The sequence below is a fragment of the Catharus ustulatus genome, chromosome 16, assembly GCF_009819885.2.
Source record: "Catharus ustulatus isolate bCatUst1 chromosome 16, bCatUst1.pri.v2, whole genome shotgun sequence".
Taxonomy (NCBI): Eukaryota; Metazoa; Chordata; class Aves; order Passeriformes; family Turdidae; genus Catharus; species Catharus ustulatus.
In genome coordinates, this window is record NC_046236.1 from 5339304 (window position 1) to 5483482 (window position 144179).

The 144179-nt window shown below is 43.4% G+C and overlaps 3 protein-coding genes across 4 annotated transcripts; 2 read left to right on the forward strand and 1 right to left on the reverse strand.

The window, feature by feature from the left end:
• Positions 1-456: 456 nt before the first annotated feature.
• LITAFD (LITAF domain containing) lies at positions 457-4887 on the forward strand. The gene is made up of 4 exons (XM_033073785.1): positions 457-559; positions 2958-3023; positions 4136-4295; positions 4779-4887. The coding sequence occupies exons 1-4, from the start codon at positions 457-459 to the stop codon at positions 4885-4887; spliced, it is 438 nt and encodes a 145-aa protein (XP_032929676.1).
• A 6393-nt stretch (positions 4888-11280) lies between these two features.
• Positions 11281-81717, reverse strand: USP7 (ubiquitin specific peptidase 7). Of its 2 annotated transcripts, XM_033073962.2 has the most exons (32): positions 81317-81440; positions 51358-51462; positions 50939-50971; positions 45573-45771; positions 44051-44189; positions 43282-43370; positions 42464-42572; positions 35108-35238; positions 32707-32761; positions 32104-32184; positions 31920-32010; positions 31301-31383; positions 30237-30346; positions 29209-29365; positions 28193-28337; positions 27496-27626; positions 26278-26412; positions 25970-26071; positions 25198-25303; positions 24818-24910; positions 23982-24049; positions 23001-23101; positions 21510-21663; positions 21012-21079; positions 19855-19963; positions 19684-19761; positions 19250-19350; positions 18564-18663; positions 17605-17724; positions 16310-16381; positions 15316-15406; positions 11281-12645 (listed from the first exon to the last, which is right to left on the reverse strand). In XM_033073962.2, exons 1-32 carry the CDS (start codon positions 81396-81398, stop codon positions 12539-12541), a joined length of 3345 nt encoding a protein of 1114 aa, XP_032929853.1. In that variant the 5' UTR covers positions 81399-81440; the 3' UTR covers positions 11281-12538. The 2 variants fall into 2 exon arrangements, with proteins under 2 accessions (XP_032929853.1, XP_032929854.1); XM_033073963.2 differs by lacking the exon at positions 50939-50971 and having other exon boundaries at positions 81317-81717.
• Positions 81718-124938: 43221 nt separating this feature from the next.
• C16H16orf72 (chromosome 16 C16orf72 homolog) lies at positions 124939-141618 on the forward strand. The gene is made up of 4 exons (XM_033074234.2): positions 124939-125316; positions 126074-126154; positions 130193-130468; positions 138180-141618. The coding sequence occupies exons 1-4, from the start codon at positions 125097-125099 to the stop codon at positions 138422-138424; spliced, it is 822 nt and encodes a 273-aa protein (XP_032930125.1). The 5' UTR covers positions 124939-125096; the 3' UTR covers positions 138425-141618.
• Positions 141619-144179: the final 2561 nt, after the last annotated feature.

Genomic DNA, 144179 nt, shown 5'->3' on the forward strand with positions numbered 1-144179 from the left:
GGTTGCACAATAACCCGAAGAAAGATCCGAATTGCCGCTGATTGCGCTGACTTAATCACACCTGAAGGATTTTCACGGGCGCTCCAAGTGTGCTCTTTCCTTCCTTGATTACTTTGGAAAAAGTGTTTTTATATGATTTCCATAGAAAAAAGATCAGGTTAACTTTTCTGCAAAGGTAACTCTTTGCACACTTCGAGTAGCGTTTTCCGGGCGAACATTTTCAGCTTCCCAGCACAAAGAAATGCGTTAAGATGGTATTTTCCGCTCCCCACCTTGTGATCATGAAGTGTGACAGGAACTGACTGCTCTCCAGCCTACAGAGGTGCCAGAGTGTGAGAGCTGCTCATTTCCCTGTAAGCAACACCTGAGCTTGAGAACTGGGAGATAGAGAACAGAAGTTTTTGTTGTGCCTCCCCAGCAGTTCCCCGTGCCTCCCTTGGCAGCCGAGCTGCAGAGATGGCTGCAGAGAAGCAGCGTCGGGACGTGCCCGTGCTCGTGTACGAGCCACACCACGAGAGCTACAGACCCGAGCCCTGCGCGCCGGGCTTCGGCCAGGAGGGTGAGCGGGGATGGGGACACTGGGGATGGGGACACGGGGATGGGGACACGGGGATGGGGGACAGTGGGAAATGGGGTCCTGGGTCACTGAGAATGGGGAAATGGGGTCCTGGGGAAATGGGGTCACTGGGAAATGGGAACACTGGGAATGGGGTCCTGGGTCACTGGGAATGGGGAAATGGGGACACTGGGAATGGGGCCACTGGGGAAATGGGGTCCTGGGGTCACTGGGGCTGGGGAAATGGGGACATTGGGGAAATGGGATCCTGGGTCACTGGGAATGGGGTCATTGGAGCTGGGGAACAAGGCTGGGGTCACCGAGAATGGGGAAATGGGGTCCTGGGGTCGCTGGGGCTGGGGAACGAGGTCCTGGAGTCACTGGGGATGGGGAAATGGGGGCCTGGGGTCACTGGGGATGGGAAAGAGCACCTGGGGAGGGTCCTGGTGTCACTGGGGTTTGTTTTCCATCACATCACCCAGCACATCTGGGGCACAGCCTTGCCAGGACGTGGTAGGTTTAAAAAGCGTCTGTGCCAGCATACAGAACCCAGGGTTGGGATAGGATTTCCTAACAAACATCATCTCCTAAGAAACATCATTAAAATGGCAACAAATATTTTTGTTGGTTTAGTTAAGATTTTTTTTAAAAAAACCACGCTTTATTGCAGCTGTATCACTGCAACGATTTCACGTTCCTAGCGTGCTAATGTTCAGCCATAATGTTCTGTACGTGGATGGGCTGTGTCCTGTTTAAATTGTCGTTGGTTTTACCTTTTCCCTGCCATCCCTGCTAGCCAGAGCTGCTGCTCTCCTGGTTGGCTTTTCCTTCTGAAACCAGGCACTGCTCCCACACCTCCACAAGCACCTGACAACACTCCCATCTTTAGTGATTGTGCCTTTGCTACCTTCCTGCTGCGGAGGAAATTGCCATTTACTGGAGAAAAAATCCGAATGGGAGTTCATGGAGTAACTAAGAAGGCTTGTGACTGTCAGTCGTGGGCCTCTAAACCTGACTCATTTTCAGAGCATTTCACTCTGATCAGCTCTCCCTGTAAATATTTTGGTTATATCTGATCTATCCCTGTAAATGTATCTGAGATAACTATATCTCTGATTTTCAGAGATCTCCCTGGCCTCTTTCTGAGCTCAGCAGGCTTGCAAGGGACTGGGGAGGAGGAATGTCCCTTGAGAGCACTCAGCCAAGGCACAGGCACTGCTCACCCCAGCACTGAGCTGCAGGGGCTGCTCCTTGTGCAGGGAGCAGATCCTTCACTGACACACATCGAACTCACTTGTACTAACCACATTCCTTTTCTGCATTGGAGGGAAATTATTTAGTTTTCTTTGTTTTTTTGGTTTTTTTTTTTTTTTTTTACATTTTTTCCCCTTACAAATAACACCCCCTAAAATTCAAACAAACCAAACAGAAAACTTCTCAAAACCAAAAACTAAACACCCCCTGCCCCCACTACCGTGAAACCCAAATACCATTGCAAATCTCTACCACTTCTGGCAAGGTATTCCAGACAATATTGTTAATATTTTCTTCACTCTCGCCACTGTATTTTATCTCACTCTGGAAAATTCTGGTTTTATATTCTATTTATATCCTTGTGGGATAATTCCCTGGCTGCACCCACATGGTTTGTGAAAAGCTTGAGCACAGGCTGGACTCCCAGCTTGGGCTGAGGGTTTCTCCACTGCTGTCCAGGCTTGCCCTGCAAAGATTTCCCTTTGGGACTGTCCTCCTGCCCCAGACCAGTCCTGTTGTTTGGTACCACATCCACACTAGCTGGCTGTAAAGCTTTTTACATGGATTAATTTTGCGTTTATTCATTAATGTATTTTTTTATACAGTCATTTATTTCCCCTCAGGTAGGCTGATAGCATTCTTAATTTGAAAGACTACCAAACTGAAAAAGCTTGAGGTGTCTTAGTCACCAGCTTCCCTTCTCCCAAAACAAAAGGAAAAAGATATTTTAACTTTTTTTTTTTTTTTTTTTAATCCTAGAACAAAGAGTATGATGAAATAACTTTATCGGCTTTTGACAAAGTTTAAACCAGTAAAAAGGCTCTAAATACTCACAGTGAGGGTACTAGCACTGAAGGTAGAAGTACTGTGGGTCCTTTATCAGTGGATTCCTTAAATTAAGATTGATTATCTGTCAGTGTTATGCTGGAATGATGGTGTTGCTGCCTTTCCTAAGAAATGATTTAATTTCTCAGCTTTTATTATAGAAGGGAGAGCAGCCAGTCACTGCAGGCTCTTTGGCTTTGCAGACCCACGAGCCAGTTCAGGGCTGTTTCTCCCTGTGCTGGCTTTGTGCTGTCTCACAAAGGGGTTTTGGGAGGCAGAAGCTGTTGGCACTTTGACATTTTGCCTGTTTTTTCTTGCACAGGGGGCTATGAGTACCCTTCTCCCCCACCCTACTCCTACCGAGAAACCACCGTCGTGGAGGAGCCCGGTGAGCCAGGGCTGGAGCAAAAGGGAGAGGGGTTTGGTTTTAACATCTACAGCGAGGGTGGGAGGTTTCTGACCCAATCACAATATCATAAACTGGAAAATTTCCACAGAAATGTCAGAAGATAAACTGAGGGGACTCAGACTTGATTTTCCAGCATTAGCCAATCTACTCAAATTTTCATTAAAAGAAAAATAAAAAACAAACCAAAAAGGCACAAAGTCAGGGCTTTCAGAACAAATAATTTTAGGCCCAGTGCTCCTGTTGTAGTCACCTTTATAGAAGTGGAGAAGCTCAAAGGAGATGCTGAGGAAAGGCTTTGAAGAACAGCCAATAACAGCTCATACAGGAGGAGACATACATTTTAAAATATCCCTAAAACCAGAAGGCACTTGAGCTCAGACATACTCTATCTTACAGATACCTTCCCACTCCTCAAGTTTTGCCTCAGGCTACAGTGTGAAGTTGTACCCTAAACATGTTTCAGGATCCTTAAATTTTTTTTTTTTTTAACTGAAAACATTTCTGAAAAAAATATCCTTGGTGTACTATAAAGGGCTTGCCTGTCAGGGAATATGGTAGTCAAGTCTAGACTGCAAAAACATGAGCTATAGACTAACTGGGGACAGCACCAGCAGCTGTTTGATGGCATTCAGGTGTAAGAGTAACTGCTTTGATGAATTTCTCATAACTACTGAAAAGTTGATCTAGAAAGTTCCCCACCATCCTTCAAATCTCCTCTTCAGGGAAGTATTACACAGTAATACTATGTATTAAGAATACAAGTATGTTCATATTATTTTAAATATCCGAAGACAAACCCCCAGGGTCAGAGTACATCCCCCAGAGGGTGGTGGGGACTGCCTGACAGGGGATTATCCCCCAGCCAGTTCCCTGTGTGTGTCCTTATCTGAGCAAACAGGGGCTGGGTTTAGGTGCAGTGTTTTGGGACACCCACAACAACCAGCACAGTGGTTCTCAGGATAAACCTGAAATCAACAACAATAACACAGATGCCACGTTTAGAACCCACATTCTCCTGATTAAGGCTTTATAACCTGCAAAATATTTCCTGTGCTTCTAATTTGGCTGCTTCTCCTGTCTCCTGAACTCAGTTTATTTGGTGCCCCAGCCTCCCATCATTGTGGCAGGGATCTTCTCCAGCAAACCAACATCCACAATCTGTCCTTCCTGCCGCCAGCACATCACCACCCAGGTCACCTACAGACTGGGCAAGCTGTCCTACCTCCTGTGCACCAGCCTGTGCATGGTTGGGTAAGTTTTCATGGGCACTGTGCACATTCAGCATCACAGAAGGTTAAAAACGAGTAATTAAAAATCAAAGTTCTAGTTAGTGCTTCCACAGACAGTTTGCCCTTCTCCACTTGATGAGAAGCCAGCCTGTCCTTTCTAGATACAGTCATCATGGCTACAGGGGATGCAAACTTGCTAAATTTAACCCAGTGTGTTTCACTTTCCATAAGACAAGCAGAAATTGGTACCACGTTGTCTACTTCCCAGCTGTAATTCAGGATCAGGCTCAGACACAGACTCATGCATAAGATGTCAGAAACAAAGATGATTAATTTTTTGGAAGATACATTAATAGACTTGGGGAAAGAAGTGGATTCACACAGTGAAAAGGCAGGCAGAATAAGGCAGGGGAAAATCACAGCTGTGGCCAGCAGAAAAGGCAAGGCAGCAATCATTCTTGCCCAGTAATCATTCTGTGCATGTCCATCTCCTCTTTGGCTCCAGGTGCTGCTTTGGATGCTGCTTCGTCCCTCTCTTTGTGAAGATCTTCAAGGATGCAGATCACTACTGCCCCTGCTGCCATTTTCACATTTATAGATACAAAAGACTATAGAAACAAAGTTTATGCAACTAGATGATGTAAAGTCTCCATTTCCCAATGGCATAAGATTCTGCACATAAAACTACTGCTAGGAAACCCACAGGACTGTGCTTGGCTTCTGCAGCTCCCTTGCTGGTGAACCCACCTGGTAAGCTCCAGTTTACCACCACATGGTTGGACTGGTTTAAAAACAAAAAACACTTCCAAGAGTGATTTGCTGTGAAGTTTCCAGTTGGTGAGTCCTTCAGCTCCTCTCAAATGTCCCACCCAGCTGGGACTCAGGCTCCTCTGCACCTCTCAGCCCACCACTAACCAAGGTCTGGACATGGTTTCAGAGAAGTTCTTACCTTTTCTGCACTGGAACCGACTGGTTGGGATTTCATTTCTCTCTGCTCTTCTCCCTACAGCATCTACCCCTGCAAGGCTGTGGGTGGAACAGTGTAGCTGATTATTTATTAACAAAACACTAAGTTATAAGACTGTCTTTACTCTCTTATGTATGAGGTAAGAAAATAAACCTGTTATTGTTCACAATGCTGGCAAAACATCTGCTGTCCACATTGCTGCCATGCCCTGAGCACGAGATGCAGGTCACTGGGACACCCCCTGTACATTAACAAGCTACAATCCAAAAGGCAAACACAGCTTGAACAAAGCTACCACAACACAAGGCCTTTATTTCACCTCTTGGCCTTTTCACTGCAGTGCATCATCTCCCAAATCAGGACTTAATAGACTTTAACTTTACACAGAACTTTGTAGTCAATTATTTTGTAAAATCTGCAATTACAATGCCCAGGAGGTGCCCAGACCCTTCCAGCACTGACAGTAGCATTGTTACTGCTGGCTGGAAAAATGAGCAGAGGAAGAGAACAAACTTGTATTTCCATGTTCTAACATCATGAATACTTTCACATTGGCACAGGGATAACTGAGGGCAGGGGATGTGTGGCAGCAGCACTGGGCTGCTCCCCAGCACTTCTCTGGGCACTACTGGGCACTTAGAGAGCTCCTTATCCAACTCTGTCCCTGCAGTGTGACCAGTGCTCCTGTCCATGCAGTGTGACCAGTGTCCCTGTCCCTGCAGTGTGACCAGTGCTCCTGTCCATGCAGTGTGACCAGTGTCCCTGTCCCTGCAGTGTGACCAGTGCCCCTGTCCATGCAGTGTGACCAGTGTCCCTGTCCATGCAGTGTGACCAGTGTCCCTGTCCCTGCAGTGTGACCAGTGCTCCTGTCCATGCAGTGTGACCAGTGTCCCTGTCCCTGCAGTGTGACCAGTGCCCCTGTCCATGCAGTGTGACCAGTGTCCCTGTCCATGCAGTGTGACCAGTGCTCCTGTCCCTGCAGTGTGACCATTGTCCCTGTCCATGCAGTGTGACCATTGTCCCTGTCCCTGCAGTGTGACCATTGTCCCTGTCCAAGCAGTGTGACCAGTGCTCCTGTCCCTGCAGTGTGACCAGTGTCCCTGTCCCTGCAGTGTGACCAGTGCTCCTGTCCATGCAGTGTGACCAGTGTCCCTGTCCCTGCAGTGTGACCAGTGCTCCTGTCCATGCAGTGTGACCAGTGTCCCTGTCCCTGCAGTGTGACCATTGTCCCTGTCCATGCAGTGTGACCAGTGCCCCTGTCCCTGCAGTGTGACCAGTGTTCCTGTCCATGCAGTGTGACCAGTGTTCCTGTCCCTGCAGTGTGACCATTGTCCCTGTCCATGCAGTGAGTGACCAGTGCCCCTGTCCATGCAGTGTGACCAGTGCTCCTGTCCATGCAGTGACCAGCCCTGGGGCACCGCCCGCCACCGCCCCCTGCCGGGCGCGGGGCGCACTGCGCGCTCCGCCCACGGGGCACCGGGGCAGGGACAGGGACACCGGGAAGGGATCGAGAGCATGGACAGGGACAGGGACACCGGGAAGGGATCGAGGGCATGGGCAGGGACAGGGACACCGGGAAGGGACCGAGGGCATGGGCAGGGACAGGGACACCGGGAAGGGACCGAGGGCATGGACAGGGACAGGGACACCGGGAAGGGATCGAGAGCATGGGCAGGGACAGGGACACCGGGAAGGGAGTGGGGGCATGGACAGGGACACCGGGAAGGGAGCGGGGGCATGGGCAGCGGGAAAGGGTCAGGGACACCAGTAATGTGGTCAGGGACACAGGCAGGGACACCGGGAGAGGGTCAGGGACACCGCGAAAAGGGTCAGGAGCACCGCGGAAAGGGTCAAATCCCCCAGCAGCTCCTCCGGCACTGTGACACAGCGAGCACAAGTGCTCCAGGAACAGCACTGCCCACCAGCCCTGTCACCCTGAGCCAGCTGTCACAGGCTGCATCAGAAACTGCCCCTACCGAGCTGATCCCACCGTGTAGTTCAGCTAGGCTGGGCACATGCACTGGTTTTTACTTCAACACCTACACCCGTGCAGCCTTTAGACCACAGAAACCCCAGGCTTCAGACTGCGAGATGTGAAAAAATGTCATCAGTACATGTAAAATCTGTTAAACAACCACTTTCCCAGTCCTACCTGAAAGCCAGAGCCAGCACTGAGCAGCCTCCTCAACACCCAGAGCGGCTGCCCCAGCACCAAGGTCAGTGACTGTCCCTCCCCTGGTCACCCACCTACTGTCACCTAATGGAATGCAGACCCACAAGGATTAAAGGCAGCCACACAGATGGCAGCACAACAGGTTTTTAAACAATTCACACATTTTTTTTGGGACGTTAAGATTTTTCTCCATTTTAAAATCTGGCTGTGAAACCACAAGCATTGCTGTTAATTAGTGGTAAATAATGCACCAAGTCAGTGACGTTAACCAGGAAAGGTGCAAACCCCAAATCCACATGAATATACACATGGTGAAGGAATTTATATAAATATATGATGTGAGATCTGCAAGAGGTATAGAAGTAGTTAGGACATTTTTACACCACTATATATAGGTGCAATAGTTTTACACAATTACTTCTTAAAAAATAAAGGCTTCCAGCCATAGCAAATTTACAGTAATTTCACGATTATAAGCCACACGTCCAGGTGTTGGCAACTTTTCTTTCTTTGTCCATATATGTCTGGGGTTACAATATAGAGTGTGATCAAAGGTATCTGTTCTATCATCATCTGTTGAGGGTGGGGGCAGTGATCCTTATCTCCGTGGGAAATATCCTGCTAATGGGCCATCCATTGAAACCAGGCAGGGCATTGTTCTTTATCTTTTCACAACCCATCCTTCCTCCAGCCAGTCATTTTCTGCTCATGGCCATTGAGTCCCACTGTGGGACTGATAAAATTACTGCATCCCATTGGAAGTTGCTCCAGCCAAGGGGAAGAGCCCAACATTTCTTACCAAAATAAAAACAGAGGTTTTGGGACACTAAGGGAGCCCCTTTCTCCACTGGACTCCAGAGGGAAACCAGATTTCTCCACATCACCACTGGAGCTCCGGAGGGAAACTGCACCTTGTACAGGAGCACTGCTCCAACTGAGCCACATCTGTCACTGCAGGAGGATGCAGCCACCATGGAATGGGACTGCTGCCAACACCCTGCCTGACGGGTGTCAGGTTGTACTCTGACTGTGTCAGGGTTTGGAGTTTGTTTCTTTGTAGTACTGTATTTCTATTTTAATTTCCCTAGTACAGAACTGTTATTCCCATTCCCACATCTTTGCCTGAGAGCCGCTTGATTTCAAAATTATAATAATTTGGAGGGAGGAGGCTTACATTCTCCATTTCAAAGAGAAGCTCCTGCCTTTCTCAGCACACACCTGTCCTCCAAACTAGGACAATATATAAATCACACCGGATTATAAACCACACCTTCATTCACAGCAAGAATCCGCGTGCAACTTTCACAAAGTTGCCAATTAGTAACAGAATCACAGGATCGCGGGGTTTACTGGCTCGGCTCACTGCTGCCCTGCCACCGGGGCCGTGTGGGCTCGCACTTCCAGGCTGGCAAATTTCTGAACTTCATCCATATATTGGCTGCACCTGATTATAAGCCGCACTTCTGGGTTTGGACCAAAATTTTAGTCAAAATGGTGTGGCTTATAATTATTAAATTACTGTAGTTTCCTGCTGTGCTTGGTATACAGCTAACTTCAATATCACCTGGGGCGGAAATTAAATAGAACACAGATTTGGAGCTGGATTAGGACATATCACATGTGAACATTTCCCCTTTTTTGACCCTAAAGATGAAGCAGGTTTAACAGCCAGCAATAAATGACACTTGCTGCTCACATCAAACAGCGACGCTCTCCCCCTCAATACCAGAATGTTTCAGGAAAAACAAGGGCTCAAAATGTGGAAGCTGACATACAAGTCAGAATTTACCATCTGGCCAGCACACCTCACATTATTAATGCCATTTCTGACACACAATTTGGCTGAATTTTGCAAACTTCATCTACTTGATCAAAGCAAAATCTGAGTTCTGAGTGACCCAAGAGCTCTAACTCCGACTTGTCACCAAAATGAAGAGCCAAGACACCAGAGCAGAGTTGAACCCGGGCTATTTTATTTACAATATGTACAGTTCCTACAGAAAACGATTTCTCACAGAGGACATGACCCAGCACCCCCCCAGTGCGGCTCCGACCTGGGCGCTGCCGCCTGCAGCCAGCGCAGCGCCTGCGGCCGGGCGGGCCGAGCCCCAGGGAGGTGGCACGGGGAGGCTGGCACAGGGAGGCTGGCACGGGGAGGCTGGCACAGGGAGGCTGGCACGGGGAGGCTGCAGGAGCTCCGAGGGCAGCAGCTGAGGTAGATCCGGGATGCGGGAGGCACTCGCTCTGCTCGTCCTGCGCCCTCGGCGGGGTCGCTGTGCCAGCCTGGGCGGGTGAAGGGGCTGGGGCTGCCTGTCACTCCCTAGTCAGCAACTAGCACTGCTGTGATCTGCTCAGATTTCACCAAATGCTTTGGGATCCTTTAGGATAAAAGGCACTATATAAATCTACAGGAACAAGGCTCTATTTTTGTAGGGAGAATTCGGATGGGCTGTTAACAACATGTTGCTCTGATGCTGTGTACTGTGAAATTACATCCTTATTGCTTAAACACACATACTACCATTACTTTAATGCATTCACTGTGTGTTACCCAGATAATTCCAAAACCTGAACAAAGAAATGAAAAGCATGGCAATTTTGAAGACTGCATTCTTGTAATTTTTTTAAAGGAACTGAACAAACATACTGCACCTGAGAACCCTCCTGTCCTCTTCAGAGGTGTTTCCACATTTGAGTAACAAGTTACTTGTGCTCCAAAACTTTTTCTTTTTCAAAAAAATCCTTCATTAGTTGAAAACTGCATAAGGAATGACTCAAAACATGGACTTGACCAAACTAGTGTGGGAATAGCACAAATACTGAAGCACATGAAATTCAATCATCTAAAACCCAAAAGGCACCCAAAACCTACTGCTAGCGGCTTTTTATTCTGAAATAGGAAGGATTGTTTTTCTTAAGATAAGTCCCTAGAAGCTGCTACCATCCCATAAATTAATGTGAAAACTTAGTGACATTCAGATATAAGATCAATTTTATCAGTCTAAACAACACTAAATATAATTAGGGCTTACTACTGCTGACCAGAGCCTCTGATTCCCAGAAACAGCTTGGAAACAAATCCTGACATTTACTGAAAGCCTGAAGAGACAATCCAAGTACCAGTAAAAACACCCCTGGGGTGGTGCAATTCTCACCAGCTTGATGGAAATGCAAAGCAAAGGAAAGCTTTCTCCACTTAAGGCATGCCAGTTAAGCATTTCCCACTATCCTAAACCTACACACTCAGACAACAAAACCAAAGTAAACAACTAGTTTGCCTTGACTGGAAATAAGAGACAGTTAAAGCACAAGATACAAACTAAAAAGAGAATCAATAGAACTTGCACCTTCTGTTTTGGTTATGAACACAGGGAACACATTACAGAGGGAATCTATTACTCTATAAAGAGACCTTACCTTTAGAGACTCCAGATTTCACTTTACACCATTTATAATATTAGACTTGAGAATCTGGACCACAACATTTTATACAGGCAGGCAGAGTCCAGTCTACCACAAAGACTCTACTACAAGCTTTACAAACAAACTAGCAAAATAATTTTTCCATTTGTCTTTTTTGTACATGGCTCCTTTCCTGGAAAACCTTTTATTTGTTAAGCTCAAATGTGACTAGTTAGGATGTAAAAAAACCAAACCCCAAAAAGACTTCCAAACCCCCAAAAAATTAAACAGAAACTCCCACAAAGTTTTCCCAAAACAACCAATGAAGATTATACAATTGTCAACACTTAAGGAAAAAGAAAACCACACCTTTAGCAAAATCTCATGAATGAAAACATTTCCCAAAACTCTACTTCCAAGGAGAGGAGAAATCTTCTTCAGTGTCCATGTCATCACTCATCAAAAAAAATTTTATAGAAAATTTTATTCAACATACAACATTTTCCAGCAAAAAAAGGCAATATACAGGAAGAGGAGTTGTACACTGAGGCTACAGAAACAAAATAAAATACTGGAAAAGAATGTAAAATTAAGTGTGAATTGCTGATTCTATCTTTACTGCACTCAAAACTAGACACGCGGCTGGCATTAGCTCCAAAGAAAAGGAAGCAGTCTGGGGACTGAAATAAAACTACACACAATGAATATCAACATCAGTGAAATTCACTTGCAGACTCACCCAATAAAATTAACCTCCAAGTGTTAAATTGTACATGTTCATTCATTAAATATACAATTTCTTTTTTCGTTTTTTTCTTCTTTTTTCGTTTTTTTTTCCTCCTTTTTTATACAAAGTCAACAGCTTACTAAACACTAGTGAGCATGCCCTCTGTGCTAAAAGGCTAGTTCTTGTGTTTTCCCCATCTCTTCCCATGGTAACTAAATTAATGGTATTTATAATCTTTTCACTTGCTTTTGCCAACTTTTGAGTGTCATTCTATTTGCCAGAAGATGGCATAATCAATTGCAACGGTTGGAAATTTAATAAAAAGACCCAAATATCTCTTTTTAGGACTCGGGGCATCCACTTGGCAAAACGGGATGCAAAGTATTGACTAAATTAAATGAAAACTAGTTTATTAAAAAAGGTTCTATGAAGCTGGAGGAGACAAAAATCCCAAATAAGTGCCAACAATGTACACAATGAAGTAGAGATTGCTATTTATTGATGATGTGAGCTTTTCTTTTGCATTTACAAATGCACAAAAATGTCAAAGTATAACTGAAGGAAATAAATCTGATGTGAGTCTAAACATAAGACTTACTAGCTGCAGTGGTGGTGAACACCACATGGGAAGGGCAGCCAGTCAGCTTATGCCATCTATAAACGTACTACAGACAAATAATTTTGCCAATGTCAACTGTTCTACTAAACTCTTCCCTCATTATGCTGACAATTGCCTTGCATTACGTTTACCATAAAATAACTCTCATTGGCATCCAAGCTTTTATAAAAACACCTTCATTTTGCTCAAAAAGGGCAGTCAATAGATACAGAGAAGCCAAACTGAACAGCCTCAACAAAATAAAATTAACATCAGCAGCAAATCCTCTTGCTGAAGACTTCAGATATAGTGCACGTGTACCAAAGTTCTACAGTTGTTAAAAAGGTGCACACACACACTTATTTTTGTCCCTTGCCTTGACAATCTGGTTAAGTAAGTCAGTTATGGATTTTAATAGCTTTTTCAAGGTAAGTGTAGCGACTTCTCTTTGGGGCTTTATTGAAATGGTCAAGCCCTAGCCATGGCCTTGGATGAGACATGTTGCCTAGAAAAGAAAAGAGAAAGAAAATAATGAAGTTTTAAGATGAAATTGGAAAAATGTTTCCATGACACAAACTACTCCTGTGTGCTCTGCCCACAGTTTGCTGGGAAGGCAGAGGAGTGCAGAGCAGCCCCCCATCCAGCAGTTCCTTCCAGCAGCACATTCCACAGCTCCTTCTGCATCAGGTACCTGCTTTTTCTCTTCTTCAGTCACCTACAGGAGTTTACAGCACTGAGGGGTGTGCTAAAGCAAAATAACCACTGTGATGGCCAGAGGCACATCAGAGTACCAGCCTTCACCAAAGTGCTGAGCCTGTTTCAAACAGGGAGGAATCTGCCATTGAAACATGACAACCAACAGTATTTACCATAATCTCTGCTACTCCTATCACCGGGTTTAAGTGGAAGTATCAGCCAAATTCAGGTAAAATGCAAATAATGCTTATTAAGAAATCATGAAACTGACCCTCCTCTTTATTTTCCAAGAAAAAACCCTAGCCACTTATATTGCAATGAAAATATACAGATTTTTTCATTTGTTCAAACTGCTAGTTTTCATGAAAAACCATAGTCCACATACTTCTTGCAAATGGAAGAAATTCTCTTTTAAGATGTTCTCAACGCAGAGCATCTAATGTTCTTTCAAGTGAAATGATAAAGGCAGAAACTAAAGAGGCCCCCAGCAAGGGATGCACATTCTACATTCAAAGCCATCAGCTGCCACCACCAAAGCATAAAACACGTGACCTTGTTGGTTGCCTGCATCTGCATTCTGTGATAAATTTTCTTCAATCAAAATTATTTTGTTTTATTTTCTTGTTTCACAAAATGGTCAGTATGAAATTAAAAGAGAACTGCCAATCTTAGTGGGAGAATTGGAATGTTTCTGAGGAAAGAAATGATGTCCTACACGGTTGGCGTCAGCAGTCATGGCTATAGTTAGTGTACCTTGGCAAAAGCAGAGGGACACAACTGACATCAGCTATGCCAATCAAACTGGACAAGGCCACAGCTTTGGTTCCATCAGTTCAGTGTGTGTTAAAAGTTGGTATTTGTAGAAATTAGTTCTATCAAAGCATATTCTATCACAGGGGTGAATTCCATGAATTCTCCAATTAAAACCATTTGCTCTCACGTTCCCTACAATTCCTACAAACAGTTCAAGCTCTCCCTTTTCCACATTCTGACATGCTCTGTGCCTTTGATCTGGCCACCTGGTTAATTTTTCAAGCTGTTTTGGCACCACTGGCTCTGCCTTGCTCACCAAGTCCAGCAGCTCATTCTGGACTATTGCCTTTCCCTCCCAGACCCAAGAGGGATGACTCCCAGAAGAAAATCTGGACTCTGCCTGCTCTGACCACACAAGAGAAAGTTCATCTGTCTGTGGAGAAACATCCAACTCCAAGCTGACTATTCAGAGACCCTTCCCAAGTAGTGCACAGAGAGGTCCTGCAGTGCCACACTCCTGGGCTCTGGGGTGACTTGTGCAGCTGCAGGCACTCACAGCTCTGACAAGCCACAAACCTGCCTGTACTACATGACTGAAGCACTGTTTGCTAGGCTCTGCAAGTGCCCAGTAATAACACAGGTCTAACTCTCTGCACTTTTGTAATAAATGGACAGTTACAGGATTTCTTTACAACTAATACATCAATGCAGAGCACAGCTGGGAAAAACTAAAGCTCGACCCTAACAAAATCTACCATAAAAATCAGAATTCCTAATTGTCAGAAAAATAGAACTGCAGAGAGTCAATGAAACTCACAGAGAGGAGTACTCAGCTAAGGTGGGAGAAGAAACCCCAATGAATTCAAGGGTTTCATGGATCCCTAACTGTGGATGCAATGGTGCCATTCCCAAACAGAACTCTCCAAAGAGGAAAAGGAGAGATTTGGATTTAGAAGCACTGGTGCAGGCTGCCAGAAGAGCTGTGGCTGCCCCATCCCTGCAAGTGTCCAAGCCAGGTTGATGGGGCCCTGAGGACTGGTCTGGTGTGTGGCATCCATGGCAGCAGTGGGGAATGGGATGGTCTTTAACCAGCCCAAAACATTCTATGACTATGAAAACACTGCTGTGGTGGAACTCCTGAAGGATTAACCTGGTTTCTCCCATTTGTTAATGTCTAAGAAAATAGAGGTTTAAATGTCAGTCAAGTAAACAAGATGGCCAAGCCCATCCAGAGACAAATTTAGATGGAGCTGCACTTGTACCTTGGTGAATCGTCTCTTAGAGGAAAAAGAAAATCTAAACAGCATCTAATTGACATATTTAGTGCTCTTGTTAGAATCTTCAGATTAATAGAGGATATCAAGAACAAAGAAGAATTAACTTTCCATGACCATCAAACATGCAAGGGGGTAGATGGACAATAAAGACAAGATGCAACTGATGCTGCAAAGTGTGTTATACTGATACTGGACCCATTTGGTCATTCACATGCAATCTTTTAACTCAAAAGGAAACATATCTATATGCTTATAAAATACATATTCTTGGACTAACATACATATTAACACTGTTCAGTATGCACACAGGGTATGTAAATACCTGCTTAGTCACTACATCTAATGTATGTCATGTAAAAAGAACATCCTGAGTTAAGGATAAACACATCATAACAACTGGCAGAGGAACTTCAGCAGGCCAAAAGAAAATGAGATGTCTAAGAACTTACCAGGTTGGGACTCAAAATCTTTCAAGTTCACTTCATACTCATCTTCGTTGAGATACTGGTGTCGGCCCATCATTACAATGGCAAATTTAAACTATGCAAAGAATAAACAACACAAAAACCAAGTGGTAGGATACAACATTGAAATAAAGTCTTCAAGCCTAAGCTCACAGTCTAACTTGCAGCTGGTTATTAAGTAGTATTCTTCAGGGGTTGAAAAAGGCCAGTCCCAGTTAAAACCCTCATCAACAACCTGGATAATGGGACAAAATAAATGCTTCGGAAATCATGAACCCTCATCCTAAAATACTGTATCCAGCTTCAAACCCTCCAGGGAAAAGACAGGGCAACAAACTGCAGCAAGGGCAGCAACAGTCCAGTGAAACTGTAAGAGGACTGGGGGGGAACCTGGTGTACAGGAACCTCTGGGTTTGTTTAGCCCAGAGAAGAAAAGGTTGACAGGGTATCTACAGCTTTCCACCACCTGAGGGATGGTGCACAGGAGCAGGCTCTTCTCAAAAAACTGCACAGAGGTGACCTCCACAAGTTGCAAAATGAAACATTCTTATTATGTGCAAGGAAAGCAAAGCCTTCCCAATGATAGTGGAACACTCTAAAACACCGTGTCCAGAACAGGGCAGAATTCCCACCCTTGGGAGTTTACAAATTGCAACTAAAAAGCCCTGCACAACCTGACTGAATCACAGTCTGCTCTGAGCAGGAATGTCATGTGGGGGTGGCTTCTAGAGGTCCCACACCAGCTACACTTTTCTGGGTTACTTTAATGTTTTGCAGAATATCTCTCTTGATGCAGTACAGAAATACTGATCCTACCCACTCTAACTAATTAGTCCTAGAAAAAGCATTATTTCAGTCAAGCAGCTGTTCTATCACACAAAATCTACACTTATCCCAAGTCTGTGGTGTTCCAATCTACTACAATAAACTCATTTAGGGTTTACAGTCAGCAATAAAAACTCTCCCAACCTGAAATTACCTTTTCAAATTCTTTTTCTTGTATGTCCAGCATTGTCTGAATCCGCTTCATAACCTCTCTGAAGTGTTCGCCCTAATAATTACAACAAGATTTTTAATGTCAAAAAATCTAGGGGAAAAAAGGGAAGCTGTAAGCATTTCCTGCTTTAAGTTTCATTGAAAAACAATGCCTTAAACTCTCTGTTATTTACAAAATTACACAAGTGTCAACATCATTCTCTGCAATATGGGAGAACAGCAGGCAACTTGCACTAAATTCAGGAACTTTAAGTATTACTGATTCATCATTATGCAAACTGCCCATAAATTGGCCAGGCACAAGTCAGCTTAAAGTTAAGTAGCAAAGTCAGAAAATCAGCAGCAAAACAGGAATTTGTGAAAAACTCCCATATTCCTGCTAAGCATATTACTACTTCTTGCAGTGTATTTTTGCTCCCTCTCTATGTACACTGCCCAAAAAGGTGACAGATATCATCATTTTTAAGATAATATATTTTAACTGTCATAACAAGGAAATGCAGAACAAAAGGTTTCCACCAAAAATCACCACCTAGATTTTATTCTTTGATCAAAAAATATGGAAATTAGTAAAATTCTAATTTTAAAGTTTTAGAAGTAGAGAGATATGGACATATTTCTCATTCCCAAATTTTTAAAGTAAGTAATTTATAGTAAATAATAACATACATGAACCTGAAAAAATTTAGCAGCAAATGGCTAACTGCTCCCAGAAATACATATTGATATTAAGAGAATCAGGGTGACATTCAGCTGGAGCAGCACCACAGAAAAACTTGAGAATTTAAATTAAGCTTTCAAAATTAGCTTTTGTTCTTGTAGCAACTTTCAGCCCTAGCAGATAAAGCACATCAAATTACAGAAGGGATAAAATGCAAAGTCATCTCAGAGAGTGACGGAGAAAGCAACCCCATTTGCCATAATCATGTCTCGGTGAGAGCACCCATGGCAGGGCCACTTTTGCCAACAGCTCTGCTCTGCAGTTACTAAATGCTGCTGGAAATAGGGTTCTGGTTTCTTGGGGGATTCTGCAGGGGCAGGGGATGACAGTTGCTGCCAAATGCCAGCTTTCTAGGTCTTGCACAGGCTCACTGGATATGCAAAAGGAACTGAGCTGGGAAATAATTTAACCATAAAAAGGCACAGATGGGGCAGAACCTTTGATCCAAGAGCTGTGTTTTCCTACACACTTCTTGCACTAATGCATTTCTTTGACAGTACCTAAAGAAAACATCATCAGTAAAATTCCACAGGGAGAAAAAGGGAGGCATACTGCACCTGGTGTATCCTCAGTAAGAATGGAATTCCAAATGTCCCGAAAACCTCTTTGTGGAAATGTGCCACTGTGATTAGCATCTCATTTTCTTTATCTATATCTACCTGGTCCAGAGGAATTTCCTAGATCCAGACAGAGAATTGTGACTCCAGTCAGCTGAACTTCCACAAAAGAAACTGAAGTTTTAAAGTAATTTTTCTAGTTATTAAGATACTGGAAGCATTATTACTGTTACTGATTCCAAACAATTCTATTAAAAAACAAATAAAAGAGCTATACTGAATGACAGTGTCTTTTACCAGACTCCCTCATCCCCAGCATGAAAGCACTTCTGCTTCCCCTACTCAGGATATATTCTCCTGGTTTCCCTGAACGGCTTTTTTGACAAGAAATCTTCTACCAGTGCAGAACTAGCTGACAGTAGCACAGGCCTCTTGTCAGCTCCTCAATACAATTTACACTGGAAACTTTTTTTTATTGATTTCTAATCTCTCAGGCAAGTTAGCAGATCTAAATGATGAGATGTTTAGAAAAAAAATTACATGCAAATATCAAATTTGCCTCTAGAACCTCAAATGTAACAGAAAAGGAAACAAAACCTTCTAGAATATCAGAGTACAAAAATGGGTTCTAAGCATAAACATTTCTATCATGAACTCTCAAACAAACCTTGGAATTACTGCCAAGACATTGAATGTCCTATGGGCAGGCTCTCACAAAGTCTTCATGTATTGTTATAAAAACATGTAAAATTAAAAGAATGAAACATTATAGGGAAGCCCATGGAACAAAGGATGATCTTTTTAAAAGCATTATCTGTAAAAATACATGTATATTATCATGTAATCTTAATACAGACATCACAGTATTTGAAGATCAGCACCCAGAAAAAGAAAATTACCACTTGAAAGAGTCTCCTCCCTCAAAGCCAGGTTTTAAAGCTTCTCTAAGCACAACTCACCTCTATTCGAAATGTTCGACTTGTTGCAGGTGACAAACACTCTAACAGCTCATCCTCCTGATGGACACCGATTATTTTGTAACTTACAATTTCTAGCAGCCTTAAAGATAAACAGGAAAAGCATTTTTAAAAAGTAAATAAAAAAAAAACAATGCAACATTTCTTGAGACATTAGTGCAGAATGTAAATGATGCTGCTATTGTATTTATAAAATTTTAAACTCAACCTTTAGCAAAAATTAAGCAGTAAAGCCGTAAGAGGTTAAATTATTTCTGGCTTATGGCAAAAAGCCAGAATGTGCCACTATAAAATACAGGTTTCTAGTGGAGATTATTTTTTATATCCTCTTTAAATGACCTCACTTTATACCCCTGTAACTCCTGAGAAATGAACAGCATGAAATGCTTGGATTTTCAACAATTAATAAGTCATGACTAACAAATGCAATTGATGAAACTCAAGGATGTAACTTTATTAAATACAAAACAAATAAATATCAGTGTAAAATTTATATTTATAGTTAAGAAGAACCCTTAACAGTGGCAACCTGGAAGCTTTTAACACAATATTACATTTCATCTGTTAATAATGCTTTCTACAGTGTTTTAAATTCTATTGATACTTTGCTGCATAAAATTTACATGATCAAATAGAAGAAATCATAGCCTTCCATTAATTAAGCTTACCTTAATTTCCCTGACCCTTTTTCAGAGAGTTCTACAACTTTTTTACATTCTTCTAACAGGTCCCGCACACACCCATGCTTATCTGGATATATTGTTATTTCCTGTGGAATTTGAAACACAAAACTCATTACAAAATCTGAAAATGTAAACAATCACATTAAAGCATGTTCTCCTTAACCACTCATCTTGAAAAGACAACCTAGGTCAGCACCTATGTCATCTTCAAAATTTTCGTTAAAAAAATCTGATTTTTTTTTTACATTTTTTGTGCTCTTTGGATTTTTTTGTTGCTGTTTAGTTAATTTTTTTTTTTTACATCACATACAACTTTATTCTAATTCCATGTTACTCAGGGGTAGAGTGTGTGACCCATAAGCACAGCCATACCAGCTCTGACACAGAAATGACAGCAAATGTGTAACGGCTTCACTCACCTCTTCCCTAAACTGGCTATTTAGCCATATGCATTTAAAACTTCTTCTGTTTTCAAAATCAGTTATCTTCATTTTGAGCTTAAGAAAAAAAAGAAAAACACTTTAGGCATACTTTGAATAGGGCAGAATTATTTTTTATAATTCACCCCAATAAAAGGAAAAGACTCCTACCTGTTGATAGTAGAGTTTTTTTGGTTGCCTAGGCTTGAAGAACTGCAGAAGATCTCTTAAAGTACCTTCATAATTATGTCTAAGAGGATTACCAGGGCCATCCCTATAACTACAGAAGGAAAGAAAACATGTTCTTAAAATCCATCTCTTCAAAATCCATCACTGCTCGGTCAATTGAAGCACTAAGAACATTTTTATGACTGGCTTCCAGGTTCACATAATTGCTAACACAGCCTAAGCAGCACACAACACAGAACTTTAGTGATTTTTAAACACAGCTGGGCTGTGGGAACAGAAAACCATTCAGGGTGTGTGCTAACTCTCCTGGATGTTTACAAGCTCACCGTCAGTGCTGCAGGCTGGCAGACCTACATTCCTCTGAAATTACTGGCATAGCAGCACATGCTTTAGATTGTGAAAGGTTAATTTGTGGAGCCATATGACACAGCAAATTCCACAGTGACCACAGAGCACTGGAAACTACAAAGAGCTACTCAAATTCTCACTGATGATGAAGGGAGATAGCCCCAGGTAACTAAAGAGCATCTACGCTTCCATGAATACAGAAAACTGGAAGTTTTGTGTGTGCATTATTCCTATACACAGAGCTATAATACACCACTTTCTGCTATAGTTTTATACAGATGCAAATCCAGTTTTACACAAATGTGTAAAACCACCACTTTAACCAGAAATATCCCTCTGAGCACCTGTGAACTTGTTAGATTGTTGTATTCTTCATAAAACCTCACTTGCAGACTTTGAGGGAGGAGGGAGGAATTCAGTGAACCAACTCCTCCATTTAAACTTGTAAGATCAGCAAAAATATTGATTTTATGTGCATTTGTTTCTGCTCTCCTCCATTCTAGAAATCTGCATTCACTGAAACAGCACTTGCATTAACTTAGCAATTTATCCCACATCATCAGGCTTTGAAGTAATTAATGATTTTAAAAATGACATTTACTAGAACTCTTCTAAAACAGGTAATTCTTTGAGGCTCTAGAGACAGACATTGCAATACTTCAACTGTCAAAGCAACCTGCTATGCTTGCCACAAAGGTAACATCTTACTGGTAGAGAATTAGTTAACGACCTGGAAAAGACTAATTTTTGAGGAACAGCTTAGACACAGAATATTAAGGAATTCATCTTACCCTTGGGATTTGAAAAACTGTAATAGCATTGGATCCGTGTTAAGTCTCTGAGCGACTGTCTTTGCAACCTGAAAATAAATTTTCAGTAAGTTCTGAATTGTTTCACACATTTATGACATTGCTCTACAATTATACAGTCATTCATTCCATGACAGGAACATTATGCTACTGAAATTCTGAGAGAACCCACTATGCCTACCTCCCCAAGGCTAAATAAACTAGTTTTGTTAGCTTCTGAACAGTTGACACAGAATAAGATATTCTAAGGAAAAAAAAGAGGAAACTCTTTTATTACAGTAAGTAACTATTGCCAAAAGGCCACTAAATCCACAACAATTGCTCCATTCTTATTTAGTTTGTTTTTGTTGTTTGGCTGCTTTTTGCTGTTGGTGTTTGGTTGTTTCGTCTTTTTAAAATTATAATATTAGGGAAATAAGGAAGACTTGCTCTGAAGATTCCTACTCCTTCAAGGAAACAAAAAAGAAACAGGACACATGCCTGAAAGTAATTCATCCTATTGGATAAAGTAACAACAAAGCCTGGGTCATTTGGGATGGTTTTATCACAGAAAATGACATCCACACGGTGATAGAGGTCTCGGAAGTATTCCTTAGCTGTTGGGAGCTCGCTGTTATCATTCTCGGGGTCATCCCTACAAGAGCAAACAAATGATACCATTACACATCACAGAGTTACACACACAGGCAGCTGGGGCTTTTAAAAACATGTTCTACAGTAAGTCAGCAACAGTGGAGAGAGAGAGATGAAGTTTAGAAACCTTTTGCAAGAGCCACCACTGGCACACAGTAGGACTGGTGCAGCCAGCAGTGACCCAGAGCCCGGGTGTCTGTGTGCTGCAGGGCCCGGTGCCCTCGCCTGCTGTGCTGGCCCTTGGCAGCCTCCTGTGGGTCCACAGCACCACTGCAGCAGTTGTCCCTCCCTCCCACCCTGCACATCCCTGTGTGTCTGTACCACTGCTGCACAGCTTTCCATGAACCCCTGTATCAATCACTTTGCACAGAGGGCGGATGGACAGCATTCCTTGGCACAGAGGCAGAACAGTGGGCACAGGGGCTGGTTTGGGTCACTCCTGACTGGTACCCCAACTTCTCTGCAGAGAAATAGCACCAGGGTACAAGCTGTGCACTTACCCAGGAGTCAGCAGCCAGCCAAGGGTGCATAACACCAACTGGGTCAACTGGGAATGCGAGTTCCAAGGCATGACATGAGAAATACATTCATCTCACATAATCTGAGGTAAGAGTGCTGAAGATAGACTAGCTGGCTTCCACCCACTGTCAGCCCATGGAGAGAAACAGAGCAACACAGTTGGGTGTGACCATCAGGAGTGAGAGCATAGAAATGCTGATTTATAGCCCTGCCAAGCTTATGAAAGGTTCCTTTACTGGATACAAGATGCAGGAGCTCCCCTTTTGCCTTGGAGAATCTCCAGCTGAAGCACCAGTTCACCTACGGGTGGCACGTGCCCAGGCAAACTAGGAGCATCTCATCACCACAGAGCAGTAAGGACCTGACTGTGAGCACAAGGCAGAGGCAAAAAGGGAAAGCAGTTCAGTGTAGTTCTGGGCTGAAAGAGCTCCAAGAGCCTTGTCCAGTGGCCATGGTACTGAGTCCAAGATCTGAAATGCTGGAAGGCTCTTGGGTGTCTGCCTTACATTGGCTCCAGTACAAAGCTGCACAAATCAGATGCACTGCTGAACACACTCTGGTAATATTATGAGCTATTTTAGGTTATTGGTTTTCTAAACTAGGAGGACACCTTCTCCTTAAGTAACATGGCATGTGATACCAAAATACCACTGATATTTGCTCATTTCCCCTTTGAATAAACAAATGAGAACTGCAGAGAACAATTCTACTATTGGAATGTAATGCTTTGCCCTTGATTAAAAAGCTTAAAAGGAAGTTCAGCTTTCAAAGTGAACCAGGTGATTTAATTGCAATAAGATGCCCCCTTAAAATACATACTTCTGAAACACTATGATGTCACCATCCATGAGTTCATCGAGAGCTTTATCAAGAGATACATCATAGTCTTGAATCCTTTCTGTTAAATTGGGTTTAACTTCCTGCAATAAAGAGCAAAAATCATTGATCACAGAATAAAAGACAAAAATAAAGGTAACAATAGTGAAGAAATAATCAGATAAGCTAAGATGTACATTCTTTCAACTGAAACAAATGGACAGATATGTATTTATACAAATCCAATGCCTCTTTTATTAAATATCTATATACATATTCATACTTGCAGGTTGACCTCTGGGCTGACCCAGGGATAAAAGCACCTGTGTAAACAAACTGGAATGACACTGTAACCCTGACCTGCCCAGAGCATGAAGTACAGCTTTGCTTTTTAGCAAAGTATGTGTGCTGCCCTGGAACCACCAGAGAGAGCAGCAGGACTGCTTCCAGAAATTGCAACAAAAAACCAATTCCTTATTCTTACTCTTGCAAGGACTTTGCCTTGGCAAGATCTGCATCATCAGCACTCAATAAATGTAGCAGTTATGAAGATTCACTGCTTGTGTATTTGGACAGAAACAGCGTTTGCTGACTTTGGCTTGGGGAAGGAAGGAGAAGATGCAACATTTTCTCAACTTCACTAAGGTGGGCACTGAAAACACGATGGCCAAAAATGTCAGCAGCATTAACTCCTCTAACTCAGCAACACAGCTTTAGCAAAACAAAGCTGCTCCTATAGGACCTCATGGAATTTTTATTTTGTTTTAAAGCTTTCCACTTTTATCTGTTCAATATAAAATCTGTTTTGAAGTTAACACTTTGTTGTTAATTTTTTAAGCACTGTAGACTTCAAAGTTATAGATTACAGTGCTGATAACTTATAAATTACCATTGTTATGAGCAACTTTTTAAAACTAATAGTTTTTTTTTTTCTGTACAGCATGCAAAAGACAAAAAGGTTGCAAAAAATCTATTAATTCAAACCTCATAGAGGATAAGGTTAGTTTCTTGTGGAAATCCTGCTCTCTCACACATAACTGGAAGCAAGTCACCTGTTGGAGGAAAAAAAGGGAATGTGAAAAGTGTTGCACTAATTGCTAGTGAGACCAACCACAGAAAGGAGAGAATCCCTTTCTTCACCCTGGGTTCTACAATGCCTAAGAAAGAGACCCTTCCACATTAAAGTTTCCCTTGTTGACATTCAACCAGACACATTTATGGCTTCTTTCCACTTCATATGAAAAACAAAAGTTCATTGAAAATACAAGAGATGAAATAACACTGTTCCTTCCCCAGAGAAAAAGTTTAGTATCTTTAAAAAAAAATTAATGATAACTAAAATACAAAATTAAAAATATGTATAACTTAACAAAATGAAACATTCAAAATGAAAAACTAAAATATTTTTAGTCAGTGGATATTTGGTTAAATGGACCCATGTGAAAATCAAGGCTCACATACTATTCAGGCTGAGCAGCTGCTCAGGCTGCCATTGTGAAAGGTTGTAGAAGAGTTATTTGAAAAGCTATTGGGAAGGAAGTATCAGATCCCAAAGCTTTACAACAGGTCTGAAACAGCTGTAACACCTGGTGAGTACAGCAACAATGAACTGACCACCTGGGGGGTTTTGAGGCTCAGACCTGCAGAAAATGTCACTGACACCACATGGGGAAGAAAACCCTCAGGTGCTGGGTGAAATAAGAATTTGCTTCTGTGGTGTACCTTTGGTTTCAGTGACAGAATGATTATTAAAGGAAAGGTATGTTCAATCTGCTTGAAAAACTTCAATGGTTATGATGAAATTGAAATTCAGAACTCACGTATTTTACAGGATATAGGGGTGTAGATATGTCCACAATAATTCAAACTCCGAGTCTTCGGATCATACATCTTCAGAAACAACATTACATCATCTACAAATTAAAAAACAAGATTTAATTTTAAGTAAGGCTTGGGGGGAGAGGGAAGGAGATCACTGAGATAGAAATTTATTCAGTGAGTCTAAAAAACATGCAAAGAATGTCTTCCACTTCAAGAGAAATGAAAAAACAAACTGGATGAGAAAAACTGATTCCAGCACTGTGGTAGTTTGATGGATACATCAACAATACAGTTGAAAAAAGGAGTGCACAGTGGTTTTGGAGATACACCCAAAATGAAAGTATTTTGTATTTTAGAAATGTTTAGCCCATATGCTTACGATCTTTATCAAATTTGGGTAATGTTGCTCCAGTAGCAGCCATCTCTGGATCTACTGTTTCCAAAAATATTGTCCATGGATTCTCATTGTCACTGAGCTCAATCATCTATGTAGAAAGATGTGAGAGAAGGAAAAAAAGTCTCTGAAGAACATAATATAACCCAATATCTGCATTTTAATCTGATACAAGAACTTTATGAAATTCTACAAGCGGGCTAGGTTTTTTTTAAGTTGTGTTAAAAGAAGATTATGAAATTTATTAAGACAAACAAATACAGATATAGAACTACCAAAAACTTTGATGAAGCAGTAACAGTGGGTTTAAAATGAACCCACTTCTTTATCTTTTATAAATTTACTTACAGCTACCTTGGCAAGGACATAATTTTAGAATAAAAGGACAGTGAAACCAATCACTTTTTTTCTGTGGTATTTGGACAAGTTTTACATTTTAAACAACAGAATTCCTTAAATCCAGAGGTTTTGCCCCTTTTGTCAAAGGGACATTTCTGTTTTAATCTTACATAAAAAATCACGATCACATCTCTTTTTCCACAGCAGAAAAATCATGCACCAACCACACTCCTGCTTCCTATCCAAATTAATCCACTAAACACCAAGTCTTCCCAAGTATCACTTCACCAGATACAATGAAATTAATTTTAAATTAAAAGCCTGAAAAATCTTCTGTCTCAAAGTTAGATATTCTTAAAGAGAACTAAAAATCATGGGAGATGTTGAGCAGTAATATCATCTCTCAGTGACTATTTACCGTTTTATTGCCATCTGCTTCATTATCTAACATTGCAGGTCTCTTTGTTCCATTACTTCTGGCTTGCATCGGCCATAATCTGATTTGATCCTGGGGAAATCCCTAAAATAAATAAAAATTGTGACAGAAAACAAAATCAAAACAAAGGAAAAATAGGCTAAGATGCTTTCATTAAACTCAAACAGATCTTCTGTGTTAAAAGGTCTAAATTATGATTGCTGTCAATATGTGGACAAAGTAAGGGCTATGAAACAACCATAATGTAACAAAACAAATACATGCAGGTAATTCAGCTACAGAAAACTCACCATTGTTTGAGAGAGGTTTTGAACAAATTCTGTAAGTGTGGAGTTTTTTAATACTTTGAAAACAGTGTATTTAACTTTTTCTTCATCATACATATCATTGCCTTGGTGACCACAGAACTGATCCTCTGCCACTATCTGAAAAATGACATTTAAAGGTTACTATTCAGATTAACCCAGCAGCACCATGGAATACCTTCTCAGGATGCTTTACTATGCAACCTCACTGGTCCTCTGGCACAGTGCTAACATTGTTCATGTTCTCAGGGAGCAAATTTACAAGAATACAGATTATAATGAAATTTAAAAATCGTGATTGATAATCTCATCAGTGCAAGTAATTACAATACATTAATTCTTACAAATCCTGAGCAATTAAAAACCAGTCATGCTTAGATCCCAAGTCTTGGAATGTGCTCTAACAATCTTGGCACTTGGAGAAAATAAAAAGGCTACATAATTCTGTGAGTGGCGCAATGCAAGGAGCCACTGAACCCTTCCCCTGTATTTCCCACAGCTCCCCTGAACTCTTTGTTCACAGAAGCACAAAGAGTGCAATGCTGCCAGTGTCCCACTGCAAACTCAGTGCAAATGCAGTGCAGAACGAGCTGGACTTCACCAGTATCTCTGCTTATCAACCCCAGAGAGAACAGGCAAGGAAACATGGAGGCACATGGAAATGGGTTCTGTTTGCCTGTGCCAGATGGGCTCTGGAAAGAGCCATAAACAGGGTTCCTTAAGGCAATTCATAACAATCTAGTCCATCTGGCTTTTCCAAAAAGATAATTGCAAATATAAGCACTCTCTCCTCCTGCTTCTACTTGATGAGCTCAGTTTGGCAATGGTCCAGACCTGCAGCCTATGGCTAGATACATTCTAATTTTAGAAAATAATTCCTGCAGGAGATAAAAGTGCAGTGGCAGGGCAGCCATTTGAAATAACCTGGTCCTTTTACCTGAACTTACTATTTTTTTACTCACAAGCACAAGAAATTCTAAAAGAAATCAGAAATGTTTACAATATGCAGTACCTTGTGTTTTATTATGATTCCTTGCATATGTAAATTCACTTAAAAGCACTAAAATCATAATTTCTCTTCAAACACAACTTCAGAACAAAAGCTTAAGAAAAAAAGAAAATCAAGGTTTGCCTTCAGGATGGTTCAATATTCTAAATTTTCATGGTAAAGTAGTTGTAACTTCATCTGTTTCAAAAGCTGACCTGGACTTGCATATAGAGGTGAGCTTCCTGCCTCTCCTTCCTCTTCTGAGCTTCTATCCTTTTCTCTTCTTGTAGCCTTTCTACAAGTTGTTGAGGAATATCATGGTCGGTGACAGGTTGCAAAACTTCACCTATAAAGCAGATTTTGTGATGTTATTTCAAGATTTACATCAAACAGCTGCTTCTTCATACACGCTTGACTTCCCTCTGATTTGAAGTCAAAACCAGCTTTCTTCATCTTTCACTTAAAAACATGGTTTGATATCATCATGCTTTGGCAAAAGAAGCACTTTTATGACAAGCCAAAATGCACTACTTCCATGAAATATGTATCATAGACTTTTGAATGAAATATTCAGTTCAGAATTAAAAAAATATTTGCCACCACTCCATTTTTTAAGCATATATGGTATCTACACGTTTACAATCAATTTGACTTCATTCCATTACTGAAGTCAGTTCACTAAGTTTTCCATCCTATAAACCAGCCAGGGTTGGAGCACTTTGCAGGTGCCTCAGTGAGCTGACAGATGACCCAGAGCAAACGTGAGAGAACGGCTGTTTGACCCCGTGGGATCCCTACGCTGCCACTGTAAATAACACAGTCCTGCTGTGCAGGAGCACTGCCAACACTTTGGAGGTGAAGTTGCCCTGACTCCCTGCCTGTGAGGCCTGGGAGCACAGAGAGGACACGCACTGAGCTTGGACTCCCTGATGTAGACCAGCATGTAGGCGTTGGTGCAGTGCCGCACGGACAGGTCGTCGTCGTGGCCGCCGTAGTTGTGCTCGATCGCCTCCTCCTTCGTGCACCTCGACACTACATCGTCATCGAATTTACACCACTGCGGAGGAAGTGGCACACAAAGGTGATTTTACACGTAAAAACATGCTCCTGAATGAGAAATTAATCCTATTTCTGGCATGGCTTTCAGCTCTTTGAAGTAACTAAAATTACTTTCAAGCGGCGTGACTTTTAAAAGGAAATCTAGTTCAATGTAATTTGTGCTACCTGCTACTTGTGCTCAGCATAAGGAACTCCATAAATACCAAACCTTTACTGATAATTTTATAATGAGTACCAAAATAATTATTCCAATAAGCTTTTCTTAAGACTGTTATTCAAATACCTAGTATTTCTGTAGGAAACAGAAAATTGACGTTATCTGTTGTAAAACGAAATAAAAAAGCAGTGATGCACAAGACATCTAGGAATTTTTTGTACATTAAGAGCAATATACATCAGATTTTAGATTAAAATAATAAAGCCAATTCAGACTAAATTACAAATAGCAACAAATTCACAGTAAAATCTGACTTTTACTGTGAACAATCATGAACACACAAAACCAGTCAACTCAAGGGAAGAGGCACCTGACCTACAAATGTCCGATCCAATCAAGTCACCTAAACCTGGAACAGTGGGACATACACAAACATGCTGAACTTCTGAGTCACAGAAACGCTGGAAATGCTTTTATTTGCTTCAGTAAAGTCAGCCTCAAAAAAATGCTGGATAAAACCTGATTGCAGAACCACATCAACACATACACACACAAGTGCAGGGATTTCCTCACTTGAAAAGTCTTTTATCAAAAGCCAAGCATGTAGGCACTCTTCTCTTAGGGACAAAAATTCTGAAGATTTGTCCATTATAAAGACTGCAAGTATGCCTTTACAACACACAAATACTTTTAGGTACTTTTCAATACTCACTTTGCCATCGCCCTTTGGATTTAAGTAAACAACGTAATGTCCACCATGGTTATCTCCACTGTGTACTAGAACTGCATGGAGAATGTAATTTGCAGGATCTTTAGGATCTGTTTTTTGCAAAAATTCATCTAGTGGCAACTGTTCAGGAAATTCAAACCTAGTTTTGAGAAGAATGAAGACAATTGTATTTGTAGTTAAGATAGGCACACATTATTAGGCTCTATTATGGAACATTATGTGCACTCCTAAAGCAAAGTACAAAAATTGAACATGTTACTGTTACAATGCCATTTCTATTCAGGACATGCTGCATACAGTGGCAGAATGGAAAAGTTTAAATAAATTCCTGTTTAAGTATGGAATAAAAACAAACTTTCCAAGCAGCTCAGGAAAAGTATGCCCTCAGTAACAAGGACAGAAGCACTTCAACTGAATTAGGGCTGGTTTGGATTCACTGTGTCAAGGCAAAAGCTTTAAAATCTGTTATTTTCTAGCAGACAAATGGAGCTTTCCTAGCACAGGTACCACTGGACTGGAACATTACTCTGAACTATCTCACCTTGGTGAAAATGAGATAATTGCAATACACATTTAGTTTACAACCAACCATATATTTCCTCGAGAAATTATCAGCCTCTCCTTACAGTGAGTGGGCAAATGGCTCTGCCTCCATCCATGGAAACAGATGGAGGGAAGCAGGTAACTCCTTATTCATCCTGCTTACTCTGGTGGCAGCCTAGCCACACACTGCACAAAGAATGCCACACAAGCCATTAAAAGATGCAGTCACCTGTTCACGGTCAGAACAATCACTAGGAATTACCAAGCATTCAGTTTGTCATTCTGAACTTCAACATTCAACCTGTGCACCTCTAGGGGACCTCCACTGTGTGTGACTGCACATGCCTGCCTCTCAGAGTTTAGTCAAAAGCAGGATTTTGGGGAACTATTTCTTGATAAAATACATTAACAGGTCTAAATTCTACCAAAAAACCCAATCCACACACTAAACCGATCAAGCCACTTACCTATCATTTATCTTGATGTTTTGGTCAGTCTGAGGATCATACATAAACCTCATGAGTTGTAGGTGTAATACTGGTGGCAATGTTAGGAACTTCACACCTTTCTCTGCCTCCTAGACATTTTAAAGGAAATAGAATTGCAGGATTTTAAGGAACTCAAAATACTTTTTTGCTGCAGACACTCTTCATATGGACTTTTATAGACTTGATGGCACAATGTGCACCAGAATGGTTCAAAACTTGGGTGCAGTTTGAGTATCCTAACGCTGCACCAATCTCCCATGAGTTACTCCAGTAACACAAGAACTCAGTTAAATTAAATTTAGGTCATTCATGCAAGCATATGTGGACACCTCACTGCATTAAGAGCAAGTTACCTGCATAAATCAAACTGGGAGAATATGGAGGCAAAAGCTCATTTTTGATCAATTAAGAATTTCATGTTCATTGCACCCTGCCAACAAGAATTTGGCTACTGTGCTATACCTTCCTAAAAACAGCTAAAGAAAATATAGAACATTACTGACAAAACTTGGTATGTCAAGGCTGCAGAAATAAGCTTTAGTAAAACATTATTTATAAAGGACTTCAGCTTACTCCAGTGGGTGCAGCAAAGTGCAACTGAAGAGCTCAGAAACACGTGCACACACATAAATGTTTAATTTCCATGGGGTCATTTGGTGTCCCTGCTGAGAATACAAGCATGAACTCTCCAAAGTTACTTTCAGAGCTATGCTGCTTTTTTACTTGATAAATGGAAGAACAGACTGCTCAGAGAGGAAGACCTTCTTAGTCTTGAGATTGGTAGAAAAGTGAATCATTCTAGCAACTGGAAAACTTGGACCTATAAAACTCACTACCAATTAAATTGCTATAAAATCTGAGCTCCATTTTAAGAAACCAAACACCAAATAAGAGGAGCTATATAAAAAACTTGTCCAAGAAGAAACATCACAAAAATCAGTTGATAAAATCTAGAATGAGCTTTGCAACATTGTTATTTTATCAAGAATAAAAAAATAAGATTAAAACCAGGTTAAACAAACAAACAAAAAAAGGAATAATACCTGCAAGCCATGCTCTCCTGCATCATACTTGTTATCACCATCCAACTGCTCCACTGCAACGTAGTCAATGAAGGACTCAAAAACTGAATGAAAAAAGATTGGGGAGTTGTACAGGAGGAGGAAAACATACATGTTTACTCTAGCCTGCAACGTATTAATCAAATGAAATATTAGGACAGGGGAATTTGTGTTTGAATATTCCTGTCCTTTAAATAAAGTTTTCCATTACTTAAGAATGTCAAGAAACACAGCATATTGCAGAGGCATATCTAAGAATACCAGCAGATTTTGAAATCACAACTACTGTGACAATACCACTGTGATCCCCATGGCCCAGTTTTATGGCACCAGAAAACTTCTAAAGTTCTTAGAGTTTTATGAAAAGCTAACAGTGAGAGAATTAGGGAGGAAGGAGCAAGGAAAGAAAATGGAATAAGGAAAAAAAGGAAATGCAATGCAGGCAAAAACATTCTCTGCATTGAAAATGTTGCAGTAAGGTGTCCTAAAGCACATATTTCCAATCACTGTGCACCAAAAAACCCATTTGAAAACAACAGGCACTAAAGTTGTTCAACATGCTAAAGTACTGGATTGGTGTATACCACAATGTATCACTTACTATTTTTCTTTCCCTTTATACTTAGCTGGATGTCATAATAATCTTCTATTCGTTCAGATCGATAGTCTACGTGCTTGCATTGGATATAAGACTGGAAACAAAATCAAAAAAACCACAAAGTTCAATTTTGTAAAAGTAACAAGAGCTAATTTAAATTATTTTTGAGAAGGTATAAAATACATACCACCATCTTCCCTCTGAACAGTTTAGGGATAGTGCCTTCTACACATGTGCCTTTCATTTTGTTTTCCACATTATCAAGCAGCTGAAAGAAAAATATTTTTATTACACAAGATAAACTTGCAGTTTTTAAATTTACTCATCACACACACAACTAAATTACTGATTAGATGCTAAGTCATTTGGATAAAAATGAAATGTTAGTCTATTTGTACTGGTCTTTCCTTTCTAGTTCTTTAAATCCTCAACTTTCCCCTAAACTGTGGGCTACTCCAGCTACTCCATTCCTTTGAGTCTGGAAACCCCCACAGATGTAACAATGCATTTCATCTTCAAAACTGCATTTCTCTCCATGGCTATAGAAGTGCCACTAGCACACAGCCCAGCAACTTTTAAGCTTCCCTACTCTTTACAATTCCTCACCCACAAAAGGCCACAAACAATGCCATTCTTAAAGAGAAACCAAGGCAAAAACTCTGCCTTTGAGACCTAATTTAAATTAATCAAGGCCACTATTACTCTGATAATTCCTAAACTATATACACACACACAGAATATCAAGAGACATTTATACATCACAGATCAGCAAGAAATAGTATAAACATACCACTCGACATAATTCCTGGACATCGTGCTGCATGAAGCTGTCTAAAGTTTCCCACCTTTGTAAGGTAAATAAATAAAAAAATACTAATTAGGAAAAAATACACCTCAAAAGACATTTTTTTATTTCTTTGTAGATCAAGAATGCAATACACAGCAAGATGTACAGACTGAGATTTAGGGCTGGTTGATGCACAGCTTTGGAAGAAGGGGCAATGAACTTGGGAGAAGTTTTGGCAGCTGCTCTGTGCTCACTCCTCCTGTGTGGGACAGGGGCAGGGACTGCAAAGGCACCCAGAGCCAGCTGAGGAGGTCACAGCCAGGCTGCTGCTCTTCCAGTCTACAAGGCAGTCTCTGCTCATGCCAAAAAACCTCTTCAATAAAGGCCTGGGAGCAATTCAATGCCATCAGTTTCCACAGCAGGTTTCCAGCTGCCTCTCTTCCGAGGGCCCTTCAGGTGCAGTCAAGTGGCATTCAGGGATTATTTCAGCACAGGAAAGGAAGCAAATGGATTTATAGGAAAGACTGGCTCTTTTGTGCTCATCTAAACAGTTAATCCTGGGCATGCAGTAACTCCAAAAGGCATTCAGCTTTCTGAACTGTCCATATGCCAAAGCAGGGGTGAAGGCAGCAGGATCTAAATGCCTCATAGCCAGCATGGCACACTGCAACACGAGTGTTCAGCACTCCTGTCTTCAATAAAACCAGAAGCATTAAGTGCTTCTAGTTCCAGCATTAAATACATCTATGAGAACTGCAATTTCAACTCAAGAAAGCTTTTAAACTTCTAAGTCTCTGACAACTATTTTTGCAGCAGACACCACTCCCAGCTGTATGAAACACCCTCTGTTGACTGTAGGCTCCAGATTCAGTGTGATGTTCCACCCTGGCCCTGGAACCAGCAGCAGGGTGATCAGGAGCAGTGCTGACTTTATTCTCCCTCCCACTCTCTTCTCAGTGACTCACCCCCACTGTCACACGGCAGCAAACTAATCTCCAAAGTGTGCCAACAACTGTGTGGGGTCCACACTTAAACAAGCTGAATCAAGTGACCTGTCAGATAATTAAGAATAGAATATAATGCCCTGACTCTCTAGGCTTTAAACATTTGCCAGCTCATAGGACAAACCAAAGAAAAAGGTCACACACTAAAATTAGGATAAAGAAGGTCTCCTTCAGACATGGCATCATTTTCTACTTAAAGAAGTCAAACCTTCAGTAAGACACAACACCCTGACCAGCACCTAGGGCTGCTGAGGCTAAAACCCCTCTCTGATTCAACAATAAGGGAAGGGGGAAACCTAAATCTTCAAACACATTCTAAAATTCTTTTCCAAGAACAAAAGCAAGTACAAACACATTTTTAAAACCCTGCTGTTGGATACAAAATTAAGCATCTGCAACATACTTGGGAAAGGTCTCTTCAAGCTACTGAATATGACAGTTGGGATCTTAAGATGAAATATTTCCTCTATCACCAAGTCCTGTCCTGTAGCAGGACAGCAGGAGCACTAATAAACCAAATATACAGTGTGCTAGTAGGAAGAAGGGTATGGACAGATAAACAGACAACAATGAGGCTACTGATTTCATTTTGAGATTCCCCTAAAGGGAAAGAGTCAAGGTTGCAAAGACACAAGAGTGTTTGTAGGACAGAGTATGACTATACAACTACAGGTTGTAGCAGCAGATGCAGGATGAATATGAGGACAACTGTATGGAAAAGATGATTAAAAATGTGTTTTGAAATAAAATGTGTTCCTAATGTGTTTTGAAATAAACAGTGCTTGTCAATATTGCTACAAGACTAGCCTATAAATACAGTGAGACAAAGTAATAAAAAAAAATTAGAAGAGATTTTAATAAAATCCTACTTGACACTTAGAAGACACGCAAAGAGAAGACTTGTAAAAGTTATACTGATGTTAATCTTTCTGTCCTAACTTGTGCTTTCGATGTGTTGTAGAAAAATGTTACAGCAGCCATCAATGTTCAACAACATGGACATGAAAATTACTGCTATTGCACTAAACCTAAAAGAGATTCCATTTTTAAAAGACATTAACAATATATGAACTGCAATGTTTCAATGATTGCTTTGTTCTGAATTTTACTTAAGTCAAATGCATCATGCAACGTTCAGGTAAATTACAACCCTGCTTTTAACAGTTCCTTTTCTGTACCATTCCCCTTCCCAAAAAATCTGATTTTTGGATCAGCTGTCTTTAGTACTGGCTACAAATAAAAACATATGCAAGCAGACTACAGAAAGTTAACAATTAGCACCATATTATATTAACACTTCTCTGCACATCTCTAAAAGTAACCTTATTAAAATAGATTTTTTTAAAGAAAAGCTTTATGAAGCCTGAGTCTAATAAATAGTCCAAGTTTCTGAAACTTACCCAAATGATTTTGTTAACTTTTTAGTTCCAACTGGTTTGTCACTGTGTTGCAGCTCATAAAACACTCTTTGCAATGCTAAAGGAACACTTTTGGATGAATCATCTCCTTCTGTGGGCATCATGTACACAGCCTGAAAAAGCATTTAGTTCAATTAGTATCAGAAAAGTTTATTGCTCATCCTGTTTAATACATTCTTTCCTCTTCAGTGACTTCCTTCATAGAACTCAATTTAATCAACACTTACAAAAATCTGAAAAAAAATCTTGTACTCTAGTGTAAAAACGTTAATTGTCTGGAACAACTCAGAGCACAGTGGTTAGAAAGATGTGAACAACAGGTTCCATTCATGGTTATTTTATCTAAATAGTTCCCTTATTCCAGCCTAGAATAGTAAATGCACTAAAGTATTTAACACCTTCAGATAGCTTCTCATGCCTGCTATGTCTGTGCAATCATCACAGTAGGACCAGACACACCAGTCAATACTACAGACTTGAAAATAACTGGTTTTGTAAAACAGCAACCACATGGAACCATGAAGGGCAACAAGTGAACAAAAACAGAACTGGTCCACATGGAGAAAGATGTCAGAGGAAGCTCAGAGTCCCTGATTCCTTCATTCCTACTTAATGTCATCACTGTCCAGCAAATAAACAGCTTAACATTTCAATTCACTGATTATACTGATCTGGGAAGGATTGGGAACACAAAGAAATTACACAAATAGACCAAACAGGAATTAGGAGAGTTCCATAGTCACTGAAATGAGATTTACTTTTTAAAAAGTGTACATCAATGCATCTAGGGGAAAGGAAGAGCAAACAAAAGGGAGACATTCATTTGAGAAGTGTAAATATAAAAAGAAACAGAAAACCCTGGAAGAAGATTAGGGAACAAATGAAACTAAAGACTCCAATATAAAGCAGCATATGAGAAAATAACCTGTTAAAAACAGAAAAAAATTAATTTTCAGAAGTTACCAATTAATAGAGATGACTAAAACCAGAATCATGAACACAAGTAACTTCTAAATTTGATTTCTCCTCAGTTGCAAGCTACACCATTAGTAGTACTTACACATATAAAAAGGAAACATTAATAAAATTCGCTGAAATTTATCATCAACTTCTTTCTGAAGATCAGTCAACAGAAGTCTTTGTTAGGGTAATTTTAAAAAAAAAGCCCAACCTCACTCTAATGACAACAAAAAAGGTCTCCTTTAGCTCCACTTTCAGATTTGCTTAAACTGCTCTTATGAATTTTATAAATTGAAGAAAATTGTATCTTCAATTTTATCACTGGCAACAGGTGTTAACTGTTGAAACTCAATAAACCTTCAACTTTTAAAATGTGTTAAGCACAGTTTGAAGAGTTTATAGTGATGCAGTCAGGAGGAGAACTCTGTATGTTCTGCTCTCTGTTTCTGCCCAGAGAAGTGCCAAGTTCAGACTGAGGTCCAGGATCAGGATCAGATCCAGTTAAGTTTTGAGTATCTCCAGGAATGGAGATCCCTCCACCCCTCCATACATCCTAATGTAAAGCTGGACCACCTTAATTATGAAAATTTCCTTCCTAAGATCAGAACATACAATTTCAGAATAATTCAAATAAGCTAATAGAGTAAATAACTTCCAATTGCTTTATCTTTATCTTCCAAGTGCAGAATTTCAGTTAAGCAGGTTGATCTGGACAAACTCCAATTCAAATATCACTAGCTAAACTTGCACCTTTGATTTCACAAGCAAAAGTTATTTCTTGCTTTAAAGTCAACACCAGAACAAGTCAGCACCTTGAAGAGCCAACTTCAAACCTCTTCCTGTACCTGGTTATGAACCTTTCTAAGAGTGGGTGTCTCTAGCTAAAGGTAGAAGCAGAAGTAGCTGAACAACCAAGTCTCAGATCTTTCAAAATTCTGTCATCAGCCCCTATGAACTTTTTGAACATCTTATAAACGCTTTTTAAAAAACATATCTATATACTTGCTACATTTAAACAAATGGAAACAAGGTGTGAAAACTAAGTCGGGAAAAAATGCAACTATAGTCAATGCTGATACACACAAAAAATACTAAACCTACAGCAGGCTCAAAATCAACCTCGTGATTGATTCTTCCATCAAAAATGCATAAACTGCAGCTCAGAATACCTTGATAATTAATCAAAATCAAATCCTTTGCCTTTAGTTCCTATCTTTAAAAACATTTTTCTCATACACCATCTGGACAATTAACTTCCTATATCTCTCAAGTAATAGTCAAATAATAATTTACAATTTACTTATAATTACTACATTCCAGCTGTCATTGAATAAAAATACCAATTTTATTTCTTTGGAAATTCTGTATGTGTTATGACAAAGCAGACTTTTCACACAGCCTTTCTTGGCTCTTCATTCTGTTTGTGTATTTAGGTAATATTGGAGTTCATTTCTCTAAGTTGAGTGTTTCTCCACACTGCCACTTTTTAAATATTATCCTCTTCAAACCTTTAATTTTTGCCTTACCCTCCCAAGTTCTGAAATATTGACCTCAAGATAAAGGAGTGAGGCATTCTGATCCATGTAAAAGCAGGGTCTCTTATTTAACACCTGAGAAGTTCCCTCAGGAAATGAACACAAAAGAAGGATAGGGACATGTATAGGCATATTGACAGATAGGAGAAAAATTTTAGATATTTATACAATAATAGAATAGTGCAGGTAACTTTGAACACATTGCTTAAAGCCAGGAATTATTTAAAGAAGGGAAATAAATACTGTGCATGAAATTCCAAAGTTTTGTAAAATATATTGGGTAACTTGAGGAGAGCCAGATCAGGGAGAAATGGACCAGTATTTATTATTTTAATGTATAAACACAAGCACTGACAGGCTGGAGGCACTAAAGACACTTCTGGGACAACTCAGGGAACAGAGGCCAGGTTCAAACCTGAACCCCTCTGGGCAGTCACCACTGCTCCATGTCTACTGGACTGTAGTTAAGCACATATTTATCAGTCCCAAACAACAAATAATATGTCTAATGTCAAAGTTCCTTTCTTTATTCCCTATCACTGAAGCCACCTCTTGCTGCTTAAAAGGGAGGTCTCATTTCCAAGAGCCCAGAACCTCCCATGTGCTATGTGGAAGCAGAGCAGAGAAAGGAGCTCTCCATCAAACCTCACCCACGCTTCCCCAGGGCCTGACTTTCCATAGGTGCGTGCCTGCCTTTGCTATTGTTCATTGCTTCCCCAGCTCTGCTCCTGACAGCAGCTTCTCTGTGAACAAAGCTCTAAGGAACAGCAACAGAAATCATTATTTCTTTCAGGGAAGGAGGATTCATTAAAATTATGGAAATGGTGAAAAGCAAACCAAGGATACTGCATGTTTTGTTTTATTTTACTTTGGTTTAAGAGGAACAAGCTCAGTTAAAGTGGCAACAAAACTGTAAAAAAGTACTTTTTTTAGACAGGGCAACAACTGATTCTTCCTGATCTGTACCAATGGCAAATGAGTGCTAAAGCTGTATAAAACTGCCACAGTTGACTGTTCTGTTTGGAGGGACTCTGAAAACCTAAGGAATGAGCAAGGAATTGAACATTCCAACTCATGTCCAGAAACACTTCCATAAAGGAAGCTGCAGTTACCAGCTCTAGTAAATTAAGTTTTCTCATGTGGTCACTAGCCAGATATTAAGAGATGCTAAAAGTTGCTGTTACTTTGGGGCTGGGGAAGAAGTGCTGGGGAATACCTGGTAAGATTAGTTCAGTTGAAACCAATCTGTATTACAAAAAGAATTTCTTCTTCACTACTTCATGGTACATATTGATTTAGTGACTACAAGACAGTCTTGAACAAACTACTCAACTGCATTAGATGGAGCTATTACAAAAACACCTTTTTCTCTTAAGACCAAAGTGAAGTTGTCCAAAAAAGTAAAATGCACAAACACTGAGTGCTGACCAAAAAGAACAGGCATTACAGTGAATGACAAACTGAATGAGTAAATTATACCTCCTGCAAAAAAGGAACAGGTACATAATGTAAAACAAGTCAAGTATTTATCTGTTGTTCATGGCATTGGGAAGATTTCAGTTACATTCTGTTGGAGTTTGAGGTGTTATTTTTTTTGCAGTGCTTCAGAGAAAAAAGAAATGGCAACTGGGACACTTATAGGCCACAGGGATATAAATAATAAGATGGTAGGAAATTAAAGACAGTGAAAAGCAGGTACATTAAAAAGGGAAAAAAATTAACTGAACTGCAGCAAGTAGTCTACACAAGTGAAAGCTCAGCTTAGAACAGTTCATTTTCACTAAGAGAGAAACAGTAAGTGCAGAAATGCACAGAAGGATGAATTAGGATCAATAGGAAACTCCAATACACTGAATAGTCCCATGTTTTTTTCTCCAAGTACATCCCCTCTTCTAAATTGCCACCTCCAAGATAAAGTCATCACTTCTGTTTTTAATCCCAGTAAGAGTACTGCACTGTTTTTAAATGATACATTATCTAGTGTATTTTATCCTGGCTTTAGATGAGATATTTATTAAAAAGATATTTAAAGAAGTTCTTTCCAACAAAGAAATAACATCTAAAGTAAACAAAAAATACAGTAATTTCACGACCATAAGGCGCACCGGACTATAAGGCGCACCCCCCGGGAGCCGGCACATTTTGCAACTTTGTAGATCAGATAAGGCGCACCGGTCTATAAGGCGCACCGGGTTTTTTTTTGCAGCGAGGCTCCGCCCCCAGCTCCTCCCGCACGCTTGCTGGCCGAGGCCCCGCCTCAATCCGGCAGCCATTGGCTCCCGGGCCTGCCTGTACCCGGCAGGGCCGGGCTATGCCCACCGCCGCTCCGTGCAGCATCCCCAGGGCCCCGCTGTTCCGGGAGTTCCCTGGCGCTCCGGGTGACCCAATGCCGGCAGGCTTGCCCCGTGCCGCCGCTGCCCCGATTCCAGCTGCTTGCCCCCTCCCCGCGTGGCAGCCGCTCCGATTCTGGCGGTTTTCCCCCTCTCCGCATGGCGGCCGCCGTGCTTCTGGGGGTTTTCGCCCCCCCCGCGCGGCGGCCGCCGTGATTCCGGGGGCTTTCGCCCCCCCCCGCGCAGCGGCCGCCGTGCTTCTGGGGGTTTTCGCCCCACCCGCGCGGCGACCGCCGTGATTCCGGGGGCTTTCGCCCCGCCCGCGCGGCGACCGCCGTGATTCCGGGGGCTTTCGCCCCCCCCGCGCGGCGACCGCCGTGATTCCGGGGGCTTTCGCCCCCCCCGCGCGGCGGCCGCCGTGATTCCGGGGGCTTTCGCCCCGCCCGCGCGGCGGCCGCCGTGATTCCGGGGGCTTTCGCCCCACCCGCGCGGCAACCGCCGTGATTCCGGGGGCTTTCGCCCCCCCCGCGCGGCGACCGCCGTGATTCCGGGGGCTTTCGCCCCCCCCGCGCAGCGGCCGCCGTGATTCCGGGGGCTTTCGCCCCGCCCGCGCGGCGGCCGCCGTGATTCCGGGGGCTTTCGCCCCACCCGCGCGGCAACCGCCGTGATTCCGGGGGCTTTCGCCCCCCCCGCGCGGAGGCCGCCGTGATTCCGGGGGCTTTCGCCCACCCGCGCGGCGGCCGCCGTGTTTCCGGGGGCTTTCGCCCCGCCCGCGCAGCAGCCGATCCGATCCCTGCGGCTTTCGCCCCCCCCCGCGCAGCAGCCGATCCGATCCCTGCGGCTTTTGCCCCCCCCGCGCAGCAGCCGATCCGATTCCTGCGGCTTTAACACCCCCTGCAAGGGAGCCGTCCCAATGTCGGCGGGCCGGCCCCGCGCGGGGGTGGCCCCGAAGCCGGCGGGTCCGCCCCGCGCGGGGGCGGCCCCGAAGCCGGCGGGGAGGCCCCGATACCGGCGGGTCCGCCCCGCGCGGGGGCGGCCCCGATGCCGGCGGGACGGCCCTGCGCGGGGGCGGCCCCGATACCGGCGGGTCCGCCCCGCGCGGGGGCGGCCCCGATGCCGGCGGGGGCGGCCCCGATACCGGCGGGTCCGCCCCGCGCGGGGGCGGCCCCGATGCCGGCGGGGGCGGCCCCGATGCTGGCGGGACGGCCCGCGCGGGGGCGGCCCCGATGCCGGCGGGGGCGGCCCCGATACCGGCGGGGGCGGCCCCGAAGCCGGCGGGGAGGCCCCGATACCGGCGGGTCCGCCCCGCGCGGGGGCGGCCCCGATGCCGGCGGGGGCGGCCCCGATACCGGCGGGGGCGGCCCCGAAGCCGGCGCGTCCGCCCCGCGCGGGGGCGGCCCCGAAGCCGGCGGGGAGGCCCCGATACCGGCGGGTCCGCCCCGCGCGGGGGCGGCCCCGATGCCGGCGGGGGCGGCCCCGATGCCGGCGGGGGCGGCCCCGATGCCGGCGGGTCCGCCCCGCGCGGGGGCGGCCCCGATGCCGGCGGGGGCGGCCCCGATACCGGCGGGTCCGCCCCGCGCGGGGGCGGCCCCGATACCGGCGGGTCCGCCCCGCGCGGGGGCGGCCCCGATACCGGCGGGTCCGCCCCGCGCGGGGGCGGCCCCGATACCGGCGGGTCCGCCCCGCGCGGGGGCGGCCCCGATGCCGGCGGGGGCGGCCCCGATACCGGCGGGTCCGCCCCGCGCGGGGGCGGCCCCGATGCCGGCGGGGGCGGCCCCGATACCGGCGGGACGGCCCGCGCGGGGGCGGCCCCGAAGCCGGCGCGTCCGCCCCGCGCGGGGGCGGCCCCGATGCCGACGGGCTCTCACTTCCGGGGTGGCAAATGTTGCAACTTTGTAGATCAGATAAGGCGCACCGGACTATAAGGCGCACTTCCGGTTTTGGGGGGAGATTTTAGTCAAAAGGGTGCGCCTTATAGTCGTGAAATTACTGTACTACTAAAGTAAATATAAAATGCCATTGTTTGAACTACTGAAAATACAATGCTTTCCATCACTGCAAGGATGGTAACCATAATAACAAAAAATTCTCCTGCATAACAGGAATTTCAAGAGGGAGCAAATGTGTATCTTTGTGCATTGTTTATGGGCTGAGAAGCCATAATTCCCTGTTTTGACTATTTCAGAAAAGGGAAATTGCCTTTTTTTAAAAGATTAAACTGTTCCCCCCACCCCCAGCAATTGTAACATATAATATAGTCAAAGAATCACCCCCTAAGCTCAGGTCTTCTCCAGGTGCTCTGCCTGCTTCAACAGAAAACAAAGCTTGTGTTCCACAAACTACAAAAGGGAGCTTCCTGTACTCTGCCTGCAGTATGGTGTACATGACCATGTAAGTCACAATTCCTCTGAAAGGATAAAGGAGGCAAAAGGATCACACAGGTTCTGAAGCATTTTTAAATGCTAATTGAAACAGTCAGCATTATAATCTCATGTTCTTTATGCATTACTTACCTTTCGTAGCTGATTTGTGAAAAATAAAGTCTGTAACAAACTGTTCATGTAACAAGTTGCTCCCTGGTTCTTTAAGCCAACATATCCTGTGTGCTTCTTTGAATCCCACCTAGAAAATAGTTTGTGGTTAAAAACAAGGAAGTTCTGGATTCCAATAATAGTGTTTGTTCTAAGGTAGTGCTGCTGGTTGGTATCAGCTACTCTCCACTGCTTCTGAAGATTCAAATAAACTATACTTCACTGCTGCCTGCCAGTAACAACAGGCTTTGCAATTAGATGCTTAGTGATTTTATTACTTTTTTTTTTAATATGTTCTATATGGCAGAAAAATAATGTCCTGTGAGAGTATCCTGGAGCTCAGAGCTGTACTTTTCAGGGCAAGTCTGCACCTCTGTACAATCCATTGTTTACAAGTGCCATGAAGGAGAACAACTGAGATGAAGCAGTTTGACAACTGTAACCCAAGGCAAGTTAGACAGCAGAGCCACTCAGATGCACCTGAAACCCCACCAGCTCCCACACCACAAATGCTCAGGCCTGAACTGCAGAGATATCAAATCTCAAACCAACTCACACAGAAGCTGAGGCTCCACACCATTTTGCTGAGTGATGCAAACAGAAATTTAAGCTATACAGAATCTCTATGTGACTATGAAAATATTGCCATGTGAGACTTCAACTAAGAGTGACAAAGTGAGAATGTCTGATGGGAGCTACAAATGGCAATAACACTGAATACCCGAATGATCCCAAGCAACATAAAAATTCCAGAATTAAGAATCTTTAACATTGCTTTGTTTTTAATCAAAGATACTTACGCTACTCCATGTGGAGCATCTGCTTGCACATACACTTCAAAAGTAACTTTGTCCTCTTCTATAAAGCCTTTTTCAGGATCAGTAACTTCCTGTAAAACACAAATGACACAGGAACATGAGGTGGAACATGTAACATGACTGCAGTGAAGCATCCAGTTAGACGTCACTTTCTAATTTCCAAGCCTGAACTGTCAGTAGTAATAAACTGAAGAAGAAAAACTGAAGAACACCAAAGCAGTTGTTTTTCAGCTCACTACATTTTAATTCTTCTTTAGTGTCTCAGTGCAGGAAACTTGCTCCTGCCTTCTAAGATTTTGCAGTTTTCAATGATGTAAGAGTTGGTAATCAAATGTTCCGCTTCTTCTGGACAGTATTCCAAAACCTTTGCAAATGCTTAAGTTGTCACAATTCAAGAGAAACCTCAATAGTATTATTAGGGCATTAAATATACATCTACATATACACAAAAAACATACAGAAATGCAAGCAAATTTGTTGCTTCAGAATGTCATTGACTATCACATAACAAAACACAAGCACTCAGGCAGAAAATAATAATGAGGGAATATTTAAATTCAGGACAACATCAGGAAGAGCACTCTACAAAAATCAAATCAATAGAGTAAGAAATTGAGAAGAAATCTACAGCACTGATAGAAAAAAATAACAACTTAGGGAGAAAACCCCTTTGCTATCAGCATCTCAGTATGCAGAAGTAGAGAAAACTGCTCCTATCCAGCAATAGATTAATACATGTCCAATTACTTACACTCCAGGCCATGAAGTTAGAAAAGCCCCAGTCATTCTCCTTATGAAAGAACAAGTGACTAATACGACGACTGAATGATTTTTCATCATCCTTGTAGTTTATTATCTTGAGAACTGCTTGTGCATGACAGGACCATGACCTATAAATACAGAAGAAACACTTGAAACTCTTTCAAAACCAAGCTTTTTATAGTCATTACATAAATTTTTTTGTTAGACATTTTTGGTACATTACTTTCACACACTGATTTTTTTTTTCCTTATTAGTTGTTAATTGTTATTGAGGGTATGAACCTCTGGGGCTTTCTGAAGCCACATTATGAACCTGGAATGGAGATTTTCTTATGGCGACAGTGTTGACAAGAAAGTGACTCACAGGCTGGTTTAAAAAGCTGAGGGCTCTCTCAGATGAGTTAGCTCTGATCTGCCTCAATGCACATGGATGGGCCAACTCCAAGTGATCTTGGTGTCAGTGGAGTGGAAGGGCTCAGCTTTTGGTAAGTAAAGGATGAGGAGCTTCTCCCCTCCCTCCCACAAGACAAACTCCTAACACTAAGCTCCTCAGCAGCACTTCTTCACGACCACTGGTGTTCAAAACCACCCTACTTGTGCAAGGCAATCAGTCTGGACACAGCTCAGACAAGGTCCTGTCACTGCCTCATGCAGTGGCACTGCTTGCTCAGCTCCACCAGCTGCACCTTGGTTGGTACTTCTGAAGACCACCCTTTTTCTGAAACTACTTGGATGTGAATCACATGTCCTGTGTCTTGTTAATACACTTACAACTTTTTCTTTACATTCTGTGCTGAGCACTCACCTCTAAATTATAAAAACAAAGAAGTGCAACTTATTATTCAGAGTAAACAACAAGCTTTGTGAGATTCGGTGCCAGAATGGAGTTACCCTATTGGAAAGGACACCTGAGAGGTCTGCACTCTTCCTGGAAAAGCTACAGGAATGGTGCAAAAATTTGTAGGTATCTTTTAAAATTTTTCTTTTATTTACAAAAGCAGTCAAAGGTAGTCAAGAATGTTGGTTTGCATGCAGGACTCTGAGAACACACACATGTTCAGGTCTTGCAGAAGGAGTGACAAACTCCACTTAAGGAAAGGACTCACGCCCTGCTCTGCCTGCACTGGTAGCAGTTACCTATTCACATGCTTCACAGGGCAGCATTTATAGCTTGGCATGGTTAGAGAAGCTCCACTTCAATTTGAAATAAACCCAGGACTTTTTCCATGCCAAAAAACCTGTCAGTCAAGGACTTCTCCTTCAGCAAGCACATATCTAAATTCTACCACAAACTTCTAGTCACACAAGCTGATTTTAGCTCATCCTAAAGAAGGGATTATTCTCATGCTTTGAGATTTAAAAAGGTGGGGGGTAAAGGGCACTCAAACTCTTGCAAGAATCCTCTCTTCTTGCAGAAAGTGAGGTGAAGGTTTTTTTGTAGATATTTGCATTTCTTGCAACAGATTAACAGTATCAAGTGAGGGCTTGTACAATAATTCAAAGGGTCTTACGTGGAATCAGATTCAGCATTGCACTGAAGGAAGAATCCTACACTTTTTTGGTGTGGTCTGTCCGGGTAGAGTCGTGGCATCACCATGATCTTCCACGGCAAATTCCGAACGAAGCAGGGAGGGCTGAGCACTGACTCACTCAACCTGTTGAAGCGTTCCACTGTAAACTGAAATGTTGCTTCTGATCGCCAACTTGTATCTGTAACACACACACCCCACTGTTTGAAACACCTCCTGTTCTTCTCTCCAAAATGACCAATATCATGTAACGTGAGCGTGTTTCATGTTGCAGAATACAGGAAGCAACAAGAACATCCCCATCCCAGAGGGACAGTGAGCTACTTAATTACTGCCATCTCAATCTCTTCATTTTGAAAAACACTCAACTCCATTCAGGCAAACACACACTCCAAGACACATTCCTTTTATACACTCCTTCTTTAAATGCTTCTTTAGCAGTAGGATTTGTTACCACTCCAGCTTCTCCTAAAGCAGCAGGTGCAATAAGACAGACATCAAACACTCTACAACTGAATCACAGCCCACTCTAACTCTTCTTGTTGTGTAGCATCTCCACAGCCCAGTTTAAGTCACTTCCCTGCATGAACCCACACACACAAAGGAATTTCACAATCTGTTCAAATGCCCTGTTGATACCATGTCACCTTTTAGTTGGTTTTGCCTTGCAACAGTGTATTTTAAAACAGATGAATGTCATAGGATGGTTGTCGGACTTTTGTAAAATCATATCAGTTTGCTGAAAATCAGCCTAAGAGTAGGGTCCTGTTTTCTTTGTCTTATGCAAAGACTTCAGAGATTTTCAGTGGTCTAGCACAAAATTAAATGAGACTATATTTTTTCAAAGAGTTTATTTTGACACACACAATTAAAGTAATTTTGCCTTCTTCCCACATACCCAGTTCTTCACGTACCACAATCTGTTCTGCTCCTGTAGCACACAGCTATAACAGGGTGCTGGAGACTGTGACAGCTCCAGCAAGGCACAAGGCCAGGCTCTCTTTACTGTGACACACCTCATAGTGCACTCAGGGAGGAAAAACCTGCAACTCATCCCAACTTATCTACAGGCCAGGGATGCACGAGACACTCCCCTCCTTCTCCAGGCTGACACATGGAACCCTCCTGGCTGTGAGGAGGCTGCACCAGCACACAGGGCAGCAGCCAGCACCTATGGTCACCCTGCTGCTCTCACTGCACCCACGGGGGATGCACAACTCAAGGTGTGCCACACATGCAGTGACACCCAAAATCAAAGAGCACTGAGGGACAACACCACTGAGCCAGAAATCAGAAATCAGATTGTGAAATTGTGACGAGGCACACAGTACAGTAAATGTTCCTTCCCTACACGGACAGCAGTCGTTTACTCAGCTTGGCACAGCACCAGAGACAGCGCTGAATCATTTTTCCAAAACACAGGTGAGTCCTGATTGCTACCTTACTTAAAAAATGGAACACTCTTGATTACAACATGCAACAAGGTAAAGATTATACACTTCATACTGAAAATTACCAACTTTTATCCACAACTGCCAGGGAGCTATGACAGATTTCATTCTTCTCCCTTGTGAAGCAGTTTTCAAGCAGTTGTCCTGCTCCTGAACTGCAACACAGAGGATTTTTTGTGTGGCCTGATAGCCATAAACAATTGTCTCTTGAAGGTACTACAGCCAAAACCTGCTTCCTGTCCCCTCTACTCCTGCAAAGACCTTCGTGTTGCCCTGTGCTGTTAGCCTCCACAATAACACAAGAGTTCAAAGGATTACTTTCTCCTTTTTCCCTGCCTGGAAGTGTAGCTAACTAGCAGTCTGTCACCTACTTAAGGAACGTTCTCTCCCAGTTACACTACTCACTGCCCGTTGACAGAGTGAAGAGCTGATCTTCTACACCCAAGAACCTGACAGGCTGCAGACAGAGGAGCTCTGACTTGTTTTGCAGCCAGGATATAACAAACCTGTAACACATTTAATGATTTAAAGTCAGTCTTGCATCACACATGTATCTCAAACCGACTTGAGGCCACCTCCCTCCTCACAATCAGTGCTTCTGGGCTCAGTCTGAGCTTCTGAAAAACGAGCCAAGTTTGCTTTCTGACTCCTTTGATGCAGCTTTCAGAGCACTTCAGCACTAGGATGCAGCAGTGCTGCTACAGTGTCAGCTAAAAACTGCAGCCCACGCAGCATCTGCAGATGCTTCAGACAAAGTTTGCCTGTATTTCTTGATTTCTTTTCTGGAAAGCCTGTGCATGAGAGCTCACCAGGGAATTGGGAACTCTTCTCTGTAAAATATTTGAACAAGCACTAGCAACTGCTCCATAAAAATGCAGCCTTGTAACACAGGTCAACCCTAAAATAGAAGTTTCTTTAAAAATAACAACCTTCCTTTCTTTCCAGTAATCCTATTTTTTCTTAGCAAGTATAATGGATTAAAGGAAGAATTTTATTAGAAAAATAAGTTTACATAGCAAATGTGACATTTATTTTGAGTACACCAATAAATAAAGCCTTTTTTTGCCATCATGAACATGTCCTCCAGATGCCAGTTAAAGTCTGCAACTGCCAGCAGGATAATTCAGTAGTAACTGGCAAGTGAGACTGTTATAAATCCCAGAACTACAAAGGTAAAAAGGACTGATCCAGCTGACAATACTTGGAGATATTCCAGGCAATGGACTGTCTTTGCTCTGTGGAAAAGATTTTTTCATTGATGTGATGAATACCACATTCAGCATCTTCACAGAAGAGAGATCCTTCAAATCAGAGATCCAAATACTGAATATGATCCATTTTAAGTCTGAAACACATATTTAAGTGTTGATACTTTTAGGAAAAGCAGATTTCTTTATTCTCTTAGTAAATGTTGCTACCTTGAAAGTGCACTGGAATTATTAAAATATTCTAAACATGAATTATTAATGGAGAAACTGGCTGAATATTCTATGAATATTTTAATAATGATCCAAATACAGCATGCAATACCAGCATATGGCTAAGACTGATGCTTCTGAAAGCCTTCTTGCCTCTGCAATTCTTCACAGAAATGAGACTTCAGGAGGTAATGGCAAAGCTGTGAGTTTATGTTCAGCTAGGGACCTTCTGTTTGAACTTTAACTTCTAAGAGAATTTATTCTATATATTGCTTTGAATACTGATGCATTTGCAAACAAGTTTTGATCAGAGCCTTGTTTTTATTATTTTTTACTTTATTTGCAGAGACTGCTATTCAAGTTTTTAAAGTCTGGCTCATTTAAGTCATTCTCCATACAAAGCACAGCACAGTCCTTCAGCTGGTTCTTTTAAATTGCTAAGACTTCACACAGAGCAGCAACAGGTACTGGTCACAGTTCTTGAGAGAACACAGCCTTATCTGAAAGTCCTGCTGGTGGTCCACTGCTGCTCCTGTTCCCTGTGCCTCACAATGCCTGCAGCCCGTTGCCTAGCAAAGGGGATGAGAGCTGCACTTTTTTTCCCCCCAGTCTTATCAGACATTTCTTTATGTGCTAAGCTGGAAGAACAAAATCATCTCAAAAGTTTCTTGAACTCAGAAAATCACCAGAAAGCCGATTTCTATCATCCAGCTGGAAACATTAACCTTTCATCTTACTGTACACCTCTCACAGGAACCACTAAACTCATTAATTTCACTGAAGAGGTATCTAAATTCTCCTCATGCATTTTGTATCAGCTCAGATTGATGCCCCTTGCTATGAGTAACAGAAAAGAAAACTGTATGTTTATCAGAGAATCCCATATCTCCCATTTTCCCTGTCTTTGCAATCTCCAAGCTGTCCATTACCCATGCACATCATGCTGCAAACCAGATTAGCAAGAGCACAAACAGCAAGAGAGCAATTGCTCTGGTGTGTAAATAATGCAACAGCAAGCAACTAATCTGATTTACAAGACTTGGAAAAGAGGCATCATCCATTTATGTGATGCAAGTCTTCAGGAATGTTTTTTCAACTTAACATTTTGCAATAACACTTTTCTATCTGTGTCAATGCACAGCTGTAGCAGCACCAACATGTAGCCAGACACTCCTTATTCAAATATGATCATGAGGAACTATTACTAGTATTGCTTAACAATCCCACTTGAACCCTGAAGGATGTCCCACTGCAGAGTGGGCCCAAGCCCCTGACCATGCTGCAAGTCCATCAAGGCATGAGAAGCTTTCACAAGCCTTCTGTCAAACACCTTCAGATACTTCTCCCTAGTGCAACACCTTCAATACTCAGTTCTGAGAAGAGTCAAACAGTTGGGAATTGTCATCAACAGGCTGAAGTAGTTTTTTGGTTAAAGGGTCAATGTTATTCTGAGTGAAGAGGCGAATATCTGATTACTTGCCAGCCCTGCCATAGCCTGGCTTTCAGCAGCTATTTCTGCAGTTCAAGTCCCTATTTTGGCTAATTTGTACAAGTATATACAGACCAACTAGTGGACAAATGATTTTTCTAAGTCACCAATGTGTTATGTACTGGTTGTATCAACAGCAAACACTACAGGCTTTCTACATATAAAAATCTGTATCAAGCACAGAACTTAAACACATCTGTTCTAGCCAGTTAAGTGTCAACCCATGTGGTCTTCTCTTGCCACCCTCTAAATATCATGGTCTGACAGCTTTTGGTAGGAACACAATTCCCTGATTCAGGTTCACCTATTTAAATTCATAGGCTAAGAAGACTACATTTTTCTTTGTTGCAGGACTCTGGTCATAGGAAACTTCATCTTTGCCAATGGTACAGAGGTGATTCAATCATGAGATGTTTTTGTTCTGAATTTAAACCCTATTCTCTTCATGGAACGTTGCTGTTTTCTATCAGTACTCTAGGATCCTTGAACACATGAAAGTAAGCATTTTTGGACCTTTAACCTCAAACTCTGATTTTTCTGAAAAAAATCACTTAACATTTCTGCATAAATCTAACTAAATGTTTAAGCCTAGTCCTATATGTACTCTCACAAGATAGCATGGAATATGGAACAAAGCCCACTCATATGATGTTTCCCTTCTCCCAACTCAATTTTACTCCATTCCTCAAAATGAGCAGTCCTTGCCCATATCCTTTCCTAAGAAAAGAAACATCATTGCACATTTTCCTCACTAAATATAACAGATTTAGAAACTTTAAATATACCCAGAGTTACAATTATTTGATCTTCTGCAACAAACTGTACACCCTTATTTTCATTTAACTGACCAAGAAAGACTTCAAAAAACACAAGTCCCCTTTTATTAACAGGACATTAATACATAATTTTTCCTTTGCTTTGCAAGTAAAATTAGGCATCAGAACTGAGAGCAAAAGATGTTCATCAACAAAATAGTTACCACTGACTTACCACACAAAGACAAAACCAGAGCACAGCTGCCACCTGACAAGAGAGCAGGACAGATAAGGATTCTAAACACCCTGAAGGAATTGTGTCACTGATAAAATTACTATTCAGCAAAGCCCAGCTGCAGCACCTTTAAAGGGCTGTATCACAAAACATAACAATGGCCAGTAGCACTTTCTGCAATTTTTAAATGAGTACCTAGAAAGAGTACAAGAAAAAAATCCCAAGCCTTCAGAAGCCTAATCCCATTGTACAGCTATGTCAAAAGGATGCCTACACAGAAAGCCTGCAGCCACAACTACAGAGGGATTCATTTTTTAATGAGCTACAGATCACAGGACATAGAGATTGACCATTTTCTCCTCAAAATCATAAAATTAAAGAATCCAAACAAACCATGCATTAATCAAATATTTACTTACCATCTTCCATGTCTTCCTCAGTGTTGTTATGTCCGTCAGCCATTGCTACGTTCCCATTAATGACAGGATTTTGGGTAATTCTTGGAGGATCATCTGTATCTCCAGCTAAGACAAAAAAAAGTATGTAAAAATTAATCACATAACCAATAATCAGAAATTAGCATTTTAGTCTCAGGTAGTGTTTATGAGACACAAATGTTGCACACTTGCACGGAACAGCATTTAATTAAGTCATTGCTCAACAGCTGTACTGGTACATGTCTAACAAAAATTCCCCATTTAGGTGATTACTTATGGATGAAGAAAAAGGTCCACATTAATGTGGAATACAGATACAAAGAACAGAACTGACTTTTAAGTTTCCAAATGGCCTTATAATCCAGCATCTCATAATCAAGTCTCATTAAACAAGAACTTTTTCTTTACTTTTCTTGCATTCTTACAATGCAAGAAATTTTTACACAAGTTCAAGTTTCTAATAGCAGACTTTCAAGCTAACAAGTTACTTCAAGACTTTTTCAGTGTTACTTCTTTTTTTAAAGAAAAAATGGAACCTCTAATCTACTGTAACAGTAAGATTTAAATCTTACTTGTGGAAAATGGAAAAGGAAATCTTTTAGGAGTAAGGAACATTTTAGACATAACATTTTCCAGTTTCTAGCCATCATTGCCATTAAGTTTTGCTCCAGTGGCCATTACATATGTAAATGCCACTAAACTAAGAGATATGAGACAATTTGATGAACTGAAACCCCACTATTTTGACTGAACAGGCGCCTTCCTGATTCCTCCAACAACTGAACAACACCTCCTTCCATTGCTTCCACACCAAAAGCCAGTGGAGAGTTTCAGCATGATTCCAGAAAAGTGGATATATTCTTGGATAAACTAAACTGGGTTTTATCATCAACAGTAAAACTTATAAGCCCTTGCAACCACCTCAAGGACAAGCACTACTTAAAAGACACTCTAATTTAAAAGGTCTGATGAGCTTCTCATTGCTGTACAAGTCGTGCTATTAACTTACATATTGTGCTACCCCTCAAAAGCCCCAAGGTCACTGATTCGTGTAAGCAGGAACAGTTTTATACCCAAAAGCTACACACAAGTTACTGACTGTGTGCACTGCGGGGGATGCAGGTAACCTGTGCCACAGGATGGAAACCAAGGGACACAGCACGACCGCAGCTCCAGCACACCAGCCCGGCTGTGCCCTCGCCCGTCAGCACCCTGGACAGAGCTGCGCTCGCCACCGGCCCTGCCGAGCTCCCGGGCTGCCCACGGGCACGGAGCGGGCTGCTGCCCCCCACCACGGGCACGGAGCGGGCTGCTGCCCCCCACCACGGGCACGGAGCGGGCTGCTGCCCCCCACCACGGGCACGGAGCGGGCTGCTGCCCCCCACCACGGGCACGGAGCGGGCTGCTGCCCCCACCACGGGCACAGAGCAGGCTGCCAGGCTGTTTGCAAGAACTGCCAACTAGCCTGGACACTTGCCTCCTATAAGATTGCAGCTGATTTTCTCCTGGGCAAAAGGGACAAATGCAAGTGATAAGAGTGGGATCATCTCCCGAGTATTTTAGAAGCCAGGGCTCCCACCAAAGGCAGGATAAGGCACGGGAGAAGTGCAGCAGCATCAGTCACTGGTGCTTCAGAGCCCTCCCTCTCCTCAGAGCACACCATGCTTTTGCAGCCTCATTCCAATTCACAGCACACAGGAAGATGCTTTCACGGCGGCACTCCTATTCTGATTGTTTACTCTCCTAGTAAATCCGCACAAGTAGTAACCTCTGCCCTCGGCACGACAGAAACAGCTCAGGTTAGAGACTTACTCCTGGATTAGAGCTACGCTACATCACGAACTTAATGCTCACACACGGCTTCTGGACACTTATTAGGGTGCAGCAGATCTCACTGAGGTACCAGGGACAGGGTGTTGTGAAACACACTGCGCAGCACCCACGGTAACACGTGTGCTTTCCTAATTCTCAGCTTCAGAATAAAAGCAAAACCAAGTATGACTTGAAGTTCTGACTTTGTAAGAAAAAGGTTTGCAGAAGATCGGCTCGGGTGTGGTAGAGCCTCAGGGGTCCCTTCAGCAGCAATCAGCACTGGCAATGCTGCAGCAGAACAGCAAGTTTTAAACATTTACTACAACAAAATTGAACTTTGAACTCCTGCAACTCAAGAGCAGGAAAATGCCAAGAATGAAGAGTGAGAAGGAAAGATCCCCGATTTCATTTCAACATTCTGCATTCCCCTCAGCTTTTTTAACCTTTTAACAGCACGTGCTGGTCTAAACAGAAAGCTGTCCTGTGAATCACTGCATTCTAGAAGCATACAGTATGTTCTCAAAATGCAACAATTGTTTACACCAAATTGATACTATTTTTTAAAAATAATTTTTCTTCCTAAAGTTATGATCAGTGCAACTTACTATCTGGAAACAAACTGAAGCAAACACCTGAGGAACAGGTCTATTCTTCACTAAAAGCATATCCAATGTTATCTTTAAACACAGAATTCAAATATTTAAACCGTGTTTCATGGGGAAAGAACTGTCCTTAACTAATAAAGAATTTTCTATGAGATATTGCTCTACATTCTCCAAAAGTATGAGGAGTTAGAGATGATAGCAACAACAATCAAGTTAAACAGAGACAGCTCCTGAGAGATACTGTTTAGTGATAAGACAAATGAACCATGATGAATGCCCCTGCTGCTTCCTCTGACATAGACGGACACAAAGTTTGTGATATAGCTTTGAGATATGGAAACCAGATAACACCAGTCAATGTTTTTGGCTACTGTGAACAAAGGAAGCTCTTAAACTGCTAATAAAATTCAACTAATCCTTTAGACAAACAAAACACAATCCCTCTTCCACAGATGTACTAGGAAGCAGTAGAACAAAATGCATTTTCTACAGAGCATTGAAAAACAGTAATGTGTGTTTTCTTCTCTTGTCCTTAAGAGCTCATAGGAAAAATTGTAAAATCATACCAAGGTTTAATTAAGAAACATGTTTTCCTTTGCCTCAAGCAGAGGCAATGCCAAAGACTTATTCAAATTATACATTACAGGATTAAGAAAAAGAAAAAATACCTGTCCACACTGGCCAGGAAAACCTTCCTACCAAACATGCTACTTAATACACTGCTGTCTTTAATGCAGCTTAAACCACAGTGTGTCAACATCACTCCAGTCATGTCATCAGTCCATTCCCACATCAGAATACTCAGTTCTAATGATAGCCCTGGAATAAATTTGAGATGCAGTCTATGAATCAACTGAAAATTAACATAAACCACATCAATTAAGGAAGCAACACAACAAAGCAACTTTAGGAATAGGAAATGTTTTTAACTCTTTAAATACATTACTGTAATATTAAATGGATACAGCTTTCAATAGTAAAATTGTAGACACTGTTGTAAGCATTTATTTTCTACCTCCTCAAAATGCAACACATAAACCTTTGTAGATATTCTTTTGTTACAAAAAAGAATGCAAGGCAACACAAAAAATAACGATGACAATTTCTTCTGAAATATTTAACACTATATACCATTTTCTCTCTGCCCATGGTACTGTGTTGCAAATGAAAAATACATCTTGAAGAGTTTACAGGGGGGTCTCTGAGTTTGGAGGTTAAGACAACTTCCAAGAATAGACATTTCAGATCAAGTTTGTGCACAAAAAAGAGCTTTCACTTAGTTACTGAAAGATCATGAATGCTGAAATAAGTCTAAACACTGAGATTTGCAACTGGAACAAAACTGGAGCATGACAGCACAGTTTGGGAAGCTGGTAAGACATGTCAGTCACCTTACACAGACAAATTACTGGATTATGTATAAATGACTCTGCAGGTGCACACTTCTCATCACTCATTAACTAAGTCTGTCACTGAAGTGTTGAGATGAATGCCTGAAAACAAAATGGTCATAGCATTTGCTGCAGGGGAAAGTGGGACAGAGAAGGAAAAACCCTAACTACATTCTCTGAACCTATAAACTTCCCATATAATGACAGACCCTACAGAAAGCATATCTATGAAAAAAAATCTGCGTTATAGACTATGAGTTCAGTATTATCATATTCAAGTACACTACTAAACTAAAATATCAGAACTAAAATATCATTGATTTTTTAAAAAAAGCTGCTCTGATGGCTTCAGCCTGCTTAATAATATCAACTCAAGTGTCACTGTAAGATACATTGCTCTGTTGTTCTACTGTTCACAACAATTCAAATCTACAAGAAAGGAATCTCAGTTTGCCATATTTTCCATATTTTTTTCCTACTGTTGAGAAAGGGGAAAAAATGTTGTCAAGTTCATGAGGCTTCTGGCATAAGTTAAATCCAGTTTTAAGACAGGAGCACTGCAGAGTGCTCTGTCCCTGAGCTGCAGGACACGTTGCTCAGCACAAACACGTGTTTGCAATCACGTGTGGCCAAAAGCTACAGAATGACTCCACAAGCACAGCAATTCCACTACAGCAGGAACTGCCTCTGTTTAACAATGATGATGGCAAGTTATAACTTTACTGAGCTTTCAGTCATGATTCACATCACAGCCATAGTCAAAGTCTGAAAGATTATCTATAATGCTTGTCATTAGCTTTTGGAGCTGGCAGCCACAGAGGACAAACTGAAGCAGTCCCCACAGCAGGTTATGAAACATTTGTTTCCTCTTGAGGTTAAGGAGACCACAGCGGAGGAGTAATAGTGATACTAAAAAGTTGGTTACAGTTATCACACACATCCGCCTGACGCTGGAAATCACAGGCACTGAGGGTTTTACAGTGCTGCAGGCAGCTTGCACAGCCCTCCGTGCACAGCAGCACAGCAATCCCAGAGCCAGCAGGGAGCTGCACCAAGGCAGCAGCAGCGCCTGAAGGGAGGCAGGCACTCACTGCCGGCAGCAGCCTCAAGGGTATCATGAACCTTCACATCCAGGGTCTTGCTTTTAGTGGGGGAAAGCAGAAAACAACACTGCTTTCTCCTCTTCTGCAGGACCAAATGGACATTCCAGAATAAAGGTTTTCATGACAGTTTTAAAAGGGCCTTTTTAATACAAATACAACACTATATACAGATATGATAAAGGGGTGTGTGTGTGAATTACAGTGGATGAGTGAACCTGCAGTGAACACTAGGAAAAGGACTTGCTGAGCAAAAATATCAGGTGGTAGAAGATAAGAATAAAATCAGAGAATGCAAATGAGCAAAGTCCATGCTGTAGCAGTCAACCTACATCAGCATCAAGGACATCCACTGCATGCTCAACACACAGTCCAGGTCTAGCTTTGCATCTCAGTGTCAGGACTCAAAGCTGTCACAGCCCTCAGGGCAGCCCAGCAGAGCCAGGGTTCTCTGCACTCACTACAGAACATCTATTGTGGAAAAAAACCATCTCTTCAAAAGTTTTTAAAAATTATTCTTTTAAAATGCATCAGTATTTTAAATAAATAAACATCTGAAAGTTTACTTCAGTGCATAATTTAAAAATACCAATCTGACACGGATAATAGCATACCAGTAAAAAAAAAAGAATTAAGAAATCATCAACTGCTAGAAATCATAAAGAATAAACGTTGAGTGATTTCAAGTGCTGTAATAAATATCACTCTTGAACCAACAAACTGATCCTTGCTGTTGTAGCTACACACAGCATATCAAAATACATAATTGAGAAACCCCTGAAGTAAGCAGTAAATGCCACACTTTCCGAAGCAGTCACCAAATCATGGTAGCGCAAAGAGAACACTAAAGAGACTCAGAAAGTAAGAGTATGACTTCTTGAAAGCAAACAAGCAAGTTGGGAAAATGTGAAGAAGGTGATGAACAAACACCTGCCTTGAGCTGGAAGAAACAAAGCCAACAGGTTCCTTCAGAGCTCTGCACAAGAGACTGCCCAGACCATACCTGTAAGGGGGCTGCAGGCACTCCATGGACTGGTTTTTATGTGGCTGTAACAGCTCACAAGAAAATTTGTGGGCTCCACCAGCTTGCTTCTCCAGAAGTGTGGAAACCATTGCTCTGAGAGCCAGATGAATAGAGTGGCTCCCAAGAGGGCAGGGTTTATAAAGAACAAACAAAAACCAACCAAACAAAAAAAAAAAAAAACAAATATCCAGGCCAAAAAGCAAAACCAAAACAACCACACATACCAAAATTAGCCACACAAGCTCCCACCTCCACGATCTGAATGGAATTCATTTACAGTAGTCAATCTTTGAACTACTAGAAGTGTTCAGAGCAAAAATCTCCCCTCACTTGCTCTGAAAGAACTCAGCTTTTTCAAAGTAAGAGAAACTATTTGGCCTCTAATCCCTACCTGCAGTTAGAATACAAACACCACTTACTACTCAAAGGGACTCAAGAGAAAATGAATTAAATGAAAAGCATTCTACACAGTTTCATTTTTCCAAGACAGTCCCAGGTTGCTATAATGAAAAATCTGAAGAGGAATCAAGCAATTTCTGTACTGTGGCTGCCTTTCAAAAGGCATCCAAAGATAAAGTAATTCACCTCAAACATTTCAAAAGTATCTAACAGTAATGGAGACTGAGATTCATTTGGCCAGAAGAACGAGAGGAGGGGAAAGGGAAGTACATAAACTCCCATGATCCTATGGATCAAGCTGCAGATAAGTGCTGTCACAGATGTTTCCATTACTTGCAAATATTATGTCATTTGTCTCAGCAGTTAAAAGTTAATTCTCCCATTAACAAAACTGGGTAAAATTTGCTTTGGTCTCATTTACTATTTTTCTTTCTTTATGGTTCATTACTTGATCCAGTGCCAAAAGGTGTATGTTTGAAATGTTTGGACCTTAACAAGAAAGTTATGACATATAATGACTGAGTCTTAAGGGGAAAAATCTTCTAGAGAAGTATCAGGAGGCAGAGCCAAGCTTACAGACTAAGGGAGAAAGGTATTAGGGGCATAGAAAGCAAGGAGACTTCCAGCTAGGGAAACAAGGTTTAAAGACCTTCAATCCTTTCAAAATTTGCTCTATTGTGGTTTGAAAGAAAGGAGAAAATACATTTATTTACTAAAGAGCAAATAGCCAACATTAAATCTTTTTAAAAAAACCCAAAACCAAAACAGTATTATACAGAAGTCTCTTGCTCTCTAATTGTCATCTGAAACAAGTCATTATTGCATTATTGACTGGGAATTGCAAATCTCCCACAGTAGGAGATGATGTTACACAAGACAGCAGACGAAGAACTGGGATGGGACAACTTCCTGGAAGCAGAGTCATCTCTGCCATGCCTACAGAATATACAGCAGTGACTAGACAGACAGTAACAACACTGCAGCCACCACTTATTGCACTGATCAATCACTGTGTTCTGCTGCTTTGCATTCCCATCTCTGGGTCTGCCCAAAGAGGACATTCTGACAAAGCACAGGATGGCCACACTGGTTTCTAACTGTGCCAATGTAACTAATGAATGGGAACAAAATTGTATTAATAGATTACATGATTATTCTATTCTTAGATAAAACAAAGCACCCTAAGAAGCCCCTGAACAACACGAAAGAACAATACCAGTCTGTAAGGTAAATAGTATCAGAAGCTTCACCCACCGATACAATTATCTTCATGGGAAAATAAATGGGAGGTACAATGTAACTTTGTGGATAGAAAAATGGCTGAGAACAAATAGCCAACACAGAAGCTGCTCCGTAACTAAGCAGTCTGCTGCAGCAACTCATTTATCTGCTGATCTTCAGACAGGAGCAGTCTGATGGCACTTTACAAAACAAAACTCTTAAATTTCTTAGAAATGTGATTAACTTCCTACTGTCAAATAAAAAAGCATTTAGGGTATTATCAACACAACCACTCACTGGACTTTAAGCTGCCATTAAAGAAGTCACCCCAAAAATTTACTGAAAATAAGAGTGACTAAACTACCTGCTTTCAGCAGTTCAACCCTTTGAATAACTCAGTGTCAGATGAAAAACTGTGAACCAGAGTTCAGTTTGGACACTAACAACACACCCATAATCATCCAACAAATTTACAACTTTATGCTCTTGGTGAAGAATGTGTATAGGCAGCCTTCACATTTCAAGGGATCTTTCAAGCACTTTTTAAGCCCCAGGTACATAATAACTGGAGTAGACAGCAGCACTGGCATGAGTTTTACTTCAGTACAGTGAAATTATTTAGCAGAAGATACTAACCTGCCTGTCTCATTATCCTGGCTTTATGCATTATACAGTGTCACAACCTCTTGGCAGTCATCAGGACAAGAGAAGGTCTGCTGAAAAACCTTTCACAGTTCTTTTTCTTAGTCTGAAGAGCTTTTTTAGCTTAGGCTATGCTTCTAGAAAACTATCAGATCAGGAAGAAAGGCAGGAAGACTGCTTCTGGCTACCCTGTAATACTCAAAAAACAGTAACTAGAACAGTTGACAAGATAAATTATTTTCTCCCATGATCAGGAAAGGCAGAGACATCAGAAGTGTCATGACCTATTATGGCAGCAGCTCCTGGACTTGCACTACCTTCTCCTCGCTGTATCCAGAGTAGCAAGGCTCCACAAGCAGCTACCCCAACTCGTCAGGTCTTGTCTCTGCACATTCCAGAGATGGCAGTGTGATTACATCTCTGCTGCGGGTTGGGCACTCGGTCCCAACCTACGAACACACCCTAAACAATGTGTTTTTCCAGGATCACACCCCTCTATGTTTCACTCCTCTACTGGGTAATGGCCTTCTCTACTGCAACAAAGGCGACCATCTGGGGCATCACTAGAGAGGCTGCAAAACTACTCACAGAAAAAAAGGAAATTCTGAAAGAGGGAAGAGGAGGATGTACCCTCAGCTGGAGGCAAGGCAGTCCAAGGGCCACACAGTATTTCTGTTTGTGGGACACCATAGCCAGCATGCTACAGTGCTGTGGACATGTTCTTGGTGTCTTTAAGACAGACAATTAAAAAGCAATTAAAATGAGCATATTTGGATAATAATACAAGCACATCAGTGATTGCACTCCCATTAGCACCTCTCTCTTTCCTTGTGGAAGTCTAGAAAAGCACACACCTCTACCAACTGGACCAGAATGATTTTTATAACTCAGATACATCAATTCTTCAGAACTCACTTCTGTATCATTTTGGATGAGTACAATCCACAGTCTCAGAGAGTCTTGGGGTATATATATGTAATTGAATACAATAACTGAACACTCACAACATGCTTAAGCAGCAAAAGGTTTTGCACATTTACCAGTAGCATAAAACATTGCCTTACATGGGTATGATCACACACACCACTTGCCCAAACCAGCTCTGAAGGTACACTGCTTCTGCGCAGTTACTTTGCTACAGAGTCAAAATATTATTCATCACTATTTCATATTCTGTTACTCTGTTTTGAGACCAGATTTATCCTTACAGCAAATGCTAATTGCACAGCTCACTCCTGAACTCAGCCTTGAAGCACACACTAATAGTAGCACATGGAAGGTAGATTGAATGTATCTTCCTAACAGTGATGTGACTTTCAAACTATTGAAACAGTGTTGATCTGTCCATGTTGGAGTTTAAAAGCAAAATTAATTTCCTCGTAGAGAACAACATTGGATTTGTTGGTCTTGCATATGCATATGGACTTGCACTGGAATTAATTTCATAGGCATTAGGAGCAAAAAAAATACAAACCACCTACTTAAGCTCTATCTTTTAACTTACCTTTTAACAGAAAAGATCACTCCAAGCCACAGAAACTGAAATGTGGCCAAAACCCGCACATTTAGGGACCTAATACCTCCAGCATTTCTTCCTCTTATTTTCAGTAATGCTTTTAAAGATCTTCCTTTATTATTGCAGATTTGCTAACACTGATCTTGTTTTGCCTCTTCTTCCTTATGGTCCCAGCTGAGCAGAAAAATGCATAAATATGTCAGGTATTCCAGGTTCACAGAATCTGACTCAGTAGTTGCAGGTACCTGGCAGTTCTAGACTAGGCTTTGGTGAGAAGAGGGAAAGGCAAATAAATCAGATTCAGGAAAATAACATTACAACCTATATAAAACTGTGATTAACCAGGAAAGTTAATTGTATTTCCTGACAACACAAACAAGCTTAAATCCAGGCTTCTTTGCTGCAAGGAGTCAAAATCAAATATGCTCACAAGAAAGTACTCCTTTGAGGATAACTATGGAACGTGTTTCAGAGGTGACTGTTGCAGCAAAGAAATCTGAAATCCCAGGCCAAAGCATGTCCAAAACTTATCTGGTAGTCCCATGGCAAACCTAGAAAAATGCAAAAACTGTGTCCCTGAGGACAGAAGGAGTGGTGATCTCTGCCATGCCACTGGATGCATACACTGCCCAGCTCAGATGCACAACTGGAAGATCTCACAGTATCTGACTGTGTTTTTATTGAGGTGGTGGCTTCTGCAATCAAGAACCACTTACAGGCTCTAATTAGCAGAGTGCACTGAGTACTAGAGCAATCTGAAATGTAATAGGGAAGAGAAAGATATTGTTTATACAGAAGAGCCATGAAACAAGCCTGTCATGTGTGCTGGTTTGGCTTCTTCATGACTAGAGGGGGATATGGGATTTTCTACTACTTATAATAAACAAGGGACTTCATATTAAATTGCCAGAATGCAAGTTTAAAGAAACAAAATCTGCTTTCCAGACTTACAGCACATCTTTCCTCAATTATCCAGGAGCCTTCCTAGTCTAATCAGTCAATACCACTGAGCAGCCATTTGATACCTTGTACCATCTTTATTTTCCTTGTTGTAACTTCTTCACTTCTCCTATACCTTTTCAAGATGGAGGAGGGAAGCAAGGCTGTTACAACCAGGCTGCACTCAGCGTTCAAAATGCAGCAGCACAGTGAACGTACACAAAGCATTTATTATTCCCAGTTCACTTCCAAAGGCAATGCAGTGAATGGAAGAAGATTCTATGAGGAGCAGTGAAAAGGTACAGAGGCAGCATGGCCAGGCTCAGACATCCTCGGGGTGTGCACAGCAGGGAAGGGAACTCACCATCCCTCCCCTGCACTCATGTTTAACATCAGCATCTGCCACTGACAGACCTCTACACACCAAGTTAAACAATTTTTGCTCAATCCAGAGTGGCTAATCTTATGCAAATATTCAGGGTTTCCATAAGGAACTTTTGAACATTCATACAAAAAATCTGTTACTAGTCTAAAATATTTTTTAAAAACCCACAAAATTCTTGACTAAGAACACAGTTTTGTAGAATCTATAAAACTCTACTGTAGAAAAGAAATGCCTATTGACAAAGTGTTTGGCACTTTTCATTCAAAATAAAGAGATGGCCCAAGTCATGCTTCTCATCCACTTCAGGAAAAATGCTCCCAGTTGTGGAGAAGCATGCAGGCAGCGTGGGGCTGGGAGCAGGATCAGCCCTACATACCCAGGTGACTTCCCTCCTGGTTTGAGCAGGGAACTGCTCTGAGCAGCCTCTGCTCTGAAGAAGCTCCGCAGCAGTGAACTGCAGAGCTGAACCAATTAGCGTGGGGTGCCCAGTGCTGATAAATCCTAACCTCACCTCAGGGTCGCTCTTACAAGTGTAGATTAACCGTGGGGAAAACGACAACAACAATTAAACCATTCAAGGTCTGAGGTTTGAGGTTGTTTTGTTAAGTTCTTTATGTGAACTGATCCTCATACACACGTGCACAGCCTGGTAACACAGGAACATTTACTGCTTCCTGCCAGCCATACAGGGAGCACTGCTGACAAAATCATTATTTCCTACCGAAATTCAGTTTTCACTGTGTTTAGTAACAGATTCATTTCAAGCATAATAGTAAACCACAATTTTAAGAGATTCCTACTACCAAAAAAAAAAAAAAAAAATCTACCCTTTAAGTGTAAAGTTTGTTTTCAATGTAATTAACAAGAAGTAATAACACTCTCATGTAAAATTAACAACTGCAAAATGAGCAAAACAAAAAACGTTTCTTTTTCCAGATGGGATGATCCAGAAAAGAAGTTGCTTTCTTGTTTTTTAAGATACAGACTTCAGAGTTCTATTCCGCACTAGTTTCCCAAATTCCTAAAAGACTCAGTTCCCAGGAGCTTTAGAGGTTGTTCCTTAAGCTCAATTTTCCAGCCTCACCTGTTAGCAAAGTGCCACGTTCTCCAAAAGCTTCACTGACCAAAGAGGATGAACATGGAATGACTGTGCATGGAAGGGGTGCCCAGCTGGGACAGGAGATTTGGTGATGCCCCTGCCTTGAACACAAAAAAGGCTCAGGGCTGGTGCCCCAGGGAGCAGAAACTGTAGGGTGGTTTACTCCATCCTGCTCTCATCTGGAAATCCCCTTCTCTCCATCAGTGTCCCCCTTTTCATCAAGTCTCCATGATGATTTTGGGGTCTAGACACTCCCAAGAAACCCCAGCCACTAAATTTCTGGCCAGTCTTAATCTACTGAATCATCTGCCAGGTGGCTGCTTTCTTCTACTTTGTAGCATGAACACTAGTAACCATTAAAATAATTTTAGAAGCTTTAACAGAGCACTGATGGAAGAGTTTTCCTCAGTCTCTACAACAGAACCATTAAACCCCAAAGCAGTTTACACTTTCTTCAGCATTCATTTTAACTAAGATTTAACCTTTATTTTCCTTTTCCATTCTGTCAGCAACCTTTCTACCCCCAAGTGTTAATGCAAGAAAATAATTACTTAGGCTCTAAGAAAGAGCTGCTTAATGTTGTAAAATGTTCTGAAGACCACCTTCACTTTGCTGCTTTGAAGATGAAAGTTACTGTACTGAAAACATCCAAATGTTAGCAGACACCAAAATTAGCACTAAACAGTGTTAATTATTTAATACTGTCTACATGAAGAACAACTTTCTTCAAACAAATAACACAGCTGAAAAATTGTTTTGTACGGAATCTCGTGTGTCAGTCTCCACTATTTAACATGGAATTCTTAAAAGAATGCAGAAGGGAACTTTATAATCCTCAGTTAAGCACTCCACTGACAATTTTATCACTTCTTTGTCAGCAATTTTAAGTTGCATTCTTTTCTTACTGAAGACAAAAGAAAACTTCTAAGTGACTGAGAAAGCTTTTCCTGTTTAACTATTCAGTGTTAAATAGCCAGCCAGCTGTTCTGGTGCCACACAGGCTGCCATGGGACCACAGAACCAAGTCCCTGCTTCCCCAGGCCCATTAGTTAAGCAATCACCAGCAGGAATGAAGTTATACTTTATATTCTAGAGAAAACAGTATACAGACCCAGACATATACAGATTTTGAGGCTAACTTGCTTTTCCAAATCCTAACACAAACACACTGAAATCCATGAGGCAAAGAAACTGCTGTGTACTCCTCCACAGGCACATAATCTGTGAACAGTCAAATTCAGATCTCCAAACCTGAACAACTCACAATACAAACAAGAATAAAGAAGAACCTACTGATATACCCTGGAACACCTCTAAACCAGCAATGTTTTAGAGCTCTATCACAGACAGAGCTTCTTGAACCCTGTACCTCATACAGTAACATCTGCAGCTACAAACTTCAAAAGTACATAGTTTATACAAACAACTATTTCAGAAAAATAAAATTGAGAGATGCATTCAAGAAGGAAGACCTCATGCCTATGTAATTTCATTTCCATTTCATTTTTAAAAGCAGCCAAAAGACAGGAGTGGAGGGATAAGGATGGCTTCTGATGGAGTTTATTGTATATGTGGGGCTCTTGGATACTTCAGTGATCTTGGTAATGTCCTGATGAGTCACTATCCCAAATAACCACCCAAATTAGTTTTCCCTTGTAAAGGGAGACAAAACAAGTTGGTCAAACTACTTCTTTTTTTTGGAAAACAGAGTTACTTCACATGTGGCAGCAGTTATAACTGGCACATTTTTCATCAGAAATACATTCTGAAGAGGAAATTGTATTTCACTGCTCACGTTTGTTGCATATTTACTTTCTTACTACATATTACATTTATTTTTTGTTTCATGAGCCAAATCCTCAGACAGGATTTCAATAGCTTTCTGTGAACTACTCACAGAACATAAAGACAACAAAATAAACTTGAAAACGCATTTTAGGCCAGCTGGCTACTGCATGTCTCTCAGTGAATTACATCTTTCTTATACTTTGCAGAACACCCTAATTCCAAAAATACACTTTATTCTTTCTGGCAAATCTCCCCAACTTTTTCTATTTTCGCTCTACTGCTAGTACTACTCATCTGAAGCAAATTTTGAGGACTTCCAAAATTAATTACTGCCTTCCTGCTTTGCCTCTGGCTAGAAGCTGGTATAAACACCACCATGGAATTAAGCTGTATCTCAAATTCCTTATTCTATTGAGGATGAATGATTCTTCCTTTGTCTCAGGACAAACCAAAGTCCCTTAAGTTTACTCCACACCCTGTATTTTTCTCTCAAATAATGCAGCACTTTGTGGTCTGTGTCATCATCAGCCACTAGAACCTCACACACAGCTGGGACGGAAATCCTCACTCCTCTCACTTCTTTTACTCCAGTTGGTTCATTCACATTTCCTGCTACAACTTTCACCCCACAAATGCTCTTACTCTTTGGAGTATATCCCTGGAGCATACAAAACCAGATTTTTTTGGCAGTCCTCCCCACTACTGGATCGTCACTGCCTCTCTTTTTCCTGGACTACTTTTCTGAGACTTTAAAGCTGCTAACAGTTTTCCTTGAAGGGGTGTGAGCATGGCATAGTGCATGGCAGTGGATCACAGGGGAGAAGAGAAAAATAAACCCAAACAGAGAGGTACACCACAGACTGTCTAGTATGTAATTCCCGGCACTTCCTTAGCTCCAAACCTTTTTCACCAAAAAAATTCAATTAAGAAGCCAGAAGGATGTTCCTTCTTTCAGAGGCAGGCTTGACATGATTTAAAAGATCTTCCTGAAGAAACAGAAATACATACAAAAAAATGTACCTGCAATTAATGTGCATTATTTGCATGTTTTTCATTGAAAAGTGACTAATTTTTTAATTCATTAAACTGAAGGAGAGAGCTCCAATTTAAATGTCATTACAGTCAGGTCTGACCCAAACCTGAAACAAGCTCCAGACGTCACTGGTCAAAGTCAGAATTAGAGCAGGATTTAAGAATTACTAGACACAGTAATAATTTAACTGCAACTGTTATCCCTTCTGAAAGGGGAAACTTTTTCTCTGAAAGAAAGGAAGACACACTGTGCCTTTGCAATAACGAATAAGAAGAGATATAAAAGACAATTTTAAAAAAAGGAGAAGATAAAATAGACAGGGACTGAAAGGAGAATGGCGACTTTAGTGGTTATTTTGCTGGAGGTTATTAGGGAGGAGAAGCTTCTCTCTAGAACACAGCTCTCAGACCAGCAAAACAACTAAACCAACCCTTTGAAAGAATATTCAGTTATTTTACCTACAGAAACCAGGTGGCTGCAAGTGGCAGTGGTGGTACACAACACTGGCATACTTCAAACAGCTAAGCTGCACAACAGGAAATTTATCTATGCACATGCAACAGGGGAGTCTTTACCTGTTTGAGCTTGTTCACAAACCCCACAGACACAACACAATGTCTAGATTTTGACCTAGCAGATGCACCTTTTCCCCCCATTACATCCTTTGACCATAAGAATGTTAAAATAAACATACACTGTTAACTCATATGGCCAAGCTCAGGTATTTTAATGTCCCTGTGGATGTTTTATTATTGATGCATTTTCAGCAAACTTTAAGATCAAAGAAACCAAACAAGACCAAAAAGAGAGAAATACAGACAAGGGGACAGGGTGAGTACATCTGTCTCATTTTGACTTGGACAATCTGGGTAAACAAGATATTTCACTAAACATCTAGACGATAATCTGTGGGATGCTAGAGATCTCTGGGATTTTATCAGAAAACTTCTGTCAACTGTAGGATCTCCCCATACTGCCCTTCTCAAGGCAGGGCCCTGGGATTTAAGCCACTTGCAGCTGAACTGCAGGAGGAAGGCAATGCACCCCCAAGGAGCAGGCTGCACACACAGCAAAAATACCACATCCACCACTGTTGGGTGGCACAATGCAAGATAAAAAGGTGTTCCTTCAGTGTTCAAAACACTGCAAATGCCACTCTCTCTTTGAAAATTAAAATATTTACTTCAAAGTGCTGACAACAGAATGACCCCAGAACAAAGAGAAACACCTTTTAATTAATTTACAGACATGTGGTTTTAGCTTTTGCTATTTCCATCATGCCTAAGACATGCACTGTTCACAGCCAAATTTGGGTTTCTAATTGGAGGGAAGGTTATTTCCATTATTTTCTGCAAATCCTATTAGCAATCAACTCCATGAATTTCTCAAGCAAACAGAAAGGCTACAAATGTAAGGATTTCAATGCCAATAGTGCTATTCCCTGCCTTAATATAACCCAGCACCCCTGAAGTCTGAGCATACTCCAATCCCTGCGAGTTTCCTTCTCAGGCACAATTCTGAAATCACTCTGCTGAGCTGTACAGGGAGCTTCCACTTGAATGCTGAGCTCCAACTACTGGGGAAAAGGAAAGATTATTCCACATCTACCAATAAATGCACCTCCCCTGCATTTGCACACGTGCAGACAAACTTGACACTGCCCCAAGCACTCCAGCAGAATCCTGGCCTCCCTCTGCAGCCGAGGTTAAGAACCAGCACGGAGTGACAAACTCCTGCTACACAACAGCACTGCCCACACTGCATTAACTGCATGTTACAACTGCTCTTCTAGGGACAACTGTGACATTTTTAAGAGAAAAAAGTCTCCTGGATGTGTAGAGTTCTCATGAAATTTTGTTATCAGTTTTAACAACTATGCAATCAGATTGGGTCAAAAAGGATACAACTTTCACACTTTCTGTTCTGTAAGTGAGGACTAAATCAGAAACAGTAGTCGTGGTATTATTTATAGAATTTAGGATTATTTTAGTATTATTGAAACTATTATTTTAACACTTGACTTACAGAAATACTTTATCTGAGATCAAATAAATGACCCTACATTTTATTTCATATACTAGTGCACTTGGTCTGGCTAGGTCTTGAACAGGATCAGCAATCCAAGTGCCAGTAACACAGCTGTGAACACCCAACAATCAGAATCTGTGCTTACACAGGTCCATAATCTTTATGATGCTTTATATTCAGGGTGAAACAAAGAAAACCAGGAGACAAAAAGTATGAGTTCTAGGGCATGAAGGGTTTCCAGTTTTTGAGTTTTGTTCAGAAATACAGAGAAGATGAGTGAAAACCTCGGCAGGTACGTGATGCAGACAGATGGCAGGTACACGATGTGCACACAAGAGCTGTTCCTGTCACTGCTGGCTCCTGCTATTTCACTGGTGCTCTAGAAACTTTTTAAAATGGTAACACACACTTCAGTAGAGATCCAACAACTTTACTCCAACACTTTATACTTTATTACCATTGCTTGAAAAAACGTATCCCAAAGAGCTGGTAGAACTCTGTGGAAAGGAGAAGGCATTTCTCACCACTACAAGTGGTATATTTATAACAATTAGTATTTTCTCCCAAACCTTAGAACAACACAGAGTGATTAAGCAATCTAGGTAGGCCATAAATCAAATTATTCAGGTATAGTCAGGCGTTGAACTACCATTAAAATAGCATCTTAAAATAATTTTGCTGCTGCTGAAGATTACAGAATTTCTCTGCAGATCAAGGAGGCAGCTGCATACATTCAACCACTACAGGATTTACAGTTACAGATCCTGGTGATTGAATTAAGATGGGAAAGAAAGACAGTAGAGTGAGGAAAGCATTCCAGTTCCCAGAAAATTCAAGCCCACTCAACACAGCCAAGTGTACAGGTATCTTTTGAATATAAACTGAACTTCTGAAGTGAACATATACCACTAAAAATTCCACATTAACCAAGTGCTGCCACCCCTCCCTGCCTGGCAGGCAGTTATTAACACCATCTTCCTTCTCAGTGGCAGCAGCCTCTCCTCTGCTCAGATCCATAGAGCACAGACACAAGGCTGCAGCCAAGAACAAAGCACTGTCCCCCCTGCCCACTTTTCCAGGTGCCTTTGTGAACTGGACCCTAGGTAGGGCACAGTTTTTCTTTTGGAAGTAGTTAGAAACTTTCAAAGCCTGTCCTCCCAAGGCAGCCCCTCCTCCCCCTGTGGTGCACCCTCACCTGGGACACACAGGGGCACAGAGCAGTGCCCTGCCACCCCAACAGGTCACCCGGCTGGGAGATGGCTCCCCAGGAAGGAACAGGACTGCTATGGGGTGCAGTACATTTGCACTGGAGAAGCAAGTTACCAAATTAATAATCCATCTCCAAATTTCTGAGTACGATTTAGAAATTAAAATGGCACACTACCAGCAGCAGCTCTACAACACTGAGAGTTTAACAAGCTTCTCACAGAAGGCAACAGTCCATATTTAGGGTAGAAATCAACCATAATTGCTCAACAGCTCCACTTACTTAAAAAATTTCTTACTCCAGAAAACACAAATATCTATTTACAAAGCTGTATGCTGCCAAAAATTTAAAAACTTCTATTGTACACCCATCCTTTCATTTAATAAAGTATGCATCTGAGGTGGTTAATGTGCATTTCAAGGTATATTATAAAAATCAGAGATCAAAAATTAACATTAGCCCAGGTAATCTCTGCCAACATTCTGCCCCAGCTGCACTAACTAGACCCTGTCTAGCATTAAGCTCATCAGTTGTAAGCCAATTTTACCTTCTTAGGTCTAACCTGTGAATGGGATGCTAATAGCAATAGGCACCCTTTAAGCAGAATTCAAAATGACAGAAATTTCATGCATCTTCTTCTGCAAACTTTCCAGATCAGGGAACAGATTAACTCTGAAAAATCCCTGCTTCCAACACAACTGCTAAAAACCTTTATTATCCAACCATATTCCAGAAATCACTGTCTTCTGTACTAAATTAGTACCATTACACTGGACTGGCCAGAAACGTTGGCTGATCAAAGAGCTGCAGTAAACACCAGCTCCAAGTCTGAAGGCAAACTGGAAATTTTTATGCCACATGAAAAGACAACTTTGGACAAGAGACTAAAACCCTCAAAATACATTCAGATCATAATTTAAATTATTACTTAAATTTATAAATTAAGTTAGGTAACTGTTATGTACTTGAATCAGAAAATAGTAACCCACTTTGTACAGGTGAAAAAACTGAAGACCACTCAGATGTATCTCCAATTTGGAAAAAGCAAGAAACTATAATAAGCTACAAGAAATACCCTTGAGGGGAGAAAAGAAGAAGAAAAAGTGAAGACATTCAGAAGCAGACCTGTAATAGGAACAATTTCATCCCCAGAAGTGGCCTGGATCTGAAAAACATTCAATTTTTATAATGGTAAAACCATATGCCTGCACTAAGAGGTCTGTAAACTGGGATTTTATACATTTGGAACTTTGCTACGGCCCTGCAATGCATTTCCTGGGGGAGACAAGGCCAGGTGCCCAATAAAGAGTCTTGGGTATGTTTTAAAAACAAGTTACAGAACCCATTAATGGCTTAAGAATTTTCTCATCCTCCTGCCTCCTCAGTGAAGTTGGCCCACTTGTTTGTGGGGCCAAACAATAAAGCAGACCAGTGAACTGAGCTAGGCTAAAAATAAATGCAAAATAAGGAAGTTATTTTCAATTCAGATCTCTTCATTCATCTCCTTGCGAGCAAGGAGGCAAAAGGGAAGCACAGAGCTCAAAAAACCCTACTCTAGAAGACAACCTCTTCTCTTTAGCAATGTTAACATGAGCTAGACAAAACTCTTCCCTTGGCTCTCAGCACATGTAAAAGTCATCTGATACAATGAAGTCTGCTGCCCAGACCAAAATCAAGGACCTTCCCTGCAGCTGGTGTTCAGTTTTGGGTTAAGCTCCTCTTTGTTGCAGGCATTGTTCTCATCTGGACTGCTGCACAGGCACCTGACACTGTACCAGTGAAGAGACTCCCTGCATGTGGGAGATGTTTGATGCCTCTGGCTCCAGAGAGGTCAAGCACACACACCTGCTAAGTGGGCTTCTGCTGGACTAATTTCAGCAAAAGCCAGGTAACAATAATAATAATCTCGAACAAAATGGGCCTTCAAGATGCAGTCTGTGTTGAATTCAGTGCTCCTGGTACTACTTCAGCAAAAGTAAGTGTTTACACATTTGGATAAGTAAGGCTCCCATGGCTCCTGTTCAGACCTCGAGTAAGCTTTATTTCAAGTAATCACATACTACTCTTGGATTTGACCTCAGTTTTGTTCTTCAAAGGTGGTATAAAATATCTAAACTTTTATTCATCTTAATTATTAGTTGCAATACAGATTTACACAAACACTCCTGAGGTATGTATGATCTGAAAAACAACAAACAGATAAACATACTGAGGAGAACCACTTGGGGCATGGGCTCTCACTGCACTCAGCTCATGGTAACTGCAGGATGCTGAAAGGTCTTATAGAATTAGTTGGAATGTTTTCTTAATCCAGCAAGAGAGGTCACTGACCAATAAAGCTGAAGTTTTTTTATTGTGAGTTTAAAATTCTGAAGACAGATGCTGAGGTCCCACACACCTTTCTTCAGTGGCAATGCCAACAGGCTCAGTCCCACCTCTACAGCCAAGGCTGCCCCAGAGCCAGCTCAGCTCCTGCCCAGCTGCAGGGACTGAAGAGCCCCTGTGTCTGACTCCTGCTCTCCAGCCAAGCACAGGGCACACAACAGCCATGGCTTATCAACAGGTAACTGACACAGGCACAACGAGATCCATCGTTGTGCAACTTCCTAATTGCCTTCCCATTAATCTGTGCTATTATCAAAATCAAGAGGGTTTCCCCAGCAGAGCTCTGCTGATAAGCAAAGGAGCTGCACAGCTTTCCCTCCTTCAGAGGGAAGCCACAAGAATCCTTTCCAGCAAGGACCACATCCTTCCCACACAGCCCTCTCTCCTGCTTTGGGTGATACACTCCAGGGCACAGGAGGTAGGTCAAAGCTTGAGCCTGATGAACAAAACAAGTTAAAAAACCAAGACAAATCTGCTGAGGATAAGGAAGTATTTTCAAATCAATAAGGAAAGGAACCAATATATTTGAAGGAAAAAACAATTTTTATAAAATTCTGTGGTTAAACTTTCAGAATTAACTACTTTAAAAGAAATTATTAGTCAGTTTTTAGTTCTGGCAGATTTGGGGTCAATTTTACTGTTGCTTATTTTAAATTCCTCTACCATAAGGGCACTTTTAGAAAGAAGGAAAAAAACCAACACTTCAATTTATGGTTACCTTCATGGCACAACAGAAATATTATGAAGTATTATATTAGTTTTTAAGAGGACTGGTTTTTTGATGCAGAGTGCAAGAAGTATTTGAAACAGTCAGACTAAATAGAGGAGGTCAAAGCCACATAGGAAGAATGAGAAGGAGAGGAAAGCAGACAAAATGTGAAACCACAACTCTAATTGCTGTTAGCAGGGAGGTTTTTGCATGTGCCTTGTGACCCACTGTTTAATTCATATAATATACAAACACGTTTGAGTTCTCTGTGTTCAATAGTTTCTCTTTCTTCTAATAGTTTCTCCTGTTCTCAGAATTAGGTTCACCCCTTGACATTATTATGCAAGCAACACCTAGCCAGGTGAAAAATTCTTTAGAAGAGGTCAGTTCCTCACTATTCCCAAGGAAGAAGGAAATCTCACTAATCCTTAGCTTGATTTAATGAACAATAAAAGGTTCACACAGACTCTGCTTAAGCAAATTTCCTTTTATAACAAGTACACCTCAATTGTCTTAGGACCTGAAGCCTGTAAATTCACACAGCAGCATGTGAGTGTCCAGTCAGCTCCAACATCTGTAACAGAAGCAAATTAACTCTTTATCTAACTGGAAGTAATAGATATGCTCTGAAGGAAAACTGGTGCCTAAAAACTGGTACCTGACTGTGGTTACCAGAGTAATTGAGACACATTTCACAACTGCTGAGCAGCAAAGAGGCAGCTGCATCAAGGGAACTGTCTTGAAAAAAAACCCAAAGATGATGCAGAAATCACCATGCCCCTGTACTAGGATTCATAATTCCACCTTGACTAAGATAATAGGCATTTTTAGGCAGGGGCAAGAAAAGAAAAAATATAAAAGAAAATGTTCACTCCCCAAACATTTCTTAATGTCTTCTTCTTTTTTTTTTTTTTTCCCAGCAATCAGAGACTGTCAAGACTAAAAAATGCAACAGGTTACTGCCCAAAAACTGAACAGCACACTCATACAGGGAGCTGAGGCAACCTGGTAGGACCAGATCCATAATGGTCCCTTATCCCAGCTGATATGCAAAACAGCAATGGAAATACAGATCCCAGGCACAGGGTGGCCAGCCTTCAGATCCCAATACCTGCACACTGCAATGCTGGTACACAAGCCTCTGCCACAACCATGTCCAGCACAGTGGGAGAAATGCAGAACACGGGCAAGTCCAAAGCACCTACCCAAAAGTCTCCTCCTCTGCTGAGGGATACAGGCTCAGCTGCACAACAGAACAATAGGGGGTGGCACAGCTGCCCCAGTGCCTGGACAGGGTGGCTTCCTCCCACAACATGTTGGTCTTCTATTGGGAAGTCTGTTCCTCTTCTTAAAAATGTAATTTCTCCTTTCTCAAATGTCATATACTAAAATAAACAACACCATTTATTACCTTATCCCCTAAAGATAGATGTAACATCTGCACATTTTCAGTTCACTGACTAGGCATTTTATGAAACCAATTTACACCACTAATGCCTGATCCATTTATCAGAAAGAATATTATTAACCTCCTAAGTTGCATTTGGAGTTTAAAACCATCACTAAGTTTTAATAGGTACTCTCACACTTTTATCAAAATCTCCACCAAAGTTCTGCTGAACAGTATCAGGAATATTAGAAATCTCACTGAAATGCATGGGGAGGGAAATCTCTGTTGTGGGAATACACAACTGTTCCTTTTTTCAAACATGACTGAAATTCACCCAATTGTTGTATGAGGATTACGTCACATTTAGATCACAAACCAGAACTGTCCTTAGACCTTTACCAAAACACAAGTGCACAGCTGGAGATGCCATATTCTTAAAAAACATTCTTACATTGCTTACATCTGTGAAATCATTAGATGACCAAGATTAGAGCTCAGTGAACACCAATGATACTCCTACACATCCTTTGCTATTTACACTAGGAAAAGGGATGACCTTAATAATTTTCACAGATTTCTGCATTTAAATCAAGTTCTACTGGAGAGCATTAAACCCCTTAACAAACAACATGTAAAGCTCCAAGTTCTGTTTCCCAGCAATTTTATGTTTCATATCAAAGAGATGTGACTATATTAAAAAACTCATGACCTCTCCTAGGCTGCAAAACACTGCAGTACTGCTAAAAAAAAATACCTATTTTGAACTTTCTCCTCATATGACATTCCAGCTCACTATCCACATCATATTCCTCTGGCTTGCAATATGCTTTGGAGTGCCAACCACGGGGTGGTTCTGGTGCAGAAAAGCTGATGGTGTTCAGGACACGTGGAAGACTGTCTAGATCCAGCACATATGCAAGAACAGGCAGAGGGAAAAGTGTTTTTTTTGTTTCCCCAATTTAGCCAAGATGCTCCTGGCACACCTTCTGAGTGGCATCACTCTGGAGCTCACTTTACAGCTGCAGTCAGGGAGAACTCAGGTTTGCAGACAGCGAACATCCTGTTCTCCTAAGACATTTGATGCTACAGAGCATGAAGGTTTTGTTTAAATCTTCACTATTATATGGGTCAGGAATTACTTATTTTGGTAATGTTTAAAAGAGCTGCAAACAGCAATTAAAAACACTAACTGAGCTATGCTGTACTGACTACAGCATGGAATTTAAATTTTCTCAAAATCTGTCACTTAATCTCCATATTTTTAATACATTTTGCCTAACAAATATGCCCATGCTGTTACACTGGACAATCAAATTGTGATATTCTAGATTACATCAAGTCCAATATAAAACAGTTTTCAAATGTATTTTTAAATTCTGAAGAGAATCCCCAAGATTCTTAGACACTATAGTAAGACTAACACTGTCTTCCCCAAACTGGAAATAGTCAGCACAGTATTTTCAAAATCCATCTACTAATTTCCAGAAGCCTAATTATTTCTAGTGAACAAAATCTCAGCCTTGTAGGGAATCTAGGCAAACCAAAGTCAGAACAAGACACTATTTCCAAGCTGACCATTCTTTATTTTGCTGGTAAGTCATTCAAACCCTAGCCAATGTTTCTAAACTTATAGAAATAATTTTACTACAATCAGCAAGGCAAGATAAAAAATAAATGGATTAGCAAAAATGTTAAAATGTTGCACTCTAAGCCTCCAACAATATGCACAGATTGTGCTATAGCAATTGCCACTGATTAGGTGTACTTTCACTCTTTTTGCCACTATATGAAATTAAAATGCTATAACCACTGCAGCAAAATACATTAAGTGACCAATGGAAATGTTTCAGAAAACAACACTATATATTTAATAACTTGACAAATAAGATAGCCTGTCTCCAGCCCCCTTTCTACGTCAGAATACTTTTTAATAACTGTTAACCTTGTTGTTGGTAATGTCAAATGAGTATGCAGCAGATTTTGAATATATTAACACACATCTGTATTTCAGGGGGAAAAACATACTTGCTATGGATTGTTAATAACTTGTATTGCAAATCACCCAATATTTTACTCTTTCACAATCTACAGCCCTAAGCCCTACAGCCCCAAGATACAAAGTCAAACTACAGCAACATCATGATCTGAGACACCTCAAAGCACTGAGTAAAGCAAACAATGCCCTATTTTAAGTTTATTATCATTCAAGAAAAATTGGATGCTTCACAAGCTTTAAACCAGCTCATTTTCACCCTTACCCCAAATATCGAGTGATGTCATGCAAGATGTACTGGCTAAACTGGTTTAACTGCTACAGGCTGGATGCACTGTTTAGATTTTCTTGTGATAAATTACTTTGCAGCAATGAAACTGATTCAGTTAGTTTTAAACAACTATGTTCACCTGCTTTTTTAAAGTCGTTTGTGCTCTTATTACCTCTCCTCACAACTTGACAGCTTGCTACTTACTTTGTCTAACTACCTAGAAACAACAGGGAGAAGTTTTTAGCACTTCCAAATTCAGTCAACAGCATGGAACAACTGGAGTGCTGTAAGGAAGTCTGAGATACACAGCTCATCCTGAGGAGGGTGCAATCTGCACTTCCCTCCAAAACTTGCACACATTTTCCACTATTTCACTATTTCCACTTCTTCACTGAGAGTTTACTAAATCTGACAACTTACTGAGAAGCCAGTTTATGGAGAATGCACAGAAGGAACTCCAGATATAGCTTGTACTCTTCAGAAGCCACCAAGGCCGTTTTCCTAGTTGGCATGAAGTGGGTACTTGAGAATGATCCAATGCACATCTTCTCCCAAGGCCAAGCAAGCTGTTTCCAGAGCTACTAAACATGATCATTACCGGGAGTAAGAGGCCAGGCCTGGTTCTTTGCTCTAGGTATAACCCCAGAATTAACCTAATTTTGCTTGTTGTCCACTGCATCAGCATTTTTATATTCCCTTGTTTGACAATCACCTATTTCATGGAAAATGCTGGAGAGGGGAAAGGGCAGGAAGAGCACATGTTTCTGTTTATACAGCAGATACCCACAGCTGTATAATGAAATTAGTCTGCATATTCTCCTCTCAAACACACAGCCCCATTTTATCACCACCTGGCTAACAGCAACACAGAAGACAGTAAAGGAGTACAGGGAAAAAGAGGGATACAAACCTTCAGGAGGAAGGCATAGAAGCAAGCAGAAAAAGAAGTGAACACTGGATTATGTATGCAAATGATATTAAATTGCCAGGAATTGAGAATACTAATGAGGACAAAGCATGAGAGGGAAGCAAGCATTCAGAAGACACGCAAAAATAAGTTAAGTATTTGAGACCAATATTCCAGAGTGGATCTGAAATCTAGCACATTCTGTCAGTAATAAGCAAGGAGCACAAACTTTTAGCTTCATGAAAACTGCAAAATAGTGTGATTTTTAACTTTTCATGTCAGGTTTTTCTTGGGTTTTGGTTTTGTACATATCCTGCATCATTTTACCTGCAATTCAAGTCTCAATTTTAAACTGTCCAAGCTAAGGGAAAACTTACAAGATGGAATTGCTGGAGAGGCTGCAGAGCTGACACAAGGACAGAACACAAGTGTGCAACCTGAACTGCCAGTCACTGCACGTTCCCTGCCTGTGACACTGTGTTGCTAAGCCTGTGCTGGCTACTTCAGGAAAGAAACTTCCCTAATGAGAAACACACGTACCTATGGAACTATGGGCAGAGGCTGAACCTACAAAAAAAAAAAGCTAATTCAAATTGTAAACAAGGGAAACTTACAGTTACTAAACTGCAAACGAGACTTTTCACGAAATAACTCTATGCAACATGTAACTGCAGATTTGTATTAAGCCGAGTTCTTTCAAGCTCACACATTTGTGAAAAGATGTTACAGAGGAAGCATATATAAAGTATCAGCCTTGGATTCAATTACCCTTTATAGAGCAACTCACTAGCAACACTAGAGCCCCAATTCTTTGCATGATAAAGCAAACTACACACCCTACTTACAGTACAGAAAAAACCTATTATTTATTTCTTCCACTAAATTTATTTAGCATACAAATAAACTCGTCAGAATTTCCACAGGATAATTTACTAATCGCCACCCCAAACTGTTAATTTATCTAACACCCAGGCACCAACGGCTCATCTGCACACTCCCACTCTGTTTCGGCCCAGAGGCAGCCAAGGCAGCCAGAATCACATGTTTTCATGCAGCAGTGAATAAATGAGGGGTGCACACAGAGTCCAGGACCAGTGACAGAATTTGGCCAGGTACCTGTCAGCATCTGTGCTACCTCAAGCTGCCCTTCTCATTCATTGGCCCCAGTGCCAAACACTCACTACATTCACTCAGCACTAAATGTTAATTGGATGAACCCAATTAACAACCTGAACAATGTTTACCCCCGACTTGCTGTTTGCAGTGGTCACAGGGAGGTACAGTAGCCCAACCACTGGTGTGGCACACGAGGGGACAACCACCAGCAGCAAACACTGTGCTGTCCAAGTGTCCCCTCAGTGTGGGAAGTAGCTGCCTTCAGCTGCAGGGACACAACCCTGATGGTGCTCTGAAATGTAAAGTTTCTCTGTCCCCATATCATTACTGCCAAGCCTCAGTAAGGGTAGAGCTGGTTCCTAACACCCACAGGTAACAGGACTAAACACACAGAGGGGTGACTGGAACACAGCAGCACTGCAGAGTACTGCAAGCAGGTGAGGCTACACCACCCTGCTCCTGCTCAGCATGGACCTGGCCCTTACCACACTGTCACTGCTTCTTTCCTCGTGAGCAGACATCAGTCTTTCTTTCTAAAGGGAATGTCTTCATCCCTTGTGAAGTCCAAAAGCCCTGTCCAGTAGTACTTTCATTTACACAGTGTTCATAAGGTCATCAAGGAAGAGTAAATTAGTCATAAGGGAAAGGAGAGGGGACAAAACAGGGACATGAGAGCAAACACTCAAAATACCATATCTGAGTCAACCCTGAACAGTTTAATTCCGCACTTTGATTCCTACATCTGAAATTGTTATTTGACTCTTTAAAAATTGTTCATCTAGTGTAGCTGCATACAGACTAAGCAAACCTTCAAGCAATTTAAAATCAAGATGTGCAATTTTCCACTGTGCATTCTTCACATGCCTCCTAAATCTAATGTGATCACTCACCAAAGAATGGCATCCAATACTGCTCTGTGCATGTTAAAATTAAGCTAACTACATGTTATTAAGTCTGTTCCTCACTGTTCGAAAACATCTCTAAAGAAAGCACAAACACCCATATATTAAGATGATGAACATTGTTTTATGCATTAAATTATTATATACCCATGATGTCAACTTTTAATAAAAGTTAGCAATAATCTGATCTCTGCAATCCAGTAAAATTTACATGTTTCGCTAAGAAAAATCAAGTACGGAAAAAAATCTCTAAAGGCTAAACTTTTCTGGTTTTGTTTTTACATAAATGAATAGTTGTCAAAAATTACCAACTTTGTCACATCAGTTGGAAACAGCTGCATGTGGTCTAAGAGATGTCAAGTATATCTCTGAGACAATGATGTACTCTCAGTGCCACTATGTTGACATGTGCAGAAACTCTTCCCTCCAATGGAGGTGGCCACCAGCATGATTTTCACAACCATCACAGTGATTTCTGCATGTAATTTGGACTCCTATATTCCCAGTAGCAGAGTGGGTGTGACCTAGAGAAGTTCATTGCACTCTGAAACTGCATAAAAATGTCCATCATGTCACAGGGAGTATCTAGCCCAGAAAATTCAAAATAAAAACAGTAAATACAGTCAATATTCTAAAGGATTTGAAAAGGACACTGAGAAAATGCAGATTACTAACGACTATCAAACAATCTGCTGGAAACTGCAACCCACAAGATGCAAATATTTGTACATATACAAATCGGAGGTTTATTTTAAATCACCTCCTTTTTCATAGTTGTATAGAAACATCAATCTGGAGACCTTACTAAAACAGAACTGAAGAGTAACTTAGATAGTAAATAAGCTTCTGTATAAAATAGACACTTGTGTTTCAAAAAGCCAGTTTTTATGTAATGACCTTCTAATCTTGAAATGTAATCTCACAGTCACTGTGACAAACTTCCACAGAAACACCTTCACTCCTCCCAATTTCAAATGGCTATTATTTAGCAGAATGGTACATTTGCTAAGTCGATTGTCCTGTTTTCAAGCAAAATATAATGTGCTGGGAAGTATTTATGTCACTCTTCACTATGAGAAGAATTGTCATCTTTACAGCCAGGCGTTCTGAACGATATTTAGGTAGTTGGTGATTTTGACCTCCAAGGCAATCGGTACGAGTAGCTAGCTCACTGTGGCTGTCCTTCCTTTGGGAACGAAACCCCGCCGTACAATTGCCCAAAATAATTTTACAGCGTTGAATTCAGATGGAAGGTGTTGTTCCGAGGACAGGAGGGCGTGCAAAAACAACACGACAATGCAAAAGAGAGAGGAAAAAAAAAAAAAAAAGCCCCGCTAAAGGCAACAGTGGAGACTACACCGGACGGGGGTAGGGAACATGCAAACGTAGTGCCTCCTTTATGGAGCCAGCGCAACTGCATGACGGTGCAGGATGCGGGCCGCGGGCTGTGCAGGCGCTACACATGGCCAGCGCTGCCCGCCGACCCGCGCAGGCCCGGCCGGCAGCGGGTTCTGTAAATAACCCTCGGAGGAGGGTTAATTAAAAATGGCGAGCAGCCTAGCTGCCTGCATACAATGAGCGGTCGGGCAGGGCAGGGCTGCAGCCCCCCGCCCGCCCCGCCGGGCAGCCCCGCGACAGCCGCGTCCCCTCCGCCCGCCCCAGGCAAAACCCTGCCCCGGAATCACGGCAACTACTTTGACCGGACCCCCTGCCCCGCCTCGGCTCGCCCCCACGCCCGGCGGGAGGCTCCGAGGGTCCGGGGGCGCGGGGCTCCTTTTGTAGCGGCGCTTCCCCCGCGCCCTCCCCCTCCCGCGGTGCAAATTCCTGCGGAGCCCCCCGGGCCGCCTCCCCCGGCCCGGCCCCGCAACTTTCCCCGGCGTCCCCCCGCAGCCCCGCCGGGCAGCGCTCCCGGAGCTGCCGGGGCCAGCAGGAGCGGCCCGGGCAGAGCGTGTTTACCGCGCACGGCGGCCCAGGATCCCCGAGGGGACGCGGCCGTGGGGGAGCTCCGGGAGCGGGGCACAGGGGCGAGGGGGAAACTCTCCGCGGAGTTGAGGGCGCAGGCCCTGCCCGGCTTTTTACCTTCCATCTCCATATCCTCGGGCTCGCTCAGCTGCTGCTCCCCGGGCTTCTGGTGCTGCTGCTGCTGCTGATGGTGGTTCATGTCGGGCTGGGGCTGGGGCTCGGCGGCGGCGGGCTGGGCCTTTCCCGCGGGGGGCTGCGGGCCTGTGTCGGGAGGGGAAGGGGCGGAGGAGCGGCGGGGCCTCGGCAGCGGCCGGGACTGGGCGCCCGGCTCGGGGGGCTGCGGCGGGGCTCCGGCGAGTAGGGAGCGGGGCGCCGGAGGAGGCAGCGAGACGCGCACGTATTTGCTCGCTATTCGCCCAATCTCGGCGGCGGCACCCGGTCGGGGAAAAGGGGCTGGGAGGAGGGACCGGCCGGAGGCGGCGGCTTCCCCGGGGGCCGGAGGGGAGGGGAGGGGACGGGGGGACGGGAGACCCGGAGTCAGGGCCCGGCGGCGCCCGGCGCTTCCCCTTCCCCCGGCGAGGTGTCCGCGGCGCTGCGAAGTCGGGGAGGCGCCGCGGGGCCCCTGCCGTGCCCTCCCGTCCCCCCCGGCGCCCCGGCACCGCCGCTGGCCGACGCCCGGCTCGCCGCTCCCGGCCCGCGGGCCGCCCCCGTCGCCCGAGCCCCGGCGCGCTGCTGCCGCTCCGCCGCCGCCAGCGCTCTGTGCCTCAAAATGGCGGCTGCGGTAACGCCGTGAAATGTCACATCCGCATGAGGGGGAACGGCCCCGCAGCCGGAGGGAGGGAGGGAGCAAGCGAGAGAGGGAGGGGAACAGCGCCGCGGCCGCCGCCGCCGCCCCAGGAGGCCGGAGGGGCGGGGACAGCGACTGGGCCGGCCGGCGCTGCCGCCGCGGCCTCCCGGCAGGGCCGCTGCCACCTGCGCGGGGAGCGCCGCCGCTCTGCGCTGCCCGCCGGGCCCTTGGCGGCCGCTGCGGCGCAGACCCCGCTGCTCGGGCCGGCTGTGGCTGCCGGGGGCCGCGCCCTGCGCTCGCCGTGCGGGCCCGGGCCGGGAGCCGAGAGAGCCCCGCACGGCCCGCACCGACACCGGCTGTCTCGCGCGGGACCCGCGGGGCTCGGCCCGGCTGCGGCGCGGCCCCCTGGGCTCGGTTGCGGCCGGGCCCGCCGGTGTGCGGCCGTGCGGGGCTCATGGCGGACCCTGCCCCTCACGGGGCTGCCGCCGGAACCGGGCTCGGGCGGGCCCTTCCCGGGGTGGATCATGGCGGGGCTCGGCCCGGCCCTGGCAGCACCCGCTGCCACCTGTGCGGCACGGACGGGCGGGTAAAGGGCGTGTTTGTGTGATGTGTGGAAAGGGAAAAACCTGCTGTAAACAAGACTGTTCCTCGCCTGCATGCCACTGTTTTTTCATTAACCTTGTCTGGAGGATGTAGTCACTCCCAGGATGGATGGAGAAGGCAGGGGTGTAGGTCAATAGTAATACCTGGCTGGTCCAGGCTGCGGTTAGAGCAATGAAGGAAATAACTTCATTTAAAGATGAAAGTGTATTGGAAGGCCGTTGAGAGTTCCATTAAACAGTCCAGTGTTTACTGCAGGATGCTGGAAAACGGGCAGCAGGATCGTCTCCAAAGGGAAGGACTCAACATGCAAAATTGGGCCTCCTGAAGGGACTGCAAATGTACCTATGCAGATAGTGCTGGTCTGCCTGCAAGTAGATAAATGAATTTTTAAAATTATTTGTTTTTCTAGTTGATAAAATGAGCAAAGCAAAACCATTCTGAGGGGAAAATTCATCGTGTCCAGCTTCTCAGCAGCACAGGAGTCTACAGGGGTGGATAGGAGAGGAAAATAATTTCCAAGTATGTGAAACTCTGCCTTAAGAAGTAAATTCCAGGTCTAGAAAATGGAAAAACAAGTGAAGATAAGGATAGTAGTAGGAGAATCAGGTTTTACAAGCACTTAATTTGACAGTTTGCCTCTATAAAAGTATATTCTGACTTTCCCTGTTGTTCCTCTGAATTTTCAAAAACTTTTTAAAGAAAAATTAATTACAAATCTGGAAATTATTTCTTGGTATTGTCCCAGGCACAAGGATGACAAATCTGCCAAATCTGTGTTTACAGTGTCTCAGCAAAAGAGGGAGATTAGGACAGAGGTTCAGACAGAGATTGATGCACATATCTCTAGTCTTCGCATGTCCTAAACTTTGAATTCCCCACTGCCAGTCTTTCCCTATAATTACCTCCCAGAACAATTACTGTTTCCTAACAACTTCCATTCCATCCTCCTCAATCATCCACAGGTTTAAACTCATCCCTCCATCCTCCCTTCCAAGTGATCCCCAATACAGGATGAACCAGTATGTCACAACAAGAAGGTGGCTATGGGTTATTACCTGATTTTTCTGCCACAGACACTGGGCTTGTGGGCAAGGAACAGCTGAGGAGAACGATTTCACTACTGCAAAGAACAAGTCCCTAAAATTAACTGTAGGCTGATACTATCATAATCCTTAAAAATCTTCTTTTGTATGCAAAAACTTCTCTGAGCTTCAGTTCATTTTAAGTTAGATAATTTTCAAAAATCGTTGAAATAATGTTCCAAAAATCCTACTATTTTAGGGGAGTAAAAGTTGTGTAAAATTAATCTGTACAAATCCTTTGCTGTGGAAAAGTGTAAAAGGTAGTATTGAAGAGAGAGGCAGGACTTTTCCTGTCATTGTCTGCACGTGGGAACAATCCATCATCAGTTTGTGAGGGCAATGTATCAAAATCCAGCTTGATTGTGTATTCCTAATTTAAGTCTTAATCTTTTGAGAGTTCAGCAACAATAAAGTACCTCAAAATGTTTTGAAAAGATATATGGAAATGTTTTTCATTTATATTGTGCAAAAATAGCAAAAATCTACTGAGAATTGATTCAAGTATTTATATTTAAGAAGCAATAGATGTTAAGTATGGGTATATAGTAATGTCAAATGCATTTATGAAATTATTAAATAGCAGGCATTTTATACCGTCAGTCAGTGATTGTAGCAGTGTGATTTGATTGTTTCTAAGCAGGAAATAGAAATCTTATTAATTGTTGAACTTAAGGTGAAATCCAAATCTCAGCATATCTCAATCCATACCTCAACATCCCAACACATCATCTCACTTTATCCTAACTACATGAATAATATGTCTGCTGAATATTCCTGACCCTTTGCCACTCTCTCCTGAAATTTTCTGCTCTCCAGCCCAAGACACGAAGGCTCTGTCCTTTGAAGGAAAGGACGATCACCTTTTTATAACCACCTGGCCATGTCACTGCTGCCAGCACTTCACACTGCCTCCTTCTAGCACTGATTCCAAATCGCTTACTTACCAAGCTGATCCATAAATGCCTCCTGTTTTCTTGCAATTCTGTTTCTGCACTGCACACCACACCCTCCTGTGACTCCTGTCCACTGTAGTTCTGATGGCAAATTTCCTGTGCATGAAAGTTGGGCGAATCTCTGGTATAGGTTACTGATCATTACAAAAAACTAAAGTAAATACCATTAGCAGGAACATCATGAATTGAGTCTAGGTATCCATTCCTTTCATTCTTGTCCTTGCTTTTTCACTCCTCCCTTTCATTTCTTACACCCACTAACAATCTTCTCTGCAGCGAGGCCTGTGTTGTGTCTCCTGCCCAGTCCCTCCCGGCCCTGTGACCCGCAGAGCACGGGACGATCTGGTGGAGCTGCACCTGAGCACGGGATTTCATCTCCCAGTCCAGCCTGGATCAGCGGGCAAAGGGGAGCCCGTGTGTGCCGGGGTCAGTGGGGCTGGGACTGGCTGCAGCCTCGCCACATTCCCTCCGCATTAGTCATCCTAATGAGATAGAGTTAAAGAGGTGCTATCGTCTCAAAAATGCCATTGAAGAATGGCCTTTGGTTTTCGAGGCTGACCTGCTCCCCAGCCTCCCTGAAATGTAAAAATAAATCCAAGTCAGGCTGTTTATTTTTAAAACACCCACAAGCCCGTGTTTGTGCGCCAGGCTGAGTCTCCGGGATGCAGGGAGAGCCTCGAGTCTCCCCGTGCCTCTGCCTTCCAGGACAGAGATCCTGACCGAGGCACAGCCCGGGGGCTCATCCCGTCCTCCTACCCCATCCTCAGCAGGGCCTGATGGCCACTGCCGGCACAACTGTGGGAGGGAGCTGTGGAAAACTGAAGGAAAGGAGGAGGGTGCTCAGCCCATCCTGTGCCCCGTGGCAGAATCAGCCAGGCGGGTTTGTGCCAGCCTGCTTGTTTCCTCCCTGCTGCAGGAAATCTCGCTTCCCACTTGGCTCCATTTGCTGCCCTGGCTTCAGCCTGGAGATGGCCTCTCCCGGCCAGAGCAGGACTCACTTCCAGCACCACGGATGGCGCTCCATAATGCGTGTGCAGGTGGCCGTGTCTATAATTAAGAAGATGTATAGCCATTTAATGACAGGAGGGCAATTACACCAGCACACACCCTTAATACAGATGCACTAAACCAGCAGAACTGGGGTTGCTGCTTGTGCAGCTTATTCTGCTATGTTTGTGGATGAACATCCATTAATGCAGACGTGCCTCTGTGCCAGCAGGCACTGACACACACTCAAGACACTGAGTGTGCCCCACTCAGGCAGCCTCTTCTAGTGTCTCATAGTTTTTCTTCTCCACCTCACACGTGCACAATCAGACACTGGCTGCTACAGTGATAAAAGAAGTTTGAATTATCTCATGGTGGCCAGAACCACCCCCTATTCTATTGTTCATGGTCCCTCTAATGCTTTGCCCCATTGCCTGTGCTGCCCGAGTTGCTTTGTACCTAGAAAGAGAGAAAAGAACCTTTATTTAGGGACCCAAAGAATCATGTCCATTGTCCCAGGTGCTCTAGATCAACATAATTGCAAACCAGAGACCTTCCAGCTGAAGCAGGTAGGTGATCGGTGGTTCTTGCAAACACCTTCAAGCTGAGTGTGGGGAAAGAAACAATTACAAGCCTCCTGCAGCATGTGAGACAGGAAGCCAAAGGCAAAAGCCATAAAATGTTGGTAAAGGTTCAAAATGAGCTGGGAAAACAAGGTTATTTGTTTGACAGCAACGTATGTACTTAGCTCTAGCAACTTGTTCCACAAGTAGTGGGATGGATGAAGTTTCATGCCCTGTAAATGTATTTTCTGTGTTTTGTAACACTCAATATCCTGCAATAACCTCAGAATTTTATGGCTTTTCTTTCCAGTGGTAAATGGCTTCAAATAACCCCAGTCTTTCTCTGAGCAAGGACTGGACTCAATGACCTCTGAAAGTCCCTCCAAGCTGCAATAATTCCATGGTTCTTTAATGTGCCAGCAATTTCCACAAAGTATGCAGGTATTTCCCACTTCAGTTTTTTACCCCTTTACTGACTGGGTTTTTTTTTTACCTGAGACTGATGGATAAGCAGACAGTGTGATAGCTTAAGCTCAGAAAACTAGAATAAAATACATAATTACAACATTTTCAGAGGTATTCTCAATACAAACATCTTTGGTTTGATGATTTCTCTTTAATCACAAAAACATTATATTTTAAGGAGAGATGTAAATCCTCATTCCTTAGTAATAAAAGGTAGTGAACCCATTACAACTGAATACACCATAATTCAAAGATTTACATGACTTAAAGTATATTTAAGTAGCAGTTTTTCAAAGCCAAAATTTTCATATGGCTTTCACAGGCAGTCAAGACATCAAATGTCATAACTATTTAAAAAAAAGCAAACTGATAAACTTGAATTTTCACAATAAAACCAGGACTGTTTTGCTGAAAACTTGAATGTTTACACGTAAGCTGGTAGGTGGTGATTGGTCTCTGTTTACCATCTTTGAAAAGTCCAATGATTCTTTTTTCTCATCATATTTTATTGGACACTAGATATAAAGTCAAGTACTACAGCAATAGACATCCAAAGTAAAAAGGGAATGGAAGGTACTTTACCAGTCTGGAATGTGACCTGTGTGTATTAAAGTGAGTTAGTGGCCTTTTTAGAGAAAATAATGGTTTATATGTTCTGTCCATCCCTGTATTGCACACCCCAACAGAGCAACATCCCATAGAGCAGTGGGATGAAGATGAGGTGAATTCTTCATTTGGCACAGAAATTGATCACCCTGCTGCTAAAAAAGTTTTAATTTTTAATTTTCCTGATTTTTGACATCAAAAGCAAGGGTCACCTGTAATCGCATTTGGCCACTTTTCTATTCAACTGAGAATACCAAAGAATTTTGCCCAGAGAGTTCTTGAACACAACAAGAATGGAAACTATCCAGTTAAGGTAGCACACTGATACTTAGGAGATGGTACTTCAGTTCTTGTCTGTGTCACACCTGTGTCACACCTGTGACACCTGCTCTGCAAAGCACCAAATGGCTGACCCAGAAGACCACAGCATTTAAGTTGGCCTTGCTCTCTAGAGGCATTAGTTGTGTGTCCACAAATATATTTGTATTGCAGGAAAGGGACACAGAGATAGGCAGGTACTGCCCCTGCTGAACAAAATGCATTTTTTTTCTACCAGGTGTTAGTGCTGCTAGGCAAGCTATTAAGGAAACTACTATGTTAAAATGAATATAAAATAAACATGAAAAATCTGAGATTTTAACATTTGAGCCGTTTCTCCTCCCTGAAATCACCTTCATTTGCCTGACTGCACATCACCTCCCCACCTGGATGCTGAATTTAGCTTTGTGTGCTGTGAAGCTGATGGCAGCCCAGGCATCAGCCTGAGACTCACCCTGCCATCTAACTCCAGCAATTTCCTCATCTCCTTCCTGTGCCTTCTTCCTCAGAAGAAAATCCTGCCTTCACAAATTCCTTCCTACTTTGAAGATTCCACATTAATGATGACCTGCTCTCTGACACTGGTCTTCACCTCATCCCGGCAGTTTAACAAACTGAAAGCAGAGCAAGGACCAGGGCACAACCAGGGGATGCCATGGCTATGCCCAATCTGTATCTGTCATATTAGAACAATCTGTTGTATACTAAGGGGTAGGTTTGATTTCTTTTCCAATGTGTTATTTACAATCTGGCAGAGTTCCGTACAAATGTAGGAACTGATCCTGCAATTTGATCATCCCCAGCAGACCCAATGAAGTCAGTGGAGTCTGCGTGGATGGATCAGATTCCAGTATTGAAGATTATTCTTGTAAACTGTTTCACAAGCAAATCTCACAAAATCTGCAGTCACAGAATGACTAAATAAACAAGGCAAGTGACATCTGTAGTTGACATTTTTACTTCATGTGAGTGTCACAGCATTGGCTGAATTAATCCATTTTTGTTAAGTGGCAGAGAAAAGATCCTAGAGAGAGAATGAAATAGAAAAATTGAAACTAGTAATAGAAAGAAATTTTTAAAATATAAGCTTGGGAAGACACACCTTTTTCTTTGAAGTGAATAAAACTAGGTCCTAGAAGACAGAACTCTATCACTTTGAAATTAGAGCCCTGATCCTGCAGGGAGCTCTGGGCAGGAAGATCCAAGAATCAATGCAGTGTCCTTCAGTGTCTCAAGTTTTTATTTCACATGAGAAATTCCCAGTAAAATGAACAAAAGTATTGGGGGTTTTTTTTGGTTTGTGGGGTTTTTTTTCTGTTTTTGTTTTTTTTTAATCAGAATGATGAAGCTTCATATTTTCTACAAGAAACGCATGAAGTAAAAGCCCTTTGGTTTTTGATAAAGATGTGACTGCTGAATTTAGCCCAGAGTAAGTTCTCTCCTATTATTAAGAATTAGAGTTCAGTGGGAGGAAGAAGTAGTTTTATTAAAACACCCTTTCCTCTGATTGTTCAGATATCAGCCTTATTGCCATTGTCACCCTCTTGTTTTTCCTATGTTATCTGCCAGCTAACAAGGCTGGACAGGTCAAGGTGCAAGCCAGCCAAAAACCCAGGACAGAATAGAAAAAGGTATCTTTACTCTTTTATCATAAAGGCCTTGAGAAACAAATGAGATTTTTTTGCTGCCTCCTCCTTAAGGTAATTTCCAAAGAGAAATGCTACAGACATTTGAGCAGAAACTTAGGATTAATTGCTATACAACTGCTCCTGATGTGTTTTTTGAGGGGGAGGAGGAGTTTCTCACCCCAGCAATGCCTGGATTTTGCAGCATGTTGCAGAGAGGAGGAAGATACCAATTAGAGTAATAGAGAGAGCAGGGAGAGCAGGGCTTGGAGCACAGAGATAAACATCTGGAAGGCTCCTTCAGGCAATTGCATTTGAAGACTTGAAAATAGGAAGGATTAATTTAACTGGGATTCTGAAATGGAACTGAAACTAGAGTTGTTTGCTGGAGGAATCACATAATTGAACTTCTTCCTATTATTAGGGCAGTTTACATTCAGAGGAGTTTGGGAAGCTGAACTTTTAAGAACAAAGAAGGAGAACTGATGATAGTGTGGGAAGCAAGATGAGAGTGTGAATTAACATTTCCACAGTGGTGAAGTCAAAGGCAAGTGTGACATCTGACTACCTTTATTTGTCCTCGATATTTAGCCATGAATATTAATTGTATTTAATCAAGCTGGTTTGTTATCTGAATAGGAGACGTTCAGCTGGTGCTGACATCACAGCTAAGAGCAGGCTGCACTGTTTCAGCACACCTTGCTTTCTGGGCAGCCCCTCCTATGGCCACTGCAGTGGGAGTGAAGTGCTCCTTCACTCAGGCTGTGCTTTGGTTGAGCTTGGGTTTTAACAACAAAAAACCATTTGATTCTATTGAGAAAACTTGTGGGGAGGGTCAGAGGAAGATATTTGGAGCAGTTTTATGGTATTTTAAACACTTCTGACGCATGATGTGGTCAGTAGTAGAAGGGCATGGAAAGGAAAGAGAATTGTCACTTTTATTTTTCAGATTTGCTATGCATAGAAAATGCTGGAATTGATAATTTTTCAGTGTAATTCACTTCTTAGTCTGGAATCTTTAGGGCAAAATACTTTCCAATAACTTTTTGGCTTGATGCTGCAGTTGCTGCATTAAAAAAAACGAGAGCAGGATTCCTATGATTCCTGTACTCTTTCCAGCAAGCAAATGTATATGTATATATATCTGTATATGTATATGAATATTTCATGTCCCTCATAATTTCCTCCTGTCTGTGCCTGGCAAGGAAGTCCTCCCCAAACCACCAGAGCTTTGCTAATGGTGAAGGCTGTTGCCTGGAGTGTTGTGATGCATGTAGGAACCTGCTTGGACACTTGATTTCCCTGGCTGCTCTGGAGGCTACTCCGGTGTTTTGGCAGACTGGTGGTGCTCATTATACTTCTTGCCTGAGTGCTCAGAGTGCATTGATACTTCAAAAAGGTTTTCTTTAATAGCTTAACAATCAGAATCTTCTACAAAAGCCTTAATTATTGAGCTTCTAAAAGCTCAATAGCGCAGCTTTTTCATGTTTTGGTCCATAGTCCCAATAAACTCTCACCATGAAACTGGGTGTTTCTGCCAAGGGTTAACTCACAAGAGTTGTCTGAATGCTCCAGTCACAGCAAGGGACAGGGGTTCTTATTTTTTAAGAGGATTTTATGTTTCTGAGTAGCTTCAAGGAAATCAGTCTCAGGGGTCCTCCACAGCAGAAGCTGAAGGAGCAAAAGCCATCTTTCAGCACAGCCCAAGCCCCAGGAGGCTGGAGTATTTAAAGTTCTCATCAGGAGCTTTCTATCAAAGACAAATCTTTTGCCTCTGCCCTTCAGTCAGAATAAGGAGAAGATTTTTGAGTGATGATCAGCTGGGTTTCAAACTTGGGAAGACCTAGAGCTGCAAGTTAAGAAGAACTGGTGCTTTCATTTGATGATTCCTGGGTGATTTAGCCCATCACAGCACAAAGATAAGGCACTGACCTTCCCCAATACCTATGGGAAGCAGTACATCCAAGCAGTCTGGCTCCTTGATGTAAAAATGCCAACAACTTTTAGCTGAACTGAATTACTCCAAGGTAGACTCTTAAGACTTTGTTGTGAGTTCATATGGCAATGGGTATTTTTGAAACCTCCTACACAAAGCTCTGTTCTAGGGTCTTTATGAGGGTCTGCTATTGCTGACTTCCTTGGATCCAATCATTGTCTGGTTTCCTAGAGACTTTTTTGCTGACCTCAAGTGAGTTTCTTGCATCAGTCACTTCTTTATCATCTTTCAGATTTTAAATGGTAGAGTGCTGCAGAGAACTCATCTGAGAGTCCTTGCAAGGAGGCGACTAGAGACACTTTGCCATTTTTACCCTGAATCTTATAATGAAGCCCTGTTCTGAATTTTTTTTAGCAACCAGAAGTTGTCCAGGTGAGCTGTGTGGACTTTCTCCATGCCTCTACAAAACAATTATGCTTTAGATTTGGCCTACAGCAAGAAATCCTATTGAACTCATCCAGCACTATGGAAATTGTTTCTGATATTATAGAAACCAAGCTTTTCAAGCCAGTAGAAATTTCATCTGTTTCAGGATAACATTCCTTAGCTCTGAGTTGCTTTTGCTGTCACCTTGCTCACATCTTTCAGAAAATACAATGCTGTGATGCAAATCTCTCTGAGTTACCCCACCTTTTGGTTCAAATATGACTTGGCTTCTGTATCCATCCCTTTCTCCCAATAATTCCATCCTGACATGGTTTTTCTCAGAGTTGTAGCTTCTTTTTTGTCACCTCCTGGTCCTCCAGGGGTAAGAGTCCAGCTAGCCCTCTGGAAAGGGCAGCCACTCACGAGCTGAGTTCCCTAAAGAGACACTCCACTCCTGTCCTTTAACAACAGGAGAGTCTGATAAGATATTGATTTTGTTACTTCTGTATTGTTCTGTCAGACCTCCTTCCCACTCTCATCCTCTGATTTATTTCTCTGGTAAGACATTGACTCCTGCTCAAACTGGGAGCTGCATGGAGCAGCTGTGGAGACCCCAGCTTGTGCCTGGCACCTGTACCCACCTACCACCTCTCTGGGTTATAAAGGCTTCTGTCATCTCATTCTGAGAAGTCAAGATACAGAACTGAGATGAGGATCTGAATGTTCTCCTCCAACAGTAACCTTTTTTTTAAGGAGTTGATATTCCACAGTAAATACTGTTTGGGTGTTGCTAGTACACTGTAAGAACTCACTAGGCATTCACAGCACTGACACTTAACCAGAATTAGAGAACAAACCAACAGCTAGGGAAAACTATGCATACATTAATTCAGAAATGGGTTATTCTATGGAATATTTCAGATTTACACAGGTACAAAATAATAAAGAGCTATTATTCTAGGAATTTGAGTAAAGGTAAGAGAGGAGAAAGAATATTTGCAAAAACTTTAGACTGAGTATATGAAAAACGCCTATTAATGCTAGGTACTAAACCATGGATATACCTTTCCAGGAAAAAGGTGGAAGCCTGTGCCTTAAGGGATTTAAAATAGTAGGAAGCAGTCCTGCACAGGTTACACAGACACTCAGGACCTGAGCAAGGCAGACAGCACCTCAGCCAGTAGAGGTACAGCTGGAAGAGGATGAGCCCGATGGCCTCAGGCTCCCACAGCTTTCCAAAGGGGATATTTCTGTGCATAACTTCACACATGGCCATTTGCAGACCTGAAAATCTAGTGCAATTGATTTCTTCCTCTCTATAGCCTGTAATTTGAGAGCTGAAAATTACTTATAGTAGAGGGAGTGCTGTCTAAATGTGAGAGCAACTTGATGTTTAGATAGGTAGTTTTTCAAAGACTCTTCCAACTTGCTGCTGGTCATCTCTCAGTCCAACAGCTTGCACAGGTTTCAAGGGAGTGGGATACTTTTCCCATCTAATGTTCTCATTTCCTGTGTGTCTGAAAAACAATTTATAGCAGTGTCACACAGTCACAGAAATATTAAGTTTCCAAGATCAGTGTGCTTAACGATGTCACCACTGTGCCCACCTTTCCCGTCCTCTTGCCAGGTGTCACTGCCCTCAAAACAAGGGCAGCTTTTTGTGAATCAGCATTGGGGCTGCTGCAGTTCTGTATTAAGGCCAATCCAGGCTGGAGTTATTTTCTTTCTGTATATTGGGCTGACAGTGGCAATCTAGGACCTGGTTCACCAGAGGATCAGATAGATCTGCCTTGGAGAGGAGCAAGGCTGAGGGTGGTGTCACCCCGGACTGCTGATTTAACCTATTGGCCCAGGAATGCTGGAGCCTGGATCAGCATCAGATAATGGCAGTGATGGAGAGATTCTGGGCAGCATGGCAGGGACTAGAGACCAGGCAAATTGTTGGTCTGATTTGGCTGATTGTGGAGAGCTTGTACATAATGATAAACCATTTTTGACTCCTGCCAGGCAAAAGCTTGAGGACTGGCTACCTGGAAATCCATGGGACACCCTCAAACTTCTGCCCCAATGGAAAAGACAGAAGAGTGAAGTAGATATCCACAGAAGCAGGGCAGCAAGGAAAGGTGGAGGAGTCACAGCTGGAAGGACTCTAGCTGACTCTTGAGGACTTGTAAGAACAGCCGTGATTTTGGGAATTTGTGGCTGAGCAGGGGGAGCTACATCTTAGTGTGGAGGTGGAAGGAGGCAGGAGTAGAATCCCAGGCCTGAAGGGAATAGAGAATCTCCAAGGGCAGGCTGAAGTCCTGGTGTGGATGGCTCCTGAGAGCAGGACAGCCCAGGCAGGTGCCCAGGTGCAGCTCCAGGAGGGATCTGTCTGTTTGTGCTGTCCCTGCTGTTGGGCAGTGTGTGCCCAGCCTTGAGTCTCTGCCTCTGGTGGGTCTGGGCACTGCCAGGGAGCTGCAGTTCTGCAGCTCTGTGCCAACACCGGTGCTTTGTGCAAAAATGTGTATGCTCCCACACTCACCTTCTCCTCTTTTTCTGTTACATAAAATTCAGGCTCATTACTTTTCTTTCTCTGTTATTTTAGCTAATTTTTTTTTTTTGTAAAAAAAAAAAATTAAACAAAAAAACCACCCCACAATATTTTGTAACTGTCAGGGAAGTCAAAATTTTCAAAACTTAAATCTTCAGAGCACTTTGGAAATTCCCACCAGAAAACATCATACGAGGCAACTGGAGGGAAACAAGGCTCGTTTAGGAGTCATTTCTTGGGATATCAAACTTCAAGGAAAACAAAATAGCAATAATCTGTGAGAAAGACAAAGGCCCATTGTTCTTCCTGCTCTTCTGGCTCCATCAACTCTCTGACTGCTCCTGCCCAGAGAAACTTCCTCGTTCTTTACCGGTTATTTTTCAATCCACTTCTTTCCATTTCCAAAATTTCCATTCACTTCACAGTGAATTCCATTCACTTCTTTTCATTTCCATTTCCATTCACTCCCCAGAATGCGAAGTGGATCAATTAACAAAATAACAAAGCTCAGTTTTCCTAACACCAAGCAAACACTGCCAGAGCCCATCTGACAGTGCCCAGGCTGGGAGGATCCCTTTGGGAACAGCAGCTGGCACCAGAGGGGAGCAGGAGGTGGCCAGACCCAGCAGCAGCGAGGCTGACAGAGCATTCTGTCTCCTCTTGACACTGAGGGAATTAAGTCTCTTTACAAAACTTTATGTAGAAAATCTTATTTTCGTTTGTTTTCCTAGATTGATGGTGTGTGATTCTTCCTGCTTTATTTATGGAGAGATGACTTAGCCACATGATTAACTAACAGAACAACCAATTACACACATATTGTAGTAATTTTCAGTTTGCATACAGAAAACTCACCATGGAAATTACATGAAACAGGCTCATGTCAGTGAAAAGGAGGAAGGCTGGCTGTTAGAGAAGGAAGAGCTGTCACCTTGCTTTGCTTTAGCACTTATGGAGATTCTTTCCCCAAAAACACTTTTGGTGACATTTTAAACCCCCTGCTCACGTTTGACATTTCTTGTGTCGGACAGTGACTCACATAAACTCCTTGTGGCCTGTGTTCATTGCTAAATGTTTTTATTGTACAAAAGACACTTGAGTGAGGATATTACAAATGGGAGGTGTTTGTGTGGTGGCTTGCAGCCAGCAGCCAGTGTGGCCTCTGCTGCTTGGGACACTTCCTTAACCCTTACGCTGGAAAGAAATAAATACATATAGGTGCTGCAAAGGTCCTGTAGAACAACTGCTCCTGAGAAATACAAGTTTTTTATTATCAATGACTGCCCTGTTAGGAAGTTTGAATCATCCCTTGAAGGACTGGATACCTTAGTGGTTGAATCCAGGAAGCAGAAAAATAGGTTAAAAAAGTGAAAGAAGCACAAAATGATAGCAGTAACCTGGAGGCAATCTCAGTTTGTCCCAAAGGAATATTGTCACAGAAAGGCAAAATGGTTCTGAGATATATCTGGAATTAAAAGTTCACAAATTCAGACAACTTACTCCCACTCCCAAAATAATTTGCTGCCAGGTTTATCATCATCTCAGCACACTGATGGTGAGCTAGGAGAAATGCCAGCTAATTCATCAACAGAGGGGACTGGGCAGCAGCATAAAGAAAATTAAGAGTTCTGTGATTTGTATCTCACTAATATAAAAAGCCAACACCAAAATAGCAGTTCTAGGTCTAATTTTTCCTTATGGATTTAAACCCACTGTTGTACACCAAGGAGGGAAATAGATCTGTGTATCTGCACTATTACTGTCAGTGATACTGAGAGACGGAAAGGCAGTTGTTACAGTCATCAGAAATATAAAAATAAAATTAGTTAAAGATGGGTGCTGAAAACTGATAAAGGGGACCAATAAAATTGCTAGAGCATGTCCTCTGAACATCCAGGTCTTTCACAGAGAGCACAGCCTAGAGCAGCAGAGCAGAGGATCACGCAGCAGCAGCTCATCCTGCAGCAAGAGCCCAGGACAGCCATGAGTCCCAGGAGCTACAGGAGAGTCTGCTAATAAAATAAATGCAAAACTCATATAGCTACCATGCTATAGGCTGTGCAAGAGACATCCTCAACTTCTGGAACATGAGCAGCTCAGCAGAGCCAATCCATGCATGCAGTGCACTGGAGGCTTTGGGGCTGTTACACACCCCAGGGTGCCTCTTGCAAATCTCAGGTGACACCACATTCCTGGAGAGGCAGGTAAAGAGGAAAACAATGTGCCATAAACCATGGCCATGTTCAGCCACCAGCCTCAGGTGGCTTTTCACGTGGCCTTTACAGCAGCCATAAAGCAGCCTGTGTCACCCACCCTGCTGTGCTCCAGGGGACACAAACTCCTGCCCTGCAGAGCCCATCAGGCGCTCATTTCCACACTCAGGAGGGATCTGTTCACTCAGAGCTTTAGCAGGGTAAGCAGTAGCCCAGCTGCTGGGGTGCTCATTTGGTGACTGAGGTCTGAGGCTCCTCGGTGTGGGATGAACCAGGAGTGCTGGGAAGGGCTCTCTGCTTCCCTGGCCAGCCACGTGTGCTCTGCATGGCTGGAGCAGGGCCATGGGAAACCTGGTAGGAAAAAGCTTCCTGTTTGGCTTATAAAAGCAAAGGTGAGCCCCAAGTTAGGCACGTGGTGTTACTTGTTGTTGCCTGTGACCAAGGTCAGGTGTGCCACCCTCCTCCCAGCAGTGGGGAACTGCCCTCTGTACTGGTCCTCAGCGTGTGTCCTACACATTTGTCATTTTTCCCAAAAGCAGCAAGGAGATCAGCTCCCAAATGAATATATCCAGAGTGCTGCATGTGTCACTCCAATAGTGTGCAGTGCAGGGAAGAAACCCACCATGCCTCCCTAATTAAAAAGGTTCAAGGAGAGCACAACTGTGCTATCAGACATCAGAGACTCTAATCTGCCTGGTACAACGTGCAGAAACCAAGTCCCATCATTCCTGTTGTTCTTAGAACATTGTTTATAAGAAACATTTCTCCCTTTTGTAGAGTCCTTAGACATAATTGACTGTATTTTAGCAAGTTTCTTGTCTGTCTTCCCTTGTTTCTCAATGGGTTGCCATGCTGAGAGCATAGGAAGCAGCCTGCTCCATTCCTGCTCCCCTGGGGATCTCTCCCTCCCCAAATTGCAAGCAGATTGAGACGTCTGGCATCCAGAGAAGTGGGAAAACAAATGACTCTCTCACAGTCCCCATTCCACTCCTTGCCTGCCCTGTGAGCCCGGCTGGGCTGTGTGTGCTCACTGTGCTCACTGTGCTCAGCCCATGAGCACTGCAGGGCTGGGGGGAGCTTTGTCCCAGTGCTCCTGTGAGAGACACGTGCTTTGACACTCATTCTGGCCCCTGTGAGAGAGGTTAGACTCCTGAAAAACTGCCTACCTTAACTTTACTACTTTTTATTTTTCCCTATTCTACAGCCTGCAGCAAAGTGGATTAAACATCTAGAAAAAAAGTGCTGTTGGAATTTTTTGCAGCTTTCAGTGGTTCAGATGAGATGAACAATCAAAGGGCAAGTCAGAGGCATGGCTTTTCATTGCTGCTATAAACAATCAAACTCAGACTTTGCACCATGTAGAAGGTTGTGTTATAAACAAGCACGGCTGCTATCATATTACCATCCCCAGGCTGATTTATATAAACTGCCTTCTGAGCTCTGATTAGCTTCAAACACACGTGCTGTATGGCAGAGCAGATTGCTGGAATAAAATTTTCAATAAGACTTCTAATTATTCAGGTGCCTACTAGTGAGAAATCTCTGTTCCAGGGAGGTTGCAGGCAGTTTCTGAAGTGTTTTAGGAGGGAGGTAGTTAAGCAAATGAAGATGGACTGGTATTTCTCTCTGTATCTCTGTGCTGTTCAGTCTGACATGAGTCAGGAGCAGTAATTGTGCCCTAGATCGCTGGAGGGGCAAATAAATGCATTGTAACATTAAAGATAGAATGCAAACATCTGCATCAGGCCCTTTTAATTTATTCTGTGAAAGGAATATTTACAGCTAGTGAAATCCAAGGAGTTTTCAGGCTTATGTTCAGAGGTCATGATCAGGACTGCTATAAGTGAACATACACAGCTCATAGTCAACTACAAAAAAACTTTCTGTCAAGGCAGATCATAGGACACTATTCCTTCCACTCAATAGTTCAGAAATCACAAGCCCTTGATTATAGATTTATATCCCATGATATAAACCCCTCTTCCCCAAAAAAGATTTCTGAGGCAAAGACTCCCTCTGTTTTTATGCGCCGATCCAGACCCACCTATAGCTGAGGATATATCAACTCCTGCCTGCTCAAACGGCAGTGCAGTGAGGATGGGGACACCACAATTAAACATCATAGCGGAGGTGTAGCTGCTTAGAAAAGTGCTGCGAATGATAGGAAACAGCTGTCCCAAAATAAACCGGGGAAGGTGCAGCGTGGTGCTGCAGCTGAGCCCTGCGTGACCAGAGCAGCGGCACAAATGTGCGAGATGGGCGAGCCTTTATCAGGCAGAAGTCCCCGCTGGCCTGGATTCCCGTGCAATTGAAAGCAGAGTCATCTGCAACAATGGGAGCTTTATTTATCCCGCACAATTGCTGCCAAAGCAGTCCTGGGACGTCCATGAGCCCGCTATGAATATGTTTGGAGCGGGATGGATCTGGCAGCGCGCTGCGAAACTGCTGCATCACCAGTCTCAGCTCTGCCGGCTGGCTGCACTGACTGGCAGGTTTTGTGCAGGCTTGCTAAGGAAATTTTAAAGCTTTTAGGAGCCTGAAATGACACTGTTGAGCCAGCCTGCCCCTGTGGAGACTCGTGGTTGCTCTACCCTCTAGAGGCAGTGGCGAGGATGCGATCGCGGCTGTTGTGGAGCTGTTGTGGATTCGGGAGTCAGGGCTGTGCCAGCCCCGCTCCTCACAGCTCTGCTTGCGGGTGTTCCGAGGAGAAATGCATAAAGAGATAAGCCAAGGGTAAAACTGGAGTCGTTTCACATCCTCTGCCTGAGGGCTCCCAGGACCCCATCATGAGATTGCCCGTTTTTATTTTATTCAAGGTAGAAGTAGGTATGTGCCAAAGGAAGGAGAATTTAAGTTTTTCCTTTGTCAGGAACGCTTGGCACTTTGTGATGTGCTGCACGGTGCTTGTCAGCAGGGCAGAAATCCCTGGCCATCTGAGTGTCCTACTGAACTGTGCTTAATCCTGTTAGCCTCGCTAATACGACCTACTTCTTCCCAGGACTAAGAGTCACCCGGGTTTCACGGGAAACAATCATGAAACTAAATCTGCTTGCAGCATGTAGGACTCCTGAAAGAAGAGTCACTTACTGACAAGCCTGGACTCGATACCAGAGAGGCAGCAGCACTGATAACTTCACCCCAGAGAGCAGCTCAGCAGGTTGGAAGACTTTTCAGTGGACATTATTACCGAGCTTGCAGGGCCTAGGGAGCAGTGAGAATTTGGGAGCATCAAACTGATAACTTATCTGGAAAGATCACTGATTGCATCAGGGAAAATGGAGCCCTTACAGCAGAAGGACTCAATATTCTACAAGAGTTTGGGAAGAGACTTGGGAAAATACTTCAGTCAGGGTCTTTCTACAGGAGAATTTTCAAATCTTCACTGAAATAAAATTTTAAAAAATAACAGGAAGAATTTAAAGGGGCATAACCTTTTTGTGAATGTGCCTTTTCTTTATGCAGTCTTCCTGGTTCATCACTACATGAACCCTCCAGATGTGAGGGCTGAGGCAAAGCTCAGACAGGATCAGGATGGCTTTTGGTGAACAAAAAAGAAGCAGGGGACAGTATAACAGCATGACAGGTACTCTCTGAGGTGATGCTGACCTTATTTCCTAATGGACTGAAAAGAGAGAGGCAATAAGCAAATATAAAAGGATAAAAGGAAATTTTATATTAACTGTCTACTTGATCTCTTCCCAGAGTGAAGGTGAGAACCTTCTTGACAGTTTCCAAGTACCCGGGGTTCTGCTCCCGGGAAAATGTAAACGATGCATTGTGGAAAAGCCACTCATTTCTACAGCTTGAATTTGGCTAATTAGAGGAGGCCTATTTCTTAGCATGTGACCCTTCCCATGAGAGGGGCACGCTCAGAAACTGGTACAGCAGAGCAAATGGAGATGCCAGGTACAGCCCGAACCTGAGAACCAGAGTCTCCAGTGTGTTGTTACCTTGATCCTTAAGAGAAAGGCTTCTGTTCTGCACTGCAGTCCAAGCCACAGCCAGGTGGGGGATAGAAAGGCAAGCTTTGAGATGTCCTGCCCAAGCACAAGGAACTTGTCCTGGATCCAGAACTAAAGCCTGGCATAAAGCCGGCAGCGGCAAGCCCCTAACACAGCAAATGTCACAAACCTCTCAGCGATGCTCAGAGATGTCACTGAAGTTTCTGAGTGGCATTCAGTTGTCATTTCTCTCTGGAGACATGCAGGAGGACACTGTCACAGCCTGCAGGGCCACTGGTGTGAGCTGTGCAGTGCATGGGAGAGCAGGAGGAGTCTCCCTCATCAGATGCTTGAGAGAGTCTTTGTCATCCTGATACCGAGAGCAATAAGGTGATAAATCAATGGAAAGCAAAGCCTGTAGGTTGACAGTGAATCCAAAAATATCTGCCAACCCCCAAAGTGTGCATCTCTCCCTCCCATCATGACCCCCAGTTTGCTTAGTGCTGTTTGATCTTCATTTTGGTTTAAGCTTCCTTTAGCTCTGGCACAGTGGCAAACTGTGAGATCATTCCAAACCAACCTGCTTATCTCTTGCCTCGGCTCCTAAATCCCAAACTGTGAGACATCTTGCAGAGAGAAGGATAAAATGTGCTACTTTATTAAGAGACTGTAGTGCTCCAGGGGAAAAATTAGAGGCAAAGCTCAACAGTGGAGGAGGGTGGAAGGGATGTCAGGAGGTTGTGGGAAGGCTCTATAGCAGAACAGAGCTGATCTCTTCTCCCTTGTTTTAGTTAAAACACTCTCTAAATGTGTGTTGCAGGGCTGTCCTGAGCAGCTCAGTTTGTGTTACAAGCAGCTGTGATACAACACTCAAATATCGAGGTGGTTGCTTGAACACAGCTCAGTGGTGGAAGCTTCTCAGTGGGAAATGGATATGTGGAGTGGAGATAAAAGGTTGTGAATACTGAACTGGAAATGTTGCTGTTGGTATGCAAAAGGATATAAACCAATCTCTCAGTATGAAAACATGATAAAATAATGTAATTTTCACTGAGCAAAGTAACACAGGGACCTATTTGGAACCTCTCTTCAGTCCTCCCAGATTCAGAAGTATCAGACAAGTAGTAATTTTATTGCCCTGCCACAGCTCATTATGAAAGGACATGGCATGTTCTGCACACTCTCCAATTCTAAGAGTGTTTTTACCTCATAATGTTCTGTATGTGAAAGTATCCTGATGTTTGATCAGCACTGGACCTAAGCAAATGAAATTAGAGCAATTTCACTGGACATTATCTCCAGAGAAGGCAGGACTAGGAACAAAAGATCAATTTGAGGTGCATTGGCAGAACTGGATGCTGAGCTGTGTCTCAGTGTTTCTCTGAACTCTGAACAAGAGCAACACACGGCTCCTGTGCTGCTTTCCAGCTGGTTCTGCTCTGCACGGTGACTAACGTTACACTGATCTGGTGGAATAACATCCAGGATCACATGAAAATAGTCCTTTGAGTAGAATTTGCTACCATTCAGATTGCAAATGGGGTGAAAATCTCGGAAGAAACATTGACTCACCAAGCTGAAGCTGTTTGGGCTTTGCCCAAAACTTCCTTCAAAAACAAAAACTGCTTGAAGAGTCCTCAAATCTTTAATAGTATGTCCCAAGTTAAGGAAGTGTAGCAAGAGATCCAGGCTGTGCTGTAGCAGGATTCCTTGTGTGTGTGTCACTGCTGCCCAGCAGGCAGGTGTGGGTCTGCTCCTGCAGGGGCTGCCCCTGTGCTGCCTCTCCCACCTGCCTGGAGCAGTGATGCTGCCCAGTGCCTCAGATGCTGCTCTCAGGGACTGTGGTGAGATAAGTGTGATGACTCACTCCTCTGTTCAAGAGGGGTGTAAATATTATACAGCTTCTCTTGATTCTAAAAGGAAAAAAAATAAAGGAGAGTTTTAGAGTTTCTGAGCAGAGCCACAGGCAGGCTGCATTACATCCCTGTGAACTCACAGATTCACTTCTTTTTATGGGAGGTATTTTTCATTTCTTCCACCGAGTCAGGGGAGAATCATCTTCCTGTCCACCTCCCATTCAGTTCTCCTGCCATTCTGTCCTCCACAAAAATGTTTCAGTGGAACATTTCTGATGGTGCTAAAATCTGATAAATGGCACTATCAAAATATGAATCAGTCATGAAGCACCTCTCTCCTGACGAGGTAACACAGATTAAAAACCAGGCTGGAGAATTTCAAATGGATTTTCTGGAGCTTCATCTTGCCAACTTCTTTTGCAGTTATGCATAAAACAAAGAATATCTTTATTTGTGGAACATATCAGCTTACTTAAAACAATACAAGCAAATGAAAATACAGCTCTGCCTCCTTTTTTTAGTAAGTTTGCAAACCAGTATGGTCTAACCATTCATCCAAGAAAATTCAGAGGAATCTGAAACCCATTCTCTTGGCAGCAGGACCTAAGACTGAATTAAATGGAAAAGCCAGCTCTTGACAGAGAAGTTCCCTTCTGGCAGGAGACATAAAGGTTCACATCCTCAGCTGCTAAAACAGAGGTTTATACTACACCAGGAATTGTCTCTTTCTTTCTCAGGTTGACTCCAAAACTGAAGAAGAAACAAAATAGGAACCAAGATACAAATAGAGTTATTTAAGCACTGACCTATGACTGATTTGGACAAAAAAAGACCAAATGTTCTTGTTGTTTGAAGGTGCCATGTGCCAGTGAAAGGCCACTGGCTCTGGGCTGGAGCTGTTTGTGACCAGAAGCACAAGCAGCCACCAGGGAGACCCTGGGTACCCACAAACCAGAGCCCCTGCCCCCTCCTGCAGATGCCAGGGGACACGTGTGGGCAGGGCAGCACAGGAACAACCCTGCCTGTGTGCTGGCAGGACAGAGGCTGTCCCTGTGCAGGATCTCTGCAGGAGCCTGGGCAGTGAGGTCAGCAGGGACCGGAGCCATCCCCAGCACCCAGCCCTCACTGCAGGAAACCTGGCTGGAGTGGGAACAGCACCGAGGTGGGAGCTGTGGGGCTCCACGTCAGCCTCACTTGCAGTCCCCTCTCCTCTCCAAAATCTCACTCATGGATAACCCCGTGGATGGCAGACATCAGACCAGGGATCCTGATCCACTCTCATGCAGTTAAAATCTGATTGATTTCCATCTGGTGACTTCAGAAGTGGTTGCCATACCCAGACTGCCTCAGGTCACACACTTTGTCTATTTATATCCTTGCAAAGGAGAAATAAATACAGGTAGATGACATGGGGAAATGCCCTGAACCAAGCAGAAAGCTTTAGTGATAGCAGTTTTATCATATCTAATGATAAACTGAATACTGCAGAAAATGCTAAGAGCGAGAAGAAATGAAAACAATTTGTATCTTTGTGGATGAACTGCAAACTACCACACCAGGGCAGTTCTATCCAGAAAACAAAAACCCACCCCCGTCTCTGGTTTCTATTACACTCTGCAGTTAAAAAATTATGCTGGTGGGTAAATCTTGCTGTAGACAGAATAAAGCATGGCCCAGCTGCAGTGCAGAGCTTGTTTCCCTGTCTGTGTGTGCACAGCGGGCACTCTCTGTAATGAAGGATAATTGTGTCAGTACATAATTAGAGATAAAATAGCGGGAGGGTGAGATGCCAGTGATGAGATCAGCATGGCAATCCTCCTAAAGAGATAGATATCTACTTGCCACGTGGTTTGGGGCCAGGACTGGCACTAGGGTCAAGGAACTACATCTCTGTCTTGGCTGTTGCATGACCCTGAGGAGAACCTTTCCTTGTCCCATTTCCCACGTGGTGAAAATGAAAGCTGATTGTTCAAATGAGTGTCACCTCTCTGCAGAGGACCCATGAAAAATTCAGGCAATATTTGAATCATTTAAAGGTTATTTCCAAAATGTACTGGAGCAAAGTTTATAGAGCAGTTCAAAGGCTGGAAGACTTGCAAAAAGAGTTTAAAGGGATTATTTATGATTTAGCTAAGCACTGATTAATGGACAGTGTGTCTGGAAGCAGCCAGGATCCATGTCTACAGGGCAGTAGTGAAAGCATCAGTTATCCTTTCATAGGTCCAGCTGTTGACACAATGACTGGGAGAAGTCTAAGCTGTTCTGTAAATCAAGGCACTGAGCATGAGACCTTGTTCTAGAGCCAGTGTCAGAAGGGATTAAGGTCGGGAGAGAGATCTGGGAAGAAAAGGGGTTTGCAGAGCAGAGAAAGTGGGATTGCAAAAGGGGAAAGGAGACAGTAAGAGTCAGACAGCAGGGTCAGAGTTGGTCGAGGCTGTCCCTGGGTATCAAGAATAGCAGAAATCCCCTCAGCCATGCCTAGGAGGTGGTGGGACCTCAGCAGTGAGACCCCAGCATGGGTGGGATGTTCCCTCCTCTCCCTCCTCTGTGACCAAAGTGAGCATCAAACACTTGGTCTGGGCAGCACCTGGATCTAAACTCCAATATCCTGTTGGAAATGTGCCAGGTAAGGACCATTAGTGTCAGAGCCCCAGATCCAGGGCTGTTTTCCCAGTGCAGGTGGTCTCATGGTCAGTGCCCTGGAGAGGAGGAAGCCCTGAAGAGCAGCATTGCTCTGACTTGAGAGGAGCACACTTGGCAGCACAGCCGAGTGCAGAGAGAGCAGGGGCATTGTTGAAAACACCCCTTTGTGGGACATTCCTTTCTTTAAAAGCCTTTCATATAATGCTGGAACAAGAATGGGAAATGCCTTGTCTCAGGCTTCCTGTTGTCAGAGCAAAAAATGATCCAATATCCTCCCGCACGGGGCTGGCGTGGGCCCAGAGCGCTCTCGGTCACGAGCGGGGCCACGGGGCTGGGGCTGCTCCTCCTGCTCACGGGCACTCTGCCTCCTCCTCCAGCTCGGGTTTTATTTTTAATCCAGCTACTCAGAGCGATGGAGAGAGGAAGAGGCGGGTGCTGCCCTGGGTGGAAGTCCAAAGAGCATTGTTTTCTCATTATGGGCATTGTGTTGCCATCATGGATAATTATAATCTTGCATCTCATTTCTTTTTTTTTTTTTTGAAAACCACACAAAAGCACTGAAGCCAGAAACTTCTTGGTGACAACCCAGGAGATGTCTGTTGTTCTTCCTGAGTGTATTTTATCTTATGGGGATTTGAGGGTACTGCTGTGGAAATGCCAGATATTAAAACCTCATTATACTTCTGTTTGCAAAACAGATCTTAATCACTCGCCATCCTAAACAATTACCCTGGCAGGCAAATTCTGGAAAAATTAACAGCCAAGAAAGATGAAAAATCTTTTCTCTTTTCTTTGTTGAAACAGCAAAATCTGCATGCAAATTCACTTAATCAGCCAATACGCCCTGCGAAGGCAGCTCTATTCCCAAGGAGGCACTTTTCCAATTTTCTAAAGTGGAGCTACTAGTGTTTCCTAAACCTTGTTCCAACTTTAACTACAAAATAAAGTTCAGTGTTTTTCTGCAACCTGTCCCAGCACACAGAGCTCTGCTCTGAAGCAGAGGGATGCACTCCATCCTTGCCCTCATTGCCTTTCCTGTGTAACTCCCAGGAGAAGCGGGGAGTGCAGAGCCCCACTGGCCCTGGTGTCAGCACTGCACAATCTTGGCACTAAGGATTAGCAAGGCAGCACTGGGGATTTCTGATACCTCCTTGTCCAAAAAAAAATCTCATGCACTTTTGCTGAGGCTCCTGAGTGATTCCCACTTCCAAAAATGATGTGGTAGGACTGCCACAGATTTAAATAAGTGGTGAAGTCTAATAGGATTGTATTGGTTTCGTGGGGATTCAAGTCCTGGAATTCCTGTCCTTGTGTTTGACTGAGTTCCCTGCGGTCTCTGTTACCCCTTGGGGTCTCTGTTACATCAGCCACAGGTCTCCTAATTGTCAGCTCAGGCTGTGCTTAAAGCAAAACCACTCTCATGAGGTTCAGAGGGTATTGCTTTAATGGCAGCCATTTCACTAAGTGATGAATTTTATTTGAGCGCTTACTTGCCTTGCAGAAGATTAATCTCTTCTGCTGTTTCCTCCCCTGCAGAGAGCAGCCATCCCTCAACTCTGGAGATCTGACTTCCAGAAAGCTTGAAGTGAGCAGTCTGTGTGCTGCTGCTCCAAGCCAGTGCCCAGGCACCAGACAATTCCTGGGATTACAACAGAGTCCCCTCCAGGTCACCTCATCCAGCATCCCTGAAAGGGCCGTGGGTCAGGGCTGCTGCTGAAAGATGGTCCCAAGGAGCCCCTGAGCTCAGGGCTGGCCAGCCTGGTCTGTACACCTGCCTGCTCACAGCCTCTCCCCGAGGGCTCAGCAGAGCTGCTGACCCCCAGCAGCACCCCGTTTTTGGGTGATGTCCTCTCCTGTCCTGTCCTGTCCTGTACCCACCCAAGGGGAGGGCACACTGTGCTCTCATCCCCCGGGCCCATCCAGGCAGGAGGATTCTGCCATAAATTACACACACCTGATCAATTTGCTGGAATACCTGAAAACTAAGAGTACAGGACCTGGTGTAGGTCCCTGAGAGAGAGCAGGGGTGAGTGCAGTACTTGGTTGGCTTTGGTTTAGCCACATTTTGAGACTGATGATGGGATGTCAGAGGGGTGGTGATGTAACCCCTCTGTAAGACTCTTCTCATCTTGCCAAGGCAGTATCAGTACAGCACTGACTACAAGGGTTAGGAAATTTCTGAGATCACTGCTCCCCTTTTGGAACACTATTGTAACTATTGAAAAATGCCAAAAGATAAATGGACATTACAAATTGTCTAGTTTTATGTTTTGTTCTCAGTTCCCAGTGGCCAATACATGTGTATTTACTTATTTCATAAAGGTTCTGTGCCTGGATGGGAAGCTGAGGGTAGGTGTGAGTGTTCCAAGCACAGATCCAGGACCTCTGTGGCTGCTGAAGGCTTCGGGAGGAGCCTGGTACAGGGAGCTGGGAGCTGGATGTTGGGAGCTGGGAGCTGGGAGCTGGATGCTGGGCTCTGGGGGCAGGGAGCTGGATGCTGGGCTCTGGGGGCAGGGAGCTGGATGCTGGGCTCTGGGGGCAGGGAGCTGGGCGCAGGTACCTCCCCGCCCCGCTCTGAGCCTCGGGCGCTGCTCAGGGCAGCGATTTAATGCTAATTTGAGCTGATGGCCGTGATTTCCAAAGCACCCAGCGTTATTGTGCACACCTTTTCAATCTCGCTTCTTTCAATGCACAGGCTGCGGTTTGCATTGGCTCGCAGCTAATCCCGCTGTCCCTGGAGGGACAGGCTGTGCTCAGGACGCGGGACAAGGACCAGGAGCCGGACCCGGGCCGGGCCAGCTCCCCCATCCCCTCCCTGACCTCCTCCCCGCCTCAGCTGAGAGTCTGTTCCCCTTAACAGGTGTTAGACAGCTTTTATGTGAAGTATGAGCATGAAGTTCCTAAAAATTATTTCTTCCCAGAAAGCAACGCATCCGCTCTAGAGCATTTACAGTGAATTAGTGACTTTAGTCATTCGGGATCTGCTTTGCTTTTCTTGTTTCATTAGAAAGACATAGCTGTAAAGCTGCACAATGAAAGAAAACAAACCAAACCCAGTTAGGACCATAAGGTGCTCCACTTGAATTTGGAATGTTGCTTTAGATACACTGCACAGGGACAGAGGTACCAAAGGCACAAGAGATTATGCAGCACCTAAAGGCAAATACCCTGGAGAGTGCTCCTGGTGAGAAGGCGCCTCTTGAGACCTTTCAGGCTTCCCTAAAGGCACAGTGATGTTGGGTGAGGCACCCAAATCACCCGTGCTGAGGCTCCCGGTGCTGCCGCTGGCTCGGCAGTCCAGCAGCATTCCCGGGACAGCCCCGGCTCCCGCTGGTGCCGTGCCATGCACACAGCTCGCTGACGTGGTCTGGACGGATTTCCTGGGCTGCAGGGTCCATGAGGAATTGGCTTTCATGGCAAACCACGATAAGGCTGTCACCTCCAGCCTGCTCGCAGACACTGTGTGTAACCCCGACACAGGCGCTGCTCCCCGGGGCCAGCGCTCCTCTCTCCATGCGGGACGGGACGGGAGCAGCTCCCTCCTTCCCAGCCGTGCTCAGCAGAGCCCATCCCCGCCCCAGGCTGCCCTCCCCACACCCCCACCCGAAAAACTTCCATTCTGCAGAGATATTTTCGTGATGCAGGAACGGGGACCTCCTCAGACCTGCTGAGTGCGTCTCAAATCTGGGAATCCCTCTCTGGTGTCAGACAGAGACGAGCGCACGGAGGAGCATCTCTGCTCCCACTTCTGGGGAAAAGGAAATTTCATTGTTTTGCCCACAGGCGATGGCTCTGACATAAACATTTAGTGTGCACAATGACAAATACTCTGTATCTGGGCACATTCATACTTCAAGAGTCACCAAGAGGGATTTAAGCACATCTGAGTGCTCAGCAGGAAGGACAGAAGATTGTACTCAAAACTTTGGAGCCTTGCCTTAACAAGAATTTCTGACAATTAAGAGTTAGGCTGCAAGGAGCTCATGCCAGGTATTGTATGCGAGTTCCCCTTGCTGCAGGAGGTTTTTAGCAAAAAAAAAAAAAGTCCCTTTATATCAAGCGAGTGGATGCTGTCAGTCCGAGCAGAAGGATGAGGCACAGCGCAGGCACAGGGACGGAATCTCAGGAGCGAGTAAACCATGGTGCATCTTGGTGGAAGCTGAAAACACGGCAGAGCTAAAGCCCTGTAAAGGCTGCAAGTCCGAGAGGAGCTCTGGGGCTGAAAAGGTGACTTTTGTGTGGGAGGGCAGCTGCTGGCCCAACCCCCAGCCAGGATGGATGGGAGATGTCTGCTTAACAGCCCAGATTCCTGGGCTCTGCCAGCGCCCCCTAATCGCCCAATCTTAACAACAACCACCTATTTGTCCCTCAAGTGGGCTGGCAGGGGGCAGAAAAGGCCTTTCAGGTACACTGGTTCCTGCGGCGTTGCCAATTCTCAATTATTATATGAGCCATTTCACAATATTTTGTGTAACTGATTTTTTTTTTTTAAGCTTCACACACTGGAATTATGTCACCATGAGAATTTCAGCCCAGGTTTTAGATAGTTTTTTCGTAACTCACAGCTTGCTCTTTCAGAGGAGGGGAAGGTGATTTGGGAAGCTTTGTGCTTTTAGAGGCAGTGCCTGACAAAATTGCTCCTAATCACGGCCTGAGCTCGGGGTCAGCCCCATCAACCCGAAAAGCAACTTCGCTAAAACCTGGGAATCTGAGGGCTGAGTGGGCAGACACAGCACAGGGTCTGACAGAGACCAGAGGGTAAAATTCCTGCTGCTCCCCTTGCAGGAGGGGCGGGATGGAGGATGGAGAGGCCGGGCCAGGATGGGGAGCCAGCCCGGGCTGGGCAGGGGCTCCTGGGCTGGGCAGAGCCCTCCCGATCTAAACGTGTCCCCCGAAAGGGCAGCAGCCAGGTTATTTTGTCATGTCCAGAGTGAGCGTGGTGGTGGGGGTGTAGTCTGCCTTACACTCAGAAGAAGGTATTTGGGAAAAGTTTTTTGGCACCGTCGCATAGAAAAGGCGCTGCCAGCACATCTTTCGGCGTGAGGAGCCAAAGGTGTCGCAGCACCGATCGGAACGAGAGAAGTGGACGCAGCAGTTTGAAATAAAATGCAAAATAAATGCGGGCCAGAACCTGTGCTAAAGATCTGCCCACAAGTGCACATCCCAGGGAACAAGGAAGGAAGGGACTGCTGCTGGCAGACCAGGAGGGACCTGTCCCTCTGCCTCACCTCTCAGCAGCACTAACGATGCCAATCAAGTGCTAACGTGCAGCCCATCCCTTCTGCGCCCCACACAAAAGCCGCTGACCTTCCCTCATTAACAGCTAAAAGGGGTTGGATGGCCCTACAAGTAACCTGGAGCAGTGATTGATACTCCGGGATTTCTCTCTATAGTATTTCTCTAAGTCATTCCTTACACAACTCGTTATTTTAACTCTCAAAGACTTTTCTTTCCTGGAAACAAACAGTCTTAAACAGGCTCCCGAAGTTAGAGCTGCGTTAGTGTTTAATAATCTTTCAGGGTAAACTGAATTCCCCCTTTTAAAGCAGCAGGGAAAATTTAATCTGATGGTTTCTAGTAAAGGAAAAGGTTCCCTGTGAAATTTTGCCGAAGCGTTCAGTGGAGTGCGCGAGTCACATTTACGCTCAGTTATTCATGTTTTCACTTTGAAGTGCAGGGTGATGCTCTGGTAAACGCCGCAGCGCTGGGAAGCGTTTTTTTCGGAAGAGAAGTTATTTGTTGGAATTTCAAAATATATTTTGGGTCGATCTTAAAATAATTAACCCGCGTGGAAGGTCAGTAGGTGGAAGCTTGTGGGGAAGTGTGGCCACTCTTCTCCTGCCCTGGAGGTGGGTGTTAAGCTAAAGAAAGGGGGAAATGTTGCTTATCCTAAAGTTACATGAAATAATTCCAAAGCCACCAGAGAAACACTCTTCTCACAGGCAGCGCCTGGATTCGGGACATTCCTGGGGGCTGGGGAAGCGCTGGGAAGCGGCTGCGAGCCGGGCTGGGACACGGGGCTGGCCGCGGGCAGGGGACAGCAGGGGACAGCAGGGGACAGCAGGGGACAATGGCGAGGGGCTGGGGAGACCGGCAGAGGACAGCAGGGGACAGCAGCGACGGGCAGGACCTGGCAGCAGCGGGCAGGGGACAACACGGACAGCAGGGGACAGCAGTGATGGGCAGGGGACAGCAGGGGACAGCAGCGGGCTGCAGGGGACAGCAGGGACAGCAGGGACAGCAGTGACGGGCAGGGGACAACAGAGGACAGCAGCGGCGGCAGCAGGGACAGCAGAGGGCAGCCAGTCCCCTGTCATTGACCTTCCCGACTTCTTTCCGTGGGTTACCTGTGCATTGCCAGCCTTCCCTTCCCTCCTTCCCACCGAGCGTTCCGGGCCCGGGAGAGCTCAGCTCGCGCCTGGCTTCACCCACCCAGAAATCCGCCTGTGAGCACTGACAATCTATCAGCTCCTCAACTGGCGGAGTAAGAATAAGAGTAAGAATAATAGTAAGAAGAAGGAGAAGGAGATGAAGAAAAAGGAGAAGGAGAAGAAGAAGAAGAAGAAGAAGAAGAAGAAAAGAAGAAGAAAAGAAGAAGAAGTATGCCAGCAGCATCGCGGCTGCTCCCGGCGACAGGAGCGCCCAGGGGCTGCACACTGCCGCAGGGTGTCCTGGGCAGCATCCCCAAGGTGCGACTTAAGGATTCCGCTGGCCCGTGTGTGCTTTGGCTTCACCTTCCTGAGGGCTGGAAGTGCCTCCGCATCCCCACTGTCAGCTGGATTGTCAGTGCAGAGCGGCCGGAGTGACAGCCCCAGGTGTGCCAGGTGTGCTCCCAGAGCCCCAGGTGTGCTCCCAGAGCCCCAGGTGTGCTCCCAGGGCACAGTGTGCTCCCAGGGCACAGTGTGCAGTGTCCGGGCTGGCAGCAGCTCCTGCCCGGGGCCGGGCACACGGCCCGGGAGCCCCCGCCGTGCCCGGGCCGGGCTGGCACCGAGCACTCCCCGATTGTTATATAGGTCAGGCGATCTTTGAGCACCGTGTGTCACATCAGCCCTTCCCGTGCAGGAGATTTTATTTATAGCTGCAGACACGGGTGCACAGATACAGACTGCGGCTTCCAGGGGGAGTGGTTGTTCCTCATTAGACCCTTGGACCCAATTTCCTTCGGGATATGTCATCTTAAAGCCTTGCCAGAGACTTATGGATCGTATCCAAATAGAAGGTGACAAGCACTATACAACCAAATTATAAAATGAATCAAGCCAGCTGTTATTTGAAAGAAAAAATGCTTCTCCCAGAGCTCATAATTTATTAAAATCTGAAATCAAGAGCTGAATATTCATAATTTACTTTTGTTCCTCTTTATGGAGCTCTCTAGACAGACATTTTGTTCAGTTGGCCTAAAAAATTAGATCTGCTTTTAGAATGAAGAAATCTGAAGTGCTTGCACAGATTTCTTTCCTTCTGGAAGATATTAAGAGTTTTGCCCATGATTTTTCCATTTAACAAGCCTTCTGGCCTTTAGTGACTTTGGGCATGGCTTTTGACAACATTGTCCAAAGCACAGCTCACACTGTCATGCCATAGCTGTTTCAAATTGCAGTGGTAGAAAGAACAATTATTTCTAAATTATCACCTAAATTGACCTCTGCCTAAGAAATGGGCTTATTTGTTTAAAAATCTCTTTCAGGAGATTTTTTCCCAAATCACAAAGAGTAATTCAACACCCACTACAGAAACAGATCACCTACAATCGAAGCATATCTGGGCTTATTATTAAAGGCTGCTCATTCAAATTATCCTCACAAGTAGTTCCTTAAGGAAATGAACTGAAACTAAATCCAGGTAAGATAGCTAAGCAATCCAAACTTGTCTTTGTGCTACCTTAAAGGTGAAATGCTAGCAAATCCCCTCTGAAGTCAACTTGTGTCCCAGGGTGGGCAGCAGCTCAATTCCTTCCATGCTGGTGAAATCCCTACTGAGGAATGAAGCAGATTACATTGAACACATGGACTTCATACTCATATTCAAAATTAATGGCCATATACCTTACATGGAACAAAATGAGCCACATGTTAATTTTCAACAAGTGCTTTTAAACTCTGAGTTGATGGGTTTGAATACATGGGGTGAGACACACACACAGCCCTGGCTCTGCAAAGGAACAGCACAATTCAAAAGGTGAGGAGGAAGATTTAATAAAACAGGTATGGGGCAAAAGGCCAAATCAGTAAGAATTCATCTCCTCAGCACAGGCTGGTGCTTGGAGCAGGTCCTACAGATGTTCTTTAACAGTAAATATTTTGTGTCTGTAGGTGATGTCAAAGCCTCCTGACACAGCTGGGAAGTTTAAACCAGAACTCTTTGTAAGGAACCTGCTCAGGGGATAAAACAGCATCAAGAGTGACAGCTGAAGCAGTCCCTCTCTGCACTGCTGCAGTTCAGGAATTCTAGTGCAAACTTGGAGAAAAGCTTTTCTATTTACACAGACAGAAGGTCAAAGCCCTGGCTGGAGCTCTGTCTGGTTCCTCAGGGGCAGGACATCTGGGAGGGCATCAGCTATGAAGGTAGGTGTGGCAGAGGGAGAGGCAAGCACAGCAGGACCCTGGCTCCTGTGTGCGCTCCAGTGCCCAGTTTCCTCACTGCTGGACACGTTTGTTTGGCAGGGTTCAGTATTATGTGACAGCTGAGAGTTATCCACGGGCTGACCTTCCAGCTGGGCATGTGAGTACAGGGCTACAGGGGCCTGACAAAGCACATGGACTGCACTCCCTCTCTGGGACAGAGGTACTCCAGTGGCAAGCTCTTCTTCCTGGGGGAGATACTCAAAGTATGGTATTTTCTCCCTGCTGTTAAAATTGTTGCTGACTTTGACAGATCTTTCTCTGCCTAAATAACATTTTCAAGTCAGAAGATAGCAGCAGGAAAATCTGCCTGGCACTCAGCAGCAAACTTCTACCCGAGTTTTACACAAAGAAGCATGAACTACCCAGAAATGCAGAGGATCCACACTTATGCTCCAGGGTAACTGGATTTTCCTCCCAGCACTAAAATGCTCGTTTGTCCAGGGGTTATTCAGCAGGGAGGCAGCAAGGGCTTGCCATAGGCTCCCTGCAGCCTCTGCAATTATACAGCAGAGCAGTGCTGTGCAATTACACAGCCTCTGCCATTCAAATCTGCAAATCATTTTGCAAGCACTCATTAAATAACTTGCACAACAACCTTGTGATAAAGTACACATGCTAATCATGTCTGAGCATCACAGGCTGAGGCACAGAGGATTCAAGGACTTGCTCAGGGTCACACTTTGAGGATCAATAGAAGTCACTGGTGACTTCCCTCTCATTACCCAATGCCAGTTCTTATATGCAACATCCTCCATTTGGATTTTAAATACAGATGACTGATGCCATCTTTCTATTCCAGTTAGAAGGAATCCACGTGTCAAATCTGAGTGTAAAAATACCATATTTTGATACAAACATATGCCTTAGAAGGAGATCATACTAGAAGAGCTTGCAAATTCATAGCTCTTTAAGTCCTGAAGCATCTCAAAGAGCTCTTCCTGAGTATTTATGTGATTTTCACTTTACCACCTCTCAAGTGGAACATAACATTCCCTTAATAGCACACAGCAATACCCAGCATAGAAAGTGAAGAACCACATCCAAGGATAGGTCTGGAAATGAGGAGGGATTTAAAACCAGAAATAAGGTAGTGCTTCAACAAAAACCTTGATCTAGAATTCCAATTTATTTTCCCTGCTTACCAGAAAGTGTATTATTAAATTCTGATTCTCTGCATATGACAGAGCAGAGGATCTCAGCCACAAAGTTTCAGACCAGGGGAGGGTCAAGCGTGGTGAAGGGCAGCACACACACCTTGGTACCACAGCATCCTTCTGCATCATCAAATTGCACTCACTCCTGGGTCAAATAGAAAGGAAAAAGGCTACTTACAGTCTGGTTTGCTGAAAATGATCCATTAGCACATAATTTCCCAACAGTTTTGTTTTTATTTATAAAGGGGCAGATCAGCATTATTGATATTGGAAATGGATGGAGCCATGGACTCAGGAAGTCCATAAACCTTTGCTGTGGGAGTGTGCACCAGGGAAGAGCTGCTCTGTACTTGCCTCACTGCTGAAGATGGTTGCCAGTCTCCTTGGCCCTATTCCTGCAGGCTTTGTAGTGGGAGCTTGGGGAATTCCTAAGCCAGAAACATCCAGACCGCTGTGATGTTGATCACGAATCCATTAATTTCTTTAATCTCTTTTTTTTGTTGTTTCTCTTGTATTCCTGATGAGATGCCTGGCTGTTTCCATGTCCCTTGGCTGCTGCAGGCTTTCCCAGGTGCAGGTTCCCTGCCCAAGGGGCTGCAGTGGCTCCACAGTGGGTGGCAGCCCCAGGACTGGGGTGTCCAGGAGCAGGTGCTGCTGATCTGCTTGTGCCAGGCTCCTTGTCCCAGCTTCTGCCCCCCGTGGATGCCATGGAATTCCAACCCTGCCTTTGCATGGTGTGTAGGGTGAGGGATATGGACACTGAGGTAATGGGAGGATCAGGAAAGGTGAGAGAGAACATCTGGAGGGAACACCTGGGAATCCACCTGCTCTGCAGCTGCCAGCTTTGCACTGAGCTTGTATCGCAGTTTTCAAATCTGAGAAAGAGAATATGAGCTCAAAGCTGGTTCAAAAGCAGGGCAGAAACAACCCCTGCTGTCAGTGACAGTGAGGAGCTGTTTACTGTCAGCTGTGTGAGCTGCAGCAAGGACACAGCCCCGCACAGAGCCGAGGTGAGGCACGGCCCCATCACTCCAGGGCTGAGCCCTCTGCAGTGCCCGAGCTCTGCAGGGAACAGCCTCTGCCACCCATCCCCTTCTCCCCCTCACATGTCACTTCCCAACATTTCTGTCCTCCTGGCCTTTCTGATGAGCAGCATCTTCCACAGGCAGGCTTTAGGGGTGGAAGGCAGCCTGTATGGACAGAGATCTTCCCCCTTGCAGCTTCTCCTGCCATGCAAAGGCTTGGTGTGTGCCCTGCTCCAGGAGTGCAGCACAGGGGGAGGAGGCACCACTGCTCCCTTCTGCCTCCCACACAGCCTTTGTGTAAACGGGGAGTTTCTGTTCTGGTTTTTTAATCTGGTGTCCTCCTGTGAATGCCACTGGGAGTAGAAATTCAGGAAACCAAGTTTTAAATGTTTGGATGTTGAGATCCTGTTAATCAAGGCTGGAGTTTCTTAATGAAGAAAAAAGAGCAGCACTTCCATTTCGTTTTCATTTCTGTGCAGAGAAGAGGGCTCCAGAAATTAAGTGATAATTTCATAAAATTATTATCCATAGAAATACACCCAGATTAGTGTGATAACTCAGCTAATGGCATCTCTAATTATTTGATTACACATGCTGAACTATGGATCTATGAATATTAAATATATTAGGCATTAATATAAAGCCGAGGGATAATCTAACTGTCATGAATTCAGATAAAACAGTTGTAAAAAACATATGTGCAGTATTAAGCCCCCCAAATGAAAACCAGCAGCACATCCCTTCCCAACTCTAACTCAATGTAATGCTTCTAGGCTATTTAGAGAAACATACTGCTTTTTAGAACAGAATAATTATATTTTCCCCCTGAATATTTGAACATCTGTGCACTGACACGCACCTTCTCCTGCATCCTCATCCCCAACATCCCTTGAACTGCCAGCTGTGGCTCAACATGGGCCAAGACACTGAGTCTGCTCCAGAGAAGAAAAGGTAGACATTTCATATCCCATATGTATTTTTACAATCTGTTTCCACCAATTCAGAGGGAAGGACCAGGCACATTGACCTTAAGTTGACAGAAATAAATACAAATGAAGCTTTTGAAATGGATATATGGTGATATATGATGGTCACTCTCCCCAGAAGGGAGGAAACATTATGAAGAATACATGATGTGCCATATGGACTGGAATAATTCCGTTTTGAAAAAAACTAACAAAACAACAAAAGAGGTGGCAGCAGGAAAGCACAACTTCAGAGGAACAATAGTAAGAATTCCTGGGAAGAAGGGAAATGTATCAAACAGCTGATCTCAAATCTGTGCTCTGTGGCAGCTGTTGGGTTTTGGATACAGGAAAACCCCAGACCTAAAAACACTTTATAAAATATCCAGCAAGACCCAACTTCTGCCCCTGAAAACATCACAGGTGCCTGGCAGGCAGGGAGAACTCACTGCACCCATTGCAAACACAAAGGCACCAAAATCACTCTGCTCTGAGTGGGCAAGTTCAGTCTCTTCAAACCTGTGGCAGACCTGAGGCAGCAAAGGAAACCAACCCAGTGCTCCAAACGATGATACAGCCAGCAATTCCCAGCCTGAGCAGATCCCACAGGCTCTTGTCCACCTGGCACCCCACAGACAGGACTTTCTGGCTGGCAAGAGGGTACCTTATTCCAGATAAACAACCTGCATGGATGGCAGCGATCACCCCTGGGCTGGCAGAGCTCCAGCTGACACAGCTAAAGCCTGTGTGTGCCAGTGGGGGCACAGGGAATTTAAAACAAATTTCAGCTGAGTTTTAGAATGCTTTATTTGTTCTACAAGCTGTACTGGGGTTATTTATGATTTTTGCTCACCATTTCAACAGACATTTTTACCTCAGGGAAGGCCGATGTCTTAAAAACTCTTCTTCCCTTAGCTCATTCCTTCTTCTTTCCTCCCAAAAGACAACCTAAAGGTGAAGGAATTTGGCAGCTAATATTTCACCTGCAGAAGAGAAGAATGACTTAGAACAGAGTATTTAGCTGCTGTTGCTTGATGACTTTATATTGATTCATGTCTGCTCTGTCACTGTAACATGTCTCAGCACCTCCACATTGCATGAGGCCAACGAGCAGCTTGGGCAACCACTCTGACTGAAAACCAGCACTTTTACAAACACAATAAGATGAAAAAAGTGCCTTCAGTCTGACCTGGTTTGGCATGTGATGGACAATAGGGAATGCTGACGTGATAGAAATGGAGGGAAAAGTCTGGCTGAGGACCTTTGGTGAGTGCCTGTACTTTGTCCCTGTTTGGCTGACGCTGCCCACAATGAAATGGGGTGAGCTGGAGCAGCAAAAGCAGGCAGAGATGACCCAAAGGGCTTTGATCTGCAAGGCCAGAACTAGAACTTCAGATCTGGAGTAAAAGACAAAGAGAATATAGGGGGAGGAAAAGATTTTAGAGAAAGCATATCCCATTTCCATGTTTATTGGATTTTAGGGTTTGTTTCTGTTTGTTCCCAGGAGTAAAATACAGGAAGAGTTACAGAACATTTGTTGACAACAACTGACTATAGAAATGGGGGGAGAAAAATATGCTTTGGAGTAAGTGCTTCAGCATCCTCATAAATCTGCACTGGAATAGACTCTGGCCATTGTATTTCTGAGGCTGTTACAACAGAGCACAGCATGGAGGTTGCTCTCACCATGGCAACCCAGAAAACTGCCCCATCACAGAAGGCTTGCACTCTGCAACACCCATCTCTCCCTGCCCTGCTTCTCAAAGGAGCCTGATACATTCAGGACTTGAAGCAGCACTTGAAGCCTGAGCCCCAGCTCCAGTGCCACTTAGAGTCTCCTGCACTCCATCCAACAGCAGCAGCTGGGAACATTAGCAGCAGCTCTCTCCTGCTGCAGAGAGCTATTGAAAAGTGGGGTCAAACCCGGGAAAGAGCATTTTCAATTTTTTCAATACACAGAAATCTTTTGGGGCCCAGCACTCGGTCTTTATGGAGAGTATTGGGGAGGTTTAATGACCTGAGCTGAACTTTTGGCTGTGTGCTTCACAACATTGCCCTCTACCACTGTACCACCACCCCACCATGAAGAGGGGAGCTCAGATCATGGCCTGAGCCCTGGGGGAAGTGATTTTAGGCTGCTCTGTGGGAGCTGGTGCTGGGGCTCCTGTCACCTCCTGCCACCTCTGCCTCAGCCCTGTCACTCCTGCTCTCGTGGCTGAGGCTTCTGGAAAATGCCAGCCAGGCAGCCAGAGGTGATAATGTCACATTACATCTACAAACCAGAATTGGCTTCTAGATGTAAAGAACACAAAGAACTTTGTGTTCTTTGGTATTTTCATCTGCTTCATTTGAAACATTTTATTAATACTTCATGGCAAAAGTCTTATGCAGTCTGCCTGGTGAACAAGGCATTTCATTAAGCACTTCTGGAGTCAGTAGGACATCACACTCTTTTTCCCTGAGCTAGAACACCAGTCATTGCAGAAGAGAAACCACATGTATGATCCACTGAGACTGAATGACTCCACTACATTCCCCATGTTCTGTTTGCTCAGGACAAACTGTTAAGATTTTAAAGAATTATGGGGATCCTTGAAGTGCATGTATTATTCCATATTTATGATGGAATAGAAGTGTATTATCTCCTTTATATAGGTGGAGGATTGAGCAGAGAAGCTAGAGGACCCATTTTGGGAAGTGTTGTGCATCCTACTCCCACACAAACTAAATGAAGTCTTCCCTGGCCAGAGTCCCAAGAGATTACTGGTATTCCAACTGCTCTTGAATGCTCCAATAACTGAACTGTGGGACAGCAAACATATTTAGCACTTGAAATTCTTTAAACTGGAGCAGTCAGTCATTCCATACATTACAACGTGGGAGTAGGTGGTTTGGATTTTTCCTACTCAACTGATTAGAAAAGTGTGGGGAGACATGTACTTTTTGAAAGAAATAATTTGGTGAAAACCTGAAAGGACATTGAAGTTGGTATCCAAAATCCAGTGTCTGGCCTCTGTTCATATTACTGCCCACAACTATGCACAACATATCCACTTGCTCTTTTAAAGAAAGTTCAAATTCATTTGTCCTTGAGCAAGCAAAATGTTCAGTAGCTTCAGCGGGGGTTCTGCTGAGCCTCAAAGGCTGGATCAGGGAGCAGGCTGTCATGGCTTACTCAGCCATCTAATCCTGCTGAAACCACTCCCTACAGAGCTCCAGGGGCACGAGTGAATCAGAGCCTGCAGCACTCCTGTAGGTGTGTCTAGGCCAGCGTGAGTTAGTCAGCGAGGCTCAGGCTGCTCTAGCACTGCTGTGGGTACCAGACAAAGGCAGGGAACCTGTTCTCATTTGCAGCTATATCAGCTTTGAGAAGATGCTGCTCTCCAAAGCCAACTCCAGCAGCACAAAATGAGTGTTTGCATGACTGCACCCACCAAAGCAAGTAACAAACTTGTGCTCTGCCTATGACCCATTTCTGGGATTCAGAAGTGGTGGGTTATGTCACATTACTGGCTGTGGGGAGGTTTGCTGACAGCTCAGAGAAAGTCAATAGATGGAGACTTCCCGCCTAGAACCAAACAAACAATCAAACAAACCAACCTCCCCACCCCAGCTCAGGATTAGCTTTAGAAACACTTGCAATCTGCAATTCCAAAACATTCTGCAAAGACTGATACAGCAAACTACATTTTCTTTCATAGCCTGTGATGATCTATATAAAGAGCAACGAAACGTTGCAGTGACTCAGAACTGCCTTTGGGACCATGCAGGAAACCTACTGGAGACCTTTGGCATCCTGCTCTTCCTCCAACTAACACATGACAGTAAGTGCTAAAACACCTGCCAGCTGCAGTAATTTGCATAGTGCCAAGTATCCCTTGGTTTCCTGTCTCCCGAAGGTACTGGAGCAAGTAATCTGCTCTACTAGCAAAGGAAACACTTAGATGACCTCCACATTGGTTTTTTTCCCAACATTTTTTTTTTTTTTTAATACAGTCATGTATTGGCAGTAAGCAATTAAGTTGGTTTTAGAGTTAGAAAGTGATCTGTAGCAGTTGGAGATGATGGGATATTGTTTCTCCTGCAGCTTTGGACATGGCTTTAGGATTCTGTTTTTCTACTAACCATAACCACATCACAAGCTCCCAAACTGAATTCAGCCTGGAGACCTGTCTTAGTGCTGACAACACTGAGGACTACCAGCTTGTGCACAAATAGGGTGGCGTTATTAGAAGTCATCTGCTCATTCATTGCATGGCATGAAAATGTTATTTGCTGGTCCTTCACATCAAAGACCATCTCTTTCATTTGTATGCAGCTCTCAGCAACAGGACTTTGTTGGCAAATCTTGATTGGTGTGCTATGTAGAAACTGTTTTTATTTTTGAGGATGCACCAGAGATCTGAATTTTGAGAAAATATAAACTGTTTAGAGACGTTTTATAGACAAGAAAAGTTATTCTTTCAGAGCAGCTCAAGGCATGAAGAAAGATTAGGCTGCTCTGAAGTACTGAGCAGGAGGACAACATTCACCACGTGTTTTACCCTGTTATGCAAGAAATACCTTTAATTTCAGTGGAACCAAACATGTAGTGAGGCACATAAAACTGAAAACTGTGTCTCCTACTCTTTTTGGTAGAGTCTGAACTCGCACATAAATTATCTGTGTCTCATAGGAGTCATGCAGATACTGTTGCAATACACATCTTTTATTTAAGGTTGTCAACCTTTTAAAATTCAAAACAGCATCCGACATCATTCAGCAAACCATTATCTAGGAGCATATATTAGAAAAGAAATGTTTTAATCCTATTTCTTTACTTTTCTACTTCTCTATCTCAAAACCAGGAGAATATCAGGCTCTTGCAACCATAAGGAACCCTCGTACTTTGGTGGTCTCAACCTTTGTCCCTCGGTTTCTGTTTCAGACTGATCAAGTGTTTGCACTAAGGGTGCTCTATTGTCACATTTTTCAGTGGTGAACAGCAGTAACAGCCAGCAGACATAAAAACTCATCTGAGCACATCAGGAGCAGCTTAAACTGTCTTGATTATGTGATATACAACAGTCAGTGCACGGCTGTTCTCTGTGAGCCAGACTTCTCATAAATACCTGCTGCTTGCTCACTCAGCCACACTATGTTCCCACACTGGACTTCCCCAGGATGAAAAATTTTGTCTGAGAAACATTACCATTTGCAGCTGAGTAATCACCTTCCCTGCTGACCTTCTTTTCTGGAGGAGAGCATACTGAGAGTCTAATCCCAAAGGACAAAATGGTAAAGAGAAATGAAAATATTGTCACTCAGATCTGTTTCTTGCCTTTGGTGAAATGAATACCGACTCCCTTCAGTTCCTCCTCTTAAAATATCATTGAAGTTCTCTTATACAAGTGTCCAAGTTTGGCTGCAGCACTCCACTTCCCATGTCTATATCAGCCATCTACACATTCAGATAATTTAAAATGTTAGTGTTCACTTTGGAAAGATTGCATTCTCAATAAACCTTTCTCTTCCCCTATTCTACATTTTCATATTAAAAAGAAATGTTTTCCCTTATTTATCATTAAATTCAACTCCCAGTAAGAATCTGCATAAGGGAATAAAACAAGTCTTCAGAGCCATCTACAATTAGCATATTCTCATCATGCTCCAGTAATTACCTCCCTTGATACTTCAGTTGGGATGCCACACTGCTCTCATCACTACAGCATTCCCATGAGGGAAATTAAGAGGCAAAACACTAAGATTACTCAGATTCCACATTTGCCATGTGCATGTCAGTGCCCTCATGGTTGGTCCTTGTGTATCTGACTCTGGCCAACAAATCCCTTACCAGCAACCAAAACCAGCACAGTTGTGTTTGTGCCAGACCACTGATGGCAGGTCAAAAGCACAAAACTTGTTCTTCATTTCCAGGCAGAAAAGATTCTTTAGTGAATCAGCCTTGCTCAGAGCTGCTTTGGAGGTGTTGGGGAGAAGAATGTTTGGGTGTGTTAAAGGGTTTTACACAAGGTGCTTTTCTTCATTTTTCTTCTCTCCTTCGCTGCCTCCTCCACAAATAACCTCAAAAAGCCAAACAATATTGTCTTCATTCTCCATTTAACTCTCTTTCTCTACCTGCAAGACACACTGGGTACATTATTCTTCTATTCCTAGAAAGTGCTTGGCTCCTTTCCCGAGGCCCTAACTCCCTTTTTACATTCAAGTCGCATAAAGAAGTCTGTAGACCAAGTCAAACTTCTTTATTGTACCAAAACTTGGCATTTTTCTAATTTAAAAATTTAGTATCCCTACACCTCAGCTAAGGCTCTCTCCATTACTATCCCAGAAATCACCAATGGCCACTTCACAAAAGTATAAAAACAATTCATACAACAACTCCAACATTATCCACCCCACCTGGTGTAATGTGTGTAGAAAGGAAAACAACCCTCCAAATCTGAGCAGTTTCTATCAGCTATAGCTACTCCTGAGAATGGTGTTTGTCTAAATTAAAGCAGGAAATTTGGGTGCTAAGCTTTTACCCAGGATCACCCAGAGATGGATTCCTGCTCCCTGTTTGATTTGCACTGAATGGGCATCAGCCATAGCCAAATTTCAGGACAATCTGTCTGATAAATCATGACTGACACTACATTGTATTGCAAGAATGAACTGTTTATTTCATAGTTGCCAACATTGTGCAACTCTTTAGAAATGGTCAGAAGAACAGATGTGTGGTACACAAAGTCCAGGATAGCCATGTCTCTTCCATCAAGCTCCCTGCCCTAACTTCTGCTCTCAGGGAGCATCTGCAAAGCCCATGAAAGCTGACAGGAAATTCTGCCATGTTTCTGATGAGAGAGATGAATTTCAGTACTTGGATTATTGGAAAATACGATAACACAATCCCATCACACATTTCCTGTGTGATGCTTTACAATATTTCAACAATTTAAGAGTATAAGGAATGACTATTTCTAAGTTGTACTTTATTAGAAATCTTATTCAGTAGAGATTTCCTCTTCTGTTCTTCGCTTTTCTTAAATCAGTTGCACAGGAGAAAAATCCATGCTGCACCACAATACATACTTACTGATCAATGGGTGATTTACAAATCCAGTTTGGCTGAAGTTCATAATCTTAAGACTTGGACAGAGCCTTACCTAGAAGGGAAGGGAATATCCATGCCTTTGTGTTTGTGCATTAGTGTTATATATCTGAGATACTTATTTTAAAAGCCAATGCCATAATTTCAGTTTAAGGAGACAAGTAGGAGGTCCTTAGTAATTAGTCTCAGTGGTTTAGGAAATACAGGAGCTGCAGCTTTAGCTCTCAGTTGTCCTCAGAGACAAAACCTGCAACCCAATAGTTCTCATCATACCCTCATACCACCTCTTTCCCCACTATATATGATTTAGGCTTGAATTTCTGAATGTTTCAGGATGTTGTATGAACATTCAAGTTCGAAAAGGGAACGAGTATGGCCGGGATAAAACAGCCTGTCGGAGGAAGAACCAGCCCACAAAGCCGGTGAGTGCTTGCACCAAGGGGTGAGCTGGGCACACCCGGCTGCCAGGGTGTGTAAATCACTTTGGTGATGTGGCAGCGGGGCTGGGGACAGCGGGAGCGAGCCCAGCTGTGGGTGCAGGTGTGCCCGGCCCTCGCTCCACAGCGGGCACATCTGCTGGGACTGAAGGGTGGCTGCAGCAGCTGCCAGTGCATTTGCACAGCAATGTGACGAGATCGCGAAGTAAACGAGTGTTTTTAAATGTGTGTAAACGAGTGTTTTTAAACGTGTGCAAAGCAGCTGTGACTTCAGTGTGTTTGTTGGGACTGTTCCTGGTAAAGCGCAGAAATCAAACCGGTAAATGGTGCGTAAAAGCAGGCAGAAAAGTGATGCCGTGGGTCTGAACTCTCGGGGCAAACCCCGCACCCGTTTCTGCTGGAGCCGGGCCCGGCCGTGTCACACGGCTCGGCCCTCGGGCGGCCGCCATCTTCCCCCGGGGCCGGGAAGGGAACCGCCTCCCGGGCGGGCTGAGCCCCTCAGCGGAGCCGCGGCGGCCGCTGCCACCTCCCGGTCCGGCCGCGGACAGCGGCTGCCGGGGCCAACCGAGGCCGGCAGGGCCTCGCCCGCTCGGGGCGGCCCCGGGGCCGCTGCCGGGGGAGCGCGGGCGGGGCCGCCTCACGCCAGGGGCGGGGCCGGCGCCGCGCGAGGCAGCGCACTGCGCACGCGCACCGCGCCGACGCCCCCGGCACGGGGCTGTGACGGCGTAACCAAACCTGCGTTAGCCCCGCCCCCGGGGTGTCCCGCTTGATGGACACGTGAACCGACCAATGAGCGCTGGGAACCCCGCACGGACCGGCGGCACCGGGGCGGTGGCGGCCAATGGGGCGCTGTGGGCGGGGCGGGCCGGCTGCGCGTTCCCAGGCGCCTCGGCCGGGCTCTCAGTGCGCTCGGGGCGGTGCCGGCGCTCGGAGTGTTTGGGGCCGGCGGAGCGACGGGCGGGCCCGGCATGGGGGTGAGGTAGGGCCGGGCCGGCGCACGGAACGAGCGCGGCCGGCTGTCGGGACCGGGTGTACGCGGCGGTGGGACGCGGAGCCGGGCGGAGGATGGAGGACAAGAAGGAGGAGGGCGAGGCGGAGATCCAGGAGCACGGGCCCGAGCACTGGTTCAGCAAGTGGGAGCGGCAGTGCCTGGCTGAGGCCGAGCAGGAGGAGGCGCTGGCGCCGGAGCTGCAGGACGAGGCGGCGGCGCAGCCCGAGCACAAGCAACAGAAGCTGTGGCACCTCTTTCAGAATTCGGCCACCGCCGTGGCGCAGCTCTACAAGGGTGAGCACCGCCAGGGGCCTGGGGAGGGCACAGCCGGGGCGGCTGCGGTAACAGGCCGGTGGAGCCCGGGCGCGGCGGACTCGGGGCCCGGGCAGTGGGGGGTGGCGGTGCCGAGCAGCCGCGGAGCCGCCGGGGTGGGGAGGTGCCCGCAGCGGTACAAAGGGGCCGAGGCGACGGGAGGAGCGACTGCCGGCCCGCGGCCGCCCTCAGAGACGGACGGGAAAACAAAATGGCGAGAGGGAGGGGGAGCCGCGGTCGCGGCCCGGACAGCGCCCGGCGCGGCCTCCGGGGCGGCTCCTGCGCCGGCCCGGCCCGGCCGCACCCCTTCCCCCGGCTGTCGGGGCGCTCGGGCCGGAGCGCTGCCGCGGGGTGTCGGGGCGCTCCGGCGGGGGCCGCTCCGGGAGGGTCCGGGCGGCGGGGGCGAGCCCCAAGTGCCGGGGAGGGTGTGGGGGGGGGGGGCCGGGAAGCCCGGCCCTGCCGGCGGCTCCCGACGCCCAGCCCCGGGAAGAGACTCCGACAAAATGGCGAAGCGGGGCCGGGCTCATTGTGCGGCGGGGCCGGGGCGGGGGCGGCCGGGCGCTCCCCGCCGCTCCGGGGGCACCGCGCCCGCTGCCCCGGCCGGGCCGCTGCCCCTGCGCCCCGCTCGGCCCCGATCCGGAGCTGCCTCCGGAAGGTGGAACAAAATGGCGAAACCTAACATGGCCGTTCGGAGCGGGTGACTCCAAAATAAACAGCGTGTGTCCTTCCCTCCCTGCAGACCGGGTGTGCCAGCAGCCGGGGCTCTCCCTCTGGGTCCCCTTCCAGAACGCCGCCACTGCGGTCACCAACCTCTACAAAGGTAAGGGGCTGCCCCCCCGCTGCCCCGGCAGCCCTCCCCGCCGAGCCGGGCCCCACTCTGCCTCCTGCTCCGGCTTACTCATAAGTAGGGCCTGTTAATGTCTCTTATTCACCCTGATAAAATCTAACCCGAGACTGCTTCCTGAATCTTGCAGGTTTTCCCTGGGCCACTTTAGCTGACGGTAGCTGAATTTTTTCTGTTGCCTCATGTCAGTGACTCATAAACTCAAAAACTGTTTTACTTTGGGACCCTTGAAAAAGGGTATCTTTAATGTGTGTATTTTTTGTGAATTTAAGGCAAGAGTACAATGGTTTATTAAACGGTATTGAAATTCCCTGCATTGTTTATATTTCATGGTACATTAGATGTTGGGGTGTCAGTTTAAAGCCTTCTCTTTTGTGGTGAAGCAGCGTTGGGTTTAATGTTCATGAAATTCTGAGTAGATGTTATGTGACAGAAAGTTTTGTCTTCTTGTGGCAGTGAGGCTTCTTAAGTAAGCCTACCAGTTTATTTTAAGCACTAGAATGTCATTATGGCTGTGTCCAGCGTGGCTGTAAGAAGGCAGTGTTAGTCAGAACTTTGATAGGAGTATGCTCTGCATGTGGCTGTGTTTTAGTGCTGGTTTACTGGGTGCTTCTGAACTCTGCAGTTCTTTGGGCTGTCACAGGAATTCTTGTGTGCAGAAGGATCATTCAGTGGTTTTTACTTTCTTTAAAAGGTTGTGCCAAAGTGATACATGTCAGTGAAGGCTGAAACAGGCACATTGTGATTCCCGTTGTTACTGCCTTCCATTCCAAGGAAGGGAAGTGCTTTAAAGTTCCAGATGTATGTTTTTCTGGCTTATAGTTTGATTTTTTTTTTTCTTGGTCTGCACAGGATTATCTGTAACTCTACCTCTATGCTTCTTCATTTGCCTCCAGTTTTGTCATTTTGAATTTGCTTTGAGCAGTTGAACTTGACGTGTTTGTGATGGGTGATCAGGTTTCTGACAGATGTGGACAGAGGAAGGAGATGTAGGTGCACAACCCTCACTGCCAGAGTCTTGCCTCTTGCAGAAAGTGCATTTGGATGCTGTCTGTATGTGTCAGGTCATGTGAAGGGGCAGCACCTCAGAGCAGGAAGGTGCTGGCCTGAGGGAGTGGGTCACTAGAACATGTCTGGGGACAATAGTCATTTGAGAATGGTGGTAGAGCAGCAGCAGGTAGCGTTAATAAATTGTTTGGAATAATTATAGTCTGTCTTTACAAATGGCATGGCTCTCCCTTACAGCATCTTTAGTATGGAGACTTAGGCTGTTTATTTCTGGTTAAAATGTTTGATTACTTGTGCTCTAGGCAAAATGAGCCTTTTTGTTAGCAAGGATGTGTTTAATTGACAAGCAGGTGATCAGGGAAACTACAGTTTAAGTTGGAAGCTGACTTAGTCAGCTGAGTCAGAATGTAATACTTCAGAAACCAGCACCTGAAACAAATGTTTTCTTCAAACAGATCCTGAAGTGTTAAAGTACCTGAGTTACTCAGGAACGCCATCTTTCAGTTTTCAGTTAACTTGCACGACAGTATAAATTTGGTGATAACATGGTAGAACCAGCTGAACACTGTCATATCTGGCAAGTTCTAATCTCTTACTGTGAACTTGTTTTCCCTAGTGATGAACATGGCTCTTAAAAAAACTCTTGTTTTTCACATTCTCAGCACTGTTTGTTTTGGAGGACTCTGTCAAAACACTGGAGGAATACTTGGTGTGGTGAACTGAACACCGCAAACTCCTCTTGCCTTGTCAGCTGCTTTCTGATCTGATAAATACTTGGATTTTTGAGGCATCATCTTTTTAGCAAGAGCAACCCAAGGAATGGTGCATAATGAGAATGCCATGATGTCTTGAATATCAGCATTTCTTCTGAATATAGATTAGAAGTTTAATATCACACCACACTGATGGTCTTACATCCTGAATTTCTGGTGCTGGTGATAAAGACTGAATTCAAGGCACTTCATTATCTTGCAGATTGCCCTAAAAAAGTGAAGGCATTGCTTGTAATGTGGGATTTAGAACTTAAGGCCATTGTGGAAAGTTCTAGGTATATGTTAGAATAAGACTTCTGAGCCTAAAATTTACTTTGTTTTTATTGAAAAAAACCTAAATATTTTCTAATGTTAATTTTGATTTAGTAATTTCAGAATACATACAGCTTACCTCTTTAGGTTTTGCCAGCTTAACTTTGTAAACAAAGTAGTTGTGGCTTTTACCATAAAAATCTAATCTACTGGGGTAATGATGCTTGAAACTTCTCTGGGCTACATCAGCAGGCAGCGTTTGACCTCATACCTAGTTCACAGTTAGCACTTTGTGAAGTATTCTCATGCACAAAGAAAGCAGGGTATTGACGTGAAGTTGGCCTCCAAGCCTCAGAAGGACACTCCTGGTATTTCAGGAAGTGATTAAAGGAGCATTTTCAGTTTCCAAGTTGGCTCCAGAATGTTTGGGCAGATTTTACTGCCAGTGCATGGGGAGACTGGGCTGCTGTGGAGTATAAAATGGCAGGAGGAATAATCTGTCATGTTGCCATTGCTTTCAGAGGTATTAGCATTTGTAAATGTAGCCTTTAGATTACAAAGTAGTACAGGCAAAATACTCTTAGAGTGGATAAAAGTAACAGGTTAAGTGTATTTTGTGTACCTGTTTAGTTTATGCTCCAAGATTTAACTCGGCTCAGTTTGGTGGTTTTGGTCTGTTGTGTTAGGTTTGAAGTGCTGCTCTTTGGCAGTGTAGGTCTCAGTGCTGTCTTTTATGGACTGTGCAGTGGTGCCTTAGAGTATAAATCCAAGAATAGCATTTAATAGTAGTTCTTTTTGGGTTCTGGGGTGTGACAAAGCGGCATTAGATGTGTACGTCACTGTTTGTAAACCAATATCTTGGGATAGCTGTTCTTAAAGAAATACCTTCATGTTCTGGGCAAATGGCTTTTGCCTTGGGCTTCATTAATAAAACAAGATTATAAAATGCTGTTTAAATCAGCTTTGCCACATTGAAAAATTCTGTGGAATTCAAATAAACAAAACTGGAGTGGGTGTATTCATGTCTTTTAAGGAGCAAGAGCAGCATAGTAGTTTACATGAAACAGGTGTTGTCAAAGCTCTGATAGCAAACCTGTGACAAACAAGATGAGCATAATTGTGTAGTGAACAGGATTTGTCCCACCTGTTACTGTGGTTTGAAACTTGCTCAAACTGGTAGCCAGAAATACACTTCCCGAAGTTTGAAAGCAACTTAATACATGGCATTTAAGTCTTTTGGAGACACAGTTATAACTGATGTGCACAGGTGACTAGTTACATTAACAGAGTGAAATTGCATTTGTGTAGCATTTATTGTAAATAGTGCATTTAAAGCTTTTGTATATCAAAATTGCCATGGGATCCTAAATGGGGGAGGAAACTTCCTTAGCCTTTGTAAATGGTATGTTGGCTAATGGAAGGACATTGGTGACACTTGTGTTCTATCTAGTTTCAAAACTATGGCCTGTGAATTGCCTCTGCAATTGAAATTCAGCTGAAAGTGGAGTAACTTGAAAAAACCTTGAGTTTTCTCAGGCAGTTCCTTACCTGTCAGAATGAAGAGAAGCAGTTACACCTTTCTTATGTTGGGGCTTCCTGACTGTATTGACACACTTTGCGTGTCTAAGCCTCTTGTCCATTGATTTAAGTATCTTCCTCAGTCTGACAAGCTCTAAGTGTGTTTTTAATGTAAATAAACAGTGCTGTAGTGTTGACCTGAAGTGTGGTAAATGCTGATTAAGTGGTGCTGGAGTTGCTGTTGACTATCTGACTTGTAAAGAGGATGGAATGTTTTGGCTAATACTCTCTTCAGGTTTAATGGAACTCCTCTGCTGCTGCACCTTGGTGCTACCTTATGGTGTAACCTGTAGAAGATGTAGATGATGCTTCTTTCCCATGGCTGACAGGAAGCCACATCAGTGCTGTGCCATCCTGTGCATTGCTGTGTAACACTAAGAACTTTTTTTCTGTCTTCTTGCAGAGAGTGTGGATGCCCACCAGCGAAGCTTTGATTTAGGAATTCAGATTGGCTATCAGCGTCGGAATAAGGATGTGCTAGCCTGGGTTAAAAAACGTAGAAGAACTATTCGAAGAGAAGACTTGATCAGCTTCCTTTGTGGAAAAGTCCCTCCTCCAAGAAATTCTAGAGCTCCCCCAAGACTGACTGTAGTATCCCCTAACCGAGCTACTTCAACAGAAACTAGCTCATCTGTAGAGACTGATTTGCAACCCTTCCGTGAAGCCATAGCTCTGCATGGTAACAGTCACTTTTTCAATACTACTTGGTTAGAATTGGGTGGGGGTTCTTAAAGCATGTTTGGCATATCATGATGTGCTGTGTACCTGGTGTTCCAGCTGAAGGGATCCCCTTCGTTCTTTAAGGGAGCATTTGCATGTATAAGGAATGTGCTGGCTGCTAAAAGTTTGTATGGTTGAGTATTTTGAATGAAGAAAAGGTATTGAATAAAAATGAAATTTGGGTCTGTAGTATTACACAGCTGTGAACTCAACAGTTAAGTATCAAGTCTTGGTAGTGTTTTTGAAGCATGAAGAGACTTGGCATTCATACCTGTGCTAAAGTAAACAGAGTTCTTGGAAAATGGCAGTGCTATGCTAGCAACTGGTTAAATATTAAGATTTGACTACTAGAAAATTCTTGGGGGCTTTGGGAGGGAATCTGATGTCTGAGGTTTCTGTCTCTAGCTCTGCAGTACCTTTGTTGGGCACTGGATAATGCAGTTCAGCATTCTACTGAAAGTACCCTGGAAAGGGTGTTTCATTTAGACATTTTTGAAATAACTGAGTCCTGCTCAGAACTTTGTTATAGTTCACTTTGAGATTTACATGTCTTCCAATGTCATACTGAATTGCCTTCCTTGCAATCACCAGCAATGCTGGTGCTGTATCTCTTTTTCAGACATGAATATTCAGTAGCTCATTCTGTATTGGGATATGATTTAGTAAGTGATAGACAAACGTGCTTTAAATTGCACTTGAGGCGAGAGGAGGTAGTTCACCTCTGGGCTTTATGCCTTCTAAAATTCAAAAGCGTAGCAGAGACCTTGAGGTACAAACCCTAGACCACTGTGAAAGTAAAAAAATTAAGATATCCAGAAGTTCAGCCTAGAAGGAATTTTTACTGTCTGGATATTCTCAGTGTGGAGGGGTAGAATTGATGAGTTAATTAGAAGAGTGGATTCCTGAAAATGCAGTCTTGGCTTCTGTTGTGCTGTGGTGGTTTTTCAAGATACACGATCCAGACAGTGTTACTGTCTAGGTGACAGCCTAAGTCTGGTATTATTTGCTACCTTGTTCTATTTAAACCAAACATGCTTCTCCACCTAGTCATGTTGGCTTGGCAGTTTCCTGTCTCACGCTGGAAGAGGACTGGGGAATTCTGTGCCCACTGTTGCTTACTCAGTGTAGTTAAAATTAATTTCATGAGAACAACTGCAGAAGCTAGCTCTCACTGTGACAGGCACTCTCATAAAAGTGGTTTTCTGAAAATACAGTTGAATCTGTGGAGTTGGATTTAACTCTTAAGGGCTCAGTCTCAGGTGAGAGGAAGCTTAGGTGGACTCACTTCAGCACAGTGAGATCTGAGTAACCGCAGGCATTTTTACTGGTAATGCAGCTCTTTTTGTGTCCATGTATCATTTCCTAGCATCAGCTTTGTGCAGAGGTGGTTTATGGAAGTCACTTCTCTATAGTGAGAGGATCTGAATGGTGACGTACAAAGTTTCTCATGTTTCGTAATGTGCAGGGTCATGAGGAAGTTCTGTCCTCTGCAGTAGCACTGCAGGGCCCAAAATGTGCTTTTCTCCGTAATCAGCTGGTTGACAAGGTTGCCTGTCAGTCACTTTCTGGATTAGGTTCTCCTCATATCAGTTTCAATCTGGTTCTTGATACAAATGCTTTTGTGCTAATCCTTCAGTGCTAGGGTTGTATTGGACCTCATAACTGTTTTAGGTTATTGCCTACAATTGCCCCAGCTTCTCTCCCTTTTGTTTTCTTTTAACATTAAGGAAGTTGTGATCAAGCAATCTCATGAACTCATTTCCTATTTGTTGTAGGGCTTATCAAAACTGTTTTGATTTTTGAAACCTCCCAGAGATCTTCAGGTGTGTGTAAATTGTCCTCATTAGACCTGTGCTTATGATAATTTTTGGCACATTGTTTGGAAGTGCTGCTTCTGGATATCATGAGGCAACATGAGAACCTGATGATGGTGAGGAGCAGTCCAGGCACAGGTTTTGAGAGGAGTTTCCAGCTGGCTTATTAAGGAGGGAGGCTGTTTTGTCCTGGTTGGCTTCCTGGTGGGACTAGAGTATATCTTTATTGATCATGTGGATGGGTTGAATTTGATTTGAGGGATAATACTAAAACTTGACTGCTTGCAGCAAGACCTCTTTCAGTGAAGCTGGGAAAGGTATGAATAGCCTATGGCACCAAGTAAAGCTCAGTGGAAGCAGAGCTGGTGTATTGACTTCTCAGAAATAGGTACCAATACATGTCTAAAGACCATGGCATTATAACTTGCTGGTCCTCTCCTTTGATGGTGGAAAATACCTCTTTTTTCATCATATAACCCTGAATGCATCATAAGCACATCTGAAAATGTTGACAAGAGGCAGTGCTAACAAATTAGCTAATAATTCAGTATTTCCTGGAACATCAAACACAATCCTAGGTGTATGGCCTAGACGAAAACATTAGAGAATAGCATCCTTTAGGCATCAGTACAATCTTTAAACTATATGCTTCATCTGAAAAGAAATATCTTAAAACTGGAATTTTGGCCTTGCCTCTTCTGTCTCCAGCCCTGTAACCTCTAGCATGCTTTTTATCTCTGCCAAATCGGTGACAGTTTTTTTAGACAAGATTGAGCCCTGAATGTTATCTTGTGATACTGATTATAAAGTCTTTCTACTACAAGAAAACTTGTCTTGAAAGCAGAACAGTAAAAAAGAGCTTGTTGTAGTAGCTAAATGCAAAATGATAATGACAAAAAATTAGGCATGAGAATGTTCAAGATGTGATCTCCCTTTTTCTTATTAACTACATGGCACCTATACTCTACAGTTGTTACTGAAATCTAAAATGTTACATAGTGACAATGAGACTTTGGAACCTTACTCTTGAGAAAGTAAACTTTGGTAAAACAGTGTCTTTTCCCTTATTACCAGCTTTTCACTGTTAGCATGCTGATGGGTACCCTTTGAAATAAAGCATGGCTGGTGACTTGAACTGTGAATATTTGCAAAGAAGTTCAAGCCTTTTAGAAAAGCTGAGTAGTTATCTCAAAATACAGTGTTGTACTCTGAAGTGCCAGTGCAATTTTCCGAAACTTTAATGAAATATCAATCTGATGCTTGGTGTTTTAAGATGTGTAGTAGAAGATAATACCTTTACTGTCCAACATCTCAGTTACAGAGTTGGGTTTTTAACTTCCATTAGTCCCTGAAATGTGATTGCAGCTAGGGAGAGTATAGATGTATCTTCACCTACTCTCTGGATGCGTATTGACATTTCCAGTTCTGTAAGAGATGAGTTTCAAATGACAGAATTACATCAATCTGAGCTAACAGTACAAGATTCCCAAACACTGCCACGTGCTTGGCCCCTTGGTGCCTGGCTGTAGCTAGCATAGCAAGTCTGGTGCACAGCCCATGTGCTTTACTGTGGGATGTACTCCATGTTTCACAAACTGTCCTCCCAGCATAATGTGAGAAAATGCTGTGATGGGAGGAGGGAGAAGAAGCAGACTTGGAAAGGTGATGTTGAAATGCATTTGACTTGAACATTCTTAATCAAAAATTAGGTGAATTTGTGAAAAAAATAGGGCAACAGTATAGTGAGAATATTAGTTATTTTTCTCCTTAGCTTTAGTGTTGATGTATCTCGTTCATGTGATTTGGTCTCTTTGAGGTAGGGAGAGCACTTGCACATAGAAGTATGTGGCCTGGCCCCCTAAGAGTCTGAATTTCCACTAGACCTTCATGTTTGCTTCTTAGAATATTAAAGTGCAGTTTAAAACAGGGGCACTTAGCAGAGTGGAGAAGCAACAGTTGGTAAAAGAGGGGATGGGAGAGCACTGTTCAGATTGGTCTGACACAGTTTAATTTAAAGGTTATGTGCATATATAGCTGTGATGGAATTGTGTGTTGGTATGTGCTGCTAAAACTTGCTCTTTGAGCCAGTATTATGAAAGGCTGAATATGACAGAAGAGTGACAAGGATCTCTCTGCATACCATTTTATATTTATCTGGGGTTATTAACTAATTCCTGCTTTAGTCACACTTATTTAGGCATGAATATTCCTTTTGATTCTTCCTGATTAAAATTTCTAAAAAACAATAGTTAGTACTATTGCTATACTGAACAGTAGCTACCCAGTATATTATGCTGTGGTAGTGACCTGAATAAGTTGTACATGGGCATGATGAAACAGCATTTACAGTTTGTTGGGGCAGTGGTGATAAAATTGCTGATTTTGGGTTAAGTATTTTATAACCCATGAAACATACTTTCAGTCAAACCTTCTAATATCTTGATAGTTTTGGAGTGTACTTAGTTATAACTGAGCTAGTATTGATCAGAGGTCTTTCTAAAAGACTTTTAGAATGTAACTTTTTGTAAAATCATAGTCTATGAAATGTCATATTGTTTATGAAAGATATGATAGGAATGCGGACATACTAAGTACTGCAAAATGTTTGAAATATGCCTTCTGCTTCAAACCTTTCCAGTTTAAAAAGGGGCCAAGAGCCATGTGTGCTTTCTTAAAGGCCTTTGATAGTAAAGGAGATGTCCCTGGTACAAAGGGATGGGAGACTTCAGAGGTGGATGTGAGACTGTGGGAAAAGTAAACCCACTTCAGCAGCTGTTTGGGTCTCTGGTTGACTCTGTTGAGGTTGGGAAATGGTGTTTGCTGACAGCCATGTCATCTTACCACTTCCTAGTGTCAGTTACTGCTTTAAATGTTTTGGGAAGAGCTCTGAGTCTGTGGAAAACCTAAACTCAAGAGTAATTCACAGTAAGTGGTTTTCCTGAGATTTCCTCTGCCTTGCCACAGCTTCTCAAGGAAAAACTGAATTCTTTTCCCTGTTGAGCAGAGCAAAAATAGATTTTTGGTTTTGAGCTTTGCAGATTGCTCTCAGATGTTGGTTCTGTGAACTGGCATCTTGATATTTGAATGTATGCCTTGAGTTTGCTTTGATTCTTCCATGTTAGCTCAATTAACCAGTCCTAAACTGTGATCTGAGTGTTTCATTTTTCAGTTTTGCTCTCCTGGATGGTTGGGCAGTGCTGTGTAATCTGGTTCACTGCCACAAGCTGAGGTTGTCACTCAGTCTGTCAGTGTATCCTGCCATGACTCTTACTGGTACTAAATGCCTCTGTGAGATGCAAGATTAACCTGTAGCTTAAAGTCTGTGCTGTGATGCAATATCCTTGTATTCTGAGCTGTAGAAATTAATTCAAATCTACTCTCCTGCCTTAGACACCATGTTGGATTGAAGATGTTAACTTCTAATTATCTCCTGAAGGTTGTTTGTGTATTTAAATGTACAGTGATTGAGCATTGCCTAAATACTGGGAAGTCAGTGACTGCTTTAGGCACTGCTCGTGAACTTTGGCAGTCTGGTTTGCAATATGCTGCAGCATGTTACAGTGCATCTTTTAACTGTATCGATTATTTTAAAGAACGCTTGTTACTTGCAAAGGCTCCACTTGAAAACAGTACTTGAGTGGTACCAAAAAAAAAGTCTTTTCATATCACAGGTCAGTTTTGGGGTTTATCTAGAATAATTTTTCTTTCCTTACTTTGGCACTAGATGTAGTAAAAAGATGTCATGATAAAACTGAATTACTATGTTGCTCATTTGGTATGAGTTGTATAACAGTAAATGACTGACAAGTGATGTAAATGTTGACACTTAACTGTAAGTATCTGAACTTATATGGTCACAGAGTTTTGCTTGGAATAGGGATATGGGGGAAATCTCTACAATCACTTTGGGTCTGAAAAAATGTCACCTGTATGCTCAGATGTTTTTCAGTTTAAATGTACAGGATGAATTAATGTTTTTGCTAATGTATGTCATGCCAGTTGAAATTAAACTACTGATGTCTTTGAATTGTGAAGTGATTTGTTACCTGCCCAAATTATGCATGTTAGTAGTTTATCCAAGGTATGGTATCTCAATTGGCTTTTTCTCATACATTTCTCATCAAGTAGCTGCTTTACTTTCTCTGGTAGATGCATAGGAAATTTTTTCTCATGGTTTTGTATTTAAGCTTGACCTTAATCCTGAGAATGCTGTCACAAACCTGACATTTGAGTTACCTTTACAGTAAAACAGCTTCTTCTGTTTAAATACTCCCTGCCATGAACAATGATTTTGCTATTCAAAAAATTTGGAGGGTGGCTCTTATAGTTCAGACCATGCTTCTGAGCCCTGTTTGAGCACCACTTGGAGCTGTAAGCAAAAGTCCTAAGAATCAGTGCTTAGTGGCTGTGTAGTGCCAGATCTGTGTAAAAGTATTTCCTGTGCTGTTACAAGCTTGAAGCTTTAAATGTTCATTCAGTAACATTCAATAGAGTGACATTGGTTCCTGCTCCATCCTGACTTGTGTATCAACCTGCCATTGCTGCAGATGGCTTTTAGACTTCAGCTTCTGGCTGAGGTTTGTGGTGACTGATGTAGTTCTAGCACTCCTCTGTTCCCAGAGCCTCTCGAGGTGCCTGTTTGGCCTGCCAGCAGCTGTTGGGTTGGGTTTTGTGAGGCTTGACTTGTCAGTCAGTGATTTTTGGCTGTTCATTTGACAGTACATGGAGATGTGAATTGATGCACACACAAGATTTATGATGGCTGGACAGAGCTATAGAAGAGAGCTTTAAGATTTTTGAAGGTTACTGGGAGTTGAATCTTCTTGGCATTCCATGCAAAGTTCAGTGTTTCCTTGTCCTTACTGTTAGAAGATATGCAGTTCTATCTTCTTTGTTTTCTAGGGCCAACAGATGTTTCTGTACACTCCTACTAATACTCAGATTTGAAGAAGTTGTAATAGCAAAGATGCTTTTCTTATCTCTGAGGTCCTGTTTACCTCTAAATATGACCTCAATTGGAAATTGAGAAGAGTAGTTAGACTTTTGTGTATTAGTCCTTACTAGGTGTGTTTTGGAGTGTCCCACTTTTGTAAAATTGTAATGCTACAGAAGGCAGAGGTTAAATCAGTATGAAAGTTCATGGTTGTCTTTATGGCCTTGTTTCTACAAGAAATAAACTTCAATTTGAATCAAACACTATTCATCTGAATACAAACCAAAGTACTTGCAGGGTACCTGTGACAGTGATTTGTATCAGATCTGTTGATAACAATTTTTGGGTGATTGTCATGTGGTTTTCCTTGTTCTTTAAGTGAATTTCTGAATTTAATAATACTGATGTGTTGGCTGTTAGTGTTAGCTATGAAATAAAAGCATGTATTTATAAACTAGCCATGGTGTACACCTGTCTGAGACCTGCTGCTACATTTTCCTTCAGGGAGTGAAAGGGAGCAGAGTGGTGCTGTTGATGCAAGAGCAGGTCAGTTCAACAGCCTTGGCAGGGCTGTGTAACTCTTGCACCAGTGTGAAGCCTTTAAATTGAAATTAGCTGCTCTTGAGTATGTCCATGGTTTGAATAGCATGTCATGCTTATGGAGTTAATGTTTGCCATCGTGTGCTGTTACAGCCTGGTGTATAAGCTCACTTTTAAGGTCATAAAATGCAGTTCTGGTAATTCCTGGATTGTTACATGGACTGAAAGCTGAGAAGGTGTGTTCTGGACTGGAATGGTACAAACAGTAGGATGAAGAGTCTTTAAGATGCCAGTGGAACTGAGCTGTCTGATCCTGTGTGGCACACGTGGGAACTGAACTTTCTGTGCTGTCTGACTGAAGCCCTTTTTCTCTCTCTCCCCAGGTCTTAGTGGTGCAATGGCTAGTATAAGTGTTCGCTCGAGTACCCCAGGCTCGCCTACTCACGTGAGCAGTGGCTCCAATGCTAGTCGAAGGAGAAATGGACTCCATGATGTTGATTTGAACACTTTCATATCAGAAGAAATGGCACTCCACTTGGACAATGGTGGAACTAGAAAGCGTACCTCAGCCCAGTGTGGCGATGTCATTACAGACTCACCAACTCATAAACGCAACAGAATGATCTAAACTGCAAAAATTTCAAACCCACCATGCTGCTTGAAAGCCACTTGATCCTCAGAGTACTATTGAAAAGGAAACATGAGGCCATCTTTCCATATTCACTGTTTAAGACAAAGAATTCAGTAAATGCCATAAAGGAAATTTTAGATATTACATTAGATGCCTCTTGTAACTGCGGCTTTCTTAAACTATATTCTTAGCAGAGGACATCAGATATTGTGTAGTAGTTAGCAAGATCATCATAGGTGAACATGTATCTGTTCCAAGGCTAAAAGTGACCTTACTTGTATTATTAAAGGGAAAGGAAATTTCAGATGTTTATTTGGCTATAGAATTCTTTTTTTTGTCCTTTATTTCCTGCTTTGAGTATTTGCTTAAACAGTATTGCCAGTTTGACTGAAATTGTCTACAACATGACTTGGCATCTTTGTCAAAACTGCAGGCTTCCATATTTTGCAGCACTGTACCATGCACCTAGTTTCTGTATAGTAACAGTGTGCAAGTTATAAATATTGGACTGTACCCTTTTTAGTTTTAAAAGCAGTTGATAATTCTGGTGATTGTGTGATAATGTAAAGAGGTGCTATGATGGTCATGCAATTTATACTTAATATTGAATCAATACAAGGATCTTTATTGGATTCACTTTGTGTGTTCTAGTGCTCTGAAGTAGCAATATTAAACTTTCCCCAATTAACTTCATAGGCTTTTAAATCAGTTTGAGAAAATATATGTACTTATTGGTATTATCCTTGTGGTAATCATACACAGTACTGACTGCACCAGTGCTGACCTAAATTTAGAGAAAAATGTCCTGTAATTGGAAAATAGGCTTTTCTGTTCAGTATTAGTGAAGGGTAGGTTTTGTGTACACCCATATCCTATTTTACATTTCTTGTGAAGTAATTGCCCATTTCTGGGGAGGGGTGGGAGGAGAGGGAATGTGGGGAATAGTTGGAAAAGGGGTGTGTTCTAACAAGTAAGACTTCTGGTCACATGTGGAAACTTGGACTAACTTAAACAAGACTCTGTTATGCCATCCCCTTCAGGAGAGAGTGACATGCAGGTTCTGTGAAGTGCTAAGAAAATAATTTAAAACTGGAAGTTGATTATAAAACTCTGGATAAACATGCTGTAAGCATGAATTGAAAAGGATAAATGGCTTTCTTTTTGTGTTTAGCTTACATTCATAGGATTGAACTCTGGCTGCCGTAACTTAAGCATAGTCTAAAACTGAACTAGAGATCAAGACTGATCTACATCTGCTGCAAATCTGTTTCTGAATGGGGAAGGACAGATGTCAGTCTCGGAGTGTCCTGACTTTTTTTTTTATGTGGAGGGAGAAATTCTTTGGTGGAGAGCTCTGGCTTTAGGGCCTCTAAATCTCTGCCTTGGAAAGGGATAAAACAGGAAGAATAAGGAAATGAAGAGCTCCAACTCTGCACGTTGGGAAAGGGGTATTTAGAGAGGTGGTATGCATGCTTTAACTGGAAGCATTGGCTGATCCTGGGATTAAATGTAACTCTGCTGGATTCCCAGTACTAAAAATTGTGGTTTTTGGTGAAGTTAAGGCACCTTGAGCTCCATGTTAATACACAGCTCTTCAAGACTTTTGCTTATGTGCTTGTAGAGTCAGATCTCTTTTGTATTATCTTTGCTGTTTGAAGCAGACTTCATTGTAGGTTTGCCCTTTTTACCCTGGTGCCCTCTCATCGATGTTTGTAGTCAAGGCAAGACAGCAATGCTGTGTGAGACACTCAAGGCTCTCTACTTGAGTGTGATTTCCTTGCCTTGTGGTGCTTCCATCACATTTCTTTACACCTAAGAGCCCTTGAAGATGTCAGCAGTTGCACAGTACTGTAGTGAGAGGCTCTGTAGTTCATGGACAGCTGTCACAACTGTCCAGAGCAAAGTGGTAAGAACTGCTCCAACCCCACCTGTGTTACATAGCTGAACTTGCACATCACTTGGAGACTGAGTATACATTAATTTCAGTTACTGCTATTAACTACAGTTCATAAGGTTTAGTTTATGTAAGATCTTAATACTGCATAAAGCTAGTTTTCATTTGGAGACTGCATTTTCAGCAAAGATTTTGAAGATGGTATCTGAATATACATTAGTATTTATTAGACTGTTGGCAGAGGGATTTTTCTGTTCTAAAAGAAAGGTGGAGTCCTGAACAGAAAGGACAGATATGAGAACCATTCTTCAGCTCTTCTGTTTATTTTTTATCTGGCTTGTACAAGTAAGATGCTTATGCTCTGCAATTTCTAATACACTTTATTCTTGATGTGGTACAGGTGACATCGTACTGGTATCAGTTCTGCACACAGGGACTGAGCTGTAGTAGTGCTGCTGGTCTAGCCCAAATACAGAGCCTGTTTAAATTTCATCTCCCCTTTCTTGCAGTGAAATAAATCTTGTTAATGCTCTGAAGCATTAATTCAGTCTATTACAATCTAAAACTAAATTTGTCTGGCTTCTTATTTAATTTGTGCCATTTTTCTTTGAAAGAAAGCAGACTTTGATATTAAACTGGTTGCATTAATGTTTTTTTGCTTGTACCTTAAATATTTGGCAACTTTTGATTGTTTTTCATTTAGCCCCAGCTGTTGTTTGCTCTTTGACCTCTGCCAGAATGATCAAAAATGCATGTATTCACCTGGTAAACACAGGAGAACAGGTTGTCTCTTTAAAAAAAAAAAATAAAAAAAAGTCCAGTACCTGTTGCTTTGAAGACTATTTCTTGTGCCAGTGTAGAAAACAACACTGATGTTCTGGAAATAGCTTTCAGCTATTATCCAAAGTGTAGCTCCTGGAGCCAGAAGTGAGTTGATTTTCAGTAAGGAGCACTGACTGGAGAAGTGTTTGGTTTGGTAAAAATGGTGCTTACTTTTGCTTTCTCCTCTGACTCGTGCAGTTGCCCGGTCTCTTCTCCATGTACATCCAATCTAACCTGAATGTGCGGCAGTTACATAAAGTACATCCTGCACTGAAGCTACTGAGCTTGGCTTGCTTATTAATGAAGTAAGTTTTAAATGTTCAATTTAAATCTATATTACAATAAAGTAATGCAAAAATGATTTTGGTTGAAATTGAAGTCCTGCAGTTAAACTTACTTTCAAATGTGGTTTACCCAGCTGGAGTAATAGAAACTCTTAAGTCATAATAAACCTAATAAAAAAAAATACAACTAATCAGGCTGCTTTGTAGTTCTTTTAAGTTTCTGAATAAAACAAGCCATGGGTATTCCCAGACAAGATGTGATTAGTGTGAGCTGACAGGCTGCCTTGGTTGTGTGGATCAGGACTTTCCTTGAATGCACTTTGGTGGTAGCTGTTTGTAGCTTACATAAAGGATTTTGGTTTGTCTCCTTTGGACTAATGACCATACAAAAAACTGGGGTGTACTGCATTTGTACAAGATGTTCTGCAGACTTCAACATCACTAATACTTAAAAGAAGCACCTTAAAGAGATTTAAGTGGCATAGTTTAGGAAGTGAAGTGGTGTTGACTTCAGTAGTAGACCTTTCCAGTCTTTTGCAACAGACTCCTTGGACTTAAGTGAAATCAGGTGCTTTAATTAGCAGCTTTTTCCTGTTTCATGTGGGTGTACCTAAACCTGCAAACTATTTTCCATTTGTTTTATCAACAGGTTTTGAATTCCATTATAAAGGAAAGCTTATTTCATAGTAGCTTTCAAGTTTAAAAAATATCTTTTTAATTAATGTTAACATTTTTTTCACTTAGCCACTGAAATGTTCCAACAGGAATTTAGAAAGATTCTTCAATGGCTTCTGAAATCCAGCATCTTTCAATTACTAGCCTAGAGCTAAGTAATGCTTTGGCAGGGGTGAGGAATGCATGCCTGATGTGTCCTGTGGGGTTCTCTGCACCAGGTGGGGCTGGTGTGGTTTTGTGGGGTGGCCACAAAGCCCCGTGGGCTGCTCACTCCAGAGCTCTGCTTGTGCAAGGTCAGGGGCAAGGCCCTGGCTCCCCTTGTGCATGGGGCTCCAGGGGATAGATGGAGCCTGGGGCATTCCCTCAGGGCCTGATCAGCACTGGTGTTTGTGCTGTCCTGGGCCCCTCTCACACTGTCCCAAAAGCACAATGCACACAGGCTGTGGTGAATAAACCAGCCACAGTCCCTGCTGGCTAGGAGCACAGCACCTGCCTCTGGGGGCTTTTATCCAGGATGGAAGCCAAACGTTTCTCAGTGGCCAGTGAGACAGCAGCATTTCCCCTGTGACTTGGGCTGGTGTTGCTGCTGTCCCAGCACTACCAGGGTTGTGGAACACCAGGATTGTTCACTGGGCACCATGGGATGTGAGGGGGGAGTGCACAGAGTACCAGGATTTCCTTGGAATCTGTTGTGAGCCCTTTGGGCAGACACTGGCTTGTGGAAAATCTTAAAATTCAATAATAACTGCATCAATCAGCTGGTTAAAACAGCATATAAGACCAGTCATAATCATGTTTTGTAATATCTCACTGTTCTATCAGATTTCTTTAAGGTGAAGTTGTCTCTGGATGCTATAGAACAGCAAACTGCATAAAGGGGAGTCTTGGGGTCCCCTTTGGTGTTGGCATGGTGTAACAACTTTGCATCTTAGGAAAACTCACAGTGCTTTTCCAGCTCTGAAACTCAAGCCATAAGAATTTTTTTTGGTACTTTGAACACCTGGTGTGTTCTTTACAAAACATCAAAGCAGAGGATATAGAACATTTGCATTTAAACTAGGTATGCTCAGAGCCTTTATCTGTTTCTGCTGGAGTTCTCAGAGGGCCACATCCAGTTCCTGCCCCTGCAGCCCTGTGTACCTGTGCTCACAGTGCTGTCCATTCCAGAGGTCAGAGTTTGTTACTTTCCTGGGCACTTCCATGTCTGTATTGCTGTTTAAACCTAGCTTCTTGTTTTGAAGTGAATTCCTTGGGAATCATCTATAATGGGGTATGTGAGATCAAGATGGGGAGAAAATACCAAGTTCTGCTCTTTGAGTAATGACTTGATCTCATAAAATTAATAACTCATAGTCTCTAGTGTTACCTCTCTGCAAAATGATGGTTTCTAGATCACTTTCAAACCACAAAGACCTCTGGATCTTTGGCATGCTTTAGGCCAGTCTTGTGGCTTTTTTTTTAAAAATAGTTGCTCTGCTTTTTTGAATATAATTCAAATTTCAAAGCTCTGGGGAGAGAGCTTCACTGTAAGTTTGCAAGAGTGATGTTGCCATATCTATTTCATAGAGTACAGCTGAAGAGAACTAATGCTGTCTTCAACAAAAGTGTTGTAATGCCTGTTTTCCTCTTCTCTCTGAAAGCCCCAAAAAAAGAAATATGTGGTTTGTGCTTAGAGGTGAGTGAACTTCTCAGCTGAAGGGGACCATCTTCTAGAGACTTGCATTGAATGCCCTGCCAGTAATCCAACTGTTTATTCTACTCAGGGAACTATATTTTCTATTTTTGCTTTCATCTCTAAGCTTTTCTGCTGAAAAAGCTCACTCAGTGAAACCTGGTTTTTTCCTGGCTACATTTAAATCACTTCCTGTGAAAGAGCATCTGTGCTCTCCCATGGGGTAGGCAGGCTTTTTTCTTCTCCCTGGAAAAACTGTTGTCCTTAATGTGAATCACTGAAGATCGTGTCTTGCTACTAAAATGAATTTTAAAGTCTTTTGATTTAAGTGATTGCAGTTTTCAGAGCAGGAATCTGCTGAAGGTGCTCTGAATGCTGTAGCTGCAGAGGCTTATGTGCTTCCAG

Excerpts from the sequence above, each read along its gene's own strand:
- LITAFD (XM_033073785.1), top strand. The coding sequence starts at position 457 with ATGGCTGCAGAGAAGCAGCGTCGGGACGTGCCCGTGCTCGTGTACGAG. Across the intron at positions 3,024-4,135 it reads CACCGTCGTGGAGGAGCCCG|TTTATTTGGTGCCCCAGCCT; the intron begins GTGAGCCAGGGC and ends TCCTGAACTCAG. Across the intron at positions 4,296-4,778 it reads ACCAGCCTGTGCATGGTTGG|GTGCTGCTTTGGATGCTGCT; the intron begins GTAAGTTTTCAT and ends CTTTGGCTCCAG.
- USP7 (XM_033073962.2), bottom strand. The coding sequence starts at position 81,398 with ATGAACCACCATCAGCAGCAGCAGCAGCACCAGAAGCCCGGGGAGCAG. Across the intron at positions 45,772-50,938 it reads TCTGGTTTTGTCTTTGTGTG|ATACAAGTTGGCGATCAGAA; the intron begins GTAAGTCAGTGG and ends TGTGTGTTACAG. Across the intron at positions 12,646-15,315 it reads AGATTTTGAGTCCCAACCTG|GCAACATGTCTCATCCAAGG; the intron begins GTAAGTTCTTAG and ends TTTCTTTTCTAG.
- C16H16orf72 (XM_033074234.2), top strand. The coding sequence starts at position 125,097 with ATGGAGGACAAGAAGGAGGAGGGCGAGGCGGAGATCCAGGAGCACGGG. Across the intron at positions 125,317-126,073 it reads CGTGGCGCAGCTCTACAAGG|ACCGGGTGTGCCAGCAGCCG; the intron begins GTGAGCACCGCC and ends CCCTCCCTGCAG. Across the intron at positions 130,469-138,179 it reads TGAAGCCATAGCTCTGCATG|GTCTTAGTGGTGCAATGGCT; the intron begins GTAACAGTCACT and ends CTCTCTCCCCAG.